General features: G+C 43.3%; 3 protein-coding genes across 6 annotated transcripts in view; 1 reads left to right on the top strand and 2 right to left on the bottom strand.

Annotated features, from left to right (window-relative positions):
- The window catches only part of LOC110495977 (small EDRK-rich factor 2), a 3,912-nt gene extending 3,716 nt beyond the window's left edge, over positions 1 to 196 (top strand). Inside the window, 1 exon segment of the mRNA XM_021571550.2 lies at positions 1 to 196. This exon segment is cut by the window's left edge and continues 304 nt beyond it. The gene's annotated coding sequence lies outside the window, so the exon portion shown is untranslated.
- On the bottom strand, positions 139 to 11,429 carry LOC110495967 (ras and EF-hand domain-containing protein). Its single transcript, XM_021571532.2, has 17 exons — positions 10,908 to 11,429; positions 10,593 to 10,745; positions 7,283 to 7,373; positions 3,579 to 3,674; positions 3,333 to 3,410; positions 3,122 to 3,237; positions 2,959 to 3,027; positions 2,702 to 2,780; positions 2,511 to 2,575; positions 2,220 to 2,412; positions 2,026 to 2,136; positions 1,760 to 1,904; positions 1,603 to 1,684; positions 1,200 to 1,314; positions 869 to 982; positions 708 to 784; positions 139 to 622 (listed from the first exon to the last, which is right to left on the bottom strand). The coding sequence occupies exons 1-17, from the start codon at positions 11,216 to 11,218 to the stop codon at positions 526 to 528; spliced, it is 1,992 nt and encodes a 663-aa protein (XP_021427207.2). The 5' UTR covers positions 11,219 to 11,429; the 3' UTR covers positions 139 to 525.
- A 14,531-nt stretch (positions 11,430 to 25,960) lies between these two features.
- Positions 25,961 to 127,147, bottom strand: LOC110495946 (semaphorin-4B). 4 transcript variants are annotated; one of them, XM_021571502.2, is made up of 16 exons: positions 127,004 to 127,142; positions 89,887 to 90,148; positions 73,777 to 74,203; positions 52,521 to 52,681; positions 50,096 to 50,158; positions 49,417 to 49,515; positions 47,918 to 48,029; positions 47,523 to 47,639; positions 47,016 to 47,173; positions 34,037 to 34,218; positions 31,645 to 31,795; positions 30,851 to 31,061; positions 30,626 to 30,741; positions 30,099 to 30,256; positions 29,664 to 29,755; positions 25,961 to 29,376 (listed from the first exon to the last, which is right to left on the bottom strand). In XM_021571502.2, the coding sequence occupies exons 3-16, from the start codon at positions 73,928 to 73,930 to the stop codon at positions 28,601 to 28,603; spliced, it is 2,550 nt and encodes an 849-aa protein (XP_021427177.2). In that variant the 5' UTR covers positions 73,931 to 74,203; positions 89,887 to 90,148; positions 127,004 to 127,142; the 3' UTR covers positions 25,961 to 28,600. The 4 variants fall into 4 exon arrangements, with proteins under 4 accessions (XP_021427177.2, XP_021427169.2, XP_021427194.2 ...); XM_021571494.2 differs by lacking the exon at positions 127,004 to 127,142 and adding an exon at positions 119,234 to 119,451; XM_021571519.2 differs by lacking the exon at positions 89,887 to 90,148 and having other exon boundaries at positions 127,004 to 127,147.
- Between the last annotated feature and the right edge of the window lie 17,032 nt (positions 127,148 to 144,179).

Genomic DNA, 144,179 nt, shown 5'->3' with positions numbered 1-144,179 from the left:
AATCCTGTATTTTTGTATTCCCTCCTAGATTTTAAATAACGCAACTAGTGGTTTTGTTTATTCTTACTTTTTATATTAAGGATTGGCATATACATTGCTGATGAAATAAATTAAAGGATTTATTCTAACAAATTATAATTCACACCTGTACAGAAACTTTAATCAATAAAAATACAATTAGCAAACATGAAATAAAGCACCAATGTAAAATGTGATTAATTTCTGCATGTTTCTAACCACAGCAGTCTCTAGACTGAGCTAAAACTTAATTGCTTTTCAATGTCAATTCCTGAGAGATGTACAACAGTCCCATTTATAATACGTTCATGAGAGTCCAGAACTAATACATTTATCAGGAGTTGACTATTGCTAAAGATCGGACTATGTAGATTCAAATACGAACTAGACATACATTTAGCTAACTTTACAGTCGTCTGTTATACATATTTAGCTACGCTGTGGTGCTAAAATAGAGCCCCTAGACTCCAGTCAGATGCATTTCCCTCTGGTGATGAGTCTCCATGGTTATACTCTGCAGCAGTTAGCTTTCTTTGGAACACTTAAACTCAACTTCACCTGTGATTCTGATTGCCGTCTCAGTTGCACATTTTTCTTAACTTCTCTGTTGGGGGGGAGGAAAGTTCTTAGTTAAAGTTTAGGTATTCACGGTAGGGAAGTGGATGGGAAGGGGGTTTTACAATTCTTACCTTGCCAGGTGAAGTACTGCTTCCACTACATTAGTTCCAGCTTTGGCACTAGTTTCACAGAACAGGGCATTGTATGTCTGAAACATATGGTAATATTGTGATTAATATTTAGTTGATAGACCCATGAACATCTTATTTTGACTGGTAAAGAGAGGTTGTACTCTAGCCAGCCTTTCCCCGTCGACAGTGCTGACACAGCTTCCCTCCGGTCGATCTTCCCGCAGGTCCACTTTGTTCCCAATCACACACATTGGGAGTTGCTCATCCCTAGATTCCTGGGATAACAAGGGCAGTTCGTTCTTTGAGTTGCATATTTGGCTGAAAGCCGTGTTAAAGCCCAAAGTTGACATACCACGGCTTTCCGTCAAATACTGCTAAGACCATTACGGCCTCAAAATAAATTCTGCCTATAACACACCCGTTTAGTAAATATTTTGGAATCCCATTCCAAGTTATTTAAATCCCATTAAACCCCTCAACTGTGACTGGTACCTGAATCTCTCCCATCCACTCTCTGACATTAAGGAAGCTGCTCTCAGAAGTGACATCATACAGCAGTAAGACTCCATGGGCTTTACGGAAGTAAGACCTGGCAATACTGCGGAACCTACAGGAACAGGGAAATCCCATTTTGCTATTGACATTACATGATCTTTTGGAATCTGTGCAGCACTTCAGATTAACAGCCACATCCACCAAGGACACATTATGGGACCACACCTTTAAGGCTTTTAGTATGTCAATGCAGAAGCCACAGCAAGAGGTATTTATTTTTTGCTTGGCAGCTCAACTAAATGGTATAACTATTTTAAGTCAGTCCAGCATTTGTTTAATTAGAGCAACACCATAAGGACTGTAACCAAGGCTTTTAGAATGTAAATGTACACAAACATACCTCTCTTGTCCTGCAGTATCCCATATCTGGAGGTTAGTTTTTTCTCCATCCACCAACATCTTCTTGATTTGGAAATCAACTCCTAAGAACAACATTATGTAATGGTAAGGGCAATGCACTTTCTGCATTAATTATAACATTACAAAATTGTACTTACCCAAAGTCGTCTGAATGTCTCCCCTGAACTCATTGAGACTCAACCTCAATAGAAAGCTGGACTTCCCTGATCCTGCATCTCCCGCCAAAACTAACCGGTACATGGGAGCAGGGCCACCAGTGTCAACAATGTCTGCATCGGTTGGCTGAGGACCAAGTAGCATCACATAGTTATGAAGAATAATACAGATATGCAAGCAGCATATGCCAATTCCACATAAGTCTCCCAATACAAATGTCTTACGGAATCTCAGCTCATTGCCTTACCTTTATGGGGAAAGCAGACAAGCGTCTCCGGATGGACGAAGCAATAGCGAGAGTTTTTCTGGGAGATACAGACAGTGTTGCCCGACTTACTTCTGATTTCACGTCTGATATCTGGTGCAGAAATAGGTAAATTCATGTATTAGCATGTGACACACTAATAAAAATAGTTGGTCAAACCTTTCGGTTACCCTTACCTCAATGTCTGAGGGCACATATGAATAACTCTGGTGTACGGTTTCTGTCGAGACGTCACTGTCAGACTCGCTGCCTGAGCTTTCAGCGTCCATAGGCAGGGACACACCACTGTCCAGGTATCTATCAGCCCAGCTGGCTACATGGGAGTAGGTCCTTTTACTGGAGTCCACAGCTGTGTTCTCTCCCCCTGAACTGGACCAAAAATAATGAAAAAATAAACATGAGTTAAGTGGTCAATTCACATCAATCAATAGGTCCAGATTTCTAGGATAACAATATAGTATGTGTACTTTATAAGTGTGCTTTGTCGAACTGGCTTCATTCTTCGAGCTGCGATTTCATTGTCGGGGGATAGCTGTGGGGAGATTTGTAACACTTTTGTAAACAAAGAGAAACTAAAGCAGTGTGTTACCAATGCTATATAAAAGTAAATATAAGGGGAAATGTGAGTCTACCTTCAGTGAAAACAACCAAGACTTACCCTCTTACTTGATGCCACATCGTTGATTAATGCAGAGTGCAAGTCATCATTGCAGTCATACAGCTTTTTGTTCATGACCCTAATAGGAAGGAGTCAATGTGGAGAACACGTCATATGCTTTACTAATCTTTTAGGCTGTCACCTTCCATTAACAATGAGCATAAGATGTGCACTGTACGGATGTTCATGCATGACTTCAATACAGCAAATCGTCATGAAAGGGCATACTAACCAACAATCGGATCAGACAGACTTACTGGAGTATTTCAATGTGACTGGAGTAGGACTGGTATTCTATAACCATCTTTTTCAGGTCATCACTTTCTCTGTGAAAACAAATTGACAAATGCAACATTTGTGCCCTGTAATCAACAGAGTTGGACTTGATCCATTTGACCTGAGAATGAAGTCTGATCTCACCTCTCATGTTGAAGTTTCTGGTCTGCATAAATGTTCTTCAGCTTGTCCATCTCTACCTGCAGAATGGAGATGTTTGTCTGAGCTTTGACGAGCGAAGTCCGTAACTGCTCATTTTCCTGAGGAAAGCATGGAGAACATTACTGGAAAGTGTACAATAAATAATGTCAATGGAACTCAAGATAGTTGTCCATCTTCAATTGATCCAACGTACCAGAGACAGTTCACATATTTTGTGGTGTAGTTTGTCAACATCCTGCCTGGAATTGTTGAGTTCAGATTCATCTTGGCACTAAAATGAAAATGTTTCTATTTATTTCACATTAATCATAAATGTGGTTATGCATCACCTGAAATCACATTCACACTTAAGACTACATGAAACGAGGTAAATAGAGAAGTGTAAAAGGATAAGACTGGAAAATATTTAAAAAACGGTTTCAAAAGGAATGACACCTACCTTCAACAACCTGTCCACAGCAGTATGTAGATCTGCCACTTCATTATCATGCCTTCTCTGGAGTGTATCCATGACTCCCTCCATTTTCTTAAGCTCCTACAGACATGAAACCCAAGGAGAGAACTTTACTCATTGGCTCTGGAAAAAAAGGGGGGAGCTTTCACAAAACTATATAGGGGGGGCTTTTGTAAGAGTTTGAGCTTGCTGTTCTCCCTCTACCACATGAGGATAAACACCTGTGCAGAGGCAAAGAGGAATGGTGCAGAAAGGAGTGTCCCTGGCCTAGCCCCGCTCTTGAAATAAACTGTTTAATCTTTATTTCCAACAACTATACATTCAGAAACTATTGAGACCTTGACTTTTTCCACATTGTTGTGTTACAGCCTTAATCTAAAATGGATGAATGTTTTCCCCCCTGTCAATCTACACACAACACCCCATAGTGACAAAGCAACAATTTGAGGAGTAAAACGGTGGGCTGACGTTCCCTTTTTCTGTATGCATCGTAGGCAGGCCCACAATTTTAGCCATGCAGGTCCCATTTTGGCCGTGCGTAAAACCCCCTCCATGATGGAAGCTACGTGTCCATGCCCATCATGAAACCAGCGATGAGAACCTTGGTGAATACCGTTGAACCTCGTGACGCGTAAAAATGGCTTGTTTTACGTTTCATATGTTCAAAACACAAGCCCTGCCTTAGGCCTACTATAATGAAGGCTGGTTCAACAGCCATGCCTGTCTTAATTATATTTATGATATTACATTTGTTTTAATTTAATTCTATTACAAACAATATTATTCAAATGTACCCTCCTGGTTCTATGGTTAAAACGTCTGTGGAGTGCATGCTATGCAACTTCTGGAGATGTGTGAATGCAATCTGATCTGTAAGATGGTTGTTCATAAAACAGGTCTAGGTGGGAGCAGTATAACACTTAGTGGACATTCTCCCTTTCGCTTTAGTGCAATTGGAAAGTATTCAGACCCATTTACTTTTACATAGTTACATTACAGCATTATTCTAAAATCGATTAAATCAGTTTCCCATCAAGCTACCCAATGCCCCATAATGACAAAGCAAAAACAGATGTAGGCATTTTTGCAACTTGATTAAAAAGACCCTTCAGTCAGTGCTTTGTTGAAGCACCTTTGACATCCTTGAGACTTTTTTGGGTATGATGCTACAAGCTTGGCACACCTGTATTTGGGGAGTTTCCCCCATTCTTCTCTGCAGATCGTCTCAAGCTGTCAGGTTGGATGGGGAGTGTCGCTGCACAACTATTTTCAGGTCTCTCCAGAGATGTTCGATTGGGTTCAAGTCCGGGCTCTGGCTGGGCCACTCAAGGACATTCAGACACTTGTCCCAAAGCCACTCCTGTTGTGTCTTGGCTGTGTGCTTAGAGTCACTGTCCTGTTGAGGGTGAACCAATACCCCAGTTTTAAGTTATCCTTCATGCTCCGTTCATTTTCCCTCTCGATCCTGACGATACTCCCAGTTCCTGCCACTGAAAAAACATCCCCACAGCATGATGCTGCCACTACGCTTCACTGTAGGGATGGTTCCAGGTTTCATCCAAAGAGTTCAATCTTGGTTTCAAGAATCTTGTTTCTCATGGTCGTAGAGTCCTTTAGTTAACTTTTGTCAAACTCCAAGAAGGCTGTCATGTGCCTTTTACTGAAGAGTGGCTTCCATCTGGCCACTCTACCATAAAGGCCTGATTGGTGGAGTGCTGCAGAGATGGTTGTCCTTCTGGAAGGTTCTCCCATCTCCACAGAGGAACTCTAGAGCTCTGTCAGAGTGACCATCGGTCACCTCCCTGAACCAAGGCCCTTCTCCCCAGATTGCTCAGTTTGGCCTGGTGGCCAGCTCTAGGAAAAGTGTTGGTGGTTCCAAACTTCCATTTAAGAATGATGGCCGCTGTGTTCTTGGGGACCTTCAATGTTTCAGAAATGTGTTGGTACCCTTCCCCAAATCTGTGCCGACACAATCCTGTCTCGGAGCTCCACGGACAATTCCTTCGACCTCATAGCTTGGTTTTTGCTCAGATATGCACCGTCAGCTGTGGGACCTTAGAGTTGTGTGCCTTTCCAAATCATGTCCAATCAAGTTGTAGAAACATCAAGGATGATCAATGAAAACAGGATGCACCTGAGCTCAATTTCGAGTCCCATAGTAAAGAGTCTGATTACTTATGTAAATAAAAGTATCAATTTTTTGGTTTATTAAAGAGCTCAGTGACTTTTGTGGCACCGTCATAGGATGCCACCTTTCCAACAAGTCAGTTCATCAAATTTTGCCCTGCTAGAGCTACCCTGGTCAATTGTAAGCGCTGTTATTGTGAAGTGGAAACGTCTAGGAGCAACAACAGCTCAGCCACAAAGTGGTAAGCCACACAAGCTCACAGAATGGGACCACAGTGCATAGCGCGTAAAAATAGTCTGTCCTCGGTTGCAACACTCACTACAGAGTTCCAAACTACCTCTGGAAGCAACGTCAGCACATTAACTGTTTGCCGGGAGCGTCATGAAATGGGTTTCCATGGCCGAGCAGCCGCACACGAGCCTAAGATCACCATGCGCAATGCCAAGCATCGGCTGGATTGGTGTAAAGCTCGCCGCCATTGGACTGAAGCGTTCTTTAGAGTGATGACTCACTTCACCATCTGGCAGTCCGACGGAGTAATATGGGTTTTGCGAATGCCAGGAGAACGCTACCTGCCCCAATGCAGTTCCATCTGTAAAGTTTGGTGGATGAATAATGGTCTGGGGCTGTTTTTCATGGTTTTGGTTGGCACCTTAGTTCCAGTGAAGGGAAATCTTAAATGTTATGACATTCTAGATGATTCTGTGCTTCCAACTTTGTGGAAACAGATTGGGGAAGGCCCTTTCCCATTTCAGCATGACAATGCCCCTGTGCACAAAGTGAGGTCCATACAGAAATGGTTTGTTGAGATTGGTGTGGAAGAACTTGACTGGCCTGCACAGAGCCCTGACCTCAACCCCATCGAACACCTTTGGGATGAATTGTAACACCGACTGCGAGCCAGGTCTTATCACCCAACATCAGTGCCTCACTAATGCTCTTGTGGATGAATGGAAGCAACTCCCCGCAGCAATGTTCCAACATCTAGTGTTAAGTCTTAGAAGGGTGGAGGCTGTTTTAGCAGCAAAGGGGGGGGACAAACTCCAAATTAATGCCCATGATTTTGGAATGAGATGTTCAACCAGCACATGTCCACAAACTTGGTCATGTAGTGTACCACATGCCCCATTATAACCTGGGTGGTTTGAGCCCTGAATTCTGATTGGCTGAAAGCCATGGTATATCAGACCGTATACCACCGGTATGACAAAACATTTAGTTTTACTGCTCTAATTACAGTGGTAACCAGTTTATAATCCAAATAAGGCTCCTCGGGGGGTTGTGGTATATGGTCAATATGGCAAAGGGCTGTGTCCTAGTACTCCACGTTGCAGAAGAACAGCCCTTAACCATGGTATATTGGCCATATATCACACCTCAGGCCTTATTGCTTAAATAAACCCTATTTAATTCTCATTCTTTATACATTTGAAGGTATGTTTTCAATGCATTCTTAATGTCTCAGCTCAAGTTATTTGCTTGCCATGTTTGTTTTAACAGTTTTACAGAGCGAATTAGCACTGTACTACGCTGACAACTCAGTCCTCAGAATGTCACCTACCTCTTCTCTCACCCTGTCCACTACACGGGAAAGCTGCTGCTGCATGTCCTCCTCCAGCTCTGCCAACTGACTTGTGTTGAGCTCCTCTGTTCTGTCGGCACACAGAGATGCATACCATTTACATGTCTGCCGTCAATGACAATACAACTGCCCAAATACTAGTTCAGCAAAAGGGACGAGTCAGAAAATCTGGTTTGCAAGGCTTCAAAAAACAGCAACACGGCACATAGAAGTAGACCTTTTGGTTCCAATCACATCTGGTCTATTTGTATCAATTGCCCATGTGTTTTCATCTAGTAGTCTACTATGAGTGGGCAGGACTCACTACTCAGTTAACTGTATTCTGTCTTAATCAGGTGACAACACTTGGTCCAGCCAGTCATGAGTCAGCACATATCCAAGCGGCAGGCTAAGGTTAAATCTAGACTTGGTGTCCTCTATTGTAAATCACTCCTCTTTCACCTCAGCTGCCAAACTAACCCCGATTCTGCTGACCATCCTACCCATGCTAGACTAAGGAGACGTAGTTTATAGATTGGCAGGTAAGGGTGCTCTCAAGCGGCTAGATCTTTACCATTCAGCCATCCGATTTGCCACCATTGGTGGGCTCCCGAGTGGTGCAGCAGTCTAAGACACTGCATCTCAGTGCTAGAGGCAAAACTACAGACCCTGGTTCGATACCAGGCTATCACAACCGGCCGTGATTGGGAGTCCCATAGGGTGGAGCACAATTGGCCCAGTGTCGTCCGGGTCAGACCGTCAATGTAAATAATAATTTGTTCTTTATTCAACTAAGCAAGTCAGTTAAGAACAAATTCTTATTTACACCGACGGCCTAGGAACAGTGGGTTAACTGCCTTATTCAGGGGCAGAAAATATTTTTACCTTGTCAGCTTGAGTCGATCCAGCAACCTTTCGGTTACTGGCCCAACGATCTAACCACTAGGCTACCTGCTGCCTTAACCAACGTGCTTAGTTAAATAAATAAAATAGGACACATCACTGCACTCCATACTCCTCTGTAAACTGGTCATCTCTGTCTACCAGTCACAAGACCCACTGGTTGATGCTTATTTATAAAACCCTCTTAGGCCTCACTCCCCCCTATCAGAGATATCTACTGCAGCCCTCGTCCTCCACATACAACACCCATTCTGCCAGTCATTCTGTTAAAAGTCTCCAACACACATCCCTGGGTAGCTCCTCTTCAGTTCGCTGCAAGAAACAAACTGGACAGTTCTCAATCTCTTCATTCAAAGGCTCAATCATGGACACTCTTACTGAACGTCGTGGCTGCTTCACCATGTATTATTGTCTCCATCTTCTTGTTGTTGTCTGTGCCCAATGTTTGTACCATGTTTTGTGCTGCTATCATGTTGCTACCATGTGTTATCTGTTGCTGCCACGCTGTTGTCGTTTTAAGGCTCTCTTTATGTAATGTCTCGTGTGTTTTGTCCTAGATTTTTAATCCCCAGCCCCCGCAGGAGGCCTTTCGCCTTTTGGTAGGCCATCATTGTAAATAAGAAATTGTTCTTAACTGACTTGACTAGTTAAATAAAGGTTAAATTGTGGACTTCAGGAAACAGCAGAGGGAACACCCCCCTATCCACATCGATGGAACAGTAGTGGAGAGGGTAGCAAGTTTTAAGTTCCTCGGCATACACATCACAGACAAACTGAATTGGTCCACTCACACAGACAGCATCGTGAAGAAGGCGCAGCAGCGCCTCTTCAACCTCAGGAGGCTGAAGAAATTCGGCTTGTCACCAAAAGCACTCACAAACTTCTACAGATGCACAATCGAGAGCATCCTGGCGGGCTGTATCACCGCCTGGTATGGCAACTGCACCGCCCTCAACCGTAAGGCTCTCCAGAGGGTAGTGAGGTCTGCACAACGCATCACCGGGGGCAAACTACCTGCCCTCCAGGACACCTACACCACCCGATGTCACAGGAAGGCCATAAAGATCATCAAGGACATCAACCACCCGAGCCACTGCCTGTTCACCCCGCTATCATCCAGAAGGCGAGGTCAGTACAGGTGCATCAAAGCTGGGACCGAGAGACTGAAAAACAGCTTCTATCTCAAGGCCATCAGACTGTTAAACAGCCACCACTAACACTGAGTGGCTGCTGCCAACACACTGACACTGACTCAACTCCAGCCACTTTAATAATGGGAATTGATGAGAAATGATGTAAATATATCACTAGCCACTTTAAACAATGCTACCTTATATAAATGTTACTTACCCTACATTATTCATCTCATATGCATACGTATATACTGTACTCTATATCATCGACGGTATCCTTATGTAATACATGTATCACTAGCCACTTTATACTATACTATGCCACTTTGTTTACATACTCATCTCATTTGTACATACTGTACCCGATACCATCTACTGTATCTTGCCTATGCTGCTCTGTACCATCACTCATTCATATATCCTTATGTACATATTCTTTATCCCCTTACACTGTGTACAAGACAGTAGTTTTGGAATTGTTAGTTAGATTACTTGTTATTACTGCATTGTCGGAACTAGAAGCACAAGCATTTCGCTACACTCGCATTAACATCTGCTAACCATGTGTATGTGACAAATAAAATTTGATTTGATTCGATTTTGATTTAAATAAAGGTTAAATCAAATAAATGGAGACCACAGGTGCACAAGACTGAGCTCTGCATAGTTTAAGATTTAATGAATGGCAAAATGATTAGTAAACATCTATGTGTGTCAGAATTTGGGTTTTTACAGGCACATTCATTTGCATAAATGAAGGGGATAGGCCTGAATGGAAATATATGAAGGGACAACTCAGTTTACAAGGAGATAACAGAGATCAGGCAGAGCAACTCATTTAAGACGTCCTACCTACTTGAGAAATGGCAGCTGGGGTGAAATGCAGTCTCTGGACCGCAAAACCAACTTCACCCCCCCCCCCCCCCCCAATGGCTATAATTCAGTAGTTGGAAACATGCAATTGTGTGATGATCAGCTTACTGTGGGATGCATAGGTTACTGGCACAATCAATACTCACATTTGTAAAAGTAAACTGATTAAGAGCATAGGCATGCTCTTGATTGGATCATTGTTGCATGATATCCCACAACATGAACATTAGATATGTGTATCCAGTAACAGACAAATAAATGATCGAATTAACTGAAAATGGTCCATTCCTTAGGAACCTAATGCGAGCGAGACGATAACATATTCAGGTAATACATTTGATAGATTATTTCTTCCACCCCTTGTGGAATCTGACAAGTTATGCTGCTATGACTGAATCTACCTTCTGAAACTGGTTTCCACCTGCTCACTCTCAAGTCTGCGTTCCTTGCTCTCACTGACAAGAGCATCAACAAGTCCCTCATAATGTTGCAACAAGAGAGGTTCTGAGGTGGAGTAAATGGCTTGGTACAGCTCAGCCAATTGATCACACAGTCTGAAATAGAAGAAATAGACGATGGACAACAGTCATTTCTAAATTGTACATATTTAGACAAATCTGGGGGATGAACTAATATCTACATATTGCATGCAGTCTACTAGAGCAGGTCCACATTTGTCAAATTATTCACACCAACCAACCACCAGAAATACTTACCTTCCCGAGAGGTGACCTGTTGCATCGTCAAGCCTGCTCTGGAACTCGTCCCAAGGACTCCCTTGACTTTGAGGAGAAGCCCCAAAAGATGCGAAATCCAACGTTGCTGAAACCTCTTGAAACCGAGAGGAGAACTTGCTGTAATTGATACATCCATCTGCACTAGCACCGAATTTGTTGAATAAAGTTTTGATTTCGTCGTCAGGCACATTGAGTTCTCGACAAACAACCGCAAAGTCTTCGTATTCAATCACACCAGACCTGTTAATGTCACACGCTGAAAACAGTCTCTCGAGGCTGGGTCTGTCCATGGCTCCGTATTTCGAGTTTAAAAGTTACAAGGGAAATAATACCTTGTGTAAAATAAGATCGATAGACTAGCAACAGCTTGGACCATTTGATCTCCACCTTATCCAGCACCAGCGGTCAAAATCTTCGCCAAGACACGAACCAGAGTTGAGAATTGGAGGTGGTAATACTTTACCCACGCTAATTATGAACTCTATTCACTGCCATACAATCAAAAGGCCACTGATTGGCCATACAATCAAAAGGCCACTGATTGGCTCAGCTGGCCCGAAATGGCCGACACTGCACATCCGTACCACACTTGTGTTACGTTCATGGCCTAGTGGGAAGTTACCATATACGACTGGGGAAATTACATGTAAACGCCCTCCGACCTGGTAATTACTAGTAGGAAACTTGTCTAGGAAGAAATGTAACATTTATACAACGGGTGGGTCTAATCCTGAATGATGATTGGTTAAAACCGCATTCCAGCTGGTGTCTATTCCACAAGTTACCACAGGCTAAATCTATGACATTAAAATGCCTATTTACTCTGTTCCATCTGACTGCACAATCCACTGTCTCATCTGCCCAGCCAGGCAATTTATAAACTTGATCTCCTCTATCAAAAGCATCTAGACATTATCTCACATTTCTTTTTAGACTAACATTTAGTTTTCAACAGCGGAGATTTGTATAAACGTTGCTGCCTCATAGTAATGCACGTGTCGGGATGAGACAGGCAGGCAGGGTTTCTCAGCCAGTCAAAATCATGAATCAGTTGGCATCATTTTTATGGATATTTACAAAGAAATGTCAATTCAAAAAATGTCAAACAAAACGACAGATAGTTTGCAGTCTTTCCAGCTTCAGTTTGACGTTATTGTGTTAGCTGTGTTGTTGGCTAGCTCCTCTGAACAACATTGTCCTGACGAGTAAGCACATTTTCTATGCCAGGCGAAATCGCGCACCATTAGCTCAGTGTTATGGATGTATCCAAAAAAATATCAAAAGAAAACAGCTTAAACAAATGTAAATGCAGCTACTTTGCTGTTATTCAGGCTTTTTGACGTGACTGTAAGATAGCCGCAGTTGGCTAGCTAGCAAAATAAGGTATAACGTTGCCAGCCAGTGTGGCAATTGAACATTTAGAATGAACGACTGGGTCTCGCGTCCATAAATACAGAACAAAAAGACTGAGGACTGGTTTGCATCTCTGGCGGCATGTATCCTAGTGTTTAGAGCATTGGGCCAGAAACCCCGAACTGACAAGGTAAAAATCTGTTGTTCTGCCCTTGAACAAGGCAGTTAACCCACTGTTCCTAGTCTGTCACTGTAAATAAGAATTTGTTCTTAACTGACTTGCAGAGTTAAATAAAGGTTCAAATAAAAAATAAAACTGAACCAAAATAAAACTGATCGACCAGCCAGCTTGGGGAGCAACCCTAGATTTGTGTCGGGACTATATCTTGTGGAAGAATGAAATAGTATGCATAAATTCATCAAAATAAAGTTTTTTTAATGAAAATATGTCAAATATTATTTGAATATGCTGATACAAGTGATAATGCCCTCGAAGCCGGTGTTTGGATGATATATTGGCATGGTTTGCCAGCCCTCAACTTCGCCTCGGCCTAACAACACCCATCCCAAACAGCTTTGAGGGCATTATCACTTAATTCAAATAGTAGGCTTTATGATGTATTTGCACAGCCAGGGAGGTTCTTGTTTTATCCATTGCTAGGATGTGGCAAGGATCCTACCTATAACCACAGTTTTTGTACAAGTAAAGTCATAGCATATCATTTTTTTTTTACTACAGCTTTGAGGGGAAATTAAGTTTAGGTACAGTTGTATGAATGCCGTCATCATTTGTTTGTTGGACATTATTTTTTTGTGTTGGTAAAATAATAACATGAGAAATGGCGGTGGAAACTCCTTTATGCGTATATCTTGATATCATATCGAAGTAAACTTGGAGTCACGCGATGGTGTATGGTGTGTGGGCCTTCCACTACCACCACTCTGGAAACAATGCAATTTATCAAGCTACAGATGAAATGAGGTATGATGAACTTGGCAGGGTAGTGAAGTGCATGGTGATGTTGAAGCGATAGATGAAATGAGGTATGATGAACTTGGCAGGGTAGTGAAGTGCATGGTGATGTTGAAGCTACAGATGAAATGAGGTATGATGAACTTGGCAGGGTAGTGAAGTGCATGGTGATGTTGAAGCTACAGATTAAATGAGGTATGATGAACTTGGCAGGGTAGTGAAGTGCATGGTGATGTTTAAGCTACAGATGAAATGAGGTATGATGAACATGGCAGGGTAGTGAAGTGCATGGTGATGTTGAAGCTCCTTTTCAATAAATATTAAGGGTCTGATTCTGGTGACATTATTTTTATTTCACCTTTATTTAACCAGGTAGGCCAGTTGAGAACAAGTTCTCATTTACAACTGCGACCTGGCCAAGATAAAGCAAAGCAGTGCGACAAAAACAACAACAACACAAAGTTACACATGGGATAACCAAACGTACAGTCAATAACACAATAGAAAAATCTGTATACAGTGTGTGCAAATGAAGTAAGGAGGTAAGGCAATAAATAGGCCAATAGTGGTGAAGTAATTACAATTTACACTGGAGTGATAGATGTGCAGATAGAAATGCTGGTGTGCAAAAGAGCAGAAAAACAAAAAGAAATATGGGGATGAGGTAGGTAGTTGGCTGAATTGGTTATTTACAGATGGGCTGTGTATAGCTGCAGCGATCGGTAAGCTTCTCTGACAGCTGACCCTTAAAGTTAGTGAGGGAGATATGTCTTTACGTTTTTGCAATTCGTTCCAGTCATTGGCAGCAGAGAATTGTAAGGAAAGGCAGCCAAAGGAGGTGTTGGCTTTCGGGATGACCAGTGAAATGTGCAGAGCTGTTGGCCGGGGTTGGGGTAGCCAGGTGGAAAGCGTGGCCAGCCGTAGAGAAATGCTTATTGAACCTCTCAATTATCATGTATTTATCAGTTGTGACAGTGTTTCCTAATCTCAGTGCAGTGGGCAGCTGGGAGGAGGTACTCTTATTCTCCATGGGCTTTACAGTGTCCCAACATTTTTTGGAATTAGTGCTGCAGGATGCAAATTTCTTATTGAAAAAGCTAGCCTTTGGTTTCCTAACTGACAGTGTGTATTGGTTCCTGACTTCTATGAAAAGTTACATATCGCAGGGACTATTTGAAGCTAGTGCAGTACGCCACAGGGTGTTTTTGTGCTGGTCAAGGGCAGTCAAGTCTGGAGTGAACCAAGGGCTATATCTGTTCTTAATTCTACATTTTTTGAAAGGGGAAATCTTATTTAAGATGGTGAGGAAAGCACTTTTAAAGAACAACCAGGCATCCTCTACTGACGGGATGAGGATGATATCCTTCGAGGATACCCGGGCCAGGTCGATTAGAAAGGCCTGCTCACAGAAGTGTTTTAGGGAGTGTTTGGCAGTGATGAGGGGTGGTCGTTTGACCTCGGACCCATAACGGACGCAGGCAATGAGGCAGTGATCACTAAGATCCTGGTTGAAGATAGCAGAGGTGTATTCAGAGGGCAAGTTGGTCAGGTTGATATATATGAGGGTGCCCATGTTTACAGATTTGGGGTTGTACCTGGTAGGTTCCTTCATAATTTGTCTGAGATTGAGAGCATATAGCTTAGATTGTAGGATGGCCGGGGTGTCACGCATATCCCAATTTAGGTCACCTAGCAGTACGAACTCCGACGATAGATGGGGGGCAATCAATTCACATATGGTGTCCAGGGCAGGGGGGTCTATAACTAGCGGTAACGGTGAGGGACTTATTTCTGGAGAGATGGATTTTTGAAAGCAGAAGCTCGAACTGTTAGGGCACAGACCTGGATATTATGACAGAACTCTGCAGGCTATCTCTACAGTAGATTGCAATTCCGCCCCCTTTAGCAGTTCTGTCTTGACGGAAAATGTTGTAATTGGGGATGGAAATTTCAGAATTTTTGGTGGCCTTCCTAAGCCATGATTCAGACATGGCTAGGACATCAGGGTTGGCGGAGTGTGCTAAAGCAGTGAATAAAGCAAACTTAGGGAGGAGGCTTCTGATGTTAACATGCATGAACCCAAGGCTTTTACGTTTGCAGAAGTTAGCAAATGAGAGCGCCTGGGGACACACAGGGCCTAGGTTAACCTCTACATCACCAGAGGAATCAAGGAGGAGAAGGATGAGGGTACGGCTAAAGGCTATAAGAACTGGTCGTTTCGTGCTTTGGGAACAGAGAATCAAAGGAGCAGATTTCTGGGCATGGTAGGATAGATTCAGGGCATAGCGTACAGACAAGGGTATGGTGGAGTGCGAGTACAGTGGGGATAAACCTAGGCATTGAGTGATGATGAGAGACGTTGCATCTCTGGAGGCGGCAGTTAAGCTAGGTGCGGTCTCGCATGTGTGGGGGGTGGGAGAGGGGGGCTATCTGAGGCATGTTGAGCAGGACTAGGGGCTCCGCAGTATAATAAAAAAATGAGAGCTGCCCTAAACAACAGTATACAAGGCATATTGTCATTAGAGAGGCGCATACAGCAATCACATGTGTTGGTTGGGAGAGCTAAGACAACAACAGGTGAGACAACAACGGGTAAACAGCTAAGACAACAACAATGGGTAAATGGCGATGAATGGGCAGAGAGGGTCATTTAGCTACACGCAGGGCCTGAGTTTGAGGCTGGGGCCGACAGATAAACAAAATGAAGTACCGTGTTAAGGAACAGTCCAGCAGGCATCTGCTTGTGTAGCCGAGTGATCATAGGGTCCAATGAGCAGCAATAGATGAAAAAAGGAGCTGTTCGGTAGTCAATTACTACGCTAGATGAGCGCCATCCAGATGATGATCAATGGTTGACTGCCATTTGACAAATAAAAATATCCATAATAATCTCATCATGTAGACTAGCCTACCCGCACTGTATCTGCGAGCTGTTGGCTACAGCACACTTGCCGAGACCAGAGTAGGCACATTTTCTAGTTCAGCAACAGTTTTTGTGACAAAACCATTGTTAGAGTTGAAAATGTAATGGAAACACATTGAACTTTAGAATATCCATCATTGAAATTTAGATTTCTTGGGTCTCCTGAGTTGCACAGCTGTTTAAGGCACTGCATCTTAGTGCTAGAGGCGTCAATATAAACCCTGGTTCGATTCCAGGCTATATCACATCCGCCTGTGATTGGGAGTCCCATCGGGCGGCGCACAATTGGCCTTGCGTCGTTAGGGTTTGGCTGGGGTCGGCCGTCATTGTAAATAATATTTTTTTCTTAACTGACTTACCTAGTTAAATAAAAAATATATATACTCAGCAAAAAAAAGAAACATCTCTTTTTCAGGACCCTGTCTTTCAAAGATAATTAGTAAAAATCCAAATAACTTCACAGATCTTCATTGTAAAGGGTTTAAACACTGTTTCCCATGCTTGTTCAATGAACCATAAACAGTTAATGAACATGCACCTGTGGAACGGTCGTTAAGACAGCTTACAGACGGTAGCCAATTATGGTCACAGTTATGAAAACTAAGGACACTAAAAGAGGCCTTTCTACTGACTGAAAAACACAAAAAGAAAGATGCCCAGGGTCCCTGCTCATCTGCGTGAACGTGCCTTAGGCATACTGCAAGGAGGCAATAAGGACTGCAAATGTTTCCAGGGCAATAAATTGCAATGTCCGTACTGTGAGACGCCTAAGACAGCGCTACAGGGAGACAGGACGGACAGCTGATCATTCTCGCAGTGGCAGACCACGTGTAACAACACCTGCCCAGGATCGGTACATCCGAACATCACACCAGTGGGACAGGTACAGGATGGCAACAACAACTGCCCGAGTTACACCAGGAACGCACAATCCCTCCATCAGTGCTCAGACTGTCCGCAATAGGCTGAGAGGGGCTGAGGGCTTGTAGGCCTGTTGTAAGGCATGTCCTCACCAGACATCACCAGCAACAACGTCGCCTATGGGCACAAACCCACAGTCGCTGGACCAAACAGGACTGGCAAAAAGTGCTCTTCACTGACGAGTCGCGGTTTTGTCTCACCAGGGGTGATGGTCGGATTCGCGTTTATCGTCGGAGGAATGAGCGTTACACCGAGGCCTGTACTCTGGAGTGGGATCGATTTGGAGGTGGAGGGTCCGTCATGGTCTGGGGCGGTGTGTTACAGTATCATCGGACTGAGCTTGTTGTCATTGCAGGCAATCTCAACGCTGTGCATTACAGGGAAGACATCCTCCTCCCTCATGTGGTACCCTTCCTGCAGGTGCAGGCTCATGACCCTCCAGCATGACAATGCAACCAGCCATACTGCTTGTTCTATGTGTGATTTCCTGCAAGACAGGAATGTCAGTGTTCTGCTATGGCCAGCGAAGAGCCCGGATCTCAATCCTATTGAGCACGTCTGGGACCTGTTGTATCGGAGGGTGAGTGCTGGGGCCATTCCCCCCAGAAATGTCCGGGAACTCGCAGGTGCCTTGGTGGAAGAGTGGGGTAACATTTCACAGCAATAACTGGCAAGTGTGGTACAGTCAATGAGGAGGAGATGCACTGCAGTACTTAATGCAGCTGGTGGCCACACCAGATACTGACTGTTACTTTTGATTTTGATCCCACCTTTGTTCAGGGACACATTATTCAATTTCTGTTAGTCACATGTCTGTGGAACTGGTTCAGTTTATGTCTCAGATGTTGAATCTTGTTATGTTCATACAAATATTTACACATGTTAAGTTTGCTGAAAATAAACGCAATTGACAGTGAGAGGACATTTCTTTTTTTGCTGAATTTATTTGGTACATGAAAACTTAAGCGAAAAAGTACATTTTATGTGCACTATGTCATCACTCACATTTTTTTTAAATCCACAACAAGTATTTTTGGTGGAAACACACCGCTGGTGGGAAAATGCACAACTTTTCTTCATGCGGATTTGACAATAATCTCCAATAGGATGGAAACCTATCTTATTTACATTAAAGTAGACACTTTATCTATTGTCCTTTCAGGTGTGGACTGCACTCTTTATCAAGAATACTTGCCTGCCTGCCATTGTTGCACTGTGTGCAGACGGTAATTAACTCCACCCGACCATGTGATATCCCTAGCCATACCATACCCATACCTATTCCATACCTTCACTATTGTGACAGAAACACCTCTACTAAAAAAGACAGAACTAAATTATTAGCTTATTTGTTTTACATGACAATGCAAGAATTAGGCTCACATAAAGTCTGAACATGTTCCTTGCTGTTCTTCACAGATGTTTATATAAGAGTCTGTTGGAATGCATCAGCAAACACTGTTCTCCACTTTAATGTGACTAATGTGTTGACAGAGGACACAGTCACTAACCACGTTTCCATCCACAGTTTTTATGTGAGTAAAGTCATACCATATATAAGAAATCAAGATGGCTGTGATGGAAACAGGAAGTTTCGGTACAATTTTATAAATGCTGACATATAATTTGTTTGTTCGACATGGTGGGATCTTTCTGAGTCAGTAAAATTAATTATGCGATAAATTACTGTGGAAATGGTTTTATGCTCCAACATTGATATAATAATCATTATAACAAAGTAAACTTGGAGTCACGCGAATGTAACAGGGTTGGTTATGTTTCCACTTGCCTCTAAAGGAAGGTGTATTCAATGTTCAAGCTTTCTTCTTGGTTGGTTCAACTCAGTTGACAATAAGGCGTGTTGTGATTGGCGTCGCATACAGATAGAGGGAGATGGTGAACGTCAGTTCTCCCTAGTATGAAAATGTGATGCAAGGGGTAGGTCACGTTCTGAATACTGTTTTCTATTTTCTAATTTACAATGCGTACAAGTTTGCTGTACATTACTAATTTATACATGTGTGGGTATATGGTACCTGTTAGAGATTGAGGGGCTTTCTGGGATGTGCTTTGGCATATGATTGCTGTAAATAAGTGTGTTAGCTAGCATACACCTATGTAATGGTCACGTAAGCCCACTGCTAACACAGTTGTTTTCATGCTACAGATTTTACCATCGATAGCCATCAACATCGTTAAGCCCTGCACAACTAACGTGCTGTTTCCTATTTAACAACATAAATAAATGCTCAACTGGAACCACTGGCTGGGGTGATTTATTTGGACAAAACACAACACAACACAACACAAGGAGAGTACGATTTACATCTGTTACACGATGACATGTTGTGCGGTCCTCCCACTATGACTAGTCGGGTAAGCGAGCACTTAATTAGGCTACAGATGAAATACGTTTTGATGAACTTCACAGGGTGGTGAAAGTCAGGGGTGCAACTTTCACATGTCCAGCCCCACATTCTGAAATTGCAATCTTTGTAGGCCAGGGATGAGCAACTCCAGTCACCCCCCCCCCCCCCCATCCAAATCAAATCAAATTTCATTTGTCACATACACATGGTTAGCAGATGTTAATGCGAGTGTAACGAAATGCTTGTGCTTCTAGTTCCGACAATGCAGTAATAACCAACAAGTCATCTAACTAACAATTCCAAAACGACTGTCTTATACACAGTGTAAGGGGATAAAGAATATGTACATAAGGATATATGAACGAGTGATGGTACAGAGTAGCATAGGCAGGATACAGTAGATGGTATCGAGTACAGTATATACATGAGGTGAGTATGTAAACAAAGTGGCATAGTTAAAGTGGCTAGTGATACATGTATTACATAAGGATGCAGTCGATGATATAGAGTACAGTATATACGTATGCATATGAGATGAATAATGTAGGGTAAGTAACATTATATAAGGTAGCATTGTTTAAAGTGGCTAGTGATATATTTACATCATTTCCCATCAATTCCCATTATTAAAGTGGCTGGAGTTGAGTCAGTGTCCCTAGCAAACACAGCTGATTCAGCTAATTGCATTCTAACCTGAAGATTATGATTCGTTTATTATTGGAGTCAGGTGTGTTAGCCGAGGCTGGGGGCAAAGTGTGACACCAATATGGCCCCTGAGGACTGGAGTTTCCCATCCCTGAAGTAAGCTATACCCGCACTGTATCTGCAAGCTGTTGGCAAGAGCAGGCTTTCCCAAATGCGGTCCTGGGGACGGTCCATCCTGGGTGCACGTTTGGGTTTTTGCCCTAGCACTACACAGCTGATTCAAATGATGAGTTGATTATTTGAATCACGCAAAGCTTTTTATCCACAAGTCAATTTGATGGAAACATCTCAGGTGGGAAAATGCGCATGTGGTTTTTATATGAATTGTAGAGTATTCGCATGAAAATCTATTGCCAATTAGCTAGTGATCCCTTTTACAGTACAATAATTCCTCAGAAAGCTGTTGGTAATGTAACAGCAGAATCTGGCAAGTCTTGAAACACCAAGATCTGGATCCATTTAGCAAAGACTGACCCTTGTTAATATTATAGAATCGGATTGATGGGTGCTTGCTTTACAAACAAGTGCTTAAAGGCCCAATGCAGTAAAACACATGACGTTCCTATGTTTTATATGGGTGTACAAAACATTAGGAACCCCTTCCTAATATTGTGTTGCACTGACTTTTGCCCTCATAACAGCCTCAATTCGTCAGGACATGGACTCTACAAGGTGTCAAAGTCATTACACAGGGATGTTAGCCCATGTTGACTCCAATGCTTCCCACAGTTGTGTCAAGTTGGCTGGAAGTCCTTTAGGCAGCAGTGTTGCAGTTCTTGACACATTCAAACCGGTGCGCCTGGAACTTACTACCATACACCTTCAAAGGAACTTAAATCTTTTGTCTTGCCCATTCACCCTCTGAACTGCACACATACGCAATCCATGTCTCAATTATCTCAAGGCTTAAGAATCCTTTAACACGTCTCTTCCCCTACAGCTACACTGATGGAAGTGGATTTAACATCAATGAGATATCATAGATTTCAACTGGACTGTCATGTAAAGAGCAGGTGTTCCTAATGTTTTGTACACTACGAGATTGGAATAATACTGTGAAATTGTGAAAATGATGACAATGCTCCAATAGTGTAAGAGCTGTTTGAAAAGACCACCTGAAATGTCAGCCTGTTTAAGGAGGGGGAGTTTTGTCCTGCCAGAGATGCATCCAGTTCGCTTAAACGTTTGCTACGTTGCAGAACGGTTTGTACTGAATGACACGTTTTCCCAAAAGGTTCGTGTGTGTTATTTTACAGGCTTTGAGGTACATTTGCTCCCGTCTGGTGTTTGTGGCGCGGTATGGCCTGAAGCATTAAGTTACAGTGCATTGCGAAAGTATTCGGCCCCCTTGAACTTTGCGTCCTTTTGCCACATTTCAGGCTTCAAACATAAAGATATAAAACTGTATTTTTTTGTGAAGAATCAACAACAAGTGGGACACAATCATGAAGTGGAACGACATTTATTGGATATTTCAAACTTTTTTAACAAATCAAAAACTGAAAAATTGGGCGTGCAAAATTATTCAGCCCCCTTAAGTTTGTAGCTGCGATTACAGCTGTAAGTCGCTTGGGGTATGTCTCTATCAGTTTTGCACATCGAGAGACTGAGAGAGACTGAATTTTTTTCCCATTCCTCCTTGCAAAACAGCTCGAGCTCAGTGAGGTTGGATGGAGAGCATTTGTGAACAGCAGTTTTCAGTTCTTTCCACAGATTCTCGATTGGATTCAGGTCTGGACTTTGACTTGGCCATTCTAACACCTGGATATGTTTATTTTTGAACCATTCCATTGTAGATTTTGCTTTATGTTTTGGATCATTGTCTTGTTGGAAGACAAATCTCCGTCCCAGTCTCAGGTCTTTTGCAGACTCCATCAGGTTTTCTTCCAGAATGGTCCTGTATTTGGCTCCATCCATCTTCCCATCAATTTTAACCATCTTCCCTGTCCCTGCTGAAGAAAAGCAGGCCCAAACCATGATGCTGCCACCACCATGTTTGACAGTGGGGATGGTGTGTTCAGCTGTGTTGCTTTTACGCCAAACATAACGTTTTGCATTGTTGCCAAAAAGTTCAATTTTGGTTTCATCTGACCAGAGCACCTTCTTCCACATGTTTAGTGTGTCTCCCAGGTGGCTTGTGGCAAACTTTAAACGACACTTTTTATGGATATCTTTAAGAAATGGCTTTCTTCTTGCCACTCTTCCATAAAGGCCAGATTTGTGCAATATACGACTGATCGTTGTCCTATGGACAGAGTCTCCCACCTCAGCTGTAGATCTCTGCAGTTCATCCAGAGTGATCATGGGCCTCTTGACTGCATCTCTGATCAGTCTTCTTCTTGTATGAGCTGAAAGTTTAGTGGGACGGCCAGGTCTTGGTAGATTTGCAGTGGTCTGATACTCCTTCCATTTCAATATTATCGCTTGCACAGTGCTCCTTGGGATGTTTAAAGCTTGGGAAATATTTTTGTATCCAAATCCAGCTTTAAACTTTTTCACAACAGTATCTCGGACCTGCCTGGTGTGTTCCTTGTTCTTCATGATGCTCTCTGCGCTTTTAACGGACCTCTGAGACTATCACAGTGCAGGTGCCTTTATACGGAGACTTGATTACACACAGGTGGATTGTATTTATCATCATTAGTCATTTAGGTCAACATTGGATCATTCAGAGATCCTCACTGAACTTCTGGAGAGAGTTTGCTGCACTGAAAGTAAAGGGGCTGAATAATTTTGCTCGCCCAATTTTACAGTTTTTGATTTGTTAAAAAAGTTTGAAATATCCAATAAATGTCGTTCCACTTCATGATTGTGTCCCACTTGTTGTTGATTCTTCACAAAAAAATACAGTTTTATATCTTTATGTTTGAAGCCTGAAATGTGGCAAAAGGTCGCAAAGTTCAAGGGGGCCGAATACTTTCGCAAGGCACTGTATGTATTTAAAGGGCAGTGGCCATGCTGACAGCGTTCCCCAACCTACAAACTTACCCCTCCCCATTTTTTTAACTGGTCATTCAGTACAGCACCGTTTCCAGAACGTAAACACATACTGAATTTAGCCCTGATGACATCACCAGGCAGTAAATTATTTAATAGACCAATTAGAAAGAGTTCCAAAACTCTCTGCCAATAACAGCTAGTTTTACGTTTTCCCCTCCCTACTCAGACCACTCACAGACAGTCCTACATAGCTGAATTATTGCATGAGAAATTGCTCTTTGATAAGCTATTTTTGATTATTTTTGGCAATTTGAATTGAAAACAATGACAGTAAGGTACTTAATTGTTACTCAGAAATGATTTGATATTGAGATTAAAAAAAAAAACTGCATTGGACCTTTAAGACCAATGTGACAAACACCATTTGTGTCCTAGATTCTCATTCTTTCTATATTGAGGTTATTCTATTTGGTATTATAACTTGAGTTCATGAACCATATAGGAAACATAATGTAACCATTTATCTTTATTTGAAAAATTAAAATAAGGTGCTTTTATGTACAGAACAACAAAAACAACTGAAACAGTAGTGATGTATAATACAAAAAATACAGTTCACAACAGCTTTTTACATTGGCAGCTCAATTTACAAAACACTTTTACATACAAACTTACAAGACATTTTGACACGAGTCAGAGAAACCTGGTGCACTGTCACAAATAGAAGGCTTGACTGAAGTGGTTCTTCAAGTGACAAGAGGTGCCTTACTGCAACTCAGTAGAAGCTAATAACGACAGTCTCAAAAACCTTCTGCAAGTATCTATCAATTTGGAAAGGTGATCAAACGAAATATTTAAATGCTGCATGTCTGAACCCAGTATGCTAGATATTCAGGTCGATTTGGTTTTGTATTTTGCTAATGTATTATTGTTTAGATTTTAGATAACAACCACTTTACTCAACAGATCCAAGCTGCCATTTCTAAACTTTTGCAATGTTTGTAACAAAATACAAATCATACATTTTAAATGTTTCAGTTGTAAATATATACACACCTTTCAAAAGTTTGGGGTCAAATAGAAATGTCCTGTTTTTAAAAGAAAAGTACATTTTTTGTCCATTAAAATAACATTAAATTGATCCGAAATACAGTGAAGACATTCTTAATGTTGTAAATGACTATTGTAGCTGGAAACGGGCGATTAAAAAAAAAAGGAATATATACATAGGCGTACAGCGGCCCATTATCAGAAACCATCACTTCTGTGTTCCACTGGCACCGTAGCCTTCATTTCTCAGAACAAGAGTAGACTGACGAGTTTCAGAAGAAAGGTCTTTGTTTCTGCCCATTTTGAGCCTGTAATCAAACCCACAAATGTTGATGCTCTAGATACTCAACTAGTCTACAGAAGGACAGTTTCATTGCTTCTTTAACAGTTTTCAGCTGTGCTAACATAATTGCAAAAGGGTTTTCTAATGATCAATCAACGTTTTCAAATTATAAACTTGGATTAGCTAACACATATCGTGCCATTGGAACACAGGAGTGATGGCTGCTGATAATGGGCCTCTGTACGCCTATGTAGATAGGCATTTACAACATTAACAATGTCTACACTGTATTTCTGATCAATTTGATGTTATTTTAATGGACAATTTTTTTTGCTTTTCTTTTACAAAAAATAACATTTCTAAGTGACCCCAAACTTTTGAATGGTAGTGAATATATTTTTTTATTTTACCTTTATTTAACCAGGCAAGTCAATTAAGAACAAATTCTTATTTACAATGACGGCCTAACCCGGCAAAACTTGGACGACGCTGGGCCAATTGTGAGCCGCCCTATGGGACTCCCAATCACAGCCGGATGTGATACAGCCTGGAATCAAACCAGGGACTGTGGTGACGCCTCTTGCACTGAGATGCAGTGACTTAGACTACTGCGCCACTCAGGAGCATTTAGAGACAGCGTTGATTTGTTAAATGTATAGTCAAAAACAATGGTTTGCAATAGTGTCAACCCAGAAATACGAAGTGATTGAGGTTGAAGCCATTCTAAAATAATTATTTGTACAGATACTGATCATAATTTAAAGGCAGTCACTCAGTGTTTTAATAGTATTGTTGGGTATGCCCAGTACAGTTCTATAGTCTATTCTGTCGTACCTATCATGCATGCTGCTGCATGATGCTGCTGCTACCTGGTTGTCCATGTGAATGAGTAATGTCACAAGGTCATGAGTACACATTTTAGAACCCCAAGAGGCACAACTCTTGATTCCTGAATTTAGCTTGAAGGCATGAAAAATATCCATTGAATATGTAATACATCATTCTCAACAAAAAAAAACCCATCCGTGTTCCAAACTAAGGCTTTCCAACATCCTGTGCAAAAACAACGCATTTTGAGTCAAGATTTTTGCTGGTTCTGCACTTTGACCGCAATGATACAACTTTCACTAGTCCACTCAACTACAATACAAATGTACATTATATACACTCAGCCACCACAGCAGTCCATTAGCAGTATGCTTTTTTCACAGCTACTTTGTCAAAAATTGTAAGGCCCTTGTACAAATGTCAAACTTAAATAAGACAACATTGTTTTACGTACAATTATTCCAAAACTATTTCTAACACTACATTCCACAACGCAATGTTGCAAGAGTTTACCATAATTTTGCACTGACATAGCTACATCTTTGGAATATGAAATCTATATTCTTAAATTGTGCCTTTAGAATTATTGTATCTTTCTAATCTTGAACAGCTGAAAACATATATCTGTTATTAGGTAATGCCTCAATGAAAGCCCTTGCTTTTGGAGTATTATTTATGCAGGTTCCATCCTTTCACAATATCTGTTAATTTTTATTTTTAAAAGACATTCCTCCATTGACTGGTCCATAACTGCTGTGAAAGCCTTGGCTCCATATTAGTAAAACCCAGTTTACAGTCATTAGTGTCATTAAACCAGAGGTGATGTTGGTAACTATGGTAGCTTTCATATACACTGAATGGCTACGTTATGAATGGTTTGATACATACTGTTTGATACATGCTGAATCGGTCAGGCCCATTAAACATAAAACATTGATTTGACATGACAGTTGTGTTGGAAAGGGTGAAAACAGAATACACATTTTAAAAAGGTTATTTTTGGCACAACATAAATGAACACAGAGCATGGTTTCCTCTGGGTGTGTGAGTCACAATCATCAACACCAAGAGCTCCATACTCCACTGGCTGACTCTGTTGTGTTGCCACACTCTACATGTGGTTCTTTAACCTCTGCTGTCTACTAGCCTCTGAATCACAGGGCCAGGAAAGAGTTATCTAAGCAAAGTGGTGAACAGGTTTTTACACAGTCTCAGCCCACATTAACTTGGTGTCTGAAGTGACTGAATTTGGATCGAAGGAATCAGTTTCTGACTGACAAACTGAACTAGTCAGCATTTTATACCGGGATCTCAGCCTAGCTACAGCAACTCCAGGCCTAGTGATAAGCTCTCTCTCATCCCATTCCGCTATGCCACAGAAAGGCCTCAATCTTTTGCACACTAAATTATATGTGGGTATAATGCCTCTGATTCTCAATAATCAAGATTGTGTGGACACCTATGCGCCTGCACAGTCTCAAGATGAGATTCTCTTTTGGTGTGACCTTGCACCTTGCTTTGCATAATCTGTTGGCTCCATAATGAATCATATGTTAATACCTGGTCTCGGGTCTTCCCCAATGTCAGGGGTACGCTTCAACCCTGTGAATGTCAATCGTACACATAACTTACATGCTGACCAAACCGGACGCACGCACGTTGATTTTGTTCACCCACACCAGAAGCGATCAGGACACGCAGGTTGAAATATCAAAACAAACTCTGAACCAATTATATTAATTTGGGGACAGGTTGAAAAGCATGAAACATTTATGTCAATTTAACTAGCTAGCTTGCTGTTGCTAGCTAATTTGTCCTGGGATATAAACATTAGTTTGTTATTTTAGATTAAATGCACAATGTCCTCTACTCCCACAATTAATCCACAGATAAAACGGTAAACTGAATTCCTTTCTCGTCATCTCTCCTCCTTTCTCAGGCTTCTTCTTCTTATTTTGGATGTAATATGGCGGTTGGCAACCAACTTTACAGTGCATTACTACAACCTACCGGAGTGTAGACCTAAGTTAATCTTTCAATCACCCACGTGGATATATGCTTCTAAAAACCTATGAGGAGATGGCATGTGGGTATATGCTTCTAAAAACCAATGAGGAGTTGGCATGTGGGTATATGCTCCTAAAAACCAATGAGGAGATGGGAGAGGCTGGACTTGCAGCGCGTTGAGGTGTCACAAATAGCACCAATTTCTATTTTACCGCCTGACCAAGCAGACGCTCGCTGATACCAGCGAGCAGTGTGGGTGCCATGATTGAATAACATATGTGTCAATTTATTTTGCAACGCTCACACACGCGACGTGTCCGGTCTGGTCAGCATGTTAGGCACCATATCCTCCAATACCTTTGGACGTACAAACCCCATCTGTGCTACTCTCCATTTGGGGGGATAGTGTTGCTTTCTCTCTGTACTCCTTCACAATACATGTTAGTCATTCAAGTCTTGACTTAATCTCTAAGCTCCTGATGGAGCAGAGCAGAGAACCTCGACAACAACACCTCTCCAGTATTATTTTATTCTGTTGTGTGCTCTTTTTCCACACCTCATGCCAGGTGGTCCCTACCTCTTTCATTCCTTCCTCATTGGTTCCTTTCCATGTCTCTCTGGGATGGTCAGCCCTCTCTTGACCAGTGGATTCCATTCTAATGTCTGCCTGGTTATGCTGCACTAAGGTCATCCACAGTTTAAACTGCTTTGAATTAATAGCTGATAGACTGCTGTTATAACTAAGTCATCAGTGAAAGGCCTATTGATCTACTTACTATAGTGTTTGAATTAGAGGTTGTTTGTTATTCTACTATCATTCTCAGTGTAGGGCTAAGCGCACACTAATTGTGGATGTAGATGGGAGCGTTAAGGGTCAGCTGTGGACCCATAGAGTATCTCTCTACTTTCAATGCAATGCCAACAGAACATTTGGACGGACTGAGTGGCAATGCATAAAAACAACATGACTGAATCATATAAAAACTGTTACAGAAGGACAAAATCAGCTGTATGTGTCCTATGTCCACCATAACCATCATTCCACAGCTTCAATAGTCTGAAGGCAATCTGTATCAGCTTCCTCTTCATTGTGCTTCAGGTGCACTAGAGAAAGAGGAGTGACAACAAGGAAATGAGAACTGACCACAGGGACAAAATGAAAAAGACAAAAGTGCAAAAGCAGTGTAATGAAATGTCCCTCTTCAGTGTTCCTTCCTTCTATGGTTTTTATTTTATTGTAAGTCCCCCTTTTCTTATGGCTAATAGTTAATCACTCCACATTAGGGTTTTATCTCCTGCTCAAGTTGATCAAAGCTGTCCTCACACAATGGAATCTTTGATCTCTGAGCCCAGTCTCACCCGAGGCCGCGGGCAGATGGGCGAGATCTCTACAGTGCTCTCCTTCAAGTTCAGAGGCCTCTTTTCTGACTCGGAGAAGCTCTTGCTGTTGTCTGGTGATGAGCACTCATGTGGCGGTGTGTTGCAGATGTAGTTGTCATTGAGGGTCTGGTAACCCTTGTGGTCTGACACAGAGGCTGGCACTGTGCTGTTGCCATTCAGAGGCAAGTTCTCTGCCGGATTCCCCACTAGCCTGGGTTTCTTCTGCTGCATATTGGGGCACTCGCCTTCCTTCAGCATGGACTTCATGCGGTCGTGGTTCCTGTAGACCGCAAATAGGGAGAACACCACCAGGGAGAAGCCCAGCAGGGCACACACTATGATGAGCTCGTTCCAGTAGGTCTTGGTGTTGATCTGTGGGGAGCGGGTCTCTCCAGGTAGGATGATTGGCTCCTCCTGTGGGACCAGAGGGGTGCGTGAGCGGCCAATGAGGGTGGTGCTCTCCTGCCTGGCCTCTCCCCTAACACAGTAGTTGGCCAGGAGTTGCCTGAAGCCCTCCTCCACTGACCAGCACTCATAGGTCTCCTGTCTGTCAGCCTGGGCCACCACCACTAGACCTCCCTCAGGACTGGGGTACAGGAAGTGACCTGCACCCTCACTGTACTCCCACTTCCTCTCAGCCAGGTTGGAGCGCAGCTTACAGGGCAGCACTTTGAACATGTTGGCTGGGATCATTATCACCTGGCATGAAGACATCCCTGCGAACAACAAGAGAAAGGGCTTTATTATTTTTCATTTGTGAAAGCAAGTCCATCTCAGGTAGATTAAACAAACTGCATTATTATATCAGTATGGTAGCTGAGTAGGACTGCGATGAGAATGAACACATTAAATAAGCTTGGAATTGATAATCATGGTAGGGAACATTGGAATAAAATGTTATTTGAAATGTAAATGCAGCAGTTCCATAGTAGAGCACAGTGGTACAGTTTAGAGCTGAGATGATTTAATCCAGCAGGAACTGATGGAATGGTACAGTACTTACGTGTGGATGGGGGTTTAGCAAAGCGAGGGCTGGGCTGTGTCTTGTTGCAGATAACGGATGTGTCTGCCTCGTCCACGTCCTGCTGCCAGTGGCTGAGAACACAGACACAATGGTAAATCAGACAAATGGGTGTCTCAGAACCACTCAGAACCTCTAACTGACAATCTACACATAGCAGGTCTTTACAGACTACAGCATGTACTGTAAGCAGACAGCATTGAGCATTATCCTGTATTGTCACTTTTTCTTTGGTGTGCTCTAATGTCCCGAAAAGTTATCAGTCATTATGAAGGCTTAGCATCTAACTAGTTTATACCATTATCTGGCATCATGCTAATACAAGGCTAGTATCTCTTTGATGAGCAACACCTACATGTCCATGAGTGGACCATAGAAATGTAATGTATGGAGGCAGGTGGTCTGGGGGAAACATACTTATCTAGTCCACCCAGCCTGACATTCAGACACTGCCGCCCTTCCCAGGCACAGTAAGGGTCTCTGGACAGGACACACTCTCCACAGCTCTGGTAGTTGGAGCAGTTAGCCACCGGGACCTCCACCAGGCCAGAGTAGGAGGACACAAACAGCAGGCCCTGTAGAGGAGGGACCACCAGACAGTCAGTCAGGGGCCAGGGAGGAATAGGTATCTGGGTCACATATTAGCAGACATTTACCTCTCTCTAAAACAATGTCAACACTGTACCCTTGATGAACCCAATGCTGGAGGACCAAACCGAGTAACAATACAGAGTAACACAGGACCTATTTTTTTCAATTCCCCTGAGAGGAAGTTGCATGCAATTATCTCAATGAACGTGAGCTGAGCTACCCTTTAGGTTCCGGCTCTCTTCACGGCTTATGAGACCCCTAAACTGCCAGTGCTGACATTTAGTGAGCTCATTATTACTCCCACTATGAGGACAAGCTTCAGAAATAAACTGATTTATTTCTCAGTACTGTACCTTTTCAGAGTCCAGTTCAATGTGCTGTACAGGCTGGGGGTCAGTGAAAAGCATAATCTCTTCAATGATGTGCATCTTATTGTTGACATTAATGGCTTTGTGGAGTCTTCCATCATCTGCCAGAGACATATGATAGAGCAGTGGATGGTTAGTGTCTGCTAGAGCTCTGCCTCTCATACAGAAGAGGAAAAGTTATGTCGGCTGAGGCGGTTTACAGTACAGTACCTGTTCCAATGAAGAGCACATTGTAGTGTTTGTTGATGGCCTGGACCCGGTGGACAGCTATCTGGGTGTAGCGGACGCTGCGTTTCAGCAGGAGGGGCTGGCTGCGGATCACACTGTCCATCAGGAAGTGGTCCTTGACGAAGTTCAGTACCTTGTCAGGCATATGCAGAGAGGAGGAGATGCCCTGGTCCCGGGCTGCGTTAGTGATGCACTGTGGAGAGAACACAGGGAGTCTCATAAGCACACACTGGGCAACAATACACACTACACAAGCTTACTACTACCCCCTGCCTATCCTCATAAATATGTGTTTGTATCCCTCAGTTGATGATTTGATTTGATGTGTCCGTGATAAGTCTGCCAGGAAATTAAAGCAGCCGTAGCAGTGGCAGCTTTGATAACATCAGGCCTTCTGGGAAGAAGGCTGCTAGTGACAGCAGAGAGACAGATAGCTGGTTAATCACTGATGTTCAGTTCAGATTGCTGATGAGTCTGAGAGGCAGGCTAGAACACATCCAATCTGCAAACACGTGGTTGGCTTAGTATAGCCTACTACAGGTTACTTAAACCAGTGGTTCCCAACCAGGGGTACTAGGACATACTTGGCCTATCCACAGGGGATACTTGAGAAGACTCATGAGACCATAGGCCTACTGGTAAAATACACATGAGAGGGTAATTCAGGGGTACTCCAGACAGAGCAAAATTCAGTTGGTGGTACAGTAACCAAAAAAAGTTGGGAACCACTGACTTATACTGTGTAAACTGCCCAGCAGAGGGCAGTGGTAACTCACCGCTCCAGGCCGTGGATCAAGGATAGGGTGGTTGTAGGTGTACCACTGCTGGGTCTCCCGGTTGACCTCACGGTAACGGCCGCTGAAGGCCCTCTCCACCTGGTCCATGGTGAAGGCACACACTGCTGAGCTGCCAGAGGCCCCTTTATACCTGGGAAAACACCACACAGCAGTGAGGCTACAGCATGTTCCTCTTTCCTAAAATCATCCTATTCTTTACTCTGACAGTAGTGCTGAACTAATACAGTGCCTTGCAAAATTATTCATCCCCCTTGGCGTTTTCCTATTTTGTTGCATTACAACTTGTAATTAAATTGAGTACATATACACCTGTTCTGAAAGGCCCCGGAGTCTGCAACACCACTAAGCAAGGGTCACCAACAAGCAAGCGGCACCATGAAGACCAAGGAGCTCTCCAAACAGGTCAGGGACAAAGTTGTGGAGAAGTACAGATCAGGGTTGGGTTATAAAAAAATATCCTAAACTTTTAACATCCCACGGAGCACCATTAAATCCATTATAAAAAAATTGAGCGAATATGGCACCACAACAAACCTGCCAAGATAGGGCCGCCCACCAAAACTCATGGACCAGGCAAGGAGGGCATTAATCAGAGAGGCAACAAAGAGACCAAAGATAACCCTGAAGGTGCGGCAAAGCTCCACAGCGGAGATTGGAGTATCTGTTCATAGGACCACTTTAAGCCGTACACTCCACAGAGCTGGGCTTTACGGAATAGTGGCCAGAAAAAAGCCATTGCTTAAAGAAAAAAATAAGCAAACACATTGTGTTTGCCATCATGCTGTGGGGATGTTTTTCCTGATGGCGCTAAATACAGGGAAATTCTTGAGAGAAACCTGTTGGTCTTCCAGAGATTTGGGACTGTTCACTTTCCAGCAGAACAATGACCCTAAGCATACTGCTAAAGCAAAACTTGAGTGGTTTAAGGGGAAACATTTAAATATCTTGGAATTGCCTAATCAATGCCCAGAATTCCATCCAATTGAGAATCTGTGGTATGACTTAATAAAAAATTTTTTTTCAAATTTTCCAAATCTAACTGCCTGTAGCTCAGGCCCTGAAGCATGGATATGCATATTCTTGGTACCATTTGAAAGGAAACACTCTAAAGTTTGTGTGAATTGAATGTAGGAGAATATAACATAATAGATCTGGTAGAAGAAAATACAAAGAAAAAACTTGACTTATAGGATATACTACACCCCTAATGATATAGTGAAGTCTGGTTACGTTCTAGAGTCTCTGAGGAATACATACGGACGTGATTTGACTGGTTGAAACAACGTTTAGGGTTAGATTTTCACAGATTCCGAGTGGAAATAAATAAAAAAAATTGATCATGCATGCTATATGGACCTTTTTAGGATATGAAAAAATTATTTTATCTAACAAAATGACACTTCATGTTATCTCTGGGACCCTTTGGATGATAAATCAGAGCAAGATTTCAGAACGTAAGTACACATTTCACCTTCAGAGGTGAATTTATCAAACCTATAGCGGTGAAAAAAAGTGTTTTGTTGTTAGGAGCTCTCCTCAAACAATAACATGGCATTTTTTTCAGTAATAGCTGCTGTAAATTGGACAGTGAAGTTATATTAACAAGAATTTAACCTTTCAGCCGATATAAGACACTTATATGTTCCGACATTTGTTGTTTCTCTAAAATCTGTGATCGTGACACAAGGCACTGCATGATTTACAACTGTCCCGTTCACTATCCCTAAGATTATTTATTTTTAATTCCAGGTTGTAAGGCAACAAAAATGTCAAGTGGGGTGAATACTTTCGCAAGCCACTGTATGCAGTACTTGATCAATAACGTCTCAAATACACCATAGACGAACAGAATGAATGGAAATGTGGCTGTTTGGCCATGACTGGGTCAATAATAATGTGCTATAAACTGACAGTGAGCTGTTGTTGAATGGAGAAATGTTTAATATTATTATTATTATTCTTTTCATCTGTTATTTTACCAGGTAAGTTGACTGGGAACACGCTCTCATTTGCAGCAATGACCTGGGGAATAGTTACAGGGAAGAGGAGGGGGATGAATGAGCCAATTGTAAACTGGGGATTATTAGGTGACCGTGATGGTTTGAGGGCCAGATTGGGAATTTAGCCAGGACACCGGGGTTAACACCCCTACTCTTACGATAAGTACCATGGGATCTTTAATGACCTCAGAGTCAGGACACCCGTTTAACGTCCCATCTGAAAGACGGCACCCTACACAGGGCAGTGTCCCCAATCACTGCCCTGGGGTAGTGGAGATGAGTGAATTATCAACTCAGACACAGAAGCTTTCATTATCCAAATCAATGGGCTTATACACTCTTGCATGCTCTATAAGTGATAATGTCCTCACCACTGTGAAGTAAAGACCCCGTAGAACACAGTGTTCTTCCAGTCTTCTGGGCTGGGTGTCAACACAAACATGTCCTGGATGATGTTGAAGGGGAAGCCATCATCAGGCAGTGAACACAGGAGCTGGGCTTTAAGGAAGGTGGTCCATTTCTTCTGCAGCACCCTCTCTCCTCCTTTGTCACCCTGTAATACAAGCAGAGCTCTCTTACATGGACCCGCAGTCATAGTAACCCAGTGTCCAGTAGAGGGCACGTATGTGTAAACTGTAAAAATAGTGGAAATGGTGAGACTTCATTATAATCCCTACTGCAATAAACACGCGTCTGAATTATATCATGGCAACCAATTTCCCTAAAATTATTCTACACCCTGTTGTTTACCCCAAAACTAAACAAACAATGTAAACAAACAAGGCACTGTTTGAATTTACTTAAATGAGAAACAATAATCCTATAGTGAAACCACCAGACTGAGTACAACAGATTGTGGACATAATACACATCCCCCAGGGTCAATAGAATTCTAGGTCAAGAAAACAATATAAGACATCACAACTGGATGAGAGGAGAACACTGGGGAAGCCAAATGCTTTTCAATGAGAGAGAGAAAAAAGGACATTGCTCACACACAATGACTCTCCACTGACACTACAATTCTCCGAACCTGTGCCTGTGACACTACCCTGCCTGGTGGGTGGGGTCATCTATGGGAGCATGATACCGGGTTGGCTTGTGATGCAAATATAGCAGCACAACTTTTCCATTAAGAAATGTAATGCCTATACTTTTCACAGATAGTTGGCTGTACAGGAATTGTGTGGGGACATGCAATTGAAAAAATACATATAATTTGTCTGTTTACATACACTTGAGTCTGTGGCTCGGATTGCAGCAATTATTCAAATTCTTGTCTGGGACATAGATCTAAGGAGATTGAAAAGGCTGAGGGAGCAACGGTAAGTCATCTTCACAGAGCACTGTTGAGAGGACTAAAAAGAAACATAAAGAAGTCTAAGTCTACATAACCCAGAGCCCTTTAACATGTGCCTTCGTCCGAGTCCCCGTCAGCCCAACATTAATTCGAGGAAATGACATCGCTGAATGGAAAAGGGAAATGACACGTGACTAAATGCTGAGTTTCTGAAGCAATTACTTGCTGTAGTAACCCAGCCAGATAATGAGCTACATACAGTATATTCCCTGCTCTGCTCCCCCTGGTCTACCTAGTTATTATTTTATACTAGACAGAGTGTGTACCTAAAGTCTCCTCCTGAATATTGGACAGAAAGCACTCAATTTATTAACCCATTACATAAGCCTCCCTTTCCAACACAGATGCACAATTTTAAGAGTTTCAATAGTACCAACATTTGTGTTTTTCTGTTTTCCACAAAGCTATACAGTGGGGCAAAAAAGTATTTAGTCAGCCACCAATTGTGCAAGTTCTCCCACTTAAAAAGATGAGAGGCCTGTAATTTTCATCATAGGTACACTTCAACTATGACAGACAAAATGAGAAAAAAAATCCAGAAAATCACATTGTAGGATTTCTAATGAATTTATTTGCAAATTATGGTGGAAAATAAGTATTTGGTCAATAACAAAAGTTTCTCAATACTTTGTTATATACCCTTTGTTGGCAATGACAGAGGTCAAACGTTTTCTGTAAGTCTTCACAAGGTTTTCACACACTGTTGCTGGTATTTTGGCCCATTCCTCCATGCAGATCTCCTCTAGAGCAGTGATGTTTTGGGGCTGTTTGCTGGGCAACATGGACTTTCAACTCCCTCCAAAGATTTTTTATGGGGTTGAGATCTGGAGACTGGCTAGGCCACTCCAGGACCTTGAAATGCTTCTTACGAAGCCACTCCTTCGTTGCCCGGGCAGTGTGTTTGGAATCATTGTCATGCTGAAAGACCCAGTCACGTTTTATCTTCAATGCCCTTGCTGATGGAAGGAGGTTTTCACTCAAAACATCACGATACATGGCCCCATTCATTCTTTCCTTTACACGGATCAGTCCTGGTCCCTTTGCAGAAAAACAGCCCCAAAGCATGATGTTTCCACCCCCATGCTTCACAGTAGGTATGGTATTCTTTGTCCTCCAAACACGACGAGTTGAGTTTTTACCAAAAAGTTATATTTTGGTTTCATCTGACCATATGACATTCTCCCAATCTTCTTCTGGATCATTCAAATGATCTTTAGCAAACTTCAGACGGGCCTGGACATGTACTGGCTTAAGCAGGGGGACACGTCTGGCACTGCAGGATTTGAGTCCTTGGCGGCGTAGTGTGTTACTGATGGTAGGCTTTGTTACTTTGGTCCCAGCTCTCTGCAGGTCATTCACTAGGTCCCCCCGTGTGGTTCTGGGATTTTTGCTCACCATTCTTGTGATCATTTTGACCCCACGGGGTGAGATCTTGCGTGTAGCCCCAGATCGAGGGAGATTATCAGTGGTCTTGTATGTCTTCCATTTCCTAATAATTGCTCCCACAGTTGATTTCTTCAAACCAAGCTGCTTACCTATTGCAGATTCAGTCTTCCCAGCCTGGTGCAGGTCTACAATTTTGCTTCTGGTGTCCTTTGACAGTGCTTTGGTCTTGGCCATAGTGGAGTTTGGAGTGTGACTGTTTGAGGTTGTGGACAGGTGTCTTTTATACTGATAACAAGTTCAAACAGGTAACATTAATACAGGTAACGAGTGGAGGACAGAGGAGCCTCTTAAAGAAGAAGTTACAGGTCTGTGAGAGCCAGAAATCTTGTGAAGGCCTGAAGGCTTGTGAAGGCCTGAAATGTCCATCCCCAATTACAACATTTTCCATCAAGATAGAACTGCTAAAAGGGGGGTGGAGTTGCAATCTACTGTAGAGATAGCCTGCAGAGTTTTGTCCTATTATCCAGGTCTATGCCCAAAGAGTTCGAGCTACTACTTTTAAAAATCCATCTCTCCAGAAACAAGTCTCTCACTGTTGCCGCTTTTTATAAACCCCCCTCAGCTCCCAGCTGTGCCCTGGACACCAAATGTGAATTGATTGCCCCCATCTATCGTCAGAGTTCGTACTGTTAGGTGACCTAAACTGGGATATGCTTAACAGGCAGTGGCTCGGGTGGTTGTTTTCCTTGATGATCTTTATGGCCTTCCTGTGACATCGGGTGGTGTAGGTGTCCTGGAGGTCAGGTAGTTTGCCCCCGGTGATGCGTTGTGCAGACCTCACTACCCTCTGGAGAGCCTTACGGTTGTGGGCGGAGCAGTTGCCGTACCAGGCGGTGATACAGCCCGACAGGATGCTCTCGATTGTGCATCTGTAGAAGTTTGTGAGTGCTTTTGGTGACAAGCCGAATTTCTTCAGCCTACTGAGGTTGAAGAGGCGCTGCTGCGCCTTCTTCACAATGCTGTCTGTGTGGGTGGACCAATTCACTTGATGACGAGCTTGGAGGGCACTATGGTGTTTAATGCCGAGCTGTAGTCGATGAACAGCATTCTCACATAGGTATTCCTCTTGTCCAGATGGGTTAGGGCAGTCCAGTGTGCAGTGTGGTTGAGATTGCATTGTCTGTGGACCTATTTGGGCGGTAAGCAAATTGGAGTGGGTCTAGGGTGTCAGGTAGGGTGGAGGTGATATGGTCCTTGACTAGTCTCTCAAAGCACTTCATGATGACGGAAGTGAGTGCTACGGGGCAGTAGTCGTTTAGCTCAGTTACCTTAGCTTTCTTGGGAACAGGAACAATGGTGGCCCTCTTGAAGCATGTGGGAACAACAGACTGGGATAGGGATTGATTGAATATGTCCGTAAACACGCCAGCCAGCTGGTCTGCGCATGCTCTGAGGGCGCGGCTGGGGATGCCATCTGGACCTGCAGCCTTGCGAGGGTTGACACGTTTAAATGTTTTCCTCACGTCGGCTGCAGTGAAGGAGAGTCTGCATGTTTTAGTTGCGGGCCGTGTCAGTGGCACTGTATTGGCCTCAAAGCGGGCAAAAAAGTTATTTAGTCTGCCTGGGAGCAAGACATCCTGGTCCGTGAGGGGGCTGGTTTTCTTTTTGTAATCCGTGATTGACTGTAGACCCTGCCACATACCTCTTGTGTCTGAGCCGTTGAATTGAGATTCTACTTTGTCTCTATACTGACGCTTAGCTTGTTTGATTGCCTTGCGGAGGGAATAGTTACACTGTTTGTATTCGGTCATGTTTCCGGTCACCTTGCCCTGATTAAAAGCAGTGGTTCGCGCTTTCAGTTTCACGCGAATGCTGCCATCAATCCACGGTTTCTGGTTTGGGAATGTTTTAATCGTTGCTATGGGAACGACATCTTCAACGCACGTTCTAATGAACTCGCTCACCGAATCAGCGTATTCGTCAATGTTGTTGTCTGACGCAATACGAAACATATCCCAGTCCACGTGATGGAAGCAGTCTTGGAGTGTGGAATCAGATTGGTCGGACCAGCGTTGAACAGACCTCAGCGCGGGAGCTTCTTGTTTTAGTTTCTGTCTGTAGGCAGGGATCAACAAAATGGAGTCGTGGTCAGCTTTTCCAAAAGGAGAGCGGGGCAGGGCCTTATATGCGTCGCGGAAGTTAGAATAGCAATGATTCAAGGTTTTTCCAGCCCTGGTTGCGCAATCGATATGCTGATAAAATTTAGGGAGTCTTGTTTTCAGATTCGCCTTGTTAAAATCCCCAGCTACAATGAATGCAGCCTCCGGATAAATGGATTCCAGTTTGCAAAGAGTCAAATAAAGTTTGTTCAGAGCCATCGATGTGTCTGCTTGGGGGGGAATATATACGGCTGTGATTATAATCGAAGAGAATTCCCTTAGTAGATAATGCGGTCGACATTTGATTGTGAGGAATTCTAAATCAGGTGAACAGAAGGACTTGAGTACCTGTATGTTGTTATGATCACACCACGTCACGTTAACCATGAAGCATACGCCCCCGCCCCTCTTCTTACCAGAAATATGTTTGTTTCTGTCTGCGTGATGCGTGGAGAAACCAGCTGGCTGCACCGACTCCGATAGCGTCTCTCCAGTGAGCCATGTTTTCGTGAAGCAAAGAACGTTACAGTCTCTGATGTCCCTCTGGAATGCTACCCTTGCTCGGATTTCATCAACCTTGTTGTCAAGAGACTGGACATTGGCGAGAAGAATGCTAGGGAGTGGTGCACGATGTGCCCGTCTCCGGAGTCTGACCAGAAGACCGCTCCGTTTCCCCCTTTTATGAAGGGGGCTAACAGCTCCGCACCGATCGCAGCAACTGGCCCAAGCCCCGCCTCTCCTTCACCAAAATCCAGACAGCTGATGTTCTGAAAGAGCTGCAGAATCTGGACCCCTATAAATCAGCTAGGTTTGAAAATCTGGACACTCTCTTCTTAAAATCATCCACCAGCATTGTCTTAACCCTATTACTAGTTTGTTCAACCTCTCTTTCGTATCGTCTGAGATTCCTAAAGATTGGAAAGTGGCCGCGGTCATCCCCCTCTTCAAAGGGGGAGACACTCTAGACCCAAACTGTTACAGACCTATATCCATCCTGCCCTGCCTTTCTAAAGTCTTCGAAAGCCAAGTGAACAAACAGATCACCGACCATTTCGAATCCCACCGAACCTTCTCCGCTATGCAATCAAGTTTCCGAGCTGGTCATGGGTGCACCTCACTCAAGGTCCTAAATGATATTATAGCCACCATCAATTAAAAACAGTACCGTGCAGCCGTCTTCATCGACCTGGCCAAAGTTTTCGACTCTGTCAATCACTGTATTCTTATCGGCAGACTCAACAGCCTTGGTTTCTCTAATGACTGCCTCGCCTGGTTCACTAACTACTTCTCAGATAGAGTTCAGTGTCAAATCGGAGGGCCTGTTGTCCGGACCTCTGGCAGTCTCTATGGGGCTGCCACAGGGTTCAATTCTCGGGCCAACTCTTTTCTCTGTATATATCAATGATGTTGCTCTTGCTGCGGGTGATTCTTTGATCCACCTCTATGCAGACGACACCATTCTCTATACATCTAGCCCTTCTTTGGACACTGTGTTAACAATCCTCCAAATGAGCTTCGATGCCATACAACACTCCTTTCGTGGCCTCCAACTGCTCTTAAACGCTAGTAAAACTAAATGCATGCTCTTCAACCAATAGCTGCCCGCACCCGCCCACCTAGCATCACTACTACTCCTGACGGTTCTGACTTAGAATATGTGGACAACTATAAATACCTAGGTGTCTGGGTTAGACTGTAAACTCTCCTTCCAGACTCATATTAATCATCTCCAATTCAAAATTAAATCTAGAATTGGCTTCCTATTTCGCAACAAAGCCTCCTTCACTCATGATGCTGGACATACCATCGTAAAACTGAATATCATGCCGATCCTTGACTTCGGCGATGTCATTTACAAAATAGCCTCAAACACTCTACTCAGCAAATTGGATGCAGTCCATCACAGTGCAATCCGTTTTGTCCACCTTTCCTTCCAGTTCTCTGCTGCCAATGACTGGAACGAATTGCAAAAATCACTGAAGTTGGAGACTCATATCTTCCTCATTAACTTCAAGCATCGGCTGTCAGAGCAACTTACCGATCGCTGCAGCTCTACACAGCCAATCTGTAAATAGCCCATCCAACCTACTACCTATCTCATCCCAAAATGTGTTTTTCTGCTCTTTTGCACACCAGTATCTCTACTTGCACATCCTCATCTGCACATCTATCACTCCAGTGTTAATTGCTCAATTGTAATTACTTTGCGACTATGGCCTATTTACTGCCTTACCTCCTTACTTAATTTGCACACACTGTATACAGATTTTCTATTGTGTTATTGACTGTACGTTTGTTTATCCCATGTGTAACTTTGTGTTGTTGTTGTTTTTGTCGCACTGCTTTGCTTTATTTTGGACAGGTCGCAGTTGTAAATGAGAACTTGGTTTCAACTGGCCTACATGGTTAAATAAAGGTTAAATTACCTACCTAGTTAAATAAAGGTTAAATTACCTACCTGGTTAAATAAAGGTAAAATTACCTACCTGGATAAATAAAGGTTAAATTACCTACCTGGTTAAATAAATGTTAAATTACCTACCTGGTTAAATAAAGGTTAAATTACCTACCTGGTTAAATAAAGGTTAAATTACCTACCTGGTTAAATAAATGTTAAATTACCTACCTGGTTAAATAAAGGTTAAATTACCTACCTGGTTAAATAAAGGTTAAATTACCTACCTGGTTAAATAAAGGTTAAATTACCTACCTGGTTAAATAAAGGTTAAATTACCTACCTGGTTAAATAAAGGTTAAATTACCTACCTGGTTAAATAAAGGTTAAATTACCTACTTGGTTAAATAAAGGTTAAATTACCTACCTGGTTAACCTCTTAGAGCTCTAGGGGCGCTATTTCATTTTTGGATAAAAAACGTTCCCGTTTTAAGCGCGATATTTTGTCACGAAAAGATGCTCGACTATGCATATTCTTGACAGTTTTGGAAAGAAAACACTCTGAAGTTTCAGAATCTGCAAAGATTTTGTCTGTAAGTGCCCCAGAACTCATTCTACAGGCGAAACCAAGATGATGCATCACCCAGGAATTAGCAGAATTTCTGAAGCTCTGTTTTCCATTCTCTCCTTATATGGCTGTGATTGCGCAAGGAATGAGCCTACACTTTCTGTCGTTCGCCCAAGGTCTTAGCAGCATTGTGACTATTTGTAGGCATATCATTGGAAGATTGGCCATAAGAGACTACATTTTCCAGAGGTCCGCCCGGTGTCCTTTGTCTAAATTTGTGCGTAATCTTCAGGTGCGGTCATTTTCTCCTGGGATTCAGGAGAGAAAGCATGTATCCAAGAACGATGTATCAATGAAGAGATATGTGAAAAACACCTTGAGGCTTGATTCTAAAAAACGTTTGCCATGTTTTCAGTCGATATTATGGAGTTAATTTGGAAAAAAGTTTGCGTTTTGAGGACTGAATTTATGGATTTTTTTTGGTAGCCAAATGTGATGTATAAAACGGAGCTATTTCTAATACACAAGGAATCTTTTTGGAAAAACTGAGCATCTGCTATCTAACTGAGAGTATCCTCATTGAAAACATCAGAAGTTCTTCAAAGGTAAATGATTTTATTTGAAGGCTTTTATGTTTTTGTTAATGTTGCGTGCTGGATGCTAACGCTAATGCTAACGCTAAATGCTAACGCGAAATGCTAACTCTAGCTAGCTACTTTTACACAAATGATTGTTTTCCTATGGTTGAGAAGCATATTTTGAAAATCTGAGATGACAGTGTTGTTTACAAAAGGCTAAGCTTGAGAGATGGCATATTTATTTCATTTCATTTGCGATTTTCATAAATAGTTAACGTTGTGTTATGCTAATGAGCTTGCTGATAGATTTACACAATCCTGGATACAGGGGTTTTTTCATAGCTAAACGTGACGCAGAAAACGGAGCGATTTGTCCTAAACAAATAATCTTTCAGGAAAAACTGAACATTTGCTATCTGAGAGTCTCCTCATTGAAAACATCTGAAGTTCTTCAAAGGTAAATGATTTTTTTGAATGCTTTTCTGTTTTTTTGTGTAAATGTTGCCAGCTGAATGCTAATGCTAAATGCTACGTTAGCCATCAATACTGTTACACAAATGCTTGTTTTGCAATGGTTGAGAAGCATATTTTGAAAATCTGAGATGACAGTGTTGTTAACAAAAGGCTAAGCTTGAGAGATGGCATATTTATTTCATTTCATTTGCGATTTTCATGAATAGTTAACGTTGCGTTATGGTAATGAGCTTGAGTCTGTATTCACGAACCCGGATCCGGGATGGGGAGATCAGAAAGGTTAAATAAAGGTTAAATAAAATAAATAGTAGGCCTAAGGCAGGGCTTGTGTTTTGAACATATGAAACGTAAAACAAGCCAGTTTTACGCGTCACGAGGTTCAACGGTATTCACCAAGGTTCTCATCGCTGGTTTCATGATGGGCATGGACACGTAGCTTCCATCATGGAGGGGGTTTTACGCACGGCCAAAATGGGACCTGCATGGCTAAAATTGTGGGCCTGCCTACGATGCATACATAAAAAGGGAATGTCAGCCCACTGTTTTACTCCTCAAAAATGCTATATTTGAATAAAGCTTTAATGATTATGATTTCACAGGAGCCAATCCGTTTATCGACAGTCTTGACAAAAATAAGCCAAAGCCCCATATAGACCACTGCGGCACTCGGGAAGCTCCATCTACAACATTTTTAATGCTTAACAATTGCCTTGCACAAAGTATGAAAATACTAAAATACTGTGCAGGATTCTTAAAGAATTTCATTTAAATGTTAATTGTATTTTTGGATCACAGAAACAATGAGAAAATATGGAAAAATAAATCATGAAATGTTTTTTATATAAAGCGGCCAGTGTGATCATCTGCCAGAGAGTCGCCCCAATCGGCCTGAGCCCCAAGTAATACATGTGGGCCAGATAACTCACACCAGAATCAGCCCGATTTCAATCCCCGCATCCTAGCCATAAGTAATACTGCCTAAGGCGGCCCAGACTCGGGCCACATGACGTCGGCCGAGTCCGACTCTCAGCCAAATGCCCCGACTCTCAGCCGGAATCGGCCCAGATCCAAGGTGCTAGTTTGGTAGGCTACGTTTCGGCTGTCAAAATTCATGGCATAACCAACTGCACTACCGCTAAGACATTCTGTTAAAGGTCCCCAAAGCACACACATCCCTGGGTCACTCGTCGCTGCAACTAGCGACTGGAACGAGCTGCAACAAACACTCAAACTGGACAATTTTATCTCAATATCTTCATTCAAAGACTCAATCATGGACACTCTTACAGACAGTTGTGGCTGCTTTGTGTGATGTATTGTGGTCTCTACCTTATTGCGCTTTGTTCTGTTGTCTCTGCCCAATAATGTTTGTACCATGTTTTGTGCTGCTACCATGTTGTGCCTCTGCCATGTTGTGTTGCTACTATGTTATTGTCATGTGGTGTTGCTACCATGCTGTGTTGTCTTCTGTTGCTGCCATGCTATGTTGTTGTCTTAGGTCTCTCTTTATGTAGTGTTGTGTTGTCTTTCTTGCCGTGATGTGTGTTTTGTCCTATATTTATGTTTTATTTATTTTTTATTTTTCATCCCAGCCCTCGTCCCCGCAGGAGGCCTTTTGCCTTTTGGTAGGCCGTCATTGTAAATAAGAACTTGCCTAGTTAAATAAAGGTTAAATAAAATAAATAAAATCCTTTTTTGGTTGGTCTTAAATATCCCTTTCCTGAAATTAGCACTTTGGGACATGTTTTTAAGGACACACCTCAAATATTTCTACCCCGCCCATCTGAGCGCAAGCGAGCTGATAAAAGACAGGTAAATTGCCGAACCTGGCATTAGGGCGGAAAAATGCCAGTGCGCCAGTTTTTACATGACAAAATTGCAAACTAATGTGCGTTTGAAACTAGCGTCGCATTAATGCCAGCTGAAAATAGAGCATGAAACATGAAACATTTGGAAAATTCCTTCCAGGATCAGATGATGATGTATGAAACTATCACAACATAACTAATTAGCTGGACACCTAATACGCATCCAACAAGTATTATGCATAATTATTGAAGAACCACGTTAATGACGGTATCGATTTAGGTTTTCAGTATCAAGGTAAGGTGACTCTTTCTGTTGGAAGCGTTCCATTTTGCAAGTCATACAATATTTTGTATTTGTGCGCTCATGAAAACAGTTTTCACCCCATAACATAAGGACACACGAAATGTTACGTAGTTACACAGCATTCCTCTATTCAAAAACTGTCTGACAGCTAGATCCAGGATTCTTAAAGGGTTCAAGTTCAATGTCTAATTTAACTGATTCATGCTTAATATAATGACAACTTACACTGCCATAAATGCAAGGTCAGAAAAGTAAGGGTTTATGTCACATGATTTCATCAAGAACCATGACCAACCAAGATAAAGGGATAAACATAGGTATTAAATCAACTCTTGAATTGTATTGAATATAGCTATGATCCCTCCTTATATCTTAATGTAATGACATGAACAAATGATTATCATTGGACTCATCAACAGCTGTAACAAGTTGTACATTGTAGGAAATCCTCACTGGTACCCTAGTTTATAGAAAGTCCCTGGTACACTTTCTACAGTTTCACCAACACATATTGCACGACCCAAACCTAAAGCTTTTAAAGGGGAACTCCCTAACATACACACTATAGTGGCTTGTATGGGGTGAGGATAAGAAAAACCAGGAGCTAAAATACTCTGTACTCGGAGTTCAAACCTACCCTGTGATTGACAGCTGACCTGCCCACCACCACCCTGTGTTTTATTTCAGAGGAGAAGGAAGGGTGTGTCCTGCAGCCTCACTCTGACAGTGGCAGACTGACTGGTGTCCATCTGAATGTCACTCAGTGTCAAGACAAACACCTGCAGATAGACAGTTACTGTAGAGAAGCCTTTCAGCTTTCAGCCTGCAGAGCCTGGAATGGATAGGCACCTTGAGTCGTCAAAATTCTATTACTAGGAGCTGTCTCAGCCTGTCTACTACCCGTTTGAAAAATATAAACGAGTAAAAATATCCCTCCATTGGAACTGCTACGTATGGAGCCTCTTAAAGTGCAAAAAAACATTCCTCTGTTTAAATGAGTTTAGTGCCCATGTGGTGAAGGAGGGAATTACATTTAAAAAGCACAGATGCAATTGAAAATGACTTGTGAGCTGGCCCCAAAGCAGAGCTCTATTTCACGTATCCACATGGTTAATATTTTCTAATTAAGTTTGATAATGGGCGTTGGTAGATTCATTACGCTCATTTGCTATATGAAGGATGACAAGGTGCTGTCTGCACGAGCCTTGGGCTCAGTCACACAGCTCCTCCCTTCACTGTGTGTCCCTCACTCTGTCCACTCTGGCAGCACTGCAATGGTACTGCTTATCTCTTTATACAATTAAAAAGCTAAGAAATGCACTGTTGAAAGACACACATCAGCAGCCAGCTTTCCCTGAAGATTGACTGCTGGAAATGCAAAGCCTGGAAGGAAGGGTGGATACTATATAACTGTCATCTAGTATTTCACACTTTCTTTGGATGGATTGGCCATACTACAGCTGTGGTAAAGAAGAGGCCATGACCATGCTGTCAAATTGAGGTTGAGATTCTCGTTCACAGAGAGTAGATGAGGTTCATGTTTAGACTGATTGGAAACCATTCCTTTTAGGTTAAAATACTATAAAATGTAATATTTCAGCTGCTTGTAGTGCATCTATCTAATGAGCAGGTTGACGTTTACTGGGATGAATCTTGTCCTGGAGGTCGAGCTGAGCGATTTCCACTAAATGGGCCAGCGGCAAAGTCAAAATCGGCTATATCGTAAAAATTCATAAAAAATAAAAATCGATTTTTGTTAATTTAATGTTAGGGTTAGCCATAAGGTTAGCAGTGTGGTTAAGGTTCGATTTCATGACTTTGTGGCTGTGCCAGCTAGTGTCTATCCTGCAGAGCTTCCTCCAGTACAACACACCTTTGTCTGCAGGTTGGTGTGGAAAAGGAGAAGCCATTTTAAGTCTGCTGTGAATCCAGGCTGAATGCTAATGATCGCTGAAATGTGATAAGAGTGGAGTGGAGGAGTGGAGGAGTGGAGGAGTGGAGGAGTGGAGGAGGAGATGTGGAGAGAAGGGCCCAAACAGAGGGAACTCACAGGAGGAATGGCTTTCTGTAACACAAGCCTGTGTCCCTCCCAGACAAACCTGTGAACAAAACGACTCCCTCCCACCCTTAAATCCCTCACCTCACACACACACATGAACACACCACACAGAAGTACGCACACACACATGAACTGACACACCCTTCTCCCGCTCTGATAGCTTCCAATAAATGGAGTGGAAATGTGTGGCGTTGCTGAGAGCCTTGCTCAAGGGGGAAAGACACTTTAGATAGGCCATCTCCGTTGAAGCGTCACTCACCTTACACACGCGAGCGATGCGCGATACAATGGTGTTGTCAAAGAATTCAAACTCCTTTCCCGCTTCGCTGAAGAAGAAGTAAATCTTATCGTCGTCGCCCACCGGGTTGCCGTTGGGCAGGCTCTCCTGAATGTAGGCAGAGCCCACAAAGGCTGGGTCTGGAGGAACAACGACGTAACCACAGGGTGAAATGTCAACCTAGAACCATGTGTTCTAACACATGGACATGCCTGTTACATTCACAACGTCTTTTGGCGATTCAGTAATTTTGTAACAGGAATTCTGATAACTTCTGCATGTTGAAATTGACAAAATACCATGGGAACACATATTTCTTCAGAGCTATGGTCATTTTAATTTATCAAGTCCAGCCTGAGGTCTTCAAATACTGATTGCGTATGTTTAGGGGGAAACTGTTTATCCATGTTTATCAGCGATGTATACAAACATTCGAACATGGCATGAAGCAGCTACAGGAGAGCTAGCTGCCTGAAGACCTGAACTTACCCTGAAGCCAGTTCAAGGAGTTTTCTGTTTTTAGGGCAGCGCCTTGGCCCAGGCTCTTGTAAATAATAGGTTCATTTCCTTGGAAATTACTGACCGTCCCAGCATACAGCTCTCCATCTATAATGCAAGGAAGGATAAGATGAAGACAAACTATATCTGGACCAGGAGACAAGGAGCCTCTGTGTCACTCATAACAAACCCTTGAATCTAAAATCAAAGCGCTGTCTCCTAATATGTTTACAGTACGGAACACACAAGAATGAACTCTTGTAAGATACATTCCAACTTTATCATTGATGAATCTATAATTAAGTATGTCAATGTGTTGTCTATTATGTTTATGTATATATTGTATTGTATACAGTATGTATTGTGTACTCCTATAGTGTACCTACCAGCCATGATGGCAGTGGACTTGTACTCAGGGTTGAAAGGGCAGCGGCCGCGTCCATCCTCTGTCACTATCTCCCCAGTCTGGCTCCTCACCAGAGTGAAGTCAGCTGTGTTCTGGAGAGGACGGAGAGAGAGACTTGAGGAAATATAGGGCTGTAATCTACACTGACCACTGCCTTCTGGCCAGTGTTCTCAACTGCACTATGGCCCAAATGATGGGGAGGGAAACACTGGTTGGTCGCAGCTGGTCCCTTTGGGGTGGTTCAAACCAGGGTTGTTTGGAAACATGGTTGTCACATTGTGTGGTCACAATGCAAAAAGGGCTTGTTACTACCCAATGCTACAGAGACACACTTGATAAACAGTATCTCTATTTAAGTAAATGTTATTATATGATTCCATTTAGAAATTATCTGGTGATGGGGAAGATGAGGAGGGCTGCTTAGAGAAGGGATGGACATGACTGTCTGTATAAAGTACTGTATATCTCTTTGTGTGGGCTGAGACTCAGTGGTTTTGATAAGAAGGGAGACTTGGGAGGAGGAGACGCTCAGGAATTCTGGTTCACAACCTAAAGTTCTGCCAAGAGACTTTCCCTCCTCCCTTAATGTTTTCTCTCCCATACTGAATTATTGCAGAGGGGATTTGAGATGTTCTTTGACTGTCAATATTTCTAAATGGAAATGTCAATGTTATTCTGCATGGCCTCAGAGACCTGCCTGCTCCATCAGCTGAACACATTTAAAGATGCACTTCCTGTTCTAAAACGTCTTCATACAACTCAGAGCCACTCATGCTCACTAAACATCTGTAAGGGGTAAAATTGGAATACACTGATTTGAGGAGAAATAAAATGCTGTCTCCAGGGGGAAATACTATAAAATAGAGAAGAAAAGCTGTACCTTGATTGACAGAGTGAATTACATGACTAATTACATCTTTCTACAGCACACAGGCATGGTGGTTCTCTCTACAGCACACAGGCATGGTGGTTCTCTCTACAACACACAGGCATGGTGGTTCTCTCTACAGCACACAGGCATGGTGGTTCTCTCTACAGCACACAGGCATGGTGGTTCTCTCTACAGCACACAGGCATGGTGGTTCTCTCTACAGCACACAGGCATGGTGGTTCTCTCTACAGCACACAGGCATGGTGGTTCTCTCTACAGCACACAGGCATGGTGGTTCTCTCTACAGCACACAGGCATGGTGGTTCTCTCTACAGCACACAGGCATGGTGGTTCTCTCTACAGCACACAGGCATGGTGGTTCTCTCTACAGCACACAGGCATGGTGGTTCTCTCTACAGCACACAGGCATGGTGGTTCTCTCTACAGCACACAGGCATGGTGGTTCTCTCTATAGCACACAGGCATGGTGGTTCTCTCTACAGCACACAGGCATGGTGGTTCTCTCTACAGCACACAGGCATGGTGGTTCTCTCCACAGCACACAGGCATGGTGGAACTGTATGCTAAGAAATCAAACACACACTTACTATGTATGCACAGATTGGACTGAAGGCGTAGGTTCCACACACGTATAGATGGGTACTGTTCACACGCAGTAAAATCTTGATGTAATTGAAGCAATCAGTCTGCATTAAAGACACAGAGAGGAGAGGAGAGAGCATCGTTAATATGACTCATAGGTTCCCACAAACCATTCTGGAGGGAAAGTTCCTCAAGTTGAGTGGAGTAGCTCATTGGGTGACCCTCCAAGCATATTTCCACATTACCAGAATTAATTGCTTTCAAATAGCCTGGGATGCCTGTTGCTAGCAGTGTCCCAAATGTCTGAGTGACTGTCTCCCACAGAACACTGATTAGTGTCTTCTTCAAGATCCTGGTCTATGAGCCTTTGTCCCCCAACCCATCAATCAAACCAGGAATCAATCATACAATATTGCCATCTGATAATATACTGTACTTCCCACAGTATTGAGGTTTCTCTACAATCACAGAGGGGTTGCTTAGATGGGATGCATAGCAATTTGTCTGGCTATAAAAAATGTACACAGGCCATCACTACTGAATGGAAATGTACAACTTCAATGGAAACTTCCATTGCTACTGGCAGTTAATTTTCAGTACTACGGCACAAAACGAGCTTGAGAACTGGCATGGAAGTGTAAACATTGCCACTTTAGTTCCACAAATACAGCGCAATGTACTCACCTGTAGGTCTTTGCCCTTGAAACTGCACTCATCTCTCTTCCTCTCATGAGTGCTCCATGTCAGCTAGAGGAGAGGGGAAGTGTCAACATACATTACAAAGACACAGCACAGAGCTGTAAAGAACACAGCTGTGGTCCTCTGTAGCTTAGTTGGTAGAGCATGACGCTTGCAACATCAGGATAGTGGGTTTGATACCCGGTACTAATCATACGTCAAATCTGCACGCGCATGACTGTAAGCTGCTTTGGATAAAAGCGTCTGCTAAATGGCACATACACATATACATATACAGTTGGGAGAAGAAGTATTTGATAACCTGCAAAATCGCCAGTGTTTCCTACTTACAAACATGTAGAGGTCTGTCATTTTTATCATAGGTACACTTCAACTGTTAGAGACGGAATCTAAAATAAAAATCCAGAAAATCACATTGTATGATTTTTAAGTAATTAATTTGCATTTTATTGCATGACATAAGTATTTGATCACCTACCAACTAGTAAGAATTCCGGCTCTCACAGACCTGTTAGTTTTGTCTTTAAGAAGCCCTCCTGTTCTCCACTCATTACCTGTATTAACTGCACCTGTTTGAACTCGTTACCTGTATAAAAGACACCTGTCCACACACTCAATCAAACAGACGCCAACCTATCCACAATGGCCAAGACCAGGGAGCTGTGTAAGGACATCAGGGATAAAATTGTAGACCTGCACACGGCTGGGATGGGCTACAGGACAATAGGCAAGCAGCTTGGTGAGACGACAACAACTGTTGACGCAATTATTAGAAAATGGAAGAAGTTCAAGATGACGGTCAATCAGCCTCGGCCTGGGGCTCCATGCAAGATCTCGCCTCGTGGGGCATCAATGATCATGAGGAAGGTGAGGGATCAGCCCAGAACTACACGACAGGACCTGGTCAATGACCTGAAGAGAGCTGGGACCACAGTCTCAAAGAAAACCATTAGTAACACACTACGCCGTCATGGATTAAAATCCTGCAGCGCACGCAAGGTCCCCCTGCTCAAGCCAGCGCATGTCCAGGCCCGTCTGAAGTTTGCCAATGACCATCTGGATGATCCAGAGGAGGAATGGGAGAAGGTCATGTGGTCTGATGAGACAAAAATAGAGATTTTTGGTCAAAACTCCACTCGCCGTGTTTGGAGGAAGAAGAAGGATGAGTACAACCCCAAGCACACCATCCTAACTGTGAAGCATGGAAGTGGAAACATTCTTTGGGGATGCTTTTCTGCAAAGGGGACAGGACGACTGCACCGTATTGAGGGGAGGATGGATGGGGCCATGTAGCGCGAGATCTTGGCCAACAACCTCCTTCCCTCAGTAAGAACATTGACGATGGGTCGTGGCTGGGTCTTCCAGCATGACAGCGCCCCGAAACACACAGCCAGGGCTACTAAGGAGTGGCTCCGTAAGAAGCATCTTAAGGTCCTGGAGTGGCCTAGCCAGTGTCCAGACCTGAACCCAATAGAAAATCTTTGGAGGGAGCTGAAAGTCCGTATTGCCCAGTAACAGCCCCGAAACCTGAAGGATCTGGAGAAGGTCTGTATGGAGGAGTGGGCCAAAATCCCTGCTGCAGTGTGTGCAAACCTGGTCAAGAACTACAAGAAACGTATGATCTCTGTAATTACAAAGGTTTCTATAACAAATATTAAGTTCTCCTTTTCTGATGTATCAAATACTTATGTCATGCAATAAAATGCAAACTAATTACTTAAAAATCATACAATGGGATTTTCTGGATTTTTGTTTAAGATTCAGCCTCTCACAGTTGAAGTGTACCTATGATAAAAATGACAGACATGCTTTGTAAGTAGGAAAACTTGCAAAATCGTCAGTGTTTCAAATACTTGTTCTCCCCACTGTAGATATATATATTACTGTAGAACATTGTCAAATATGTTATACACCAACCATGTACATTATATAATTCCACACATCCTCACCCTGACTCACGGTTGCTGTTCATGCACACAGAGAAACACCACAATACAACACTGTTGTGAAGTGTATCTGAGAGCCGAGGGTATTACATACCACCTCTAGAAACACGACAAATATGTTTCAATCGTTCAGCTAGGGCCGCTGGGCTGTTGTGTCTACTTTGATTTGCACTATGTTTAGACTTACTGTGGTGAGCTGAGGTGGTGGCCAGGCGGAAGGTCAAGTCCCAAACCACCTCCACTATATGAGGTCATTATTAACAGGTGCCATTCAAATGCCAGGTCGATACTTATTTTATTATGCAGACGGATTATCCGTTTTGAAGCATACTCCCAGATGAAATGTGTTTATTGCACAGAAATAGTATCAATTATGACTATGTCTAATATCCATTACTTCTGAAAAATAGGCTACCTCTTGAATGTCTCTCAAAACACACAGACACACACTCGTGCCCACTTACATTACGTTGTAGCTGGACTCTGCTGATATCAGAGAGGTTGAGGGCGAAGAGCTCCTCTCGTGCTCCAACATAGAGCATGTTATCTTCCTTACTGAGGAGCAGAGAGGTATAATTGAAGACCCCATCCACAGAGAATCTCTTGGCTGACCTCTCATTTGCATCTGAGGAGAGAAAAAAACAAAGAGGAGAAGAAATATTAACAAACTGAATGTTCTACTGCAATATGAGCCCCTAGAAAGCATTAACAGATTTGCCTGGACAAGAATTTTACATCAAAATGGTAATAATGTCTGTGTTATTTTGTTTGTGTATACAGGTGCTCTCTGCTCCCATGACAACAACATTGTCTGGCCTAGCAGGCTCTCTTTCTGCTGACTCCATCCCTATAGGGGAGCTACAATAGGAGAGATGGACAGAGCCTGGCCTCCTGAGCTCATAATAAGAAATAAAAATGATCCAACCATAGGACTAAAAGCAGCAGCTGGAGGAGTGTGTGTGCGTGCTCAGCCTCCAGTCCTGTCACCCTCTCTCATCACCTCTGGAGAGGGCTGCAGAAAGAGAGCGAAAGCCAGCTCCCTATCTTTCTCGCTATCTTGACACCCCTTCAAAAGCCCACCCTCTGCCTGCAGCCACATGTCACATCATTGACTCCCTCTCTAAGCCGAAAGCACCACATTCAGCACATTGTTGCACGGTGGAGGTCTTCTGAGCTGGCCAGTCCAACATAAACAACATGGAGAACATTTTGCCATGAAAACATATGGTACTGTATATAAATGCCTACTAAGTCAACCCAAAGATTTAAATACATTTCAATCAATACATTTGCAGACTCGACATGAACTACTGAGTCTATGCTATACATTCGCAACGCAAGATTTATAGTTTTAGCTTATCAGAGAAGATACAGTAGTCCTACCTCTACCTTTCAATACAGAAACACCTTTTAATATTTGATCATATTTGATCAGTATAGTGCTGCTTCATGCTAGTGAGCCATTTCCTTCTCTCTCGCCTCCTTTCCTCCCCTCTCCCCTCCTTTCCTTCCCTCCCCTCTCTCCTCCTTCTCTCCTCTCTTTCCTCAGAGCTTTGGGCAAATGTAACGGTGATTTACCCATGCAAAGACAAATGCTGGAGCTTGAACCAAAACAAGGGCTTAGAGGGATTTCCACAGAGGAGGATATCTATACAATTTCTCTCTTGAGTCAGACCACCACTGTCATATTCTCTGAACACTGCTGAGAGAGACACAATGAGGCGGGTAATTGTGTACCATTAAGGGAATCCATCTGGGTTTAGTAGTGTGAGCATTTATTTTCATAATTTCAGCCAGTCATTAGTCAGGTTTCTATTTCCATTGTATCAAGCTGCAGTGATGAGGTTTGCATACAGCGTTGTATAGCCTAACAATACTCAACATGTCTGCCCATTCCATAACATTGTGGTCAATATTACAAGGATCTGTGTGCCCAGAAGAAAATGATGTTCATGCATAAGATGGCTTGCATTGATGAATTATCCTCGGAACAAACCAAAATCATTGCTCATAAATCCAAGATAATAATATGGGCCGATCCAAGAAAATGTACCTATAAAAATGTATCACAGATTTCAGCAATTCAACACGTTTCCAGGAAACTGTAGCATATGGAATGTGAGGCTTTTGGAAGAAGAAGTGCAGCTGTGAGGAGAACTGTAAAAAAAAAAGGGCAACTTTTATTTGAAGAGTGCTAAATAACATGCGTTCATCTGGAACAAAAATGATCAAGACAAAGAAGGACAAATATAACAGATAAAAATATAATGCAATATATAATAAATATCTATTGTACTGAAAACCAGTTAGAAGTGGGAGAGACAAAAAGTGTATTTACACTCCAACGACGGGATTAGTGCCTTATTAATCAGAAGAGTCTGTCTGTCTGCCAGAATGTACTGGTGCTGCTGTTAAGGATTCTGTTTAAAGATGCTATTACAATGGCATCGTTTAGCAGCTAAAGATAACTTGATTGCTGATCTCAAAGGGACAAAATATAATTTATAGCTCTAGGACTACAAAAGTGAACTGGAATAGTTGCTGGTCAGTCAGTCTTTCAGTCAGTCTCTAGACCATCTCCCCCAGGTCTCCATTACAGGGCCCTCCACAGACAGACAGGTCCCTCGACAGACAGACAGACAGACAGACAGACAGACAGACAGACAGACAGACAGACAGACAGACAGACAGACAGACAGACAGACAGACCCCTCGACAGACAGACAGACAGACAGGTCCCTCGACAGACAGACAGACAGACAGACAGACAGACAGACACCATAGTCTATTTCAGACAAACTCCACTCCATTGTTGTTAGAGCATCTGAGGTTGACTCCCATGACAACGCGGGCAGCCATGGAAACGCTGTGCTGTAGTGTAATCTGGGAAGAGAAGAGCCCTGACCTGGTTAGTGTTCAGAGGAAGCAGAAGCACTCAAGAGCTGCTAGTGTCTGTTGGAGATGTGGAGAGAGGGGGGTGTCTGCCGTAGCTACAGGGGGAGAGGGTATTAGGGAGGGCAGGCAAGTGGGAACGTTGTAATGAGTGAAGAGGCACAACATATCATAACTAGTTTACCCTCGCCTTGTCGAGCACCTTACCCCTCCCCTACCCTGCAGTCCTGCCCCCGGCAACCCATAGCAATACACTGCTTTTATCAAAGGGACATCTCATTTAGTCAAACAGCAGAAACCAAGCTAATAGAGGCTTGGTTCAAATAGCAATACACTTTCGTTGGAGAGGAGACATAGCTATCTAGTCTAGGCTAACAACGCGTGCAAAAGCAAAAAATGTGATCATATTACTCCAGTGCTAGCCTCTCTACACTGGCTTCCTGCTAAGGCTAGGGCTGACTTCAAGGTTTTACTGCTAATCTACAAAGCAGTACATGGGCTTGCTCCTACCTATCTTTCCGATTTGGTCCTGCGTACATACCTACAGGTATACTACGGTCACAAGACACAGGCCTCCTTACTGTCCCTAGAATTTCTTAGCAGCTGGAGGCAGGGCTTTCTCCTATAGAGCTCCATTTTTATGGAATGGTCTGCCTACCCATGTGAGAGACGCAGACTCGGTCTTGACCTTTAAGTCTTAATTGAAGACTCATCTCTTCAGTAGGTCCTATGATTGAGTGTAGTCTGGCCTAGGAGTGTGAAGGTGAACGGAAAGGCACTGGAGCAATGAACCGCCCTCGCTGTTTCTGCCTGGCCGGTTCCCCTCTCTCCACTGGGATTCTCTGCCTCTAACCCTATTACAGGGGCTGGGTCACTGGCTTATTGGTGCTCTTCCATGCCGTCCCTAGGAGGGTTGTGTCACTTGAGTGGGTTGAGTCACTGATGTCATCTTCCTGTCCGGGTTGGCACCCCCTCTTTGGGTTCGTGCCATGAGGGAGATCTTCGTGGGCTATACTCGGCCTTGTCTCAGGATGGTAAGTTGGTGGTTGAAGATATCCCTCTAGTGGTCTGGGGGCTGTGCCTTGGCAAAGTGGGTTGGGTTATATCTTGCCTGTTTGTCCTGTCCGGGGGTATCGTTGGACGGGGTCACAGTGTCTCCCGACCCCTCCTGTCTCAGCCTCGAGTATTTATGCTGCAATAGTTTGTGTCGGGGGGCTAGGGTCAGTCTGTTATATCTGGAGTATTTCTCCTGTCTTATCCGGTGTCCTGTGTGAATTTAAGTATGCTCCCTCTAATTCTCCCTCTCAGAGGACCTGAACCCTAGGACCATGCCTCAGGACTACCTGGCTCCTTGCTGTCCCCAGTCCACCTGGTCGTGCTGCTGCTCCAACTTCAATCTGTCTTTCTCTCTGTGTCTCTCTCTCTCTCTCTCTCTCTCTCTCTCTCTCTCTCTCTCTCTCTCTCTCTCTCTCTCTCTCTCTCTCTCTCTCTCTCTCTCTCTCTCTCTCTCTCTCTCTCTCTCTCTCTCTCTCTCTCTCTCTCTCTCTCTCTCTCTCTCTCTCTCTCTCTGTCTCTCTGTCTCTCTGTCTCTCTGTCTCTCTGTCTCTCTCTCTCTCTCTCTCTCTCTCTCTCTCTCTCTGTGTCTCTCTGTGTGTGTGTCTCTCTCTCTCTCTCTCTGTGTCTCTCTGTGTGTGTCTCTCTGTGTGTGTGTCTGTGTGTGTGTGTCTCTCTGTGTGTGTGTGTGTTTCTCGCTCTGTGTGTGTGTGTTTCTCTCTGTGTGTGTGTGTGTGTGTCTCTCTCTATGTGTGTGTGTGTCTCGCTCTCTGTGTGTGTGTGTGTGTGTGTCTCTCTGTGTGTGTGTGTGTCTGTCTCTCTCTCTGCACACCTTGTGTGTGTCTGTCTGTCTGTCTCTGTGTGTGTGTGTGTGTCTCTCTCTCTCTCTCTCGCTCTCTCTGTGTGTGTCTCGTGTGTCTCTCTCTGTGTGTGTGTGTGTGTGTGTGTGTCTCTCTCTCTGTGTGTGTCTCTGTGTGTGTGTGTGTGTGTGTGTCTCTGTGTGTGTGTGTGTGTGTCTCTCTCTGTGTGTGTGTGTGTCTCTGTGTGTGTGTCTCTGTGTGTGTGTGTCTCTGTGTGTGTGTCTCTCTCTCTCTCTCAAAAGCCAACTGACATTTGCTAATGAGTAGAGGTCGACCGATTATAATTTTTCACCGCCGATACCGATTATTGGAGGACCAAAAAAAGCCGATACCGATTACTCGGACGATTTTTAATTTTTATTTGTAATATTGACAATTACAACAATACTGAATGAACACTTATTTTAACTTAATATAATACATCAATAAAAATCAATTTAGCCTCAAATATATAATGAAACATGTTCAATTTGGTTTAAATAATGCAAAAACAAAGTATTGGAGAATAAAGTAAAAGTGCAATATGTGCCATGTAAAAACGCTAACGTTTAAGTTACTTGCTCAGAACATGAGTACATATGAAAGCTGGTGGTTCCGTTTAACATGAGACTTCAATATTCCAAGGTAAGAGGTTTTCAGGTTATAATTAATATAGTATTTATAGGACTATTTCTCTCTCTACCATTTGTAATCCATATACCTTTGACTATTGGATGTTCTTATAGGCACTTTAGTATTGCCAGTGTAACAGTATAGCTTCCATCCCTCTCCTCGCTCCTACCTGGGCTCGAACCAGGAACACATCGACAACAGCCACCCTCGAAGCAGCGTTACCCATCGCTCCTCAAAAGCCGCGGCCCTTGCAGAGCAAGGGGAACAACTACTCCAAGTCTCAGAGTGAATGATGTTTGAAACGCTATTAGCGAGCACCCCGCTAACTAGCTAGCCATTTCACATCGGTTACACCAGCCTAATCTCGGGAGTTGATAGGCTTGAAGTCATAAACAGCTTGAAGCATTGCGAAGAGCTGCTGGCAAAAGGCACAAAAGTGCTGTTTGAATGAATGCTTACGAGTCTGCTGCTGCCTACCACCGCTCAGTCAGACTGCTCTATCAAATATCAAATCATAGACTTAATTCTAATATAATAAACACAGAAATACCAGCCTTAGGTCATTAATATGGTCAAATCCGGAAACTATCATTTCAAAAACAAGACGTTTATTATTATTGCATATACTCTGACTCTGCGTGCAATGAACGCAAGAGAAGTGGCACAATTTCACCTGGTTAATATTGCCTGCTAACCTGGATTTCTTGTAGCTAAATATGCAGGTTTAAAAATATGTACTTCTGTGTATTGATTTTAAGAAAGGCATTGATGTTTATGGTTAGGTACACGTTGGAGCAACGACAGTCCTTTTTCCACGAATGCGCACTGCATCGATTTTTGCAACGCAGGACACGCTAGATAAACTAGTAATATCATCAACCATGTGTAGTTAACTAGTGATTATGATTGATTGATTGTTTTTTATAAGATAAGTTTAATTCTAGCTAGCAACTTACCTTGGCTTCTTACTGCATTCGCGTAACAGGCAGGCTCCCCGTGGAGTGCAATGAGAGGCAGGTGGTTAGAGCATTGGACTAGTTAACTGTAAGGTTGCAAGATCGAATCCCCGAGCTGACAAGATAAATATCTGTCATTCTGCCCCTGAACAAGGCAGTTAACCCACTGTTCCTGGGCTGTCATTGAAAATAAGAATGTGTTCTTAACTGGCTTGCCTAGTTAAATAAAGGTGCAAAAAAAATATATATATATATTTTTTAAATGGCCAAATCGGTGTCTGAAAATACCGATTTCCGATTGTTATGAAAACTTTAAATCGGCCCTAATTAATCGGCCATTCCGATTAATCGGTCGACCTCTACTCCTGAGGTGCTGACCAGTTGCACTCTCTACAACCACTGTGATTATTATTTGACCCTGCTGGTCATCTATGAACATTTGAACATTTTGGTCATGTTCTGTTATTATGTCCACCTGGTACAGCCAGAAGAGAACTGGCCACCTTTCATAGCCTGGTTCCTCTCTAGGTTTCGTCCTAGGTTCCGGCCTTTCTAGGGAGTTTTTCCTAGCCACCGTGCTTCTACACCTACATTGCTTGCTGTTTGGGGTTTTAGGCTGGGTTTCTGTACAGCACTTTGTGACATCAGCTGAGGTAAGAAGGGCTATATAAATACATTTGATTGATTGATTGATTGATTGATTGATTGAACTGCATTGACAGAGGTTGTTAAAAGGATCACAACACTTTTCTACGATCACTGCAGGGTTTGTCACTGTTTTGAGCATTCATTTGGATAGACTCAGTTAAGGGACAACATTCTCTCCTATCACAGCTCCCAGTCTCCGTTTCACAGACAGTACATTCAACACAGTCCTATTTAACCTGCTGGCTCTGACTGAAAGATACAGCCTCTGCCTGACACAGCTGCCAGTCACACCTTTCTCTTCCTGTCTGAGTGTGCCAGCTCTCGCACCATATCGCTATTCCCAGGCCCCTATCCATCCATCCTTCCTTCCTTCCATCCATCCATCCATCCCACCCCCTCAGAGAGAGCAGCTTTGTGTGGCTGGGAGCATCTCCCGTTTGACCCCACACACCAAACCACACGGACACACCACACGGACACACCACACCACACGGACACACCACACGGACACACCACACAGACACACCACACAGACACACCACACAGACACACCACACGGACACACTACACGGACACACCACACGGACACCACACACGGACACACCACACGGACACACCACACAGACACACCACACGGACACACCACACGGACACACCAGTGCTCCTTCAGCAGAAAACACAATAAAGGTGCAGTGGGAGGGGGGCTCAACCACGGGCAGCTGTAAGCAATGTGAGATCATTAGCATCATTATGTAATTAAATGTCATTTTTGCAAATGACACTGCTAAATGGATTGTAATATCCACCCTGCCCTGTTCGCTAATCCATTTAGGGGCAAATTAATGATGTGGGCTTTTAGGGAACCCTAGTCTACATTTTGTTGCAGCGGATTTCCCAACGGCTCCGAGTTCCAACAGCACAAAGTTAATTAGAAGCACAGAACATCCCATCTAAAAGGCAAATGTGGAGTAATCTGTCCTTCAGTCAGGGAGATCAAAGTGCTTCATTTTGTAGGACATCCAACTACGACAGCCTGATTCACTAAATGGCCTTTCCTATGAAGGGGTATCGGCTTTCTCAGCTGTGGGGTAAGGGGTTTGAAGTTTGCATTCCTTATTAGAGACACATGTTGTTCTTGTTTACGTAAATGATGTAGAACTAGAGGGAAACAGTGATGGCCACTGGCAAGCCGTATATCTCCAGTACACATCACTGGATGGCACAGGAACAATGCCAAGCAGACTGAACCACTTTTAAATAGGGCCAGATTCTGTTTATCTATGTTTGAGAAATCTTACAACAAAACCAGTGTCCTAACAGAGGCCTTGAATGGTGAAAAGAGGGAGGAGAAAATAATATTTCAACATAATGAATGCTTTTCCCATGACTCAAATCATCACCCTTTCTCCTACTCAGGACCTGCATTATTTGAGCAAATAGATGAAAATAAGTGACAGCTCACTATTGCTGTTCAAACAGCCATTCATTTGGTGCCTGCCATACCAGCAGATGACCTGGGAACAATCTCATCCCTCTTCACTGAAATCAAGTAGAATGCTATAAAACAATCTTGAAGGGGACGTCTGATGCACCATTTCCAGGCGTCTGTCTAAAAACATGCCCTAGATTCTCCTGTGGAGGGAATCATGAAGAGACTTCTATGGCAGGAGGCCACTTTGGACAAAAGGGCTGAGCATACTGTAAGCAGGGCAGAACAAGTGTATCAGCAGCAGAGAGTTGAGAACAGCCCCACCGCCCCAAAGCACAGCCACCGCCCCCTAGCACAGCCACCGCCCCCTAGCACAGCCACCGCCCCCTAGCACAGCCACCGCCCCCTAGCACAGCCACTGCCCCATAGCACAGTCACTGCCCCCTAGCACAGCTACTTCCCCATAGCACAGCCACAGCCCCATAGCACAGCCACAGCCCCATCCCCATAACACAGTCATAGCCCCATAGCACAGCCACAGCCCCATAGCACAGGCACAGCCCCATAGCACAGGCACAGCCCCATAGCACAGCCACTGCCCCATAGCACAGCCACAGCCCCATAGCACAGCCACAGCCCCATAGCACAGGCACAGCCCCATAGCACAGGCATAGCCCCATAGCACAGGCACAGCCCCATAGCACAGGCATAGCCCCATAGTACAGCCACCACCCTATAGCACAGCCACCCCCCTATAGCACAGGCACAGCCCCATAACACAGGCACATACTACGGCCACAGCCCCATAGCACAGGCACAAAGCACAGCCCCATAGCACAGGCACAGCCACAGCCCCATAGAACAGGCACAGCCACAGCCCCATAGCACAGCCCCATAGCACAGCCCCATAGCACAGCCACATAGCACAGGCACTTGGCACAGCCACATAAATGAACAGGGCCTCCACAAGATTCAAGAGCTTATGGGGTTTCATTAAGTTGACCCAAAATATGTATATACACAGGCCACTTTGGCCATATCTCAGTAACAACTAATTGCAAGCAGATGCTCAGGCCCCATCTACTGTATTTCAGAGCTGGCATAGCAGTCTCTGGAGACCATAGCTTTCTTGTGCCTTGAGGGGTTAGGATTTAGCACAGCGTCTGCTGTGGCTGTGCTGTGAAAGCCATAGGAGGAAACTGTCCCTATTGAACGCATGCAATTACAGGTATCTGTCCAGGAAGTTAAATTAAATAACAAGGCAGCTGAAACAAACACAGATAACAGAGATGAAAAACACTCAAATTGCATGCATTGTTTTAAACTTTTGCAGAGAGGGTGGAGTCTGTAGTGTGAGTATGTTGAGTGAGTAGGGTTAATTGAGGATTAGGATATAAACTTTGGAATGTGAAGTCATAGCGGGGTTTAAAAGAGAGGTTAGGGAGAAAACAAGGGGTGGGTGGCAGTGAGATTGTTTTACCACAGCCAGACCAAAGAGGAGAGACTATCATAAGGGCCTGAGTGGTGTTTTTTAATATGCCTCTGAGTCCTTCTGTTCCACCTGTAACAGACACACTCACTGCACTTTCATCTCACATCTCCACACCTCTCATTTCTCTATCAAATCAAATTTGTCACATGCTTCGTAAACAACAGGTGTAGACTAACAGTGAAATGCTTACTTACGTACTCTTCCCAACAGTGGTACGAGGTAATTGAGGTAGATACAGTGCATTCGGAAAGCATTCAGACCCCTTGACTTTTCCAACATTTAGTTACGTTACAGCCTTAATCTAAAATTTGTATTTTTTATATTCTCATCAACCTACACACAATACCCCCTAATGTCAAAGCAAAAACTGGACTTTAATTTTATGCAAATATATTAAAAATAAAAACTGAAATATCTTATTCAGACCCTTTGCTATGAGACTCGAAATTGAGCTCAGGTGCATCCTGTTTCCATTGATCATCCTTGAGATGTCGCTACAACTTGATTGGAGTCCACCTGAGGTAAATCCAATTGATTGGACATGATTTAGAAAGGCATACACCTGTCTATATAAGGTCCCATAGCTAACAGTGCATGTCAGAGCAAAAACCAAGCCATGCGGTCAAAGGAATTGTCCGTAAAGCTCAGAGACAGGATTGTGTTGAGGCACAGATCTGGGGTACAGTACCAAAAAATGTTTGCAGCATTGAAGTTCCCCAATAACACAGTGGCCTCCGTCAATCTTAAATGGAAGAAGTTTGGAACCACCAAGACTCTCCTTAGAGCTGGCCATCCGGTCAAACTGAGCAATCGGGGGAGAAGAATCTTGGTTAGGGAGGTGACCAAGAACCCGAAGGTCACTCTGACAACAAGACAACAACACATCTGCCACACTGAACCTCAACACTGGGGCCCTTCAGGGGTGTGTGCTTAGACCCTTCCTGTACTCCCTGTTTACCCACGACTGCGTGGCCAAGCACAACTCCAAGCATGTTCCTTGGTGTCCACATCACCAACGATCTATCATGGTCCAAACTAGCGGTCGACCAATTTATGATTTTTTCAACGCATATACCGGTAACGATTATTGGAGGACCAAAAAAAGCCGATACCGATTAATCGGACGATTTTCTTATATACACTGCTCAAAAAAATAAAGGGAACACTTAAACAACACAATGTAACTCCAAGTCAATCACACTTCTGTGAAATCAAACTGTCCACTTAGGAAACAACACTGATTGACAATAAATGTCACATGCTGCTGTGCAAATGGAATAGACAACAGGTGGAAATGATAGGCAATTAGCAAGACACCCTCAATAAAGGAGTGGTTCTGCAGGTGGTGACCACAGACCACTTCTCAGTTCCTATGCTTCCTTGCTGATGTTTTGGTCACTTTTGAATGCTGGCGGTGCTTTCACTATAGTGGTAGCATGAGACGGAGACTACAACCCACACAAGTGGCTCAGGTAGTGCAGCTCATCCAGGATGGCACATCAATGCGAGCTGTGGCAAGAAGGTTTGCTGTGTCTGTCAGCGTAGTGTCCAGAGCATGGAGGTGCTACCAGGAGACAGGCCAGTACATCAGGAGACGTGGAGGAGGCCGTAGGAGGGCAACAACCCAGCAGCAGGACCGCTACCTCCGCCTTTGTGCAAGGAGAAGCACTGCCAGAGCCCTGCAAAATGACCTACAGCAGGCCACAAATGTACGTGTGTCTGCTCAAACGGTCAGAAACAGACTCTATGAGGGCCTGACGTCCACAGGTGGGGGTTGTGCTTACAGCCCAACACCGTGCAGGACGTTTAGCATTTGCCAGAGAACACCAAGATTGGCAAATTCGCCACTGGCGCCCTGTGCTCTTCACAGATGAAAGCAGGTTCACACTGAGCACATGTGACAGACGTGACAGAGTCTGGAGACGCCGTGGAGAACGTTCTGCTGCCTGCAACATCCTCTAGCATGACCGGTTTGGCGGTGGGTCAGTCATGGTGTGGGGTGGCATTTCTTTGGGGGGCCGCACAGCCCTCCATGTGCTCGCCAGAGGTAGCCTGACTGCCATTAGGTACCGAGATGAGATCCTCAGACCCCTTGTGAGACCATATGCTGGTGCGGTTGGCCCTGGGTTCCTCCTAATGCAAGACAATGCTAGAACTCATGTGGCTGGAGTGTGTCAGCAGTTCCTGCAAGAGGAAGGCATTGATGCTATGGACTGACCGATTTCCATTGATCATTTTTGTGTGATTTTGTTGTCAGCACATTCAACTATGTAAAGAAAAAAGTATTTAATAAGAATTTCATTCATTCAGATCTAGGATGTGTTATTTTAGTGTTCCCTTTATTTTTTTGAGCAGTGTATATATTTGCAATAATGACAATTACAACAATACTGAATGAACAATGAACACTTTTATTTGAACTTAATACATAAATATAATACATAAATAAAATACATTTTGTCTCAAATAAATAATGAAACATGTTCAATTTGGTTTAAATAATACAAAAACACAGTGTTGGAGAAGAAAGTAAAAGTGCAATATGTGTCATGGTAGTTCCTTGCTCAGAAAATGAGAACATATGAAAGATGGTGGTTCCTTTTATAGCATGAGTCTTCAATATTCGCAGTTAAGAAGTTTTAGGTTGTAGTTATTATAGGAATTATGACGCGTCAACTATTTCTCTCTCTACCATTTGTATTTCATATACATTTGACTACTGGATGTTCTTATAGGCACTTTAGTATTGCCAGCCTAATCTCGGGAGTTCAAAGGCTTGAAGTCATAAACCGTGCTTTACTTCAAGCATTGCTAGGGCTGCTGGCAAATGCAGTAAAGTGCTGTTTGAATGAATGCTTACGAGCCTGCTGCTGCCTACCACCGCTCAGTCAGACTATGATTTGGTATTTGATAGAACAGACTTAATTATAATAAACACACAGAAATAAGAGCCTTTGGTAATTAATATGGGAAAATCTGAAAACTATAATTTTGAAAACAAAACGTTTATTCTTTCAGTGAAATACAGAACCGTTCCGTATGTTATGAAACGGGTGGCAACCCAAAGTCTAACTATTGCTGTTACATTGCACACCCTTCAATGTTATGTCATGATTATGTAAAATTCTGGCAAACTAATTATGGTCTTTGTTAAGAAGAAATGGTCTTCACACAGTTCTCAACCAGCCAGGTGGCCCAAACTGCTGCATATACCCTGACTCTGCTCGCACTGAACGCAAGAGGTGACACAATTTCCCTAGTTAATATTTCCTGCTAACATGCATTTCCTTTAACTAAATATGCAGGATTAAAAATGTATACTTCTGTGTATTGATTTTAAGAAATGTATTGATGTTTATGGTTAGGTACATTTGTGCAACAATTGTGCTTTTTTCGGCAATGCGCTTTTGTTAAAATCACCCATTTGGCGAAGTTGAAGTAGGCTGTGATTCAATGATAAATTAACAGGCACCGCATTGATTATATGCAACGCAGGACAAGCTAGTTAACCTTGTAATGTCATCAACCATGTGTAGTTAATTACTGATTATGTGAAGATTGTTTTTTATAAGATAAGTTTAATGCTAGCACGCAACTTATCCTTGGCTCCTTGCAGCCACAAAGTCCTGTTGATGCTGCACTCGCGTAACAGGTGGTCAGCCTGCCACGCAGTCTCCTAGTGGATTGCAATGTAATCGGCCATAATCGACGTCCAAAAAGGCCGATTACCGGTTGTTATGAAAATTTGAAATCGGCCCTAATTAAATCGGCCATGCCGACCTATATTCCAGGCACACCAAGACAGTCGTTAAGGGAGCACAACTCCCCTCAGGAGACTAAAATGGGTCCCCTGATCCTCAAAAAGTTCTACAGGTGCACCATCGACCGCCTGGTATGGCAACTGCTCGGAACCGTAAGGCGCTACAGAGGGTAGTGCGTACGGCCAAGTACATCACTGGGGCCAAGCTTCCTGCCATCCAGGACTTACTTACTAGGCGATGTCAGAGGAAGGCACAACAAATTGTCAAAGACTCCAGCCACCCAAGTCATAGACTGTTCTCTCTGCTACCACATGGCAAGCAGTACCAGAGTGCCAAGTCTAGGTCAAAAAGGCTCCTTAACAGCTTCTACCCACAAGCTTTAAGACTGCTGAACAGTTAATCAAATGGCCAGCTGGACTATTTACATCCCCTTTGTTTTTACAGTGCTGCTACTCAGTTTATTATCTATGCATAGTCACTTTACCACTAACCAACATGTACAAATTACCTTGACTAACCCCAAACATTGACTCGGTATCGGTGCGACGCTCCCCATCCAATCTGACTGAGCTTGAGAGGATCTGCAGAGAAGAATGGGAGAAACTCTCCAAATACAGGTGTGCCAAGCTTGTACCCAAGAAGACTCAAGGCTTTAATCACTGCAAAAGTTTCCTCAACAAAGTACTGAGTAAAGGTTCTGAATATTTATGTAAATGTGAAATTTCATTTTTTAAATTTTTTAAACCGTTTTTGATTTGTCAATATGGGGTATTGTGTGTAGATCGATGAGGAAAAAAAATACAATTTAATCCATTTTAGAATAAGGCTGTAACGTAACAAAGTGTGGAAAAAGTCAAGAGGTCTGGATACTTTCCGAAAGCACTGTATGTGCATAGGTAGGAATAAAGTGACTAGGCAACCGATAGATAATAAACAGGAACAGCAGCGTATGTGATGAGTCAAAAGTTTACACACACACATACACAGCTCATAAATCGGTGACATCACCATACTTGTTTTTACAGGATCCTCTGTTTTGACTGTGCACACAAACCAGGTGCTTACTTTTTCCTTTTCAGATGGATCTGACCAAATGTAAAAGAACAGATAGCGAACATACAATAACATGTTGTTCTACCCACAGAGGAAGTGGTCACCACCCAACTCCTGGGAAACAGTACCAGTAACTCCTAACACAGAACTGAGGAACCTTCCCACCTTCTAGAAACCACTTTCCCAATGTAGACAGACCGAGCAAGGAGCAAGGTCAGGTCACAACTTCCTGTATCATCCCATCTAATCCTATTCTCTGTGGACAAACAGCAGGAAGACAAAACCCACCACAGAACCAGTTCATTGTGAAGGCAAACGCATGACATCAACATAACTAGAGTGGGAACGGAGTCATGCTCTGGGACCTGGTAGAATGTATGATTACTATCCTGCTGAGGTGAAAAAGCAACATGACCTGTGAGTGATAGAATGGTGCAGGGCCACGGTCGAGCAGAGACAGGGGCATCTGGAGAGCATTAAGACATCAGATCCACCGGGAGATTCATTAGGCAAGCTGTGAGCCAGCTGTTTGTTTAGGGAAGGGCCTGGCTCTCTCTGGTTAGCAGGAGACTAGAACTCACACATGGTAGCATGAAGAAAACGCCATGGTGATGCTGAGAATGCTGGCTAGTGTACACACAATCTATGTGAAGAGGGTGCTGGTTGCCACAAGAGTGAACTGAAGATGTGCATATTAATGGATTGAAGATTGAGTATCATAGAGCTCAGTAGGCCAATTACAGAAAAACATAATTTTGCCTAATGAATAGCTTGGTATTCAGTAGGCAAAGAGGGGCATAACAGATTTCATGGGAACCATAGCAACATTTATTGGGAAAATAATGTCATTTGACTGCTTATTTAAACAGGGAAGTGTTTCCAAAAGCCTACAATTTGCAAACAACGGTGCACCTCAGCTATAATTTCCCACAGGAAAATAATGTTGTCCTTCCATGATCCTGGACCAGGTCTGCTGGTCAGAGATAGCATGCTGCTGTATGCTGCTGAGTGCTGCTGCTGACCCCGGTTCATCCTCAATATGGTGCTCCCCTTCGCAATGTAAACCTGCTTTGGCATCAGGCTTTCAGGCTCAGGACCCCTGCTGCACTACAGGGAGAGGCTGAGCATCAGCACTGTGTCATGACCTCATGTAGTCAGGGTCCGTGGTGTGGGAGGCCAGCAAGGGGCTGATCAGGCTGGCTGGCATGACTAGACCAAACAGTGTGATGGGGTATTCCATTTCACAACACAGGCTAGGAGATGAGGGAGGAAGAGGAGGAGAAAGAAGAAGGAAGAGGAGAAGGTGAAGGAGGAGAAAGAAGAAGAGGAGGGGGGAGGAGGAGGTGCAGCGATGAGGGTGTTTTCATAAAGGCGACAGGCCTTAGGTGATTTATGAGCAGCTCCCTCCCTGGCGGACTGGAGAAAGTGGCTGTCTCTCATAAACACTAGTAACATCAACATCAATGTTGTCATCTTTTAATACTATGAACAAACAGATATCAGTGTGCTGCAACATCTAGACTTTTGGTAAAAGGTACAACCGCATGTTATCACTAATAAAATATGGTAAACAATCAATCATATATCTCTTTTCATGGATGAGATAATAAATCAGTGTGATATCCGTGGTCCAAATGGCTAGCAGTGTGATATACAGTATGGTATCTCTGAAGGCTCTCCATACTGCAGGCCTTTTATGGGCAGTCTACATGTCTCTGCCAAGAGGCTGCGGTCTAATGGAGCATATCTAAGCACCTACAACCAGACCCCTCCCATAAGCAACACAGTCCACAGCCATGGACGGCCATTTCATGCATACATAAAGAAGAGTACGGTATAGTAGTTACATTGTGCAGCTATAATTGTGCTTGGCATATTCCTTATCTCGCTTGACAAGATTGTCATTTTCAATCACTTCAACGTGAGTGGCTCAACAGGCATAAACACTGTCCTATAGGACAAGAACAAAGCACATTCTAATATACATGATGTGCTTTGTTAGTTTCAAATGAATGATGTTCTTAATTATTAGTGCTGTGGGTATGGCCCCAACATGTTGATCTCTACCGTGACTGCCTGCACTGTGTTTAACTAACAGAGGGCTGAATAGATCAACGGGGAATGAGAGACCATATAAATCACATATAGGTGTCCCTTTAAATAGCATTCTAGCACACTAAGCTCTCCGGCATGGTCTTTCATTAAAGACAGGAACAAAAGAGGAGGGCAAAGCAGATGTAGGCTCTCCTCCCTGAACCCATGATCCGTCCTGATAGGCGCATAATGAGAACCAGACCAATGTTCACACCATAACACACACAAATCCCCTTTCATTATTCATGGGAGTTTAGTCTCGTCATTAAGGCGGAGAGAGGGAACTGAAGGGGAGGGGAGAGGAAGGCTGTCCAGGATAATGTTGCTGATGCCGGGCTGAGGAGGGACTGGGGAGGTCCAGGCTGGTCTGACCACACCACAGACATAAGGCTGGCAGGGATGTAGACTCACATATACAGTGCCTTGCGAAAGTATTCGCCCCCCTTGAACTTTGCGACCTTTTGCCACATTTCAGGCTTCAAACATAAAGATATAAAACTGTATTTTTTTGTGAAGAATCAACAACAAGTGGGACACAATCATGAAGTGGAACGACATTTATTGGATATTTCAAACTTTTTTAAGAAATCAAAAACTGAAAAATTGGGCGTGCAAAATTGTGTCCCACTTGTTGTTGATTTTTCACAAAAAAATACAGTTTTATATCTTTATGTTTGAAGCCTGAAATGTGGCAAAAGGTCGCAAAGTTCAAGGGGGCCGAATACTTTCGCAAGGCACTGTATGCAGACAGGGCTGAGAGGCAGAGGGGGGTGGGGGAGGGTTCTGTATGGCCCAGGTCCCTGAGGCTCACAGCATGGAATGTTGCTTTGATACAGTAAACACAGAGTGACACAGCCCTTCAGTGGGGGGCCTGGGAAATCCATCACACCGGCACTGACGTTAGCAGGCAACGGCAGCTCCCATTGTCAAGCCACTGGCAATCAGCATCCCTATTGCCATAAACATTTTGTTTTCTGTTCATGAGTGTTTGCTTACCAATTGAAAATATGTCACTACTGGACACTAACATGTGCCTATTCCAATCTTTTTCCCAAATCTATATTGGTCATTTAATTGTCAGTGGGACCTCATAATTCCCCTGTCAGGTTCAGATCTGCAGTCGTATAGTTAGGCCTATACGACTGTAACTGTTTCATGAGGGGAGAGACGGTTTCTTTACTACTGAACCTCTCAAAGTTAAGAGCTGTGAGTCACTCCTGTAGTTAGTCATTTCCTTATGTTGACTCCGTTGAGTAAAAGCATAGCTCATCAGTAGAACAGTAAGAGGTAAGAAGTACAGTAATGTGATATTAATTACCTTGCAGCTGGTTTATTCCTAATAAATGCTGCTGTAACTATTTACCCCCCCCACCCTTTTTTCTTACAGACACACAAGTAAGAAAATAGAAACTTGTCCCTACTGTATATCCATAATCTTGATCAAATCTTGACATGGCTGAAAGTTACTTATGTTTATTTTTTATCCTCTTTTTCATGGAATCCAATTGTTTGTATTTCCTATCTTGTCTCATCGCTACAACTCCCGTACGGGCTCAGGAGAGACGAAGGTCGAAGGTCGAAAGTCATGCGTCCTCCGATACACAACCCAACCAAGCCATACTGCTTCTTAACACAGCGTGCATCCAACCCGGAAGGCAGCCGCACCAATGTGTCGGAGGAAACACCGTTAGCGCGCACTGCGACCGGCCAGTCACAGGAGTCGCTGGTGCGCGATGAGACAAGGATATCCCTACCAGCCACACACTCCCTAACTCGGAGGATTCTAGGCCAATTGTGCATCGCCCCACGGACCTCCCGGTCACGGCCGGTTACGACAAAGCCTGGACGCGAACCCAGAGTCTCTGGTGGCGCAGCAGTACAGCGCCCTTAAGGAGGCCGCAGGAGAGTGACATTTTGATCTTACATGTTTTATGGTGTTCATTCAGGATGAGTGATTAACCCAAAACGCTAATATATTTTCCAGTCCAAGGAGACGTGTGAAACTGCCTTTTCAGTTTGTGAGTGATGGTTTTTGCTGTTGTGAAACGTTCCGTCGGGGCCATGCTGGGGGCTTTGTGGAGGCTGGCAGGTAAGAGAGATGACCTGGGACTATAGAGGTCCACCAAGGGAAAGCCAGGATGCAGGTTTGGACAGGCAGGACAGGCAGGACAGGCTGGGACAGGCAGGACAGGCAGGCAAGACTCCAAGCTGAGGCCTCCGTGACCCATTTCAATCGTCTCCTCTCCTGGCCTCAGAAGAGCACACACACTGGCTTAATCTACTGTAGGTGTAGATAATATGACAAGGCAATCTGCGCACTGTTTCTATGCCAGTAGGTGCTTAAGACTATAGGCGGATCCTAAAAGGTGAGTCATTGGGAACAACAGTAAACTAACCCTACATGCCTGCATGTATTCTCTTGCATTACTTCTATCCCAGGTAAATAGAACTAAAGGTTTTGTTCTCTATGAAAACAAAAAATATACAGATTGATGAAAAGTATAACCTAGGTGGATTTCTAGTACTGCCTTCTACAGAACTGCATCCATTGCCCACCAAATGGCCTGTAAGACCTGAGACCATGTGTACTGTGATGAACTGGGTTGTAAAATCACATTATCAATAGTTCACACCCAATGGCATGGGAGCCATCCATAGCTTTAGCATTATGTGCATACTGTCATCAACCATGGCAGAGCATTGGTACGTTGACAAAATGGGCTGCATTGCAATTACATATCCTTTGCTTCCAAAATCACCAATCAGGAGCCATACTGAGATCAGATAATGAGAGCACAAAGTCATACAACTCCTGATCCCTATACTTCTTAGTTCAACATGCACTGCGCTGACAGAAGACTTGTTTTGAAGACATTTTTGGATATGGATGGTGTAAGTTTATCTTGCAAACAAATGATCAGCTACTACTTAAGTTAACTGTGTAAACAAACCATTAGCCGAGATAAGAGGATGGCTGCAGAAGAGCAATACCTCCCGTGTTGATGAAAACTGTGTGTGTGTGACATTGTCCTGAGTAAGACCGAGTGCAATGACCTGGTTCATGTTGTAACTACCTCTGACCTGCTATGACTTGACAGACCCACCCTGATGGAGCTGCCATTCATGCTCTGGGATTTAGCTGGCTTTCCTGCCATTAAGTTCTAGATGTGGGGTAACACACAGAGCAACACACCCAGTCAAATGCATGGTTTGGAATCTTTTCATACTGCTAAGCCATCATGAATGTTCCTTCATGGGACTGTCATTGACAGGGTAACTCTTATTGAAATGTCTTACAATGATAGAATAAGTTAATCAACGGAAACACAAAAGCATTGAAGCAAAATGTAAAACCACTGACAGGAGCATAATTCTCCCAGTAGGTTACAGTATCAGTATCTTGTACTGAGTAACAATATATCACTAATACCGTGCAGAACACGTTTTCTCTCCCTTTCAACAGGAAAACCATGAATAGTGTGTGAGGCACTGTCCTGAAATATCAGCGGCTTTCCGGGAGCACGGCAGTTAGTGATGGGGGGAAATAATCTATACAGTTACTGTACATCTCGGGATATATATATATTTTTTTACAATATATCGTATTGTATTGTTTTGACAGTATTGCAATATTATTCTTGCGTTAGTTGTCTGCACCTGGACCAGAACTCCAGTATTTTTCCTTCATAACTTGTTCTCCATCTTCTTTTTTAAACAGGGAGCCAATTTGTTTTCAGCACTTTTATTTCCATGACTGATCAAAACTCGTTCTCATGGCTCTCTCTCTTGTCTCGCTGCAGCAGACATATGGTGAGCAATATGTTTGGAACATCAAATCGCAATAAAATCACAGTATCCAATCGCAATACACATAGAATTGTGAGAATCGCAAGACATATTGTATCAGGGGGTCCCTGGCAATTCCCAGCCCTAATGGCAGCTATGTAAATGCTGTGCTCTAACTCGATGTGTCCCATGGAGAACACACTAAGCTCCTCCACAGGGCCACAGAGCTGGTTAGAGAGGAATAGCCTTGCTCCCATTCGTCTGTTTATCAACACCTTGCCAAGCATTACTGTGCATGTCAAATATCCCTCAAAGCCTTGCCTGAGCCCCAGGCCCCTCCAGAGCTCTCCTCTCCTCTCAGCAACCTGGACCATCCCAGCCACCTCCACCCCAACCCCACACAACTCCCTGCTCTTATTCATAGATGAACAACAGTTCTGGGATGGGAGCAGGCTGAGGCTCCCTTACACACCCGGGTCAGTGGGGAGGGCACCCAGTGAGGGTAAACACTCTGGCCTCTCTTTTTCTCTTGCTTTGTTTCTCCAACACTAAAGGAATGCTTGTGTTTCTCACACTATGAACTACGACTGGTCCAGGAGAAACATAAAACCCTTTTCACGTCAGCAGTTGTCATAAAGTGCTTATACAGAAACCCAGTCTAAGACCCCAGAGAGAAAGCAATGCATACGGTATGTAGAAGCATGGTGGCTAGGAAAAAGAAAGCCTGGAACCTAGGAAGAAACCTAGAGAGGAGCCAGGCTCTGAGGGATGCGCTGGGTGGAGATTATAAGAGTACATGGCCATTAAGGCCGTATCATTCTTCAAGATGCTCAAACATTCATAGATGACCAGCAGGGTCAAATAATAATCACAGTGGTTATAGAGGGTGCAACAGGTCAGTACTTCAGGAGTATATGTCAGTTGGCTTTTCATAGCCGAGCATTCATAGGTTGAGACAGTAGGTGCGGTAGAGAGAGAGAGAAAGAGAAAGAGCGAGAGAGAGAGAGAGAGAGAGAGAGAGAGAGAGAGGGTCAAAACAGCAGGTCCGGGACAGTCAGGAAGGAAGGCGATGGATGACACTTACTGTAAGTGAAGCTGAGTCGTGGAGTGACATCGTCCTCGGTGGCAGCTGCTTGGACAAAGGCGTAGGCCAGTAGGAGAAGGAATGCCGGGAGACAGAGCTGGGCCATGCTTATTGTCCACATAGCTCCTCTCCTCACGACTGCCAGCCAACTCATACGGTTTGTCTTTCACGATTTTAGGGAATTCATGAAGAGTGTCTTCTTCTCCCCTGTGTATATTTCCTCTCCCTCTCTTCCTGTAGGTCTGGGCTCCCTGAATGGGAGACTGGTGCTCTGTTGTAAAAGTGAAGCCGGGCAGCTCCTCTGGGGCTACAGATGACTCTGGGCTTGGACTGATGACATTTCACCTCACAACGAGCCTTCCAGGATGGACAGCCGCCTCCAATCAGCCTCGATGCACTCAAACCACCCCAGGGGCTCAGCTGAGATCTGCACACATGAACAAAAGAACATTCATTCACATTGGCGTACAGACAGTGCAACACAGCTCACATGATTCTTCTCTTTATCATGGAACATTGGTTTGGAAAAACACTCCATTCGCGCACACGTCTCAGGTCTAACAAAGGGTTTAGCCATAAGGCTACTAGCTACATTGGAGTTACTTTAGGCTGAGTGCACTTCCCTATGTTTGTATTTGTTGGGCATAACTGGATGGACGTAGATTCATTTCACAGCCTGTAGCCATGTCGGTCTGTTTTCAACTGGGCAGAGAGCATACTTTACCTGGACCAACAAAAACACATCATCTGTTCACTTAACAGGCCCATCAGATCATATTTGACATGCTGAGACAAACAGAGTTGAGACAAACAGAGTTGAGACAAATACTCTCCTCTCTATGGGGCTCTGACCTTTTCAGTACATGTTAATATCATAATATCACGCAGCATGTATGGGCATTCAGGTTTTGTTTCTAATGGTAAACAAATAGAATACACAAAGAGAGATGACTTGGTAATGATTCACAAAATACTAAGCCATAAATTATCTCTTCCCGAAGGCATGCATTTCTGTGTGCATAAGGTACTGAGTGAGGTCAGGCTAACTGGATGGTGTCTACTACTGACAAAAAAAACTCAAGCTCTCGAAAAGTGGTATCACCATGCGTATTAGTGCTGGTTGTTTGCCTGAGTGGTGCATAAATGCAACCAGAGTAGGCTATTTCTTGGAAACATTTGTTGCTGTGGGTTCTAGTCCAAAGCAAAGAAAAGGCATGTCCCTATCAGACATCAGCTCATATTGCAGTGATGGTCAGAGGCACTATGCACCTCAGGCACTGTCCAAGCATTGAGATTTGATCATGTCACACCAAATCAAATACAATTTTATTGGTCACATATACAGGGTTAGCAGATATTAATGAGTGTAGCGAAATGCTTGTGCTTCTAGTTCCGACCGTGCAGTAATATCTAACAAGTAATCTAAGAATTTCACAATAACTACCTTATACACACAAGTGTAAAGGAATGAATAAGAATATGTACATAAAAATATATATGGATGAGCGATGGCAGAACGGCATAGGCAAGATGCAGTAGATGGTATAGAGTACAGTATATACATATGAGATTAGTAGTGTAGGGTATGTAAACATTATAAAGTGGCATAGTTTAAAGTGACTAGTGATACATTTATTACATCCAATTGTTAATTATTAAGTGGCTAGAGATTGAGTCAGTATGTTGGCAGCAGCCACTCAATGTTAGTGGCTGTTTAACAGTCTGTTGGCCTTGAGATAGAAGCTGTTTTTCATAATCTCTGTCCCAGATTTGATGCACCTGTACTGACCTCGCCTTCTGGATGATAGCGGCTCGAGTGGCTGTTGTCCTTGATGACCTTTTTGGCCTTACTGTGACATCGGGTGGTGTAGGTGTCCTGGAGGGCAGGTAGTTTGCCCCTGGTGATGCGTTGTGCAGACCTAACTACTCTCTGGAGAGCCTTACAGTTGTGGGTGGAGCAGTTGCCGTACCAGGCGGTGATACAGCCCGACAGGATGCTCTCGATTGTACATCTGTAAAAGTTTGTGAGTGTTTTTGGTGACAAGCCACATTTTTTCAGCCTCCTGAGGTTGAAGAGGCACTGCTGCGCCTTATTCACCATGCTGTCTGTGTGGGTGGACCATTTCAGTTTGTCCGTGATGTGTATGCCGAGGAACTTAAAACTTTCCACCTTCTCCACTACTGTCACGTCGATGTGGATAGGGCGGTGCTACCTCTGCTGTTTCCTGAAGTCCACAATCATCTCCTTTGTTTTGTTAATGTTGAGTGTGAGGTTATTTCCCTGACAGCACACTCCGAGGCCCCTCACCTCCTCCCTGTAGGCCGTCTCGTCATTGTTGGTAATCAAGCCTACCACTGTGGTGTCGTCTGCAAACTTGATGATTGAGTTGGAGGCGTGCATGGCCACGCAGACATTGGTGAACAGGGAGTACAGGAGAGGGCTGAGAACGCACCCTTGTGGGGCCCCAGTGTTGAGGATCAGCAGGGTGGAGATGTTGTTTCCTACCCTCACCACCTGGGGCTGGCCCGTCAGAAAGTCCAGGACCCCCAGGGCGGGGTCGAGACCCAGGATCTCGAGCTTAATGACTAGTTTGGAGGGTACTATGGTGTTAAATTCTGAGCTGTAATCAATGAATAGCATTCTTACATACGGTGCCTTGCGAAAGTATTCGGCCCCCTTGAACTTTGCGACCTTTTGCCACATTTCAGGCTTCAAACATAAAGATATAAAACTCTATTTTTTTGTGAAGAATCAACAACAAGTGGGACACAATCATGAAGTGGAACGACATTTATTGGATATTTCAAAAACTGAAAAATTGGGGGTGCAAAAATTATTAAGCCCCCTTAAGTTAATACTTTGTAGCGCCACCTTTTGCTGCGATTACAGCTGTAAGTCGCTTGGGGTATGTTTCTATCAGTTTTGCACATCGAGAGACTGACATTTTTTCCCATTCCTCCTTGCAAAACAGCTCGAGCTCAGTGAGGTTGGATGGAGAGCATTTGTGAACAGCAGTTTTCAGTTCTTTCCACAGATTCTCAATTGGATTCAGGTCTGGACTTTGACTTGGCCATTCTAACACCTGGATATGTTTATTTTTGAACCATTCCATTGTAGATTTTGCTTTATGTTTTGAATCATTGTCTTGTTGGAAGACAAATCTCCGTCCCAGTCTCAGGTCTTTTGCAGACTCCATCAGGTTTTCTTCCAGAATGGTCCTGTATTTGGCTCCATCCATCTTCCCTTCAATTTTAACCATCTTCCCTGTCCCTGCTGAAGAAAAGCAGGCCCAAACTATGATGCTGCCACCACCATGTTTGACAGTGGGGATGGTGTGTTCAGCTGTGTTGCTTTTACGCCAAACATAACGTTTTGCATTGTTGCCAAAAAGTTCAATTTTGGTTTCATCTGACCAGAGCAACTTCTTCCACATGTTTGGTGTGTCTCCCAGGTGGCTTGTGGCAAACTTTAAACAACACTTTTTATGGATATCTTTAAGAAATGGCTTTCTTCTTGCCACTCTTCCATAAAGGCCAGATTTGTGCAATATACGACTGATTGTTGTCCTATGGACAGAGTCTCCCACCTCAGCTGTAGATCTCTGCAGTTCATCCAGAGTGATCATGGGGCTCTTGGCTGCATCTCTGATCAGTCTTATCCTTGTATGAGCTGAAAGTTTAGAGGGACGGCCAGGTCTTGGTAGATTTGCAGTGGTCTGATACTCCTTCCATTTCAATATTATCGCTTGCACAGTGCTCCTTGGGATGTTTAAAGCTTGGGAAATCTTTTTGTATCCAAATCCGGCTTTAAACTTCTTCACAACAGTATCTCGGACATGCCTGGTGTGTTCCTTGTTCTTCATGATGCTCTCTGCGCTTTTAACGGACCTCTGAGACTATCACAGTGCAGGTGCATTTAAATGGAGACTTGATTACACACAGGTGGATTGTATTTATCATCATTAGTCATTTAGGTCAACATTGGATCATTCAGAGATCCTCACTGAACTTCTGGAGAGAGTTTGCTGCACTGAAAGTAAAGGGGCTGAATAATTTTGCACGCCCAATTTTTCAGTTTTTGATTTGTTAAAAAAGTTTGAAATATCCAATAAATGTCGTTCCACTTCATGATTGTGTCCCACTTGTTGTTGATTCTTCACAAAAGAATACAGTTTTATATCTTTATGTTTGAAGCCTGAAATGTGGCAAAAGGTCGCAAAGGTTCAAGGGGGCCGAATACTTTCGCAAGGCACTGTAGGTATTCCTCTTGTCCAGATGGATTAGGGCAGTGTGCAGTGTGATTGCGATTGCATCGTCTGTGGACCTATTGGGGCGGTAAGCAAATTGGAGTGGGTCTAGGGTGTCAGGTAGGGTGGAGGTGATATGATCCTTGACTAGTCTCTCAAAGCACTTCATGTTGACGGAGTGAGTGCTACGAGGCGATAGTCGTTTAGCTCAGTTACCTTAGCTTTCTTGGGAACAGGAACAATGGTGGCCCTCTTGAAGCATGTGGAAAAAGCAGACTGGGATAGGGATTGATTGAATATGTCCGTAAACACACCAGCCAGCTGGTCTGTGCATGCTCTGAGGACGAGGCTAGGGATGCCGTCTGGGCCTGCAGCCTTGCGAGGGTTAACACGTTTAAATGTTTTATTCACATTGGCTGCAGTGAAGGAGAGCCCACCGGTTTTGGTAGCGGGCCGTGTTAATGGCACTGTATTGTCCTCAAAGTGAGCAATAGACTCAATGGTCTATTTTTTTTAATCGACCAGTTTTTTTAAATTAGGATTCTTCAAGGGGTTAGAGAGAAATATAGCTGGGTTGGAGTTTTGAAAATGCATACATATTTGCATTTTTACAGTTGAGTGATTTAGTTGGGTAGTAAAATAGACATAAATTTAAAAACAGGAGACAGGACACCTTCCGCAGTGTTGATACCTGGAGTAAAACATGTATCCTGTCTCATCCAGATGCTCCTGATTAATTCATTGTATAGTCAATGAGGTGCTCTGCGGCTCCCAGGTGGTGGTGAGACATTCTTAACCTGAGGGGCTTTCTGACATTTGATACATTTTGATCATCTGTTATTCAGTACCACTTGTAAACAAAACCTCTTCACAGCTTTAATGACCGCAGTTTAACATAAAGACGATGACAAATGCCACATGCAGAAAATAACCTCATAACTTAATTCGCTGTAGTTATAGTCGTGATGTCAGTCCTATTCCAAAATAAACGTTCTTTGAGATTCAAGCAAAAGATTCCCCTGTGGGAATCTCAAGTGCATAATCACAGGTGTGCAGTAAAATAACCCCATTTTATGTTTCCCTCTTGATTTAGCTTAGTCTCTGAATCTGTATTCTGCCTCTGACTGCCATTCACCTGTTCCACATAGACAGATGCTTGGGCCTTAGACTGGCATCAGGTACATTATTGACTGGGAATCTTGAATATAAACCAAAAATAACTTTACTCATTTTTTATATTGACTGGCCGACCTCAAGTGTAACTCAATCTCCTAGAGTATTGGTAGTATTTAAAGGGCTGACCGGAGCGGTAATGGAGACCACTCTAGTGTGCTGTGTAGGCCTAGATAATTGGGATACTGTTCACATTACATTCTGTGACCGTAGAGGTCTTGCCCTTTGCCATACTCTCAATTTCAGTGGTTCACTTTACTTTTATAATGCTCTTAAACAGCTGCTTTGTGGGTTTTTTCATGATGATTTCATATATCATATTGACAAGCTGTGGGCATACAAGGTAGTTTGTGTCCACCAAAGCTGTACTGTATGTAAACTATAAATTGCTGATGCTATGTATTGGCCAATTGTAACAATGTGCGCTGAGAGTCAGGAAGCAAGTTCAGGGAGTGTTTTAATAAATAAATGGAACATAATGCAAAACAAGAAACTCAAACAGCACACAGACATGAAACAGAAACAAATACGCCTTGGGAAGGAACCGAAGGGAGTGACATATATAGGGAAGGTAATCTGGGCAGTGATGGAGTCCAGGTGAATCTGATGACACGCAGGTGCACTTAACAATGGCAACAGGTGTGCTCCATAACGAGCAGCCTGGTGACCTAGAGGGTGGAGAGGGAGCACACGTGACACCAATGAGAGGCTTTGAAGCCACCGGATGGGCATATTGGCACTCCCTAGAAGAAGCAGTCCTCCATAGGAATGAATGAAATTCTACAGTTTTCCAATTAGCTGAAAGGCCAAAAATACATGCATTTATGTATTTTGTTGTTGTAGTGGGAACAGTAACATACTTTCAAAAAATTGTACTTTAAGGACATTTTTTTGATATATTTTTGAATGCTACATTTTTATGTTTAAATCATATAATATAATGTTAAAGTATACATTAAGGTGTCTGCAATAGAATAAAGATGGCAAAAACAAATGTAGACATTAATAAATTAATTTCAATAGCTTAAAAAATAAGAGATTTTACAACAGTGAGGGAGTGTCACGATGGGGTGCGGTTGCTTCAAAACAGTGCCCCAGGTATTCATCTAGTTTATATATAAATCATTGGTGTCCACTCATGGTCTTGGCAAGCACATTAAAGATATAATTAAAAATTGATGTAATAAATGTATCACTCACTAGTCACTTTAAACAATGCCACTTTATATGATGTTTACATACCCTACATTACTCATCTCATATGTATATACTGTACTCTATACCATCTACTGCATCTTGCCTATGCTACATGGCCATTGCTCATCCATATATTTATATGTACATATTCTTATTCATTCCTTTACACTTGTGTGTATAAGGTAGTGTTTGTGAAATTGTTATATTATTTGTTAGATATTACTGCATGGTCGGAACTAGAAGCACAAGCATTTTGATGCACTCGCATTAATATCTGCTAACCATGTGTATGTGACCAATAGCATTTGATTTGATTTGAAATTCTAAAGAGCTAAAAAAGAGAAGCGTCAGAGAGTTGTGAAGGTCTGCTTGGCTACACTGTAACTGTAGCCCCTGCCAAGTGCCCCTGTCCTTTGTGTGGACTGTTGCGTGCTATAGACAGGGCCATGGTGAGGGCCACATCAGCAGGGGAGACAGCGGCAAGCATCATTAGCCTTCTTTGTGAGAAGCAAATTGGAGTCAAGTCCATCTGACCAATGAGCAGCTGCTGCTCCACTAATCCTTCTGTTGTGTGACAGGCAGAAGTAGAGACCTACACTACACTACTGGCCCACATGTATCAGTCGGAGTTTTGCTGAGGCACACCAACAGTTGAACTTTATGGGAATAAGAGAAGGAGGTCCTCTCTGACAGCATAGAGATTGCAACTGTACTTCTCTCTCCAGTATGGTTTGAATATACTGAATTGTCTCATCATCTCTTTCACAGAAAACACCATATAATTTGCTCTGGTCAAGATACCACGGACCATAGCAAACACATATGATACATCTGAAGAAAGGATTTCTGCGGTTTCTTTTTGACTCCCTTTTCATTCAGATACAATCAGGTTGGAGCAAACCTTTCTGCTACTGTAGCAAATTTCAAGGTTGTGGAAAAGAGCTGCGAGTTAGTTTCCCATTCAGGTTGGAATAACATATTTAGCATGTCTCCTTTTGACACAATGTAGGGAAAATAATATATCTTAGCGGAAACTAAAACAGAAGTCAAAAACATTCACACACTTCACTTTCCAAACGGAACAAAAACAGACATTCATTCTCCTTCCTCTCTATGCAGATGATGCCATGGTTCGTTGTTGAGGTGGTAAGTGAGCAGGTCTACATTTTCTACTAGGCTACAAGTTATCCAAGGCATAAAGATGCCTTCCAATTCATCACCAGCCTATCTTCTGCATGAGTACTAGTAATGGTTTTGACGGTCCGGTCAATGCAATTGATTAGAGCTGAGCGATTATCCAAATAATTTGTTGTTGTTGTGGTTATTAAACAACTAATTGACAGACGTCGGTGCATTGACTTAAATTCCATTTAGTTCTGTTTTTAGTGAGCCCAACGTGTCATTTCTCTAGAGGGAAATCAAATAATTCACTAGATAAATCATGTCAAGAACTATGTGGGACGCTGGGCTAAAGGAAGTTGTAGTTTTCATTAAGCAAATATTCAACCTAGAAACGTGGTAATGCAATACAATGACCATAATCCATTGAGCCTGTTCTATCCAGCTCGGACAGAGATGGATAAACTTTTTAGCCTGCTACATTACATGCTCACCACACCGCTCTAGCGTTGCAAAATAGATTTACACATACATGTTATTCAATCATTTCACCCACACTGCTCGCGCGCGTCTGCATAGCCAGGCGCTAAAATAGAACTTGGTTCTATTTGTGACGCTTGATCCGCTGCATTTGTTTTTAGGAGCATATACCCACATGGGTGATTGAAAGATGAACTGAGGTTCACACTCCAGTCCAGTTGGTAGTGGTAATGCACCTTGAAGCTGGTTGCCTACTGCCATATAAAGTCCAAAGAAGAAGAAGAATCCTGAAAGAGAGATTACTAGCAATGAACTCAGTTGACCCTTTTATCTGTGTATTAATTGTTGGCGTACAGTATCTTGTGCATTTCTGGTAAAATAACAACCCAGGACAAATTAGCTAGCAACAACAAGCTAGCTAGTTAAATTGCCATGAATGTTTAATGCTTTTTGATCTGTCCCCAAATGAATATAGTTAGTTCAGAGTTTGTTTTGATATTTCAACCTGCGTGTCCTGATCGCATCTGGAGTGGGTGGACAATATCAACCTTCGCGCGAGGGGTCTGGTCAGCATGTTAGGTTAGATACACACAGACCGCATGTGAGAGGAATGTAGACAACACAATGAGGAAAGAGAGGGATAGAGACAGTTCGTGAATGTATGCCTTATCTACTTTGAAGAACTAGTAAAATTATTTAGTCAGACAGCTCTAGAGGCATACTAGTAACACTAAAGACAGTATGGGGAGCACAGAGATAACTTTGTCTAGCTGGCTGGCTGCTACTGCCTGATCAGAGATGAGATGACGACTTTAAGGAATAAAAAAATATTAAATTATACAATTATTTTTAAAAGTAATACACAAAAAATATGTTTTTTCTTTCATAGAAATGTCCTATTTTTCTATTGATGTGGCAATTTAATGTTCACTATTTTTGGCATTGGAATTTTTGCATTTATGTAAAAAAAATAAAAAAATTGAAAAGGGGATATATTTTTTCAATTATAGAACGGAAACTGAGCTGACTTCAAAAAACACTAGTCGCTCATTAAACCCATTAAACTTATTGGATTTTCCCAGTCACCATCAGAGTCAATCTACTGGCCTTCCTAGTTACGTTCAGAGTCAATCTACTGGCCTTCCTAGTTACATTCAGTCACTCTACTGGCCTTCCTAGCAACTGCCAGAGTCACTCTACTGGCCTTCCTAGTTACTGCCAGAGTCATTCTACTGGCCTTCCTAGTTACTGCCAGAGTCATTCTACTGGCCTTCCTAGTTACATTCAGTCACTCTACTGGCCTTCCTAGCAACTGCCAGAGTCACTCTACTGGCCTTCCTAGTTACTGCCAGAGTCATTCTACTGGCCTTCCTAGTTACTGCCAGAGTCATTCTACTGGCCTTCCTAGTTACATTCAGTCACTCTACTGGCCTTCCTAGCAACTGCCAGAGTCACTCTACTTGCCTTCCTAGTTACTGCCAGAGTCACTCTACTGGCCTTCCTAGTTACTGCCAGAGTCACTCTACTGGCCTTCCTAGTTACTGCCAGAGTCATTCTACTGGCCTTCCGAGTTACATTCAGAGACACTCTACTGGTCTTCCTAGTTACTGCCAGAGTCACTCTACTGGCCTTCCTAGTTACTGCCAGAGTCATTCTACTGGCCTTCCGAGTTACATTCAGAGTCACTCTACTGGCCTTCCTAGTCACTGCCAGAGTCACTCTACTGGTCTTCCTAGTTACTGGCAGAGTCACTCTACTTGCCTTCAAAGTTACTGCCAGGGTCACTCTACTGGCCTTCCGAGTTACATTCAGAGTCACTCTACTTGCCTTCAAAGTTACTGCCAGAGTCACTCTACTGGCCTTCCTAGTTACTGCCAGAGTCACTCTACTGGCCTTCCTAGTTACTGCCAGAGTCACTCTACTGGCCTTTCTAGGTACTGCCAGAGTCACTCTACTTGCCTTCCTAGTTACTCCCAGAGTCACTCTACTGGCCTTCCTAGTTACTGCCAGAGTCACTCTACTGGCCTTCCTAGTTACTGCCAGAGTCACTCTACTGGCCTTCCTAGTTACTGCCAGAGTCACTCTACTGGTCTTCCTAGTTACTGCCAGAGTCACTCTACTGGTCTTCCTAGTTACTGCCAGAGTCACTCTACTGGCCTTCCTAGTTACTGCCAGAGTCATTCTACTGGCCTTCCGAGTTACATTCAGAGTCACTCTACTGGTCTTCCTAGTTACTGCCAGAGTCACTCTACTGGTCTTCCTAGTTACTGCCAGAGTCACTCTACTGGCCTTCCTAGTTACTGCCAGAGTCACTCTACTGGCCTTCCTAGTTACTGCCAGAGTCACTCTACTGGTCTTCCTAGTTACTGCCAGAGTCACTCTACTGGTCTTCCTAGTTACTGCCAGAGTCACTCTACTGGCCTTCCTAGTTACTGCCAGAGTCATTCTACTGGCCTTCCGAGTTACATTCAGAGTCACTCTACTGGCCTTCCTAGTCACTGCCAGAGTCACTCTACTGGTCTTCCTAGTTACTGGCAGAGTCACTCTACTTGCCTTCAAAGTTACTGCCAGGGTCACTCTACTGGCCTTCCGAGTTACATTCAGAGTCACTCTACTTGCCTTCAAAGTTACTGCCAGAGTCACTCTACTGGCCTTCCTAGTTACTGCCAGAGTCACTCTACTGGCCTTCCTAGTTACTGCCAGAGTCACTCTACTGGCCTTTCTAGGTACTGCCAGAGTCACTCTACTGGCCTTCCTAGTTACTGCCAGAGTCACTCTACTGGCCTTCCTAGTTACTGCCAGAGTCACTCTACTGGCCTTCCTAGTTACTGCCAGAGTCACTCTACTGGCCTTCCTAGTTACTGCCAGAGTCACTCTACTGGTCTTCCTAGTTACTGCCAGAGTCACTCTACTGGTCTTCCTAGTTACTGCCAGAGTCACTCTACTGGCCTTCCTAGTTACTGCCAGAGTCATTCTACTGGCCTTCCGAGTTACATTCAGAGTCACTCTACTGGTCTTCCTAGTTAACGCCAGAGTCACTCTACTGGTCTTCCTAGTTACTGCCAGAGTCACTCTACTGGCCTTCCTAGTTACTGCCAGAGTCACTCTACTGGCCTTCCTAGTTACTGCCAGAGTCACTCTACTGGTCTTCCTAGTTACTGCCAGAGTCACTCTACTGGTCTTCCTAGTTACTGCCAGAGTCACTCTACTGGCCTTCCTAGTTACTGCCAGAGTCATTCTACTGGCCTTCCGAGTTACATTCAGAGTCACTCTACTGGCCTTCCTAGTTACTGCCAGAGTCATTCTACTGGCCTTCCGAGTTACATTCAGAGTCACTCTACTGGTCTTCCTAGTTACTGCCAGAGTCACTCTACTGGTCTTCCTAGTTACTGCCAGAGTCACTCTACTGGCCTTCCTAGTTACTGCCAGAGTCACTCTACTGGCCTTCCTAGTTACTGCCAGAGTCACTCTACTGGTCTTCCTAGTTACTGCCAGAGTCACTCTACTGGTCTTCCTAGTTACTGCCAGAGTCACTCTACTGGCCTTCCTAGTTACTGCCAGAGTCATTCTACTGGCCTTCCGAGTTACATTCAGAGTCACTCTACTTGCCTTCAAAGTTACTGCCAGAGTCACTCTACTGGCCTTCCTAGTTACTGCCAGAGTCACTCTACTGGCCTTCCTAGTTACTGCCAGAGTCACTCTACTGGCCTTTCTAGGTACTGCCAGAGTCACTCTACTGGCCTTCCTAGTTACTGCCAGAGTCACTCTACTGGCCTTCCTAGTTACTGCCAGAGTCACTCTACTGGCCTTCCTAGTTACTGCCAGAGTCACTCTACTGGCCTTCCTAGTTACTGCCAGAGTCACTCTACTGGTCTTCCTAGTTACTGCCAGAGTCACTCTACTGGTCTTCCTAGTTACTGCCAGAGTCACTCTACTGGCCTTCCTAGTTACTGCCAGAGTCATTCTACTGGCCTTCCGAGTTACATTCAGAGTCACTCTACTGGTCTTCCTAGTTACTGCCAGAGTCACTCTACTGGTCTTCCTAGTTACTGCCAGAGTCACTCTACTGGCCTTCCTAGTTACTGCCAGAGTCACTCTACTGGCCTTCCTAGTTACTGCCAGAGTCACTCTACTGGTCTTCCTAGTTACTGCCAGAGTCACTCTACTGGTCTTCCTAGTTACTGCCAGTCACTCTACTGGCCTTCCTAGTTACTGCCAGAGTCATTCTACTGGCCTTCCGAGTTACATTCAGAGTCACTCTACTGGTCTTCCTAGTTACTGCCAGAGTCACTCTACTGGCCTTCCTAGTTACTGCCAGAGTCACTCTACTGGCCTTCCTAGTTACTGCCAGAGTCACTCTACTGGTCTTCCTAGTTACTGCCAGAGTCACTCTACTGGCCTTTCTAGGTACTGCCAGAGTCACTCTACTGGCCTTTCTAGTTACTGCCAGAGTCACTCTACTGGCCTTCCGAGTTACGTTCAGAGTCACTCTACTGGTCTTCCGAGTTACGTTCAGAGTCACTCTACTGGCCTTCCGAGTTACGTTCAGAGTCACTCTACTGGCCTTCAAAGTTACTGCCAGAGTCACTTTACTGGCATTCCAACATGGTCTCAGAGAATTTTGGTTAGGCGAAGGGTTAGCTAACATACTAAGTCGTTGCAAAGTAGCTAAAAATTAGTAATGATTTGCAAAGTTGCTAATTAGCACCACCTTCTGTTATTGCCTTAAAGCTGTGACCAAATGCATATATAAATGGGAGCTATAGATCTGTCATTCTCATTGAAAGCAAGTCTAAGCAATGGTAGATCTGTTCTTTATGCGCTATTTCTATGCTTCTCTTGCTTAAGTTTAGATTTAGCGTCTTTTACTTTCAGTTTTGAACAGCAGCTTCAAACAGCTGAAAATACAATATTTTTGGTTATGGAAATTACATTTCACAGCGGTTTAAATGGTACAAAGATTCTCTACATTATATTTGCTTGTTTTGTCACAAATGGAATTTAGGTGAAAAATTGCAACCAGGAAATGGCGGGATGATTTCTGCATATTTATGCAACATTCTGTCTTATGTAACCATACCAAACATAACATATCATACTAATTTGAATGTCCCAGATTTGGGGCGGCAGGGTAACCTAGTGGTTAGCGTGTTGGACTCGTAAATGGGAGGTTGCAAGTTCAAATCCCCAAGCTGACAAGGTACAAATCTGTCGTTCTGCCCCTGAACAGGCAGTTAACCCACTGTTCCTAGGCCGTCATTGAAAATAAGAATTTGTTCTTAACTGACTAGCCTAGTTAAATAAAGGTAAAATAAAAAAAACATTTACTATGTTACATCTTGGAGACCAAGCTGGGCCTTCCTAGTTACTGCCAGAGCCTACTGGCCTTCCTTCCCCTGCCCAGTTACTGCTATAGTCCTATACTGGGAGAAACCAAAGCATGTGAGAACTGATTCATTCACAAGGCTGAGATAAAAATAAAACCAAGTCCCATAGCAGCAATCCAATAGGGATGAGTGCTTATAGGGAGGCTCAGCTGCATCATACAGTGACGTGCCACCATGGAATTGTTTACGGAAACATAATTTTCCCATTGTACTGTTACAGGGAGCTGGAGAAGTGGTTGAATGACAGGAGTTTATTCAAGGCAGAGCAAAGTCTTGAGGTAATCTAGACACATTAACTCAACATTAAAAGAGTTAACAAGTTGAGAGCAGGATAAACTGCTGCAATGTTATCTTTCCCACACTGAATTTTTTTGCATAGAGGGGTCTGACGTAAAAGAGGTATAATTCCCAATACTCGGAATCAGTCATATCCTGCATATCCTCCTGTTCCTGTTGTAAACCCTGGTGTACTGTATATCACTGTATTGCAAAGTCAGTCAAAGGATAGTTCTAGATATAAACGTGTGGAACTCATAAATAGCGGTGCTTGTAGTCCTACTAGTTAAACAGGTGCTATGTCTATCAGGTTTGCAATTCGAGCAGCACGGGAGGGGTCAAGGCTTCCTGAATTCCACTGTGGTAGTGTTGACTGGAAAAGTGTTGACTGATATAAATAGCTATGGTCCCCCTTGCTATGCCCATCATCTATACACACACACACACACCTGTAAACACAAGCACTGGCCACCTGCGTCACACACAAACTGGACACCATCTGGACAGCCTGGGTCACATGCTCCCAGATGTGTCCTTCGGCCTGTGTTGGCCCCTCCAGTACTCTGCTCTAGTAAAGCAGGTTCAGATGGGATGTGTTAAGGAGCAGATGTGATGTGTGAAGTGGAGGAGGTGATGTGTGACAGGGATGATGTGATGTGTGACGGGTATGATGTGATGTGTGACGGGGAGGATGTGTCATCTGTCAAGTGGGGCTTAAATGGAAGATCGGGATGCAGACACATACTATGGACCCTAGGCCTGACACATTGGCCATCAGGCTAGGAGGCCAGGGGAGCAGTGTTGACACAGTCCTACAGCAACACTCATAGGTTATTTCACAACCAGTCACACAGATCTAAAGATACCACAGCTGAGGAAGATAAGGAGCTGCAGAAGCACTTCCGAGCAAAGCTGCAGAGCGCCAGTATCGGAGCCATAGTAACTAACTGACAAAGCAATTTAGGAATTTCTACAGAGAGGGAGATATCATCACATTATCCTCTGGAGACTACTTCCATTCCACTGCAGCACATCATCGTTGCTGTTGAGATGACCCTCTATAGTTTTGTTAGTGAATGGGAACTCTGCAGCCAGCCAGTCTGTGTGATGAGGTAACCGAGGGGCCTGGAAAGGCCACATCTCTTTGCCCATTTCAATGTCTACTCCCTATGCCCAGCTTAGCGTAGTTAATGGTTCATTACATTAATTAATGTAAATATGTTATTTCAAAATCTTATTCAACTCTTGATCAGAGATGGGGACATTCTGAACTGCAGGTTTTTGGGAGTGTAAGATTCATCAAGCTGTCTTACGACACTGTCTTTGTAAGGTTCTGTATTTATTTTCTTAGTCAACCTTGTGTTCTGTTTCTTTGTGTTAATGAACGTAACCCTGTCTTTCATTTTTGTTAATTCATTTCACCTGTTAGTTACTCACCTGGTCTCATCAGCTCCTTACTTAGTTCAGTTCATTCTGTTTGTGCCTTTGTAAGGTATTGTTCGCTTTGACTCTAAGCCTAAGCTTACTAAGCCTTTTCCTAGCTCGTTTGTGGGAACCAGTTATAGCCTTCAGTCCTAGTTTTGATTCACCTGCCTGTTTGCCTAAGTGTGTATGGCCATTGCCTGCCTGTGACCGCGATTCCTGCCTTCTGCGAAGCCGCTGCTGCTCTGCGCGTGAATCTATACCTTTTTCTCCCTGAGTATTCATTACAGTATACCTCACCTAAAAACGGAATGGATTCAGCGAAGCTACAGTGGCGCCTAACCCAGCAAGAGGAGCGTATGGAGGAAATCTGCCATCTTCTCCGGCATCCTATCCCTACTCCTCCGATGCCAGGTATCGTAACCCATAGCCCTCCTTCATTCATATCCATGCCTGGTAAATATGACAGTTCACCTGGGAAATGTCAGGGATTTCTGATGCAATGCAGCAAATACATTGAGCACAACCCCACTAACTTTGCCACCCACAAGAGCATGGTGGATTTTGCTGTCTCTACTCACAGGCAAAACCCTGGATTGGGCCCCCGCCATATGGACTGCCAACAGCACAGAACTCGGATCCCAGACCCATTTTCACACCCTGGAATGACTCGGTCACTCTCCTTCCGGTCGTCCTATAGGAGACCTCCTCATAGACCTTCAACAAGGACGCAATTCAGGTGCTGAGTATGCCCTCGAGTTCCGCACCATGGCTGCAGGGAGTGGATGTATTGAGGCTGCTTTACTTACCATCTACCGATGAGGGCTCAACAGGGAACTTCAGGCGGAGCTGGCCTGTAGAGGTGACCTTCAGGATTTAAATCCATACATTCGTCTGTCCATCTCCATCGACCACCTCATCGCCGACCGCTGAAGATCTCTGCCACCCAGGAACACCAAACCTTCTCTCTCCATGATCCCGTCTGAGTCTTTCAGAGCACATGCAGTTGGGCCATGCTCCTCTCCCGTGTATCGAACGTCAAAGGCGGATCCAAGAAGGGCTCTGCCTATACTGTGGAGGGAAAGATCATCTACTCAGCCATTGCCCTGTTCGCTCCCACAGAGAGATAAGGGTCCCTCCATTGCCATGCAGGTAGGAGTGTCCTTATTTCTAAACATATCCCAGAAGCAATTCTCCGTCCCAGTATTGATAACCATGAAGGGGGTTACTAAGTACATAGAGGGCTCGATAGATTTGGGAGCAGCAGGTAATTTTATCGATCACCAGCTAGTACAAGAGTCTGACATCGATCTAACACATGTCACCCCTCCCTTAAGGATTAACACCCTGGACGGACAGCCATTGGGCAGGGGCTTCATTATGCACTTGACACAGAGCTTCACCCTCCAGATTGGAGTCTTCCACACCGAAACCATGGAACTCTCATCCCCTAAACAGCTACTCATCCTTGGACACCCCTGGCTTTGTTGTCATGACCCTGCCATCTCGTGGCGACAAGGTCAACTACTGTCCTGGTCTTCTACCTGCTTCTACAGTTGTCTCAGCCTACCCTGCAGTGCCACACAGTATACCATCTGAATACACCCAGTACAGCAAAATCAAGTACTCCACTCTGCCACCACATCACCCAGGGGACTGTGCTATTGACTTACTCCCTGGAGCGTCCCCACCGAAGGGCTGTGTTTACCCCCCATCTATCCCGGAAAATGAAGCAATGGAGGACTACATTGATGAATCGCTCAAACGGTTTCATTCGTCCTTCCTCTTCCCCGGCTGTGTCCAACTTCTTTGTTGGAAAAAAGGATGGTGGTCTCCATCCACGTATTGATTACCATTCCCCAAATGACGTCATGGTCAAGAACCGTTTCCCTCTTCCTCTGATTCCAGTGACCCTTGAGCAAGTGGGCCACATCAACATCTATACAAAACTCAACCTGTGAAGTGCCTATAACCTTGACCGTATACATGAAGGTGGCAAATGGAAGACTGCCTTTATCACTGCACGAGGGCACTACGAATACCTGGTCATGCCTTACTAAAGCCCCTGCTGTCTTCCAATCCTTTATGAACAAGGTTTTCCAGGATATGATCAACCTCTTTCTCATCGTCTACATTGATGACATCCTGATTTACTCCCTGAAGTAACACGTGCAAAAGGTTCTTCAACGGCTCCTTGACCATAACCTTTATGTGAAGACTGAAAAGAGCACCTTCAAAGCAACCTTGGTAAACTTCCTCAGTTTCGTACTGACACCTGGAGGGGTCAGCATGGATGAGAACAAAGTCAACACCGTCAGTAACTGGCGCAAACCCACCACCATTAACTTCTTTGGGACAGGGGGCAGTATTTTCACGTCCGGATGAAAAGCGTGTCCAAAGTAAATGACCTGCTACTCAGACCCAGAAGCTAAGATATGCATATTATCAGTAGATTTGTAGAAAACACTCTGAAGTTTCTAAAACTGTTTGAATCATGTCTGTGAGTATAACATAACTTTTTTGCAGGCAAAACCCCGAGGACAAACAGTTCAGATTTTTTTTTTGAGGTCACTCTCTTTTCAATGGGTTTTCATTGGGAATCCAGATTTCTGTTTTTATTTGTATTATTTCTTTTTTTACCCCTCTTTCTCCCCAATTTCATGGTATCCAATTGTTTTAGTACAACTCCCGTACAAGCTCGGGAGAGACGAAGGTTGAGAGTCATGCGTCCTCCGATACACAACCGCACTGCTTCTTAACACAGCGCGCATCCAACCCGGAAGCCGTACAGCGCCCTTAACCACTGCGCCACCCAGGAGGCCTGGGAATCCAGATTTCTAATTGACTTTCCTGCAGTTCCTATCGCTTCCACTTGATGTCAACAGTCTTTAGAAATTGGTTGAGGTTTTCCCTTTGAGAAATAAAGAAGTAATGAGGCTCGAGGGAAGTGTACTCTTTGTTAGAGGCGCGTGACCTGAAAGCACGCTCCACTTTGTTTTCCTCCGGTATTGAACACAGTATATCCCTTCTTAAATTTAATTGATTATTTACGTAAAAAAATACCAAAAGTTGTATTACAAAAGTAGTTTTAAATGTTTGGACAATGCTTACAGGTAACTTTTGAGATATTTTGTAGTCACGTTGCGCAAGGTGTTTTTCTGGATCAAACACGGCAAATAAATGGACATTTTGGATATATATATCGACGGAATTAATCGAACAAAAGGACCATTTGTGATGTTTATGGGACATATTGGAGTGCCAACAGAAGAAGTTCGTCAAAGGCATGAATTATATTTTTATTTCTGCGTTTTGTGTCATGCCTGCAGGGTTGAAATATGCTTTTCTCTCTTTGTTTACTGGGGTGCTATCCTCAGATAATAGCATAGTTTGCTTTCGCCGTAAAGCATTTTTTAAATCTGATTTGTTGGCTGGATTCACAACAAGTGTAGCTTTAATTTGGTATATTGAATGTTTGATTTCATCAAAGTTTAATTTATATAGTAATTTATTTGAATTTGGCGATCTGCATCTTCACTGGATGTTGGCCAGGTGGGATGCTACTGTCCCACATATCCAACATTTCATTGGGTTCTCCAACTACTGCTGCACAATTGCTTTCAACAACTTGAATTGCTGCTTCACCTCAGCTCTGGTCCTTCGCCAACCAGATCCGACCCTTCCTTTCTACCTGGAGGTGGATGCCTCCAAAGTAGGAGCCATACTCTCTCAGTGGGTGGGAACACCTCCCAAATCACATCCCTGTGCCTTCTTCTCCAGGAAGTTATTCCCCGCTGAGAGGCATTACAATGTGGGGGAACAGAACTCCTCGCCATCAAGCTGGCCCTTGAGGAGTGGCGCCACCGGTTGGAGGGCACACAACATCCCAGATTATCGTAATCTGGATTATATCAGAGGGGCCAAGAGGTTAAACTCCAGACAAGCCCGCTGGGCTCTCGTTCACACGCTTCCATTTTCATGTTACTTACATCCACCAGTTTGACCTTTCGACCAGTAAATCAGACCCTACACCCATTCTTATTTCCTCTTTCATTATGGAACTGGTACAGTGAGAGGTTCACTCTGCCATGCAAGAACCCAGCTGCTCCTGAGACACCAGCTGGGAGGAGTTACGTACCAGCAGCTGTTAGACCCCAACCGATGCAATGGTGTCACACGTCCTTGGGGTCAGGGCAATACACGAACCACTGAACTTCTAGCCCATAAGTTTTGGTGGTCCTCACTGGCATCCGATGTAAGGGATTACGTACTCTCATGTCCAGTCTGCGCCCAAACCAAAAGCCCTCGTCATCTGCCTTCCGGTAAGCTTCAACCTTTGCCGCATCCTCACAGACCCTGGTCCCACATAGCTGTTGACTTCATCACAGACCTTCCTGAATCCTCTGGCAACACAACCATCCTTGTCATAGTTGACCGTTTTTTCAAAAATGTGTCATCTGGTTCCTCTTCCCAATTTACCTAACGCCATGGAATTGGCTGAGTGTATGTTCCAGCAGGTGTGCTGTCTGTATAGGATTCTGGAGGACATCGTCTCTGACCGCAGGCCACATTGACCGACTGGGGGTCGCCCTCAGCCTCTCCTCTGGGTACCATCCCCAGACCAACGTGCAGACAGAATGCCTGAAACAAGAAATAGGGAAGTACCTCCGCCTGGAGTCGGTATATGGCCTGGGCTGAATACGCTCAGAACTCACTCATTCCTTAATCCTTCTGTCTTACTCCGTTTCAGTGTGTCCTTGGTTACCAACCCCACGTGTTTCCCTGGGAGGCGGAGCCTGGTACTGTCCAGCTGTCGACGACTGGTTTCGTATGGTTCTGTATTTATTTTCTTAGTCAACCTTGTGTTCTTGAACATAGCCCTGTTTTTCAGGTGCAATAAACACCTTCTGCACTCTGTGTGTGAATCTACACTTTAGTCTTACCACAGGAACTTCTGACACATGGTCAGTAGCTGATCATTTCATCACTGCTGACTGGATGAAATGCCTACTTTGTTAGGAGGATATCAGATGCGATCTGTGAGCTCAGCTCATTGATAGATTATTGTAATATGTGGATGAGAATATTTAATCACCTCTGTCTTTGAAACCTATGCAGCAAACTGCCTAAATAAACCAGCTCTTAGTAATGAAAATATTTGAAATGGTATTCCATTTCCCATCTGTGGTAAATATCCATAACAGATGTGGAGCCAGCAGAAGCACCTAGCTGGCTGATGAAATGTAAAGTAGCTGTCTCTGTCTGTAGCCAGCCCAGGCCTGCGATCACTATCACGGCTGTACCTATTGCATTAATACCCTACTGTAATGTGGGGGAAGGAACTAGAACTCATCAACCTGAAAGAGGAGAGCAGTATGGCAGACTGCTTCCCCCTTTAAGCGAGAAAGTATCTAATGTGCTGCATGCCGACGCCATCATCGTGACATTCACAACGCCAATGTCTAGGCATATTCCTTGTGTGAGTTATGGCAATCATATCACTAGATCTTAGGAGTCATTTCTGGTCAATTCTGACTAGAAAAATAACATAGTTCATATTCAACATCCGGGGAAACTATTCCATTGATGTTTGGTCAATTTTGTGAGGTGTTAGCTGTGCTGGCCTAACTGAGTGAGAGAGCTGGCACTCAGCCTCCCTCCTCCTTGCAGCCAGGACTTTTTCCGGGCACTGGGGCCAAATCTCCCTGTCAAAACATATCAGTCAGGGTCTAAACCAGGCGTACTAAAACCTCTAGTGTGTTGTCATGAAGAAAGTTTCATAAGATCGTGAATGCAGATGGATTGAGGAAAACTTAAAGTCAAGTCCTTTTCTCTATTCGTTCTTCAACTACTCTTGATGAACTCCACTGTAAGCTGATCTACTTTTAGGAGGCCCATGTTGCTTCAGTTGATGTCACCGGATTATTTTCCACAGTATATGTTGCAATTGTCACTCATTGTCTTGTACATTGGAACACCTCTACTTCCTCCTCACTATATCACATATACTGAACAAAAATCTAAAACGTTGGTTAAATGAGCTGAAATAAAAGATCCCAGAAATGTCCCAATTCTCTCAAATTTTGTGAACAAATTTGTTTGCATTTCTCCTATGCCACGATAATCCATTCAACTGACAGGTGTGGCATATCAAGAAGCTGATTATTAAACGGCATGATCATTACACAGATACACCTTGTGCTGGGGACAATAAAAGCCACTCTAAAATGTGCAGCTTTTTCACACAACTCAATGCCACAGATGTCTCATGCTTTGAGGGAGCTTGCAATTGGTATGCTGACTGCAAGAATGTCCACCAGAGCTGTTACCAGATCATTTAATGTTAATTTATCTACCATAAGCCGCCGTCAACGTCATTTTAGAGAATTTGTCAGTATGTCCAACCAGCCTCACAACCACAGAACACCACCAGCCCAGGACCTCAACATCCGGCTTCTTCAGCTGCGGGATCATCTGAGACCAGCCACCCGGACAGCTGATGAAACTGTTGGTTTGCACAACCGAAGAATTTCTGCACAAACTGTCAGAAACCATCTCAGGGAAGCTCATTTGCTTGCTTGTCGTCCTCACCAGGATCTTGACCTAACTGCAGTTCGGCTTAATAACTGACTTCAGTGGGCAAATGCTCAACTTCAATGTCCACTAGCACACTGGAGAAGTGTGCTCTTCACGGATGAGTCCTGGTTTCAATAGTACCGTGTAGATGGTGGACAGCATGTATGGCGTTGTGTGGTTTTCTGATGTCAACGTTATGAGCAGTGCCACATGGTGGCGGTGGAGTTATGGTATGGGCAATCATATGCTATGGACAATTAACACAATTACATTTTATGGAAATTTGAATGCACAGAGATACCGTGACGAGATCCTGAGGCCCATTGTCGTGCCATTAATCCGCCGCCATCGCCTCATGTTTCAGCATGATAATGCACAGCCCCATGTCACAAGGATCTGTACACAATTCCTGGAACCTGACAATGTCCTAGTTCTTCCATGGCCTGCATACTCACCAAACATGTCACCCATTGAGCATGCTCTGCATCGACGTGTACGACACCGTGTTCCAGTTCCTGACAATATCCAGCAACTTCGCACAGCCATTGAAGAGGAGTGGGACAACATTCCACGGGCCACAATCAACAGCCTGATCAACTCTATGCGAAGGAGATGTTTTGCGCTGCATGAGACATATGGTGGTCATACCAGATACTGACTGGTTTTCTGATCCACGCCCCTACTTTTTTTTTGTTATTTGACCAACAGATGCATGTCTGTATTCTCAGTCATGTGAAATCCATAGATTAGGACCTAATGAATTTATTTAATTTGACTGATTTCCTTATATGAACTGTAACTCAGTCAAATTTTTGAAACTGTTGCATGTTGCGTTTATATTTATGTTCAGTGTATATGGGACTACTGGCTATCCCATGGTGTGAGAGGACCAGTCCGGTAGGCTTTCCGGAAGGTGATTCTGAGAGTACATAGGGGGCTGATAATCTTTGTAAAGATTCTCCTGGCTGTTTAGGATGCACTGTGAGTTTAACATGGGAACACTGCCTTCTTCAAAAATCCATCCACAAAAGATAAACCATTACAGGGCTCTTCAGGAACAAATTAGAGTCCTCATTGAAATACCCAGCACTTGAGGGATTACATGCTCTATCCACAGATCTGACTATTATAATGCAGGGCAGAGTTGTTATTGTTGTCTTAGCTGTGTATGGTTAGTAGGACCCCCTGAGAAAGCTGAAATAAAATGCTTACCATACGTAATTGCCTGGGTAAATATTTCATGCTGACATTTGCTTTGATAGACAATGCAAGGAGAATACAATTATACTGTTTACAACTTTACTAATGCAGGGGGACTGTATAATAGGAATCAGAGAAATGAATGAATGGTTGAGAAGAGTTGTTCAGAACCAGACACAGGAGACTATGTGGTGACCTAGAAAACCAGCCTTGGTTGCCATCTGACTTCTATGAAATGAAATACTTTAGTGTTTAGCCTATAGCCTACTCTTAATGCATGCATTGCAAATCATGTTCTCTTCTCTCCAACACTATCAAAGACGCTACTGATTGGGCTCCAACTGGTTCCTATTTAACTGATTCTACTTTCCAAGTATATGCAAAATCACCCATTATGATCTTTGTCTTGTGTGCTGATCATAGTATAGTCAACTAAATCAAAGCCTGCAGGTTCTATTCCCCCTCTATACTGTGCCTATCATAAGTACTGGATTTATTCACATTTTATTGTGTTAAAGTGGGATTTAATTGTCATTTTTAGTCAACGATCTCCAACATATACTCTGTAATGTACGTGGTAGATTTTTATGATTCATGAAAAATGAAACACTAACATGCTGACCAGACCGGATGTGTCGCATGCGTGAGCGTCGCAAAATAAATGTAGAAACCCATACTGCTCACGCGCGCCAACGAGCGTCTGCGTTGCCAAGGGATAAAATAGAAGTCATTCCTATTTCTGACGCAGATCGCGCTACAAGTCCTGCCTCTCCCATCTCCTTATTGGTTTATAGAAGCAGGTACCCACGTGCCATCTCCTCATTGGTTATACCCACGTGGGTGAATGAAAGACTAAATGTTTTGCCAGTTGTCATGGTAAAAGTGTAGATGCCAATCACCATATAAGTTCAAAGATGAAAAAGCCTGGAAGGAGGAGAGATACGATTCGGTTGGCCGTTTTATGTGTGGATTAATTGTCGGAGTAGAAGACCTTGTGCATTTCAGGTAAAAGAACAACTCAATGTTTATATCCCAGGACAAATTAGCTAGCAACAGCAAGCTAGCTAAATAGGACAAATTAGCTAGCAAATGCAAGCTAACTAGTTAAATTGCCATACATGTTTAATGCTTTTCGACCTGTCCCCAAATTAATGTCATTGGTTCAGAGTTTGTTTTGATATTTTAACCTGCGTGTCGTGATCGCGTTTGGTGTAGGGGGACAAAATACATTTATGCACGATGGCACACGATGGCGCACGCGCGCAGCCGGTTTGTGTTCCGTGTAATATATCTTTATTAGATGCGTATTCACCCCCCCGGAGTCAAAACATGTTAGAAAGACCTATGCCAGCGATTACAGTTGTGAGTCTTCTTGGGTAAGGCTCTGTATTGTGCAATATTTGCCCATTTAGTCTTTTGAAATTCTTCAATGTCTGTCAAGGTGTTGGGGATCATGGCTGGACAACAATTTTCAAATCTTGCCATAGATTTTCAAGCAGATTTAAGTCGAAACTGTAACTTGGTCACTCAGGAACATTCCCTTTCTTCTTGGTAAGCAACTCCAAAGAAGATTTAGTCTTGTGTTGTAGGCGTTACTGAGGGTAGTATGCATGGCCCAATACATCACTGGGGCCGAGCTACCTACCATCCAGGAACTCTATACCAGGTGGTGTCAGAGGAAGGCCCTAAACATGTTCTAAGACTCAAGTCACCCAAGTCATAGACTGTTCTCTCTGCTACGGCACGGCAAGCGGTACCGACGCACCAAGTCTGGAACCAACAGGACACTGAACATCTTCTACCCCCAAGCTATAAGACTGCTAAATAGTTAGTTAAATAGTTAACCAATAGCTACCTGAAATATCTGCATTGACCCTTTTGCACTAAGCTCTTTTGACTCATCACATACGCTGCTGTTATTGTTTATTATCTATCACGTTGCCTAGTCACTTTATCCCTAACTATATGTACATACAGTACATTCGGAAAGTACTCAGACCCCTTGACTTTTTCCACATTTTGTTATGTTACAGCCTTATTCTAAAATGTATTAAATATGTTTTTTCCCTTACCAATCTACACACAATACCTCAATGCCAAAGAGAAAACAGGTTTTTAAGAAATGTTTGCAAATGTGTACATACAAGAAAAACAAATAATGTATTTACATAAGTATTCAGGCACTTTGCTATGAGACTCAAAATTGAGCTCAGGTGCATCCTGTTTCCATTGATCATTCTTGAGATGTTTCTACAACTTGATTGAGTCCACCTGTGGTAAATTCAATTGATTGGACATGATTTGGAAAGGTACACACCTTTCTATATAAGATCCCACAGTTGACAGTGCATGTCAAAGCAAAAACCAAGCCATGAGGTCAAAGTAATTGTCCGTAGAGCTCGGAGACAGGACTGTGACGAGGCACAGATCTGGGGAAGGTAACCAAAACATTTCTGCAGCATTGTCCCCAAGAACACAGTGACCTCCATAATTCTTAAACGGAAGAAGCTTGGAACCGCCAAGACTCTTCCTAAAGCTGGTCGCCCGGCCAAACTGAGCAATCAGGGGAGAAGGGCATTGGTGAGGGAGATGACCAAGAACCCAATGGTTACTCTGACAGAGGACCAGAGTTCCTCTGTGGAGATGGGAGAACCTTCCGGAAGGAGAACCATCCCTGCAGCACTCCACCAATCAGGCCTTCATGGTAGAGTGGCCAGACTGAAGGCAATCCTCAGTAAAAGTTAAATGACAGTCCGCTTGGAGTCAAATCAAATCAAAGTTTATTTGTCACGCATGCCGAATACAACAGATGTAGACGTTACAGTGAAATGCTTACTTACAGGCTCCAACAAATAGTGCAAAAAAGGTTTAGGTGAACAATTGGTAAGTAAAGAAATAAAAACAACAGTAAAAAGACAGTGAAAAATACAAGTAGTGAGGCTTATACAGTAGCGAGGCTATAAAAGTAGCGAGGCTACATACAGACACCGGTTAGTCAGGCTGATTGAGGTAGTATGTACATGTAGATATGGCTAAAGTGACGATGCATATATAACAGAGAGTAGCAGTAGCATAAAAGAGGGGTTGGCGGGTGGTGGGACACAATGCAGATAGCCCGGTTAGCCAATGTGCCGGAGCACTGGTTGGTCGGGCCAATTGAGGTAGTATGTACATGAATGTATAGATAAAGTGACTATGCATATGTGATAAACAGAGAGCAGCAGCAGCGTAAAAGGGGGGTTGGGGGGGCACACAATGCAAATAGTCCGGGTAGCCATTTAATTACCTGTTCAGGAGACTTATGGCTTGGGGGTAAAAACTGCTGAGAAGCCTTTTGGACCTAGACTTGGCACTCCGGTACCGCTTGCCATGGGGTAGTAGAGAGAACAGTCTATGACTGGGGTGGCTGGGGTCGTTGACAATTTTTAGGGCCTTCCTTGGACACCGCCTGGTGTAGAGGTCCTGGATGGAAGGCAGCTTAGCCCAAGTGATGTACTGGGCCGTACGCACTACCCTCTGTAGTAGCCTCTGTAGCCTTGCGGTCGGAGGCCGAGCAATTGCCGTAACAGGCAATGATGCAACCGGTCCGGATGCTCTCGATGTTGCAGCTGTAGAACCTTTTGAGGATCTGACGACCCATGGCAAATCTTTTTAGTTTCCTGAGGGGGAATAGGCTTTGTCGTGCCCTCTTCACGATTCTCTTGGGGTGTTTGGACCATTCTTGTTTGTTGTTGATGTGGACACCAAGGAACTTAAAGCTCTCAACCAAAAGGAATATAAAGGACTCTCAGACCATGAGAAACAAGATTCTCTGATCTGATGAAACCAAGATTGAACTCTTCGGCCTGAATGCTAAGCGTCACATCAGGAGGAAACCTGGCACCATCTCTATGGTGAAGAATAGTGGTGGCAGCATCATGCTTTGGGGATGTTTTTAATGGCAGGGACTGGGAGACTAGTCAGGATCGAGGGAAAGATGATCAGAGCCAAGTACAGAGCGATCCTTGATGAAAACCTGCTCCAGAGCGCTCATCACCTCAGACTGGGGTGAAGGTTCACCTTCCAACAGGACAACGACCCTAAGCACACAGCCAAGACAACACAGGAGTGGCTTTGGGACAAGACTCCGAATGTCCTTGAGTGGCCCAGCCAGAGCCCGGACTTGAACTCGATCGAACATCTCTGGAGAGACATGAAAATAGCTGTGCAGTAAAGCTCCCCATACAACCTGACAGAGCTTGAGAGGATTTACAGAGAACATTGGGAGAAACTCCACAAATACAGGTGTGCCAAGCTTGTAGCATCATACCCAAAAAGACTCAAGGCTGTAAAGGTTCTTCAACAAAGTACTGAGTAAAAGGTCTGAATACTTATGCAAATGTTTTTTTTCTTTGCCATTATTGGGTATTGTGTGTAAATTGATGAGGGAAAAAAAACAAATTAATCCAATTTAGAATAAGCCTGTAACATAACAAAACTGAAAAAGTAATGTGGTATGAATACTTTCCGAATACACTGTATCTATCTCAATACCTTTTATCCCTGCACATCGAGTCGGTACTGGTAACCAGTGTATAGCGAAGTTATCGTTACTAATTGTGTATTTATAACTTTTGTTATTATTTTTCTATGTATTTGTTGTGTTTATATTCATATGTTTTTTTCTACTATTTCTCTTTTTATTTTTTTGCATTGTTGGGAAGGGCCCGTAAGTAAACATTTCACTGTTAGTCCACACCTGTTGTTTACGAAGCATGTGACAAATACAATTTGATTTGATTTATTGTGATGCTGAAAGGTTAATTAGTCTCCCAGTGTCTTCTGTAAAGCAGACTGAAGCAGGTTTTCCTCTAGGATTTTGCCTGTGCTTAGCTTCATCCCGTTTCTTTTTATCCTGAAAAACTCCAGTCTTTGCCGATGTGAAGTATACCCAAACCATGATGCAACCACCCCCATGCTTGAAAGTAAGGAGGAATTTACTCAGGGATGTGTTGTGTTGGATTTGTCCCAAACATAAGGCTTTGCATTTAGGCCAAAAAGTGTATTACTTTGCCATGTTTTTTGTCACTATTACTTTAGTGCAGCCTTTCTTAAAGTATGGGTCGAGACCGACACGGACCTGATAATGGTGGGTCGTGATGTGCCAGAGTAAATATATAATTATTTCATTCATTACTGGAATTGATTTGGCCAAGTGTGCTCTCTGCTTAGCAGCGGTCTCTGCTCAGTTTGGCAGGTGCGTGAGTGTGAGAGGGAGATGCACATTGTGCTTTGCGGTTTACCTGATCTTTTTTCTGCTGTTTTCTTGAAGATTACTCCGCGATACACGCGATGCAGCGCTGTCGTTCAGTAGTAGATGATGCGCTGTCTGCCACTGACTTGTCATTCCCACGCGCCATCACTCACCGCTGCCATCAAATGGATTCATGCTAGCCACAAGTTCTGACTGAGCTCAATTGTCATGAAACGCATGTACAGCGGTGAGTTTCTCTTTCATAGAAACTTATAACGAGCAGCGCCCAATGTGTTTTGTGCGGGGAAGTGCTTAATAATGAAACGACAGGTCCTGACCAAATATCCACAGCATGATGGTAAACCCAGGGAGTTCTTTCAGAACAGGGCAGAGTGCTTCAGGAAACAGTGCTTCAGGAAACAGTGCTTCCACAGTAGAAAAGTAAGTCAGCTAGCAGCGCATTGTTGTCATTGTATAACAGGTGATAAGCGTAAATAAGGGAGTACTAACTAACTCTGATAGTAGTAGATGTGAGTTTCTCTTTCACACAATCCACTGGCCTTGTACACAGCTAATAGCTATCATTCGCAAGCAAGATACTGATAGTGCAACCTTAGTAACAGTACAGTCGTAGCCAAAAGTTTTGAGAATGACACAAATATTAATTTCCACAAAGTTTGCTGCTTCAGTGTCTTTAGATATTTTTGTCAGATGTTATGTTATACTGAAGTATAATTACAAGCATTTCATAAGGCTTTCATTGACAATTACATGAAGTTGATGCAAAGAGTCAATATTTGCAGTGTTGACCCTTCTTTTTCAAGACCTCTGCAATCAACCCTGACATGATGTCAATTAACTTCTGGGCCACATCCTGACTGATGGCAGCCCATTCCTGCATAATCAATGCTTGGAGTTTGTCAGAATTTGTGGGATTTTGTTTGTCCACCCGCCTCTTGAGGATTGACCACAAGTTCTCAATGGGATTAAGGTCTGGGGAGTTTCCTGGCCATGGACACAAAATATCGATGTTTTGTTCCCCGAGCCACTTAGTTATCACTTTTGCCCTATGGCAAGGTGCTCCATCATGCTGGAAAATGCATTGTTCGTCACCAAACTGTTCCTGGATGGTTGGGAGAAGTTGCTCTCAGAGGATATGTTGGTACCATTCTTTATTCATGGCTGTATTCTTAGGCAAAATTGTGAGTGAGCCCACTCCCTTGGCTGAGAAGCAACCCCACATATGAATGGTCTCAGGATGCTTTACTGTTGGCATGACACAGGACTGATGGTAGCGCTCACCTTGTCATCTCCGGACAAGCTTTTTTTCCGGATGCCCCAAACAATCGGAAAGGGGATTCATCAGAGAAAATTACCCCAGTCCTCAGCAGTCCAATCCCTGTACCTTTTGCAGAATATCAGTCTGTCCCTGATGTTTTTCCCGGAGAGAAGTGGCTTCTTTGCTGCCCTTCTTGACACCAGGCCATCCTCCAAAAGTCTTCGCCTCACTGTGCGTGCAGATGCACTCACACCTGCCTGCTGCCATTCCTGAGCAAGCTCTGTACTGGTGGTGCCCCGATCCCGCACCTGAATCAACTTTAGGAGAAGGTCCTGGCGCTTGCTGGACTTTCTTGGGCACCCTGAAGCCTTCTTCACAACAATTGAACCACTCTCCTTGAAGTTGTTGATGATCCGATAAATGGTTGATTTAGGTGCAATCTTACTGGCAGCAATATCCTTGCCTGTGAAGCCATTTTTGTGAAAAACGATTCCTTGCAGGTAACCATGGTTGACAGAGGAAGAACAATGATTCCAAGCACCACCCTCCTTTTGAAGCTTCCAGTCTGTTTTTCAAACTCAATCAGCATGACAGAGTGATCTCCAGCCTTGTATTTGTCAACACTCACACCTGTGTTAACGAGAGAATCACTGACATGATGTCAGCTGGTCCTTTTGTGGCAGGGCTGAAATACAATGGACATGTTTTGGGGGGATTCAGTTCATTTGCATGGCAAAGAGGGACTTTGCAATTCATCTGATCACTTCATAACATTCTGGAGTATATGCAAATTGCCATCATACAAACTGAGGCAGCAGACTTTGTGAAAATTAATGTGTGTCATTCTCAAATCTTTTGGACACGACTGTACAAATGAAGATGACAAATGATCAGGCCTACTGTACATCTTACTGTAGAAATTGTTGAAAAGTGGTCTAGGTTGGAACTGTTGCTGTTAAAATACAATAATATTTTTTCTTCTTAAATGGAACAAACTGATTGAAGAAAGATGCTTTTTGAGGCAAACATACTCACACAGTTTTGAGTTTTTCATCTACAGCAGGAAGCGGTCTCCTGTCTGACTGAGAAAGCAGTAGATGTTCTGGTCCAGTTTGGCACCACTATGTGAGTCAAAGTTCTCAACTCTGACATACTTAAAAAACAAGTACAGAAACAGTTAAGGCTGAGCATGACCTCAGTGTTGCACTGTCAACAGAGCCCAGAATAGACATGCTCTCATTAGGACTGTGTGTCTCTGTGTTTTCTGGTCTACATCTGTGTGATATGATCAATCAGTTTATTCCAGTTCAGAATAAAACATATGTATTGTATTTTAACAGCAACAGTTCCAACCTAAACTATTTTCAACAATAATTTCTACAGTAAGATGTACAGTAGGCCTGATCATTTTTCATCTGTACTGATACTGATCTGTACTGAATGAAAATGATTTTTTGTATTTTAACAGCAACATTTCCAACCTAGACAGATATGTAAGAGTGTTTTTAATTGTGGAAAATAAACATTTATATATTTACATATATTATATATTTAATGTCATTGTTATTTGTTTTTTGTCTATAATGCATTTGTTTTAGGCATAAGGGCAATGAAATGTACCAATATTTATGTATAGTTGCATATTTTCCTAAGCTTGAGTCCCAGGAAAACACAGAATTTCTCATTTGGGTCCCAGGCTGAAAAAGTTTAAGAACACCTGCTTTAGTGCCTTGTTACATACAGGATGAATGTTTTGGAGTATTTTGATTATGTATATTTCTATTCTTCTTTTCACTCTGTCATTTAGGTAATTATTGTGGAGTCACTACAACGTTGTTGATTCATCCTCAGTTTTCCCCCCATCACAGCCATTAAACCCATAGCTGGCCTCATGGTGACATCCCCGAGCAATTTCCTTCCTGTCCTGCAGCTCAGTTCAGAACGACAACTGCATCTTTGATGTGTATAGGTTATTTAATTCATCATCCACAGCAGAATTATTAACTTCACCATGCTTAACGAGATATTCAATGTCTGATTTGTTATTGCTACCAATATAAAAACCCTACCCTTCTCCATTAGGCTTTCAAAAAGCTCCCTGGTTTTGTAGTTGAATCTGTGCTTGAAATTCAATAGTTGACTGAGATACCTTACAGATGTTGTATGTATGGGGACAGAGGAAGGGTTAGTCGTTAAAAAATCATGTTTATTTCACATAGAGTGAGTCCATGTAACTTATTATGAGATTTGTTAAGCCAAATTTTACTCCTGAACTATTTTAGGCTTGCTTAAACAAAAGGGCTGAATACTTATGCAACAACTATATTTCTGTTATTTTATTGGTATTATTCTGTAAAAAAAAAAAAATCATTTTCTTTGCACTTTGACAATATGGAGTATATTGTGTAGACCAATGACACCAAATCAAAATTCTCTCTCTTTCAATCCCACATTGCAATGCAACAAAATGTGAAAAAATCAAAGGGGGGTGAATACCCACTGTTCATCCTTTTCAACAGCCATTAGAGAAGTCATAACACTTCCATCAGAGGATCTGTTGTGCCTCCTGGCTCACAGCACTCACCCAGCTGTTCTACATGCAGTCAGAGCAATTATCATCCCAAATGTGTTGCACAGGTACTGCTGGGACAATCAGGAGATACAGTTCTGTATGCTGGGGTGGGTATATGCTAAACCCAGGCCAGTCCTCCCTTCTCTCCCCTCTCACTCTACTATCGATTTGCCCTTGGAGCCAGGTTTTGTGTGTGCTGAATGGGGACAGAGCCTGGCTAGCTAATTATGTGGACACCCAGTAATGAGATGCACATGCAGTCCTGACAGTGGGATGTTATGCAGTCTTCTCCATGACACATACAGACAGGGGGCCTGCAGGATGACTCACAGGGGGGCTGCTGTCTTCATTACAGCCTAAAGGAGACCCTCATATGATCACAGTCACACCAGCCTGGCAGGCCATGACAGGCTCTCAAACCTCCTACACCATTTGAGCTTAAATGTCACATATTTGAGCATATGAAAGAAAAATACCAGAAAATACAATTGTTGGATGCTCTATGGATTTCCATTAGGAAAACAGTACAGAAAGGAATTAATTTAACTATACAATCCACTCTGAAATGTGCTACTTCAGAAATGTTATTGAGCACACTGTCAGCGAGCTGTTTAAGATATCAAGCCGTGCTTGGTTTATGAGGGGTCAAAGCGTCTGTGAGACACAGGTGAGGAGCTGTAAAATTCCTGGTTGCTGAAAGTAGGTCAGAGCAGTCCAAATGTTTGCTGCTCCCGCTCTAAATGTTTTCTATTGTTTGGAATTATCTCCCTGTATCCTTCTTTGTGCATTTACTACTGGGGCAATATGGACCCTGATACGCTAAGCTTGTTACAATCTGCAGGACTTTGTATCTCTAGTTAGTTTCTGTTTAGCTTTAGTTCTGACTGCATGTGGTAGATACGTTTTTATTTGATTGGAAATGGCCTATTATTGTTAGTTCAAAAGTACGCCTTATAAATGACTAACACTTCAGGTTTGACAAATACACATCAGGTTGTACAAATACAAAGTTCTTTCATGAACATTTCATTCAGTTGTTTAATTTGTCATTGAATGGTCACTCAACCAATCAATAGTTATTGATCACCAGATGGAACCTGCATAGATAACATTAAAACATTTAAACGATTCTTTAGAAAAGCTCTGCTGAGACTAGGAGAACTATGAGGTAAAGGCAAAGATAACATATAAAAACATGTGAGACTAGAAACAAGCAGATTAGGCTACTTCAGAATGTGAGTGAATAAGGGTGCACACCCCAGTGCTCTATTTGAATCTCTACTTAAAATCACCATCTTGGTTCAACCAGCTGGAAAATGTATTCAGATTGGAGTCTGCTTAAAAAATTTTATTAAGATGGTCTGAATTCTTAAACTGCTGTAAACAATGGTGTGTGGGTGTCCCCTCTGGATGGCCATAGAGAAAGGTTGCACACATTCCAGAGGCTTAGACAAATGCTCTGAGCACTGGCCAGTGCAGGGTAGTGTGCTCAGCCCATCCATCCATCCATCACTGTGTAGGGCTGATAAAGGGCTCAGCCTCTGCTCCTACACACTGCCATCACTGACACACAGCCCCTATAGACACCCACATCTCCTTCTCCTCATCCATCCCCTCCCCCTCCACCCATGTTCTGTTACTGACAGATGCCTGCACCCCAGGGTTTCTCAGAGAGCAGGCTCCGAAAACCCTGACCCTCCCCTTGCCCATCATTCTCCCTCTTCCCAATGTCTTCTCTATGCTGAGCTCTGGTCAGCAGCACTGTACATCACCTTCACTCAATATCAATCACTGAGCCCAACACATCTCCTACTAATGCCGTGTCTCGGTGAATGTCTACACAGGAGCAGGAGTCTCTCTATGACAGAGTACTTGTGGTCAGCTCATAGCAAACCCTGCACACATTTCCACACAGCTTACTGTATGAAGAACAGAGAAAATTCATACTATATGAATTATGCATAATATGATCTAGAACAGTGGTTCCCAACCTTTTTGGCTTCCTGTACCAACAACTGAATTTGTCTGCCAGGAGTACCCCTGAAGTACCCCCTCACGTGCATTCTACGAGTAGGCATATGGTCTCATGAGTCTTTTTGAGTACCCCCTGTGGATAGGACAAGTACCCCCAGGGGTTCTACTACCCCTGTCTGGGAACCACTGACCTAGAGGATAACATTGATTATTTATCATGTCTGAGAGGAGCAAGAGGATATTAAGCATATGAAGCAGTCATACAAGTGGCCTCAGTAGAGTACCAGAAACAAGAGAAAATACCAAACTGATAGCGATAACAGCCAACTGGGGGGTGACATTAACATTTTCCCTCTTTGATGTACTCCATATCTGCTCACTATTTGACTGTGATCATGACTTTCAGCCTACAGGCTTGTCGGCGGTCACCCTCTTCCATGCACCAGTTTGTATGTAAGCTGCTCTTATTTGCTATGGGAAGATTATGGGGTTATATCCTGCCTGTTTGGCCCTGTCCGGGGGTATCATCGGATGGGGCCACAGTGTCTTCTGACCCCTCCTGTCTCAGCCTCCAGTATTTATGCTACAGTAGTTTGTGTAGGGGGCTAGGGTCAGTCTGTTATATCTGGAGTACTTCTCCTGTCTTATCCGGTGTCCTGTGTGAATTTAAGTATGCTCTCTCTAATTCTCTCTTTCTTTCTCTCTCTCGGAGGACGTGAGCCCTAGGACCATGCCTCAGGACAACCTGGCATGATGACTCCTTGTTGTCCCCAGTCCACCTGGCCGTGCTGCTGCTCCAGTTTCAACTGTTCTGACCTGCGGCTATAGAACCCTGACCTGTTCACCGCACGTGCTACCTGTCCCAGACCTGCTGTTTTCAACTCTCTAGAGACAGCAGGAGTGGTAGGGATACTCTCAATGATCGGCTATGAAAAGCCAACTGACATTTACTCCTGAGGTGCTGCACCCACGACAACTACTGTGATTATTATTATTTGACCCTGCTGGTCATTTATGAACATTTGAACATCTTGGCCATGTTCTGTTATAATCTCCACCCGGCACAGCCAGAAGAGGACTGGCCACACCTCATAGCCTGGTTCCTCTCTAGGTTTCTTCCTAGGTTTTGGCCTTTCTAGAGAGTTTTTCCTAGCCACCGTGCTTCTACACCTGCATTGCTTGTTGTTTGGGGTTTTAGGCTGGGTTTCTGTACAGCACTTTGAGATATCAGCTGATGTAAGAAGGGCTATATCAATCAATTTGATTTGATGATTATACATGGATATTTCAATGCAGGGTTTGTACCAGTGTTGTGGAAGCTGCTCATAGTTTACCAAACTAACAATTCACACTAGAATAAGTTAAACTACTCTTCACACTAGAATAAGTTAAGCTACTCTTCACACTAGAATAAGTTAAGCTACTCTAAAGCTACCCGTAAGAAAACTATTGTTTACTTTGAAAAGGCAGTACACTACATCCAAGCTTCTCTGTGAAAAATTATCATATCTAAATCTGAAATGTCATAGACAAAAAAATTGCAATAAAAGATGTCTCTGAAGTCAGGTGTAACAGAATGTGTAATTTATCCTATTAAAGACTAACTATGTTTCAAATGAGAATTAGGCAGGTTTGATGCCAAAAATAAAAGGACATACTTGCTGACTCCACCCATATTTTTCTAATCTTTTTGTAAAAAAGTAGTGTGTAGTTCCAATAGTTAGATACACCGCAAAACAGTAATTAAATGCTTAAAACGGTACCAATATTTGAATTTAGTTCAACTACCACCAAGCTACTGCAAAATGTAGTTAAACTACTAGTTGAACTACATGTAGTTCAATACTCCCCAACACAGACTTGTACTGTAGTAAACCTTCATCTGAGCATTCATGTAGCACATCTGCATACTGCAGAAATGTCATAATGATCATTACAGAGGTAATAATAAATATCATAGGTCTCCCAGTTCAAACTGAATGCAGATGTTGCCTTAATATGTAGACTGTGCTGCTCTACCTTTGTAGTCAGGCTGTGCTCTGTGTGATAAGAGCCGTCCTCTGGGCTGCAGACGGGAGAAAATGCTCGCCTAACATTTTGAGATGGAATTGTAAACCATGTTACAGTGAAAAGATTGGCAAAATAATATCAGACAGGCAATCAGGTTCACAAAATCTGTTTTACAGAGATATGTAAATCAGGAGCTACTGATCCTGGGGCAGCAGATGCTGACTTGCATTGATGCCTATGGTTGCTCAAGTTCCTCTTCTTCTCTCTTAGCCTTGAAATTAGTGGGGGATGATACTAAAAACCAGCCAAAGCCCCCTGGTTGTCTATATCTACCAGACAGACCTTTTTTTATGGAGTGTCACTTGCAGTGACCTCAAGTTGGAGTGATCGATAGTATGCTACTTATTCTTAAAGAGTCACCAATGCATTGGAATCCCAATCATTCCAGCCATGTCATCAATCCTTTAGAACACAGATATGTAGGGTACATTCCACTCAGTGGAACCCAATAAACCTAGACACTAACACATATCATGTTTTGTTGTTGTATTGTTTCTATTATTTTGTTGTTGTTGTTGTATTGTTTGTATATTGTTGTATTTAGAATGTGTGTGACTGTCCTTGTCTTAGTGTCTTAGTGTTTTGTTACTTGTCAAGTTGTGTGTTTTCTGTGGACCCCAGGAAGAATAGCTGCTGCCTCTACTAAAAGCTAATGGGGACCCCAAAAGGGGGCAGCCTGGTTGGCAATCTGGAGGAGACGCGGTCTTGTCACTCAGTGTCAACCTGATAGCCATGGAACACTAAAGCGTAACACAGCTCCTACTGTAACATTTGTTTAAAGCTGCAATATGTATATTTTCAGGCAATCTGACCAAATAAAAATGTGAGTTATAGATTTGTCATTCTCATTGAAAGCAAGTCTAAAAAGTGGTAGATCTGTTCTATGTGCGCTATTTCTATGCTTCCTGTTTTTCAGTTGAGTTTTTGTGTCTTTTAGACCAGCTTCAAACAGCTGAAAATGTTTGTTTATTGAGATATTTCACAGTGTTTAAGATGGTACAATGATTCTCTCCACTTTTGTTTTGTCACAAACTGAAATTAGGTGAACTATTAGGATTTTAGCAACCTGGAAACGGCAGAGCGATTTTTGCATATTGCAACTTTAATACTAAAATGTATCATTTTAGGACTAATTGAATATTACAAAATGTACCTCTTCACATTGGAGGGCTTGTTCTATTAAGTTTTCCCGTGAATCTGTTTTCTTCATATTTCTTAGTGGGCAAGATGAGTTAAAGTAAGGCTGACTGACTGCCCGCTCTATTTAACCAGACAATCATAATAAGGGGATTGACAGCCTATCAGATAACACTGTGCAGTGCAGCTGATTGCATGTACATACAGGCAGATCTCTTTTATAGCATGGTGCAGATAACTAGCATTCTGAAGTAGTAGAGTGCAAATGAAACTTAATGACTAAGAAAAAGGGTAAAAATTTAATTTCTCCTTTTCATTGACACCGAGCAAAGATACATGCATAAAATGCATAAGTTGATAACCTTTATATCAGATTTGTGCTAGTGGGAGTTAGCTTTCAATTTGCTTTCACTGGCTCTGCAGAGGATTGTTGGTTAATGTAGTACGGAGTGAAGTGAACTCCAAAAGGACCCTTGAAGTTCCTGTGGCCTTTGTTTGCAGTGAAGGGCCCAGCCGTAGAGTGCAGTGGATGATGCGTGTGAGATCCAATCAGAGTCCTGACACGTCCACACAGCTCAGCTCTGTGCAGGGCCCTGCGGCTGCAGGCATGGAGGTGGGAGCTGATGTCATGGAGAGATGGCAGTGAAATGATCTGTTACAGGAAAGCTGAGCCTCTTCAATACCATATTAGAGCCAAGCCCACATAGAATTTCCTCAGACATCTTCACCTACTTTCACAACATAGGGGTCAGGGCTTGTCATACCACAGGTTAAGCCCTCTGATGCAATCTCCTTTCCAGACATGAGCAGAGCAAGATGGATGTTGCTTTAGTGAGTCTAGAATTATGAAGAAGGAAGGTGTGTAGCCATGAATTTCCAATATACACAAAATAAAGATGATGCAGAACTGGAACAATGATAACCTATTTTATTATCTGAGACATTTTGTAGGTTAATCTATGAGGTAGACTAAATGCAGCTGGGTAGACTAGACCACTATCAGGTCGTAAAGAGCTTGCTTGACCTTAGAGCTAAGACTGAACAAACCAAAGGTTTTCTTTTTTGCCTGTATCTAAAGTCAACTGATTAGAGGGAACAGCAGGAAGACAGTCATTTGAAGAAGACATAATTCAGACAATGAGCATAAAGTATCTTTCAGGAGCCATATAAGGTAATCTCCCAAAATACCCTGCAACTCAAGGATGAACTGTAACTTGAAAAACAAGGCTCTGCTGCTTTGTTGTTCAGTACAAAAGCAAACACACAGCGTAGCTCTTTCTTTTGGGCAACCCCATCGCAATAAATAGTACAGCAGCCTCCAAATAAACACAAGAAGGTCCCTTTTCCTACTTTATTAATTCAGGAGCATTAGGAGCAGTCTTTTACAGACTAAAGCAGAGCTGTGTAGGACAGCATGAAACTATCTTTATGACCTGAACCAATTAACCAGCAGCCCTCTCTCTGTTCCTCTGTCCCACCGACCATGCTAGCGGCAGTGGGGAAAATGAGCATCAATGCATCAAAAGCGTTAGTTCCTTCCTGTGAGCTGCTACCTGCATGTTAAGCAGCTCCATTCCCCCAGATGTCTGAAAGCCTTGCTGGACCCCAGGCAGCATCAGCAGCAAATCTGTATACGTGTCCCTCCCAGGCTTCCCAGACCTGTGTAGTCAGGCAGACAGTTGAGTAGACAGGTGCCAGGGTGGAGAGAGGAAAGGACAGTTATCTGAACCCTGCGGTCACTCACACCACCAGAACGCACCGGGATAAGACGTTAGCATCTTTCAAAAGGCCACCCGGATGTCTTGCCCTGGCTCTTCATATATCACATATTCGATCCAATACCATTAATTATTCAGACTTAACTGTGTCTCTCACCTCAAACACCTGCAATGCTTGTCTACCTGGATTACAGTGTTTCCATAAGAGTCTTTTAGACTGCCACGGTCTACTATCAGTCATGCAGTTCACCTCACTCCTCATATTCCATATCTGTAGTGCTAAGTACAGACTGTGCAGTGTAGATAAAAAGAACAGTACAGTATGCTATCATGTTGTTAAACGATCACGCTGTAAAAGGAGTTTGTAAAACAGTTCGGTAGGCCTATATTTTATGAGGTGCTGCTCTGTGCAAAGTTTTGCTAAGTGGGTCATGACATGAGCTGTCATGTGCTAACCTAACACAAGGCTAACTACAGTGAGGGCTCGTTTGCATTAGCATAAGAAAGGCATAGCTGGCAGAGCCTTTGACTTTTGGCGAGGGGTTGTAAAATGTTACAGCTCTGGTGTGCGTCATGCTCATACAGCGAGACGCGAAGGGAGGCAGAGAGCAGCGCAGGTCTTCTTTCATGACTGCACACAGCCATGGAGAAGTGAACTAGGGGGATAAAGCCAGCATACTACCCTCACTCACTCCTTCGTTTGTGGATTCCAGCTACGCACGCAATGACTAAATACCAGCATCTCTCCTCCCTGTTCTCCTCTGTGCACGCCTCCCACTCCTAACTATCAGCAGGGATTCCTGACTAGATAACACGTGACTGACATTCTCCATTAGACACTTGGTAGGTTAGAGGAGGACAGAATCATCCAACAACACAGTAATGAGCATGTGACTTCTCAGCTAGGCATAGGCTAAATGTTTAGTTGGCCTTCACATAATTGGATAATTGATAAAGAACATATTACCCCCCAAAAATTGCTTATAGTAGAAAAGCAATTAAAAGCCTCATTTGATCAGTGGTCCTCAGCTGGAATGTCTGGGAGGGTCAGCAGCGCCATTAGTTACATAAAGGGCACAACCTGGAATGCTGGGAGGTCATGATGGGGAGGGATGATTCTAATCATCACATACAGGAAGGAGCTCTCACACTGGCGTCAGAGAGGGGCATACCAACACAAGTGACAAACACTTCATGTAGACACGTTTGGAGTATGCAGGTCACACATTTAGCTCCCCTCCAGGTCGAGCATTAGTTAGAGAGGTACAGAAACTCACATTCCCCAGCTCACCACAGTTTAAAATACAACAGTATAATGCTTGAAACATGGACATGCAAGAAGAACCGGTGTGAACCCGAGGGTGACGGACAGTGCGCCCTGAAGACAATTTTGCCATTCTCACACGGACACATGAGAAACGCTGACCCACGTGGAAACAGATTCCAAATGTCTTCTCAAAACTATTCCACGGGCCTGTGTAACGTTACAGTTAAAATAAGGTGGAAGCCTGAGGCACTTCATAGTACACATGTGTCCTGTTTCTGTGCACTTCTCAAAGGGGTTAAGAGACAGATCTGAGGCTCTCTAAGACAGCCAAGCAAACACAGGGTTCTGCCTAGGATCCATGTCCACAGCCATTTCCCACATCTTGCCACAGTGACTGGACTGCTCTGGACTGGGACAACACTTGAGACTGCAAGCTGAGCTCCCTGAATGCCTGTTTGCAGAGTTCCCATCAGTAAGCACACAGCAATAGCACTCCCTGAAGGCCCTTGTTTAACCTTCAGGTTACAAGTGGCTGGCCACTCCACATCCCCCTCTTCCTGCTATTAACCCCTCTCTCACTCATGCAATCCATCCACCAACACCACAACAGAACTGAACCGCTCTCTCACATTAAGACCCTTATTATAGCACCTCAGTCCCAGCTAGGGTTGAAGTAGCAGTCAGTCACCATAATAGGTAGGCAGGTAGCCTAGCAGTTAAGAGTGCTAGGCCAGTAACCGAAAGGTCTTTGGTTCGAATCCCCAAGCCGACTAGGTGAAACATTTGTCGATGTGCCCTTGAGCAAGGCACTTAACCCTAATTGCTCCTGTAAGTCACTCTGAATAAGAATGACAGCTCAAATGTAATAATGGTGGATGGGTCCTCAGAGAGACAGTGTTTCAGATCACTCACATTACTTAATATGGTTCCTCAGTAAGCTGATGGGTTGAGTGAGGATTGAAGTTTATTTACATTCCTCATTTTTACTGCCAGAATGAATTGCATGATCCATATCACACACATACACACACGTACAAGCAAGTGCGTAGACACGCACACACGAACACTGACAGGTACTGAGTCACTGTGCCTAAGCCAACAAATGAAGAGGAATCTTACTAATGCTGAGAAAAGACCCCTGGGATTATGATGAGTGTGATTGGAAGCATGTGCTAGAGCGGGGCCAGGGAGAGTTGTGTTAGAGCGGGGCCAGGGAGAGTTGTGTTAGAGCGGGGCCAGGGAGAGTTGTGTTAGAGCGGGGCCAGGGAGAGTTGTGCTAGAGCGGGGCCAGGGAGAGTTGTGTTAGAGCGGGGCCAGGGAGAGTTGTGCTAGAGCGGGGCCAGGGAGAGTTGTGTTAGAGCGGGGCCAGGGAGAGTTGTGTTAGAGCGGGGCCAGGGAGAGTTGTGTTAGAGCGGGGCCAGGGAGAGTTGTGCTAGAGCGGGGCCAGGGAGAGTTGTGTTAGAGCGGGGCCAGGGAGATTTGTGTTAGAGCGGGGCCAGGGAGAGTTGTGTTAGAGCGGGGCCAGGGAGAGTTGTGTTAGAGCGGGGCCAGGGAGAGTTGTGCTAGAGCGGGGCCAGGGAGAGTTGTGTTAGAGCGGGGCCAGGGAGAGTTGTGTTAGAGCGGGGCCAGGGAGAGTTGTGCTAGAGCGGGGCCAGGGAGAGTTGTGTTAGAGCGGGGCCAGGGAGAGTTGTGTTAGAGCGGGCAGGGAGAGTTGTGTTAGAGCGGGGCCAGGGAGAGTTGTGTTAGAGCGGGGCCAGGGAGAGTTGTGCTAGAGCGGGGCCAGGGAGAGTTGTGTTAGAGCGGGGCCAGGGAGAGTTGTGTTAGAGCGGGGCCAGGGAGAGTTGTGTTAGAGCGGGGCCAGGGAGAGTTGTGTTAGAGCGGGGCCAGGGAGAGTTGTGTTAGAGCGGGGCCAGGGAGAGTTGTGTTAGAGCGGGGCCGGGGAGAGTTGTGCTAGAGCGGGGCCAGGGAGAGTTGTGTTAGAGCGGGGCCGGGGAGAGTTGTGTTAGAGCGGGGCCGGGGAGAGTTGTGCTAGAGCGGGGCCAGGGAGAGTTGTGCTAGAGCGGGGCCAGGGAGAGTTGTGCTAGAGCGGGGCCAGGGAGAGTTGTGCTAGAGCGGGGCCAGGGAGAGGTGTGCTAGAGCGGGGCCAGGGAGAGTTGTGCTAGAGCGGGGCCAGGGAGAGTTGTGTTAGAGCGGGGCCAGGGAGAGTTGTGCTAGAGCGGGGCCAGGGAGAGTTGTGCTAGAGCGGGGCCAGGGAGAGTTGTGCTAGAGCGGGGCCAGGGAGAGTTGTGTTAGAGCGGGGCCAGGGAGAGTTGTGCTAGAGCGGGGCCAGGGAGAGGTGTGCTAGAGCGGGGCCAGGGAGAGTTGTGCTAGAGCGGGGCCAGGGAGAGTTGTGTTAGAGCGGGGACAGGGAGAGTTGTGCTGGAGTGGGGCCAGGGAGAGTTGTGCTGGAGCGGGGCCAGGGAGAGTTGTGTTAGAGCGGGGCCAGGGAGAGTTGTGCTAGAGTGGGGCCAGGGAGAGGTGTGCTAGAGCGGGGCCAGGGAGAGTTGTGCTAGAGCGGGGCCAGGGAGAGTTGTGTTAGAGCGGGGCCAGGGAGAGGTGTGCTAGAGCGGGGCCAGGGAGAGTTGTGTTAGAGCGGGGCCAGGGAGAGTTGTGCTAGAGCGGGGCCAGGGAGAGTTGTGCTAGAGCGGGGCCAGGGAGAGTTGTGCTAGAGCGGGGCCAGGGAGAGGTGTGTTAGAGCGGGGCCAGGGAGAGTTGTGTTAGAGCGGGGCCAGGGAGAGGTGTGCTAGAGCGGGGCCAGGGAGAGGTGTGCTAGAGCGGGGCCAGGGAGAGGTGTGCTAGAGCGGGGCCAGGGAGAGGTGTGCTAGAGCGGGGCCAGGGAGAGGTGTGCTAGAGCGGGGCCAGGGAGAGGTGTGCTAGAGCGGGGCCAGGGAGAGGTGTGCTGTGCAAAGACACTACAGTGTGATGTATTCTTTTCTCTGAGCGCAATCATTAATCTGTAACAGGTTGTCCATTGCGATCACATTGTGAAGCTTCAGTGCACAGAAGCACTGTTTTTCTTTCTTTGCTTTGTGCCCCTCTCAGCTGCTGGAACAGCAAATCAAGAAAGCCCTTCCACTGTGCAGAGGGAGAGCTGGCTATTCTGGATGTAGTGGTTGTAGCTAAAAACAGCCATGAAATAATATTGACTTTAGGCCTTACATGATCAATTAACGTTATTGTCGAAGCACAATATCCAAACTAGATATTTAATCTTTACTTTTGGCATTGAGAATACCACTATATAAACCTACTGTTCATATCTAAGGGTATAGACTCCATCCATTCACAGTATATAGAATATGTACCCCAATGAGATGTCCATCTGCCAATGGGATGCTAGAAGTGAGTAGCTAGAGTGTGGATTTGAGTTATTGATATAACAGGCACCGTCCTTTACCAACAAGACAAACTCTTTGTGACAGAGTCATACAGGCAGCTCATTGTCAAGGCTTCTGTACCCAGAATGCGGTTGCCAGCTGTTGTCTTTACGGATCAGACCAAAAGAAAACACAGAGACAAGGTCATCAGCACAGGCAGGCTTTTCTTCTCCTCACAAATGTGCATCAGGTAACAGAATTCACTCTGTTTGAAGAGTATATTAATTGATCTGTCCCCTCATTCTGATAGGAACTCCCTTTGACTGTTTGTTGTAAAAATATTGAATATCTCTACTGTAGTTCTACAGTTGCTGTTTTTGTTTTGTCTCCTATAGCACGTCCATGTTTGCGATAGCTATCACATGTCCAGCTGTCGAGTCACATAACTGGACTACACCCTCATGCTAAAATGAACTGGCCTTTGAGAGATACATTCCATAGTGGTTCATATTGCACTCCAGTGATACTGTATCTAGGCTATGTAGTGCCGAATAGGTTGATGTTGACACCCCATCGTAACAACTGACCAGTGTGCACTAGTAACATAAAGCCTCCCTCTCCAAAGAAAGGCACACAGTGTAACAAAGGCTGGCTTGTTAATCATCTTCATAGAATAGATTCAGTTTCAATTTCTGTAATAATGAAAACACCTAACACATTGGCATTATGTCACGACTGTGCTGCCAGCAGAGTGAGGGTGGGAGGTTTGAGTTTCACACAGTAAAACCTGCAGCCTCTGGCCTGAAGATGCCCTGCAAGACCCACAGCAAAAAAAAACTGACTGGCATCACATGGCCTCACATCACAACCCCAACCACCACAACAGTCCTGCTGCACTACTAAGGGAGGCATAATCATGCCAACACACTCTTAAATGAAATCTGATGTCGTTTTTTATGTTTGTTCTTTCCCTTCATTTACAAAGCCAACTTTACCACATGCCACAGAGTTCACAGGAAGTTCCCGTGCTGGGAGAGGATGTGAGTGCACTGCCTGCCACATTCGCTCACTCCTATCTGTAGAGAGAGGCCCCATTCCCCGTCACACGCTCTCTGTGCTGGAGAGACTGAGCCGCCAGCTCCACTAGAACAACCACTGCCTTACTATGGACGCTCACGCACAGTCTAATAGGCTTTTAAATGTGAACACACCCAGGTAAATAGCTGTACTTATATTTTTTATATATTATATATTTATATATATACACACACACACACACACACACACACACACACACACACACACACACACACACACACACACACACACACACACACACACACACACACACACACACACACACATTACAGTATACTAATTTAAAAAAAGAGTTCAACACCAACAACTCTTTAGGCAAGAGGACCTAGAATAAACACACCCAAGCCTATAGCTACCCACTACGAATATGAATATGAATATGAATACGAAGAAGAGGAAGAAGAAGCAGCTCTGCCCTGCTATCACCTTATTATTTAAAAAAAAAATACAGGATAGGCTGTCTCATGTCAGCAGCACACACCCACTTTAGCCCTGTGTACTTGGAGAGAGAGAGAGATAAAATAGCCCATAATGCAGAGAGAGGCAGGAGAATGACAGCAGTGTCCATTTCACAAGGTAACCAAAACCCCAGGAGACACATCAATGATTAACTGAGGCAACGCTCTGCACTCTTAATGAATACAGGGCTGCCTCTGTTGCAGTGGGTTGTACTTACTCTCTTTCCTGCACAGCTCTGTACCAAAATGATCTTCAGATGAAGAAAAAGTTCCTTTTAGGGTGACTCAGATAGAAATGCCCTTCAGGGAATGGGTAATAGAACAGCCAGTAGATTATCCACGTAGAGCAGTTAGAGTAGCAGTAGTTAAAGGGCTCCCGCTGCCTGCTCTGTGTCTGTCTGCTTTCTCTCTCTCTCTCTAACAGTCTGACACCCTGTCATAGTACAGCCTGCCTCTCCTCTGGCCACTCTCCACTATAGCCCCTCCCCTCCCACACTGCTGCCAGAGAGGGAGGGAGCAGGGGCTCTGATATACTGCTTCTACAGAAGTGGGAGAAGAAAGAGAGGACAGGATACACCCACAGAATGGTCTTCTCTTAGTTTGATTTCTGGTTCTATCTGATGTATGAACCAGGCTTAACTAGAATTACCACTCTAAACAATGGAAGCATTAAGAAGTGGGTTGAAGAAGAAAAACCTAAGCCTGTTAAATTCAATCAAAAAGTCCCTTTGTATTTGACTTTCCTCATATACGTATCTGTGTATCTGCTCCCGAGTGGCGCAGCGGTCTAAGGCACTGCATCGCAGTACTTAATGTGTCACTACAGACACCCTGGTTCAATTCCAGGCTGCATCACAACCGGGCATGATTGGGAGTACCATAGGGCACGATTGGCCCAGCATTGTCTGGGTTTTGCCGGTGTAGACCGTCATTGCAAATAAGAATATGTTCTTAATTGACTTCCCTAGTTAAATAAATTAAAAATCTAAAAATTATTTGACTAAGCTATATAGTGCGAAGTCCCCTGACAGTTAAACATTTCACACAAAAGTAGGCCTATTATTATAAAAGTCAGTGAATGACATTGGTGGGCTAAGGTTACATCCATAAAACAAATACTGTTGATCATATCTCAAAAATTCTGTGGGAAAACTAGGCTTACTTCTCTCTTCAATTTGTTTAGAGTATCAGAGTATTAATTGGAAGAAGTGAACTGGTTAAGAGGAACCACTTGAGTGTGTTCTATATATTAATCATAGGAAGCAGAGTATGAGGCTAGCCCTGACAGGATGGTGTCACGAAGTGCTATTAAAATAATACACAACCCACTGCCAAGGACAAGCTTTCAGGGCATGACACTGAGTTCCACAGAACTGGTGACGCTAACAAGTCTCGGTGGGAATTTAATTTAGAACTAAGAGACCATTTCATCTGCTGAAAAGGGGCCACTGTCTTCTAGTGCAACCGCATACTGGCCATGTTAAATAGACACAGCCTGGAGTTAGCTCTCAGTTGAATAACATTAGTGGATGCTGTTATTCCTGCGTGAGTACCTCAGAGAATGCTGAAATGGAATTGAAAATTGACAAATCATATCACTCAGCCATCACATGCTTTCTTCCTTTATCAACCAAAACAACCATGAGCCCTAGTGGAAAACAGGTGCATTTAATGCAAACTGCATGGAAGCAGTCCAATTTCACACTTAGTGTACTTTTCTTTCTTTTTTTGCATAGTCTCTGATGTGTAAAATAACTTTTGAAACTATAAAAAGCCATCCATGTGAACACAGTGAGGTGAAAGATAGCAGTCTGTTGAGAGGGGGACTCCTTTTTCTAAACTAGTGGGTGCTAATGTACTTTGGGCTGCAGTGCTAAGTAGGCAGACGGAATGCTAGGTTTAGAGGTGTCAGGAATGGGAATGCCAGGTCTGGGCATCTCGGTGAGAAGGTATGGGGTTGAGATTCCATGATGGTCACATGACAACTACTAGGACCACTATGGCAAGGCTAGCCTACAGCCGTCTTATTTACAGACTCTGGACACCGGCTGGTTGTTACACGTTCAGTCTGTCAGTCCTGTACTATAAGAAGACTTCTGAAGCCAGACAGTGTACCTCTATAGTTGAGTTAGATCACCTGTCCTTGCCTATACCAGACGTCTCAGAAGGAACCCCTCACCGAGGCGGGCAGACGTCTAAACATGGATCCAACTAGTTAAACAAATGGAGACAGAGGTGATCATGAGGGCTCTTTCTGTTGTCTGGGATCCCATTAATAGATTGACCAGATCTCGCTGGACTCCATCTGGAGCCGTTCCAGTCTACATATGCTACTGTATGGAGGGAATGCAGATAGGCTAACCAAAAGACTCATTTCACATAACGGTACCTGTGAAATAGAAGGCATAAGACATATTTGTATTTTCTGTGCATCTCACACCAAGAGGAAATGCTGACAGGTCACTTTGTATAAATTAATTACAAACAGTGTACAAATTACAGCACAATGATAAAAAGTCTGTGTTACACATATTAGCCTAATGAGAAAACACCAGATAACAGGTCTCTATTTCACTAGTGTGGCTGACAGGACCAATAAGACAAGAGATATAGGCTAGCTGCTCAATGTTACCTCTGTGCTCAGAGATTATTTGATGATATTAAAGACCACATTATCCTCAGGATAAGGTTTGGGTTTCACCTCCAACCACACAATATAAACATCTACACTCTTTGCTCCTCCAATGTTAAAAAACACTGATATTTTTATCTGGAGAAACATTTGTGAGTGATGTGGCGTGAACTTGTTACAGACAGCTGTGTAGAAACCTCTCTCTCTGTCCCTCCATCTCACCTTGACTTCAGCAGACACACACCATCATCATGGTGTGGAATGTAAAAAGTCTTGGTCTGGTGTGCACTGCATATGTAAGGATTATACCATTTTCAGCACTTAGCAGTAAGAAACTTTATGGAATGCTCCTTTAAAAGGAATGTGGATCCAGAACTCCACACTGCCCTTTCTCACCTGGACAAAAGGAACACCTAGAATGCTATTCATTGACTACAGCTCAGTGTTCAACACCATAGTCCCCTCAAAGCTCATCAATAAGCTAAGGACCCTGGTACTAAACACCTCACTCTGCAACTGAATCCTAGTCTTCCTGACAGGCCGCCCCCCAGGTGGTAAGGGTAGGTAACAACACATCTGCCACGCTGATCCTCAACACTGGAGCCCCTCAGGGTGCCTGCTCAGTCCCCTCCTGTACTCCCTGTTCTCTCATGACCGCACGGCCAGGCACAACTCCAACACCATCATTAAGTTTGCAGATGACACAACAGTGGTAGGCCTGATCACCGACAACAACGAGACAGCCTATAGGCAGGAGGTCAGAGACCTGGCCATGTGGTGCCAGGAAAACAACCTCTCCCTCAACGTGATCAAGACAAAGGAGATGATTGTGGACTACAGGAAAAGGAGGACCGAGCACATCCCCATTCTCATCGACGGGGCTGTAGTGGAGCAAGTTGAGAGCTTCAAGTTCCTTGGTGTCCACATCACCAACAAACTAACATGGTCTAAGCACACCAAGACAGTTGTGAAGAGGGCATGACAAAACCTATTCCCCCTCAGGAGACTGAAAAGATTTGTCATGAGTCCTCAGATCCTCAAAAGGTTCTACAGCTACACCATCGATAGCATCCTGACTGGTTGCCCCCCCCCACACACACACACACACACACACACCCACATTTTTACACCGCTGCTACTCTCTGTTATCTATGCACGGTCACTTTAATAACTCTACCTACATGTACATATTACCTCAATTACCTCGACTAACCGGTGCCCATGTACATTGACTCTGTACATGGGCACCGGCCTCAATAACATGGCAGCCTCAATAACATGGCACCACTTGACCTCCCCTCAGTATCATTTCAGAAAAGAACACCATACAGGTATTCATAACGTTATTGAATGATGTCATGATACAGATACTATGAAGCCGAGATCTCTACTCACACTCTCTCTGTTCTCAGGTTAAAACTTTATGATAAAACTGTCCTTTAGATCACATCTGAACTTGTCACCAGCACATTGAAAAGAGTGATGGTTTGCCTCTATTCGCACTATACCAAGAAGAAAAGTGTTGAATACTGAATTAGAGCATGTTAAAAACAGAACATGATTTTAACACAAGTGTATTTGCAAATTAGAACTGAACCTAATCCATTCTTCTCACAGGTCAGCGTTATTACTGTGAACACAGATATTTTTGTTCTCTGGAAAAGTACAGACAGGAGTGGCACTGTATCACAATAGTGGGGATGAATGAGTCATCTTAACCTGAGAGCTGTAGCCAGTCACTTCTCAGATGGTTGATGATGTCATCACAGGGCTAGGTGAAGGGTAATGTATGGCCTGTTTCTGCTCGGGATGATGAAATGTAACCTTGAGCTATTTTGGAAATTCACTCTGACAGTATCAACCTAATAACATCAGTATGGTGGCATGGCATAGCCTGTCTCAAGCCATTGAAGACAAATCCTCCATCTACCCAACAGCATTATTATAATATGGCATTATAAAACAGTAATTCCCTAACCAGAAGCCTTATTCCATCACCAATAATTCCACTGGTGTAGTGTGGACCGTGACGCATGCCCTCTAGCAGGTTGGCAATCCCACCACTCCATCCCAGGACGTGCTGTGAGAGAAGCTTTATGATAATCTGTGTGACTCACTACATGACATGTCCTTTCATTTGAATGCTGATTCCATGTATGCTACTCTGTCTCAAGATCTATTATGTCACTCCCATTACTCGTCAGTCTAACAACATCCCTCTCGGTCTCCGGCCCTGTCTGTCATCTGGTCACTGTATCAGCTGTGTGCATCATCCATCTCTCTCAAACATTCTCTTCCCGCTCTCTGTTTCATCGTATATAGAGAATTTACATTTGTGACATAATCGCTGCTGTGAAATATTGAATAGTTACGAATAACAAACAGTTCATCGAGTTAGTAGTGAAACACTTTCCGCATCTCTCTTCATCAGTACTGAGAATCTATGTTCTGCTTCACTAGAACAAGCACCTGTTCAATATTCAGATGGGCTATTGGGGAGAGAAAAACTCCTGTGCTCCTCAGGTGGCCCTCCATGCCCATATCAAAGACAGCAGTGTCTCCCTTTCATATCACCGCAACTATAATCCCTCTAATGGTATGCAACAAAATCGCATGTCCTCATTACTCCAATAGAGAGAAATGAATTAAGCAAATCGCTCTGCTCTCCCCTGGCCAGTGATCTGATACTGTCCACTGTAGTTATTATTAGGGTGTTACCTGATCATCTGACTTGACCAAGGACAAAAAAAAATTGGTTTGAAATGCTATTTTGAGAAAAAGAAATGTCTTAAAGGAGTGCTGACTATAACTCAGCAGAAAGGTTTTCTCATTTTAAATACTTAAAACCAGTGCAAACCTTTCCCTGGTGGTGGGTTATGTGAGGCTGCTGAGGTGCTCTACTCTGAGGTGGGTGGGGGCCAGCGAGGAGCTTCTGGGGAGCAGGGGAGGTCAGCACTTATATGAAGGCCTGGTGAATCCAGGAACCCAGCTGCTTCAAAGCAAACGGAAGGCTCTAATACAAGGCAGGCCTCTGGGGGGCTGAAATAAAGCACTAATTAACTCTGACTAATGAAAATAAATGACTAACAGCTTATATTCAGCACAACAGACTGATGTGTAGTCTGAAGCAAAAAGAATGCGAAATAGTCCTAAAAAGGCTCTGTAAAGAATGAAGTACAGCATATTGATTCTGCTGCTGGAGTTCAGCTTGTAAAATAGTCATTCGATTCTGCCTTGAAATAATGGGCCTGAGAAGCCAATTCAAATACTGTTTAAAGGTCAGACATATTAACTTTATAAATGTTATACTATTGACCACATACAATACCATATACATGAATATGCTAATAACATTTTTTACAATAAGGACATAACCTCAACATAAAGGGGCTGCTCTCTATAATATCCAACCCTCAACCTTGAGTTGTAGGCTATAGTAGTAAGATACTACACCATCGGGAGTCAACTGTCTGAGCAACCCCTGTGACCACACCAGGCTTTCTCCGTGGCTAAGGTATGAGTATGTGTAAACTGTCATGTAGAGTAATCCAACACATCTCAGAGACAGACAGGTCTTCCCTTGCTACTCTCTTAATTGGAAAGCATTTCCATAACAAGACTATTTATGGTTTCACACAAAAAACACCTGCTGTCATGTTGCTATATTCAGCTAGCAAGTGCAATGAGCAAAGCCCTTCATTTACAGAATCACCTCCTTGGAAGAGATCATACTGGTGTAAGATCAGCATTTTTTAAACCCACAGATCAATAGTGTCACCTTCTCTGCAAAGGGGTGGTGATTTTTGAGTAAAGAGATTCCGGGTGAGACCACTCCCAGGGCACGATCCTTTGGCTAAAATAACACATTAATGAGCTCTTCATTGGCCCACTCTCTGTTAACGTCACCTTGTCCATCAGGCAATAAAAATGAAGGTCAAAATGACAAAAGGAAAGCTTGAATTTAATTTCAGCTCTCTACAGTATGTCACGCATGCAGAGTACAGCCTGCTCCCTGAAGCATATTGCTGTATGCAGGCTGGATGCTATGTATGTTACGGCTCAAGGAGCCAATTACCTTCACTGTAAACATGACCTCTCCCATGAAGAAATCCTAGGATGACCCCTCAACAACCCACATGATGTTACCTGACCAATCAAAGCAGGGGATTATTCTCTACAGGAGATCCTCTCTGCACAAAGGATCCCCCAATATTCACACCTTTTCGTGTTTTGTTTTAGGGTTTATAGAAATGGATGATCGGAAAATCTGAGGAAATAATTTTCTAATTGTTAAAACAGTACCAATATAGTGACCTGAATGTCAAGCAACATAGTAAGAGAATAAGTGATCATATTAAATGCCTTCATTACATAGAGGGGTTAGTGGGTACAGATGGGTGGAGGTATTCTCCTCTGACAGTAGAAGAGAAGAGGAAAATCCTTTGGATTAATTAGTTATGAACACATCCACATGTGAAGCAGACGAGACATGAAATATTAACATTGCATCAGACCAAGTACCAGAGTTTAGCCCAGGTAACTAGTAAGAATTCACAAGCTAAATGCAATTTGAACCAGAAATCCAAACGCTGCACCAGAAATCCAAACGCTGAGGATATTTTTGACAAAGTGGTGACGTAAGCACGATGCATAAAACCCGTACGTCATCAATCTACCTCCACTTTTGAAACAATCATTGACCTAAATGAAAATAATCTGCATTCATGCAGATTACTCCAACTGTATCACACATTGTCCATGCACACACCCACATTTTCAGAAACAAAAAAATAATATATTGAAAATAGACAGAAAGCATAATTATTCCACTCAAAACTAACAACCTAAAATACATTGTTATAGAAAAATGAAGATGTCGAAGTACAGCAAAAAAAATAACAGTAACCTTATATCCCTGTTCTTTTAGGAAAAAATACTTACTCCTAAATAACGGAGAAGAAAGCTTACAGTTATTCCCCATAAAATCTGCCTGGGAAACAGGAATCATCTTTCCAATGTAGCTCTCCACTAGACATGCTGAATTAGCTTTGAGCCAGCACAGGAATCCAGCACATCTTAACCATTATAACCAACACCTTCCTACATGCACAGAGAGGGAGGCAGAGAGAGAGGGAGTGGGGGTGCGACAGCAGAAGCCACAGGGAGCAGAATTCAATCTATTGCCATGGCAGCCAGCACTACAGCGACAAAAAGCTTTCACTGCACAGACCGATTCATTCAGCAGTTGACTGGACACCAAGCCAGGTTTCTGTCCTTCCTCTCTCCTTCTTTCTGTCTCTCTCTCCCTTCCCCGCTCTTTACAATATATTCCTTTGTGGTGAGCCAGACGAGTTACCTTGAGCAATAGAGGACAAGGTCTTGCGGTGGTCTGTACCAGTAGCTCCCAGTCAGGCGGTGACAGAGTAACAGAAGCTCTGCAGGGATCCCCAGAGATGCCCAGGGCTGCAGCTGAACCAAACCAGGGCTCGGCTCACAGACTGAGCCACTACCACCACTACCAGCAGCCTCAGCAGCAGCAGTCAGCGAATAGGAAGGGGAGGGGGAAATCAAAAGCAGGAGAGGGGGTTGCTCTATCAGTGGCAGGCACATTACATCATAGGCTGCTCCTGTGGAAGGGTAGGAGAGGAAAGGAGGGGAGAGGGCTGGGGAGAGGAGCAGCTCCCTGTAACAGCAGCACTCTGTCACTGGTGGGCTCTGCACACACCACCATGAATGCACTGTTAATAGTCGGAGGTCATTAATGGCAGATGCTTTAATACTGTAACGCCCAGTGTTGTTGATTGTTACTCAAGGTTACTGTTATTGTTAATGTTAATGTTACTAGTATTATGTATCTAAGTGTTATTCTAACGGGTGTCATTTGTGTGTGTTTGAATGTGTGCATCTGTGTGTACATGCATAGGTGGTAGCATAGCAGGTTGATATTCAGCTCCTAACAAAAGGTCATTATAGATTCCTTACAGCAATGTTATTGAGAGTGAAAAGGTGGACTTGTTGCTGGTAGACATCTGCTCAAGCTGATTACATTCAAACCAAACTGTCACAATAAATTCCTCTTTAGATAAATGTAGGGCCCAATAAAATCTGTGATGCAGAAAACACAGATGAAATCAACGAATCCAGACATTAAAACGTATTGAATATTAATAAATTTGCCCCAGTTCATCATAAGACATGAAGAATGCACAATGATTTGCATTTCCTGCAACTTTCAGGAGGCAAACAGAATTCCCTGTCTGTGTATGTGCATAGCAACGTGCATGCCCCGCCCACCTGAGGATCTGTATTTTTCAGCCATCTATTTCCTGTGTTTGAGGGGTGTAAAATCTGCCTGTCATTTTTCCCTGTAAATGTTCCCACTGCAGAAATGTATATAATGACCTGTCAAACACACCCTGGTAATGTCTGAAATGGGCTCAATGGAATACATTGTCTTTCCGTTGTATCTATAAGAATGCTTCATCTGGGATTTAAAGTACCGTCTCAACACTACACTACAAGTAATAATTTAATACAGTTGACATGTTTACAAATTAGATGCGCTGAAATGAAAGCTACTTCTGAAAATGAACACACAGATTATAGTGATATTATGTCTGATCTCGCAAACAATGTAAAGTATGTTTAGATAAGGGCCTCCCTAGTGGCGCAGCAGTCTAAGGCAATGCATCATAGTGCTACAGGCATCCGGGTTAGATCCCGGGCTGTGTCGCAGCCGGCCGCAACCCGGGAGACCCATGAGGAGGCGCACAATTGGCCCAGCGTCGTTCGGGTTAGGGGAGGGTTTGACCAGCCAGGATGTCCTTGTCACATCGTGCTCTAGCGACTCCTTGTGGCGGGCCGGGCGCCTGCAAGCTGACTTCGGTCGCCAGTTGGACAGTGCAGCTGGCTTCCAGTGTGTCAGAGGAAAGCAGTGAGCCTTGGCAGGGTCGTCGGAGGACGCATGGCTCTCGACCTTCGCCTCTCCCGAGTCCTTATGAGAGTTGCAGCGATTGGACAAGACTGTAACTACCAATTGGATATCCCGAAATTTGGGAGATAAAAAGTACAAAAATCTATATGTTTAGATAGGTGGAATCTAGAGCCAAGCGTGTTGATTTTTAATCTAAGGGTGTCCTGCTATTGACAGACTTGTTGAATTACGCAAGAGAGCATGACAACAACAGTAATTAATGAGCCAGTCTAGACAGAGCAGGTGTGTGCTGGTAGGGTAGACAGAACAGCTAGGGAAGACAGAGCGGGGAGGGTAGACAGAGGCAGTCTTTGGTGGTTGCAGCCCTGTTCTAAACCTTGATGTTAATTCAATCATATATGCAAATACACAGTGTGTTTATGCAAATGAGGCACATATCATTATAATTTAACACAAACTATTAAAAAGATACCTGCTACAATAAGAAAATGTATATGAGTGCATTCTAAGAAAAAAAGAAAAAAAGAATAAAATAAATGTAACACCTGAAATCCCACCAAATTCCCTGAACTCCATTCATTATTTGTCTGTGCCAGTAAACAGTTTATGTGCTAGAAATCAGTCAATATCTGATGGATTATAACGTTTGGAGTATCTTCATCCATGGTCCAACTGTTGCATTTAATAGAATTGGTTTTAAAAACAATTTTGATGACTGTTGCTAATGTGCAAAGCAGGTGTCTACCACTCGGTGTAGCCGTTAGTGACAACGCTAAGTCTTCTGGTAGATGGAAAGGCTTTCCCAAAAACCTTCTCAATTCAATGTTAACTACAAAGTAGCCCATGCATACCTGGCAGAATGATAACATGATTATTTGCTTCAATCCCCCCCCCCCATCCAATTTAGTGGTTTTATATTAAAAAAGTGTGATTTTGAGAGCGAAAATCAGAAAGAAACAGGGGAAAACGGAAATGGAATCAGGCAATATATAACTGATTTTATAGGGCCGTTATAATAGAGGCAGCATAAAAACTGCTATGTGAACAGTCCTCCTCCTGCAGCATGTGTGTCTCAGAGAGATGGAGAGAGAGAACACGGACACAGAGACAGTCACAGTGTGGGTGTGGCCAAAGAGGCTCTGTGGTCAGTTATTCATCCCCCACCAACAGACCTACCACATGCCACACACAATACTGACATCAATGACAGTTCAGGAGGTAATGGACTTCATATCACACACACAGACACACAGACACACAGACACACATACTACTGCTAATATAGGCTATTGGCCTGATATCCTCACATGTCCAGCCTGTTAGATGAACCAGTCAGTGGTGAGAGTGTGTTCAAGAGGTCCTGACACAGCACATTGAGTCAAACAGCAGAAAATAGCAGCCATTTCTTCCCCAGCTTAAGCCAGCAGTTATTGGCAGAGAGCACAGCTCCTTAGACCCCCTGCTATTACCTCAAGATTGCAGGACCCATTGACACCTTTGGATTTCTTTCTTTCCTCAGTCTCATATCGATCCATGGAGAGAACTGAAATGGACAGAATCGATTGACGTTTAAGAATGAAAAAGACCATGAACAAAAATGGGGACCTAAAGCGAGAAAGATCACCCCCTCTCTCCCTCTTACTGTCCCTGCTTCACTGATCTCCAAATTGACAGAAATCTTGTGCCTCCAAATGGAGACTGTGTTATCATGTTATTGTGCACTGTGTTTACACAGCTAGCATTCCAAGTTAAGCCCTGTTCATCCAGGAAGATAGTAGGAAACACTGTTAGACTTGCAGCCACACTGCCTGTACCACTGTGCAGTGTCCCTTTGGACTAATTCATACAGTAACTACTGAAGCAATTTAAACCAATTTATGCCCATCTGGCAAATTGCTGTTGATAGATAATAACTGAACAGAAGAACTATATTGCTCAGAATTACTCTTTTGACAGGGTTATTCTCTTCAGCTATTGGAACATCATTGTTTCTACTTACAACTGAAAGTCAATCACTACCAATGCAAGTGTGGATATCCTGTTTGGGTAATTTTGGAATCTCCTGTTTACCCAGCATTGAAGCACTGCCAAAACTCATGCTACTGCTCAACATCAACAAATACAGGCCATTCAAACTGAGTGAACTCAAGAGATCCTTCTGTGGCGATGATGACTTGTGTTAGTGTTTGAAGGACACATTTTGCATACCCTAGTTGCCACATGTCTTTATGGTAAGGTTGAGGTAAACTGCTTCAAATGCAGTGTTGATGACATGGAAGCCACCGTCATTTGGCACCAATGACAGACAAGGGGTACACTTAATTGTAGCCCTGTTGACCAGCTCCAGCATGGACGCTGAATGCTTCTAATGATCACAACAATGGTCAGAAACAGCCCATAATGCAATTACACAGTTGTATGAGTTGGTTTCATTTCAAACTTTGACACTAGCTGTCTACAAAATCAATATGAGTATATCTATGAATCTTACTGTGCTCGTCTGAGAATATCCGTATAATTATGTCCAGGTGTTTTTCCTTCCAGCGTTCCCAACATAGACTGATTACAGCTCCAGCATTGTAACATTCAGATGTAACTTTCACTTCCCAAAAATTTAACATCTCTGCAGTGATACGTTTGAACAGCATTAGAAAATATAGGACCATTCATTGTGTGTGCTGTGTAGAACTTAATAAGCATAACAGGCAAGGGAACAAATCAATCAACTTAGTCTTTGTATGCTTCTGTCTCTTTTTCTAACCGAAGAATGACATTCCAAACGTGCTAGACACTGTAGGTTGACTGGAATGCAGAACATAAGAGATCTTGGAGGGAGTAGACTGACTGTATGATGTCCACTGTGTGTGTCTGTGTGACACTATAGAGTAGAGGACATGGCCTGCGGAAGGCCAGAATGTAAACACCACTCCAGATGAAGCTGACCCCTACTACCACAAATTGGTTGAGCCCCTAGAACCACAGGGGACAGCAGCCGTGAAATATTATTGATCAACACACAACTTTCTATCTTCCACTGCAATAAAACGCTCTTTTCCCAAAGAATTGTATGGTTACGAAGTTGCTCATCGATTCCAGTATTTCATTGTATGAAGCGGAGGGGAAACAAAGATAGCATTCAAGTGGAAGATGACCTTGACAAGAGATCCAAACAAAGGAAGAGAATCACTTGCATGGGACATACAGTTAAAGTCAGAAGTTTACATACACTTAGGTTGGAGTCATTAAAACTCGTTTTCAACCACTCCACAAATGTATAGTTTTGGCAAGTCGGTTAGGACATCTACTTTGTACATGACACAAGTCATTTTTCCAACAATTGTTTACAGACCGATTATTTCAATTATAATTCACTGTATCACAATTCCAGTGGGTCAGATGTTTACATACACTAAGTTGACTGTTCCTTTAAACAACTTGGAAAATTCCAGAAAATGATGTCATGGCTTTAGAAGCTTCTGATAGGCTAATTGACATAATGTGAGTCAATTGGAGGTGTACCTGTGGATGTATGTCAGAGTCGTGTGTATATGTGGCAGGGAAGTCAGGCGCAGGAGAATCAAACTGAGTGTAATGGAGTTATTTAATAACAATGAACGAAACATACTCCAAACACTAAAATGTAACAAATAACAAAAATAGGTATGAGGACCCGACGTGCACCAATACAAAAATATATACAACACTTAAGCAACATCTCAAGACATTAGTCAGAAAGTTAAAGCTTGGTTGCAAATGGGTCTTCCAAATGGACAATGACCCCAAGCATACTTCCAAAGTTGTGGCAAAATGGCTTAAGGACAACAAAGTCAAGGTATTGGAGTGGCCATCACAAAGCCCTGACCTCAATCCTATAGAAAATTTGTGGGCAGAACTGAAAATGCGTGTGCGAGCAAGGAGGTCTACAAAGCGGACTCAGTTAAACCAGCTCTGTCAGGAGGAATGGGCCAAAATTTGCGGATGTCATCTACAAAATAGCTTCCAATACTCTACTCAGCAAACTGGATGCAGTTTATCACAGTGCCATCCGTTTTGTTACAAAAGCACCTTATACCACCCACCACTGCGACCTGTACGCTCTAGTCGGCTGGCCCTCGCTACATATTCGTCGCCAGACCCACTGGCTCCAGGTCATCTACAAGTCCATGCTAGGTAAAGCTCCGCCTTATCTCAGTTCACTGGTCATGATGGCAACACCCACCCGTAGCACGCGCTCCAGCAGGTGTATCTCACCGATCATCCCTAAAGCCAACACCTCATTTGGCCGCCTTTCGTTCCAGTTCTCTGCTGCCTGTGACTGGAACGAATTGCAAAAATCGCTGAAGTTGGAGACTTTTATCTCCCTCACCAACTTCAAACATCTGCTATCTGAGCAGCTAACCGATCGCTGCAGCTGTACATAGTCTATCGGTAAATAGCCCACCCAATTTACCTACCTCATCCCCATATGGTTTATATTTATTTACTTTTCTGCTCTTTTGCACACCAGTATCTCTACCTGTACATGGCCATCTGATCATTTATCACTCCAGTGTTAATCTGAAAAATTGTAATTATTCGCCTACCTCCTCATGCCTTTTGCACACAATATATATAGACTCTTTTTATCTTTCTACTGTGTTATTGACTTGTTTATTGTTTACTCCATGTGTAACTCTGTGTTGTCTGTTCACACTGCTATGCTTTATCTTGGCCAGGTCGCAGTTGTAAATGAGAACTTGTTCTCAACTAGCCTACCTGGTTAAATAAAGGTGAAATAAATAAATAAATAAAAAATTCACCAAACTTATTACGGGAAGCTTGTGGAAGGCTACCCAAAACATTTGACCCAAGTTAAACCATTTAAAAACACTGCTACCAAAAACTAATTGAGAAATAAAAGCTGAAATAAATACTTCTCTCTACTATTATTCTGACATTTCACATTCTTAAAGTAAAGTGGTAATCCTAACTGACCTAAAACAAGGAATTTTTACTTGGATTAAATGTCAGGAATTGTGAAAAACTAAGTTTAAATGTATTTGGCTAAGGTGTATGTAAACTTCCGACTTCAACTGTTCACTTCAACCATTCAACTCAAACAAATATTCAAGTAGAAATATTAACATAATGTGAGTGGAGTAACATTGTAGAATGATAATCAAACAAAGAGCAAATAGCATATTCTTAGTATATCAATATAAATGCCATTATACAGAAGGCTAAAATAAAAAAATGACAATCTGAAATCTAGACATATACCTAGTTGTTCTCCTACCAATACAACTATTTAGCTATATAACCTGGACTTTCATGAGAATTACTCACACTGTGGTTTTGTAACAACATGATGAGTTCCTCTGAGGGTGGTAGATGTCAGAGAATAACTCAGATTTCACACATGGAGTTAAGAAGTGATCAGAGTGGTCAGACTCAACGTGATGCATGGTGTGGATTGATCACACATTGCAGTAGAATCCTGGGCCCTGGCCCAGGAGAGCACTTCCCTTATTAAAAGGTCAGAGGTGTGTGCTCGGCCCCTTCTGCAGCTGCTGAACAGAGGCCTGAACAATCAACCATCATGACAACCCAACTCAGTGTGACATCCTCCTTGATATGAGAAAGAGGATGTGGAAGCGACATTGACATTAGTGTAGTGATATCTGGCTTCACACAGGCATTAATCATGGAAGATAATGGTGAAATAGTTAACTCAATGCATGCAGACTCAGTCCACTATGAGTAGGGTCAGGATAAAAAAGACAGTTACACTGAAAGTGTAAATATCCCAGAAGAGAGGGATCTTCCTTCTAATATGGTGTCCTTCACATCACCTCTCTACCATTATATACATTGTATAAATCATAGTCTATGAGCATAGACATAATAAGCATAGTGTAAGTTACCAAATCATACTAATGCACATTCTTTCCACCAACTGAAACTTTGCAGCTCTGCTCATATTAACAAGTCTAGTATACCAGCATTGCAATTATTAACCAGGGCCAAGCAAGGCCTTTCAGATGCCTTTGCTAATGCTACATGCAATTCATCACTTCCACAGACTGTTTTCTCTGGGTTTTTCCATTCTTTGTTTCTCCAGTGTTAACACTCTGTTCACGTCTCTAATCCTAGAAGTTAAACAGCACAAAACAAGTGCAACAGTTCAAAAGGAAAGAGTGACAATGCAAACAGATTAGTACAAGGACATGAATACGAACACAACCTTATTCTTTGTCAAAAGACTGGTGGCAGACAATGAAAGCATCAACAAGAATCGCAACATGAAACCCTGGTGATAAAACATGAAACCCTATGGCTAAGTGGGTACTCTAATAATACAAAAAAATATAACGAAAACAATATATCATTACTGTGTCTCTACATCAGAACCCTCAGAGAAACAGCCGCCCAGTGAGATGCTGTAGCGAATATAAAACATCATTGGTAGTTGTCCTTCAGCCTCAGATAGCCTTATATGCATCCATGTGTAACAGCTAAATTATCTGGGTCTTGACAAGCAGCGCTATGTCTTGAGCAGACAGAGGTTGGGTTTCTAAAAACTGTTAAGCAATGATTTAGCTATAATGATCCAAAGACAGGGCACTATCAGATGTCGTCATCTCAATTTCAAACTGTTGTCACTCAAATTAAATCCTATCACATCTGAGTGCCTAATTTAGGTACAGTAGGCTGGCCTATATGTCAAATGTGGCATTGGGGTATCCCATTTGTCTGAAACTACAGTAAACTACACAGGCAATTAAATATTTGGGACATTCCTTTGGCAATGTCTTCATCCCACCGCTGAGATCTAGTCAATCCATGTTGTGTACAGTATAACCTAAAGATCCAACTCTATAAACACCTGCATGCATATCTCTCACACTTTCTCTGTGTTTTTCTCCCCATATATGTATCTGATAGTTACCCCTCACTAAATTCTCAATGGGTCACAGCTTACCATGGATGTCCCTAGTGCTGTAAGCTGGCATAAATGTATGAAAATGAGGCGGGCGAATTGGGAGTCTACTCATCTATCTACGGGGCACATTTAATCACTGAGAACTTCCACGGCTATCAATAGAAGGAGGGCTTCAGCAAGAAATTGCTTCTCAAAGTGGATGCTGTCCCTACCATTAACGTGGCTTCTAAATCATCTCAAACAGCCAGCAGCAGCAGATCGTTAGCATTATCACTGGCCTGGAAGTGAACTGGGTAAGTGAAAGAGCGTGCTACCTCTGCTAACGTTAGCTAGCTATAGAGCTACCGTATTTAGCTCATGTCTTCCACCGATGCTGTTGTAGTTAGTTCAAGCCTATGGGAAAGAGTCGTTTTGAAGGTGTTTGTGGAGGCTACACGTTGCTGTGATTTGGTCATTCTGCGGCTCTGGGGGAGTTTTCTACACGGCATGAAGACTGCGGGCTAAACTGAAATGCAACGCTTCGGCCATGGATCCGATCATGGATCGGGTGACATTTCGGAGAAGCCCCCAAGTCATGCTTTCTTTGGATGTGTGAATTGTGGAGTTTCGTTCATGGGAAGTTTAATGGTAGCTTCCAATAGCTAGCTATCCACTTCCTCCATTTCTGAATGAGCCTCAAGCTAAAACCGGTGAGAGCGGGAGGAGAGAATTCACTTTCTGTTTAATCGGTTGCTAATGTTCACTCATATGTTTTTCCACGTGTAATTGATGAAATTATATTTTATTTTATAAAGACTGTAATCATGTCAATATGTTGTGAATATTGTAGAAAAATCCTCACAACCGTATCCCATGCTAAAAAGGGAAGTGCCACTTGGTGTGCACCAGTTTACTACAGGCAAAACGTTCCCACCGTGTGAGTCATAGAAATGACGATCATGCTTTCGGGGCTTTCCGGCAGTCTTTGTGGTTTTTAAATGCGGGGAGCATAAATTGTACAATTGCAAACTAACAAAGATTTTTAAAAGTTAGAACCCATATATATTAGTTAATATACAGCACCAACTACATACATGTTTATTATTTACTCCATGTGTAACTGTGTTGTTGTCTGTTCACACTGCTATGCTTTATCTTGGCCAGGTCGCAGTTGTAAATGAGAACTTGTTCTCAACTAGCCTACCTGGTTAAATAAAGGTGAAATAAAATACATTTAAAATTAAATTTAAAAAACAGATAAGGTGCATCATCTGCTACCTGGACTAGATTCAGCCACAGGTAAAAATTTTCTTGAGCAGAACATAATTACAAATAATTTGTAGACTGCATAAAATTGCCCGTTTCGAGTGATTCGATTTGTGTCCAACGATCTTTAATCATAGCAAGTAAAAGCCACAACAAAAACCAATCTCAACAGTCAGAAGTTCGGAATTACTGTGAATTTCACCAGTCCCAGTCATCAGCTCTGGAAGGACATTCTTCTTCACAAATTATTATAGCTTTTAACACCTTGGTCATCATTCTCATCCTCCAGTTCAGCTCAGCAGTCAATCTACTTCAAACAAATATTTAGTAGGTCTATCACCAGTCTTTGGGATTAGTTAATGAATAAAACAAAAGTCTTAAGCCTTAATCACAAGATAGACTAAGAAGCTATTGGAGTCTATATTCATATGACTCTTGCCATGTCATTAATTAAAGATCCAATATCAAATCAAACTTAAATTGCATTTAAAACAGCAATAAACTTTAAAACCCAAATTAAAGATTAAAAACAAACACAAGGCAAAACATTTGATGAATCAAAGAACATAAAACATAAATTAATTTTGTCTTGCTGCTTTTTGTTTTATGTTGCTCTGTCTGTATGCTACGTCTTGCTTGTCCTATGTTGCTCTGTCTGTATGCTATGTCTTGCTTGTCCTATGTTGCTATGTCTTGCTTGTTCTATGCTGCTATTGTCTATATTGTAATTGTTTTTAATAACCTGCCCAGGGACTGCGGTTGAAAATTAGCCGGCTGGCTAAAACCGGCACTTTTACTGAAACGTTGATTAATGTGCACTGTCCCTGTAAAAATAAAAAATAAACTCAAACTCAAACTCAAATGCCTCATTGATTACTGAATTGCAATAAACTGTGCCTAATACAGATTCAAACACCTTGCCCCAAACATCAACATGCTTGAAAGTGATATTGATTTGGATGTTTCTGGAATTAATTTAAATGAGCTATGATTTGAGAAATGTGTGTGTTTTCATGTGTTGGACCAACAAGCACATCACAAGAGAACAGCTGCGTATGCCTAGTGCTAGTTCTGCATCTGGTTGAATTTGTGGTAGGCAAGTCTGTCTGTCAGTGGCAAATCTCAATAAGAATAATATACTATAACATTATTGGGGTCTATTCATACGATCTTGTCAAGTCTTGAACTCTATTATGCTTTGGTGTAAAAATGTTGTGCTATCCAGGAGCACGGGTACAGGACATCAATAAGCTGCTCCCAAACATTTTAAACCTTCATCAGGAAATAGAGTCTAACACAGTTCATGTGGGATTCAATGACATTATGAAGGGCAGCTCAGAACAGCTGAAGATGGATTTTAAACAACTGATTTGGGTCTCCAACACCAACACACACCCCATAATATCTGGCCCTGTGCCCTCCCTAAATCGTGGCATTTAACGTTTTAGCAGACTTTTAGCCCTCCATAACTGGCTACGAGACTATTGCAGCTCTGTGGGTGTAACATTTATTGACAATTTTGATACCTTCTGGAAACAAAGCTTTTCTTATAAGGAGGATGGGTTCCACCCAAATCATTTGGGTTCCTGGATCCTTTCACAGCATTATAAGGCTGCGTTGAGACAATGACTTATCATTGACCCAAGCCCAGCTCAGTTAATTCTTACAATTGTGTCAGTGAGTTGTCATTATGCTTCAGCAAATGCACATTATCCCAGAGGCATTGGAAGACACACCTAATTTATGTGCCTCTAACTGCCCTGAATGCCTCTGCTGATCCTACAGCTATTGAATGCAGTAATCATGTGTCTATGAACCAGAGTTATACTGTTAGTACTGAGGCGGTGTGCCCTAGTAGGAAGTCCACGGTGCGCAGCTCACCCTGCACTAACATTGATAACATGAGGACGTGTACTTCTGCTAAGGTTCCTAGTAAAGCAATGAAAACAATCAAGCATCCCAGAAAAGTGCTAAAAATTTGCCCACATTAACATACGTAGCTTAAGAAACAAGGTAGATTAAATCAATAATTTGCTAGTAACAGATGACATCCATATTCTGACTATCTTAAACTTACTTAGATAACATCTACAGACAAGACAGAAATGCCAATGGTGGAGGTGTTCCCGTTTATATTCAGAATCACATTCCTGTAAAGTTTAGAGACAATCTCATGTTAAATATTGTTGAAGTAATGGTTCATCTGGTTCATCTGCCTCACCTAAATCCCATTATTGTGGGAAGCTGCTATACACCACCAAGTGCTAACAGTCAGTATCTGGATAACATGTGTGAAATGCTTGATAATGTATGTGATATCAAAAGAGAAGTATACTTTCTGGGTGATTTAAATATTGACTGGCTTTCAACAAGCTGCCCACTCAAGAAAAAGTTTCAAACTGTAACTAGTGCCTGCAACCTGGTTCAGGTTATCAGTCAACCTACCAGGGTAGTTATAAACAGCACAGGAATGACATCAACATCAACAAGCCTCTCTTGAAAAAGCCAAACCTTGACCCAGAAAATATAAAAAACTAATCGGCCTATATCGAATCTTGCATTCCTCTCAACATTTTTAGAAAAAGCTGTTGCGCAGCAACTCACTGCCTTCCTGAAGACAAACAATGTATACGAAATGCTTCAGTCTGGTTTTAGACCCCATCATAGCACTGAGACTGCACTTGTGAAGTTGGTAAATTACCTTTTAATGGCATCAGACCGAGGCTCTGCATCTGTCCTCGTGCTCCTAGACCTTAGTGCTGCTTTTGATACCATCTATCACCACATTCTTTAGGAGAGATTGGAAACCCAAATTGGTCTACACGGACAAGTTCTGGCCTGGTTTAGATCTTATCTGTCGGAAAGATATCAGTTTGTCTCTGTGAATGGTTTGTCCTCTGACAAATCAACTGTAAATGTCAGTGTTCCTCAAGGTTCTGTTTTAGGACCACTATTGTTTTCACTATATATTTTACCTCTTGGCGGATGTCATTCGAAAACATAATGTTAACTTTCACTGCTATGCGGATGACACACAGCTGTACATTTCAATGAAACATGGTGAAGCCTGTGTTTCAGACATAAGGAAGTGGATGGCTGCAAACTTTCTACTTTTAAACTCGGACAAAACAGAGATGCTTGTTCTAGGTCCCAAGAAACAAAGAGATCTTCTGTTGAATCTGACAATTAATCTTAATGGTTGTACAGTCGTCTCAAATAAAAGCTCGGGGCGGCAGGGTAGCCTAGTGGTTAGAGCGTTGGACTAGTAACCGGAAGGTTGCGAGTTCAAACCCCCGAGCTGACAAGGTACAAATCAGGCAGTTTTGTTCCCAGGCCGTCATTGAAAATAAGAATTTGTTCTTAACTGACTTGCCTGGTTAAATAAAGGTAAAATAAAAAAATAAAAAAATAAAAATAAAACTGTGAAGGACCTCGGCGTTACTCTGGAGCCTGATCTCTCTTTTGAAGAACATATCAAGACCATTTCAAGGACAGCTTTTTTCCATCTACGTAACATTGCAAAAATCTGAAACTTTCTGTCCAAAAATGATGCAGAAAAATTCATCCATGCTTTTGTCACTTCTAGGTTAGACTACTGCAATGCTCTACTTTCCGGCTACCCGGATAAAGCACTAAATAAACTTCAGTTAGTGCTAAATACGGCTGCTAGAATCCTGACTAGAACCAAAAAATGTGATCATATTACTCCAGTGCTAGCCTCCCTACACTGGCTTCCTGTCAAGGCAAGGGCTGATTTCAAGGTTTTACTGCTAACCTACAAAGCATTACATGGGCTTGCTCCTACCTATCTCTCTGATTTGGTCCTGCCGTACATACCTACACGTACGCTACGGTCACAAGACGCAGGCCTCCTAATTGTCCTTAGAATATCTAAGCACACAGCTGGAGGCAGGGCTTTCTCCTATAGAGCTCCATTTTTATGGAATGGTCTGCCTACCCATGTAAGAGACCCAAACTCGGTCTCAACCTTTAAGTCTTTACTGAAGACTCATCTCTTCAGTGGGTCATATGATTGAATGTAGTCTGGGCCAGGAGTGGGAAGGTGAACGGAAAGGCTCTGGAGCAACGAACCTCCCTTGCTGTCTCTGCCTGGCCGGTTCCCCTCTTTCCACTGGGATTCTCTGCCTCTAACCCTATTACAGGGGCTGAGTCACTGGCTTACTGGGGCACTTTCATGCCGTCCCTAGGAGGGGTGCGTCACTTGAGTGGGTTGAGTCACTGATGTGATCTTCCTGTCTGGGTTGGCGCCCCCCCTCAGGTTGTGCCGTGGCAGAGATCTTTGTGGGCTATACCCGGCCTTGTCTCAGGATGGTAAGTTGGTGGTTGAAGATATCCCTCTAGTGGTGTGGGGGCTGTGCTTTGGCAAAGTGTGTGGGGTTATATCCTTCCTGTTTGGCCCTGTCCGGGGGTGTCCTCAGATGGGGCCACAGTGTCTCCTGACCCCTCCTGTCTCAGCCTCCAGTATTTATGCTGCAGTAGTTTATGTGTCGGGGGGCTAGAGTCAGTTTGTTATATCTGGAGTACTTCTCCTGTCCTATTCGGTGTCCTGTGTGAATTTAAGTGTGCTCTCTCTAATTCTCTCTTTCTCTCTTTCTCTCTTTTCTCTCTCTCGGAGGACCTGCTGGTCATTTATGAACATTTGAACATCTTGGCCATGTTCTGTTATAATCTCCACCCGGCACAGCCAGAAGAGGACTGGCCACCCCACATAGCCTGGTTCCTCTCTAGGTTTCTTCCTAGGTTTTGGCCTTTCTAGGGAGTTTTTCCTAGCCACCGTGCTTCTACACCTGCATTGCTTGCTGTTTGGGGTTTTAGGCTGGGTTTCTGTACAGCACTTTGAGATATCAGCTGATGTACGACGGGCTATATAAATACATTTGATTTTGATTTGATCAACATGTATTGATCACATCTTTACTAATGCTGCAGAAATTTGCTTTAAAGCAGTATCCAGATCCATCGGATGTAGTTATCACAATATAGTAGCAATATCTAGTTTGAAAGGCTGGACCTAATATAGTGTGTAAGAGGTCATACAACAAGTTTTGTAGGGATTCCTATGTTGTTGATGTAAAGAATATTTGTTGGTGTGTAATGAGGAGCAACCAGACGCTGCACTTTTATGAAATTGCAACTTCCAGTTACTAATAAGCATGTAACCATCAAGACAATTACTGTAAAAATGGTTAAATCCCAGTGGATTGATGAGGAATTGAAAAATGTAATAGTTGAGAGGGATGAGGCTAAAGGAATGGCAAATAAGTCTGGCTGCACAACCGATTGGAAAATGTACTGCAAATTGAGAAATCATGTGACTAAATTGAATAGAAAGAAGAAACTATACTATGAAACAAGAATAAATGGCATAAAGAATCATAGTAAAAACCTTTGAAGCACCTTAAATGAAATTCTGGGCTAAAAGGCAAACTCAGCTCCATCATTCCTTGAATCAGATGGCTCATTCATCACAAAACACACTGATATTGCCAATTACTTTAATGATTTTTTCATCAACAATGACAAGCCACTGGGGTCTGACAACTTGGATGGAAAATTACTGAGGATAATAGCGGACCATAAGTGTGTGCCCTCAGGACTGGAGGGAAGTAAAAGTAATTCCGCTATGTTTGACCTAATACAATGCTATTTTACTGTAAACAAATTGACAACAGACCTTATAGGGAAGGACATTCAACAAGCACGGCACTTACACAAATGACTGATGATTGGCTGAGAGAAACTGATGATAAAAAGATTGTGGATACTGTTTTGTTAGACTTCAATTTGGCTTTTGACATTATCGATCATCGTCTGCCAATGGAAAACGTATTTGTTATGGCTTTACGCCCCCTGCTATATTGTGGATAAAGAGTTTCCTATCTAACAGAACACAGAGGGTGTTCTTTAATGGAAGCCTCTCCCACATAATCAAGGTAGAATCAGGAATTCCTCAGGGCAGCTGTCTAGGCCTCTTACTTTTTTCAATCTTTACTAATGACATGCCACTGGCCTTGAGTAAAGCCAGTGTGTCTATGTATGCGGATGACTCAACACTATACACGTCAGCTACTACAGTGAGTGAAATCACTGCAACACTTAACAAAGAGCTGCAGTTAGTTTCAGAATGGGTGGCAAGGAATAAGTTAGTCATAAATATTTCTAAAACTAAAAGCATTGTATTTGGAAAAAATAATTTACTAAACCCTAAAGATGTTGTTGAATTAAATAGTAAAATAGTAAAGATGTAACTTATTATTAACAGGTTTAATCAAATATGTTAAATTATGTTACTAGGCTCTGTCAGTCTTTCGAAATCTGGATACTGATCGACTCACGTCACTGAATGATAAAGATGTGCCATTTGATTTTTGCATGTGATTTAGCTACATTGCATAGGCCGATTGCTTTCTAAAAAATATTGGTTCAATTAAAAATGCAATGTCAAATCCAAACTTAAATTACATTTAAAAAATGATTCGCTACTTGAAAGGTCTGATGGGACAGGAAGCATTGTTTCATGAATTTGCAGGCTGGTGAGGATTTATGTAGCCAGGTGGGTTATTACAGTATGTTTTATTTGAAGTCAGTTGCTTAGTTTTTGGTCACAATCTTTAGTTTGGTTTAAGAGTACAGCACTCCAACCAGCAGTGGCAGCAACATCCCAAGTAACCGTCCATCTGCCAGAAAGGCAGACAAAGGAAGAAAAACCACCAGACCAGCAGTGATGGGAAGTTCGGCTCTTTTTACTGACTTTAATCTTTTCCACTTGTTCAGTAAAAATAACCAATCTTTCGACTAATTTTGTTCATTTGAGTCAGTAATGCCCAAAGCACGGAAGACCCCCTACTGGCAAACGTTGAACTAAAAACTCAAAAGATTCTACAAGCCTCTCGTTCACGTGGTTCACCATAAGAGGCTTATGGAGCTGTCATTTGTGATTGACGCTTGTAAAATTATGCTTTAAATAATGTACATTTGTTGATTGCTATGTGTATAAATACAATTATTTATTGATACATTTGAAACAAGGTCTAGTTGTGGCCACAAACGGACTAGATTGTGAACGACTCTTGGCGGAATGCATTGCTTGACTGCCGTGTGGGTGATAAGCACAATATCTTTCATGAACTGCAGCACCCCAAACGACTTCTTCTCAATTTTTTTCATTTAATTTTTTACCTTAGACGGTGTGTACGTTTTGGTTCTACAAAGCTGTGTCCATCATTCAATAATACATTAATTGCATTTATTCTTGCACCATGCGATCAACTACCAGTCTTTTTCTTCTCTATGCGGTTATTGCTGCCTGCAGGATGATCTATTTTACAGTTGTTAGAGCAGCAAATATTAATCCCGCTGTAGCCTTCGCGGCCAGCAGGTCTAAAGAACAACAAAATAAATGAGTCACTC

Source organism: Oncorhynchus mykiss, chromosome 2, assembly GCF_013265735.2.
Source record: "Oncorhynchus mykiss isolate Arlee chromosome 2, USDA_OmykA_1.1, whole genome shotgun sequence".
NCBI lineage: Eukaryota > Metazoa > Chordata > Actinopteri > Salmoniformes > Salmonidae > Oncorhynchus > Oncorhynchus mykiss.
Note: the sequence above shows the minus strand (reverse complement) of the source record. Positions and strands in the feature narration are given on the sequence as shown.

Excerpts from the sequence above, each read along its gene's own strand:
- LOC110495967 (XM_021571532.2), bottom strand. The coding sequence starts at position 11,218 with ATGGACAGACCCAGCCTCGAGAGACTGTTTTCAGCGTGTGACATTAAC. Across the intron at positions 3,411-3,578 it reads CTGTGGACAGGTTGTTGAAG|TGCCAAGATGAATCTGAACT; the intron begins GTAGGTGTCATT and ends TTTTCATTTTAG. Across the intron at positions 2,137-2,219 it reads ATGTGCCCTCAGACATTGAG|ATATCAGACGTGAAATCAGA; the intron begins GTAAGGGTAACC and ends TTTCTGCACCAG.
- LOC110495946 (XM_021571519.2), bottom strand. The coding sequence starts at position 73,930 with ATGAGTTGGCTGGCAGTCGTGAGGAGAGGAGCTATGTGGACAATAAGC. Across the intron at positions 48,030-49,416 it reads GTCCAATCTGTGCATACATA|AACACAGCTGACTTCACTCT; the intron begins GTAAGTGTGTGT and ends CGTCCTCTCCAG. Across the intron at positions 31,062-31,644 it reads TTGATCCACGGCCTGGAGCG|TGCATCACTAACGCAGCCCG; the intron begins GTGAGTTACCAC and ends TTCTCTCCACAG.